General features: G+C 38.4%; 4 protein-coding genes across 11 annotated transcripts; 1 reads left to right on the top strand and 3 right to left on the bottom strand.

The window, feature by feature from the left end:
• Nucleotides 1-27,963: 27,963 nt before the first annotated feature.
• Nucleotides 27,964-46,765, bottom strand: ANAPC4 (anaphase promoting complex subunit 4). 4 transcript variants are annotated; one of them, XM_050337756.1, is made up of 28 exons: nt 46,470-46,765; nt 45,779-45,884; nt 44,597-44,729; nt 43,291-43,365; nt 43,132-43,158; nt 42,991-43,035; nt 41,457-41,541; nt 40,964-41,074; nt 40,304-40,387; nt 39,958-40,044; nt 39,206-39,270; nt 39,070-39,112; nt 38,881-38,957; nt 38,619-38,719; nt 38,489-38,540; nt 38,148-38,203; nt 37,447-37,493; nt 36,472-36,528; nt 36,260-36,316; nt 35,589-35,682; nt 33,848-33,945; nt 33,290-33,351; nt 33,164-33,202; nt 32,976-33,077; nt 31,821-31,898; nt 31,011-31,181; nt 29,700-29,823; nt 27,964-29,337 (listed from the first exon to the last, which is right to left on the bottom strand). In XM_050337756.1, the coding sequence occupies exons 1-28, from the start codon at nt 46,575-46,577 to the stop codon at nt 29,122-29,124; spliced, it is 2,400 nt and encodes a 799-aa protein (XP_050193713.1). In that variant the 5' UTR covers nt 46,578-46,765; the 3' UTR covers nt 27,964-29,121. The 4 variants fall into 4 exon arrangements, with proteins under 4 accessions (XP_050193713.1, XP_050193714.1, XP_050193715.1 ...); XM_050337757.1 differs by lacking the exon at nt 46,470-46,765 and having other exon boundaries at nt 45,677-45,884; XM_050337758.1 differs by lacking the exon at nt 46,470-46,765 and having other exon boundaries at nt 45,760-45,884.
• Nucleotides 46,766-47,093: 328 nt separating this feature from the next.
• Nucleotides 47,094-58,264, bottom strand: ZCCHC4 (zinc finger CCHC-type containing 4). Of its 2 annotated transcripts, none has more exons than XM_050337760.1 (13): nt 58,182-58,264; nt 57,890-58,008; nt 55,968-56,050; nt 54,751-55,026; nt 54,158-54,238; nt 53,776-53,848; nt 52,101-52,251; nt 51,468-51,583; nt 51,006-51,127; nt 50,353-50,428; nt 49,794-49,845; nt 48,934-49,078; nt 47,094-47,326 (listed from the first exon to the last, which is right to left on the bottom strand). In XM_050337760.1, the coding sequence occupies exons 1-13, from the start codon at nt 58,255-58,257 to the stop codon at nt 47,203-47,205; spliced, it is 1,494 nt and encodes a 497-aa protein (XP_050193717.1). In that variant the 5' UTR covers nt 58,258-58,264; the 3' UTR covers nt 47,094-47,202. The 2 variants fall into 2 exon arrangements, with proteins under 2 accessions (XP_050193717.1, XP_050193718.1); XM_050337761.1 differs by having other exon boundaries at nt 51,468-51,568.
• Nucleotides 58,265-58,638: 374 nt separating this feature from the next.
• PI4K2B (phosphatidylinositol 4-kinase type 2 beta) lies at nt 58,639-79,776 on the bottom strand. Of its 2 annotated transcripts, none has more exons than XM_050337762.1 (10): nt 79,473-79,776; nt 74,271-74,428; nt 68,768-68,968; nt 68,172-68,303; nt 66,701-66,854; nt 66,128-66,195; nt 65,525-65,621; nt 63,479-63,612; nt 62,340-62,399; nt 58,639-60,093 (listed from the first exon to the last, which is right to left on the bottom strand). In XM_050337762.1, exons 1-10 carry the CDS (start codon nt 79,753-79,755, stop codon nt 59,920-59,922), a joined length of 1,461 nt encoding a protein of 486 aa, XP_050193719.1. In that variant the 5' UTR covers nt 79,756-79,776; the 3' UTR covers nt 58,639-59,919. The 2 variants fall into 2 exon arrangements, with proteins under 2 accessions (XP_050193719.1, XP_050193720.1); XM_050337763.1 differs by having other exon boundaries at nt 79,533-79,776.
• A 3,095-nt stretch (nt 79,777-82,871) lies between these two features.
• On the top strand, nt 82,872-109,777 carry SEPSECS (Sep (O-phosphoserine) tRNA:Sec (selenocysteine) tRNA synthase). Of its 3 annotated transcripts, none has more exons than XM_050338367.1 (11): nt 82,872-83,053; nt 84,243-84,397; nt 86,587-86,705; nt 86,794-86,952; nt 87,485-87,638; nt 91,816-91,918; nt 94,122-94,251; nt 94,373-94,464; nt 101,704-101,797; nt 102,391-102,481; nt 103,640-109,777. In XM_050338367.1, the coding sequence occupies exons 1-11, from the start codon at nt 82,940-82,942 to the stop codon at nt 103,887-103,889; spliced, it is 1,461 nt and encodes a 486-aa protein (XP_050194324.1). In that variant the 5' UTR covers nt 82,872-82,939; the 3' UTR covers nt 103,890-109,777. The 3 variants fall into 3 exon arrangements, with proteins under 3 accessions (XP_050194324.1, XP_050194325.1, XP_050194326.1); XM_050338368.1 differs by lacking the exon at nt 82,872-83,053 and adding an exon at nt 83,268-83,390 and having other exon boundaries at nt 103,640-109,776; XM_050338369.1 differs by lacking the exon at nt 82,872-83,053 and adding an exon at nt 83,491-83,768 and having other exon boundaries at nt 103,640-109,776.
• Nucleotides 109,778-116,191: the final 6,414 nt, after the last annotated feature.

The following is a 116,191-nucleotide window of genomic DNA, read 5'->3' as shown; positions in this document are numbered from 1 at the left end:
TGCCTGAGAAACAAAATGGGGGACGCTTTTAGTCATTACAGTAAATAATACTTTCGTACCTGACAGCAGAGAAATTGTATTCAGTGTGTCACGCAGAGCAGCTGGCACAGCCTTCACCTGGTGCAGCCTTCATCTTGTGCCAAGTCCCACAGCTCGCACCTCTGAAAGGTGCCTGCTCACTTCAGGACACTGCTGTCAACCAAAGTCACAAGCAAACAGAGCCAGCTCAGGATGGCTGCTAAATTTGCAGGGACAAGTCTCCTATGCCCACCTTCAAATGAAAAAGCCAGGACAGAGGCCTTTCCTCCTCCAAGGAGGAGGAAACCACTTCACAGCCCTTGAATATAGAACCAGAAGGTGAAAAAGCTCACAGGAATGTCCTCCCACCTTTCCTAGGAACTTGGACGGGCTTGCCAACACAATTTGAGCCTTGTCCAATATAGAAATCACTGAGTAGGAAAACCAGCATGAGAGATCTCAGGAACCCTGGAGAAGGAGGAAACCACTCTAAAACCCTTCACCTTTAAGTCCTTTCAATTAACTTGGATTTTCTTACATTTGATTCAAAATATCTTGTATAGTTTATTGCTTGTATTTTGTAGAAGGCCAGCACAGTAAACATGGGCTTGTATTCAGCACTAGTGCACATAAAGGTAATCAGGAACTTGGAAATTAGGTATGTCAAGACGCTCATTGGAGCTTGATGGAACAACATAATACTCCAGTGTCTCACTGGCCATATATTCAGGGTTTGTCATTTGAGTGCTTCAAGAGAATGGGAGCAGATCACTCAAGCTGCCTTTCTGAAGTATTCCCTAAAACCCCAAGGAGTCAGGAAAGCAGGTTAGGGATGGAGGAAGGTCTTTGGGACCTTCCACTTATGGAATGCTGATTTGTTAAAACTCTTTGTGATTCATGCATTTTGTAACAATAACTTTTCTGAAGGAAAGGTTCTTGGACTGAAAATTGGAGTGTTGTTCAAAAAAGAGGAAAGATTTGTTGGATGTGAGCCCAAAAAGTTTAGTTCATGAGTAACTCCCAGTAAGGCGTGACTGTACATCCTCTTCTAACCATGGCTATTCCATGCAAACATCTATGGACAGGGTCATTTGAAGAGCAACTGCTGGAGTCAAGAGCTACTTGAGATCATTTTCACTTGAAAAGATTAGAAGTAGATAACCTGAGCAACTTCACAGCAGAACTGGCTTTGGAACAAAGGCAGCTGTCCAGCAGGGGCCTGAAGATGCACCTCATTTAGCTAACCCAGTTGCCCTTCATACAATAAGAAGTGACCAAAAATTTAAATAGTAATCAGTATATCAAATTTTGTGCGTTTAACACCAAATACCAATTCTCTGGACCGTGAGACTACAAAGGAAACATGACAAATTAAAATGAATATTGTTTTATTCACCCTATGGTCATAAAATCGTTGCCCATATCAAATATGTATCACTCTTGGAGGATACTGAGTGCTTAGGACACATGTGAGAGAAATTCTGCATCCTAATAACAGCAAGTCATAGCACAGGGTTTTGTTTTGTTTTGTTCTGGTTTTAAATAATTTATAGGCAAACAAAGCATAAACATCATAATAAATGAAAGTTTAAAAGTTCAAAATTCAAAGAAGGCAAGGAAGAAAGAAAAAAACTATGGGTATTGACAACAATGACAGTACCACGTGAAGAATGTAGTTAGGCGCAAAGCTTACTATGTGTAAAAAACCCACAAAATAAATAGAGGTACAAAGCCATCTCCAATTTTTAACGTTTCCTTAAGCATGTTTCTTCTCCTGACTCATAGGAGTAATCTGAGGATATTTTTAAGAAATAATCCTATGGAAACACAACCCTCATGCTGCTGCTTGCCACATATTCCACATACAAAAGCAGGCTATAAGACCACTACACCTTTCTTTGACAATTAATTCACATTAAAATTCCCATTTCTCTAGACTACTACTCTTACATTTGCAGGATCCAGATGTTTAAACCCGATTAGATCTAACAGTGACTGTTTGTGAGAGTAACAAGCAATTGCCAAGAAGAGGTAAAAAGTGCTTACAGATGTGGTGAGTATCATCAAACAACTTGGAGATCTGTAGAGTTTAATGGCATTACTAAAAGCTGGTATTTCCAGTGATGTAGACCAACAAGAAAGTACGATACCTTTCTAGTGCTGATCTTAACTTTCCCCCCCATTTAGAAAAATGCTGTTGTTCTGTAAATCCCTTATTTTTAGTTTCCAGTCAATCACAATGAATGGAAAGAGACCAGCTCTTCCAGAAGGGGTTCAGAAAGTAACAACATACCACAGTACTCCTGCAAAACCAGCTTTTTTTCTCTGCTAATTGAAGAGACAGTTTACAAACATGCTTATTTGAATTCTTTCCCTAAACTCATTTTCTGAACTAAACCAGTACACTGTGGCCCCTGCTGACTGATGGGTTACATCAGGACAATAACTTCGGTATCCTGAGCTCCCAAAATGCAGTAATAAATATCCTTCCTGTCCACTGGACTAGGCTGAAGAATTTGACTTCAGGCACAGCCGTGGTCAGTTCTCTGCTTGGCAAAGGCAGTGGGGTAAAGCCAGAGCACAGGAGAATAAAAACACTATGAACATTAAGGGATGATCCCTACAGAAAAGATATAGGGGGAAAAAATACCCACCACGTTTCCAGTTATGATGCAGGCTGGACCACAGTCTGAGCTTAGTGTCTAAAATGACCTTTACAGAGACCTGAGATATATTTTCATGTTCAGTGGAGCCAGTACTTAGGTTTGTTGGTCCACTACCAAACAAGCATAGCCTAAGTAGTGCTACAGAGAAGACATTGTAATTAGTCTGGACACAGCACCATCCTACAGCAGCAAAACCATCCAGGGGCCCTTGCACTAGGGCCACATCAGGGCATTGCACCACACTGATTTCTCTTGGAGAGGTTGGCTGGGATGATGCACAGTGCTTGGCAAACACCAGCAGATATCACCAGGGTGAAGAAAGATTGGATATTGACTTTTGAATTATGCAGTTTAGGAAAGAAATGTCATGGGATAGTTAAACATGCTAAGTAAATACTCAGGAAATCTAATTTATGTCCAACTGTTGATTGTACAGAAACCTCAACTTTGCCTCTGGTGACAAACAGCAAGCAAGGAATGGAGATTACAAGACAAATTTCTATGACTGCAAGCCGGAAAAAAAAAAAAAGGACAAATTATATGGTTCCTTTTTAAGGAATGTTACTTTCCCTTTTAAGTAATCAGGGGATTACAGTTCTATATATTTAAGATCCAAAACCACGTCAAACCTCAACCAAGTAAAAGGAAGACTAGACTTAAAATAGAGACACCCTAAAATACGATTTTCCTGTCTAACTCCACTATTTTCATCTTTCTCTAGTAGTGGAATTTTTTAGGTTTTTTTTAAAAAAAAAAAAAGTGTTACAGACTAAAAGCATAACAGACTCCTGTTCAATGTAAAGAGTAGTCCAGCTTCACCGTTTGCCCTAGCTCAAGGTTCTAGGTCGAATTTTCTGTATTTCATTTCTGATATCTCTAAAGGAACCTGAAAGAGGTTGCATCAGCTTTTAAGGAGCTATACCTGTTGCCTCAGATCTGTGTGTATGTTGGAAACTTCTTTTATGCTTATTTTAACTACTCTCAAAATTCAACACACATTCTAAAGTAGTTTCAGTTATTCCAGAGGTAGCATTAAGACTTTAAATAGATGGTTTTCCCAACTGTTGAGCAGCAGTGTGTCTCAGGCTCCTTTCTTACACTGGCCTCCGTGAGCTGCCAAAACCGAGCACAGATACATCTAAGGGAGAAGAATTCAGAGTGACTGGTGATGCTGTCACATCAGTGCCAAGCGGTGTCTCAGCTACCAGGTCATACGTGACAGGTGCAGCATTTCTCTAGTGCAGCTACCTTGATTTTGGCTCCAATCACGCAACTCTGTGCAAAGGCACTGTTTATGAATAGATGAGCTTGGGTTGGCACTACTTCAAGTGTTTCTTGTGCCACCATTCATGGCTGGTGTGGACCGGTCCTCTGTGAATTAGAAGCCCACATTCCACAGACATCTAATGAGACTGTTTTTGACATTACCAAGGGCTTCATTTTACTGTGACAAATACTCGTCTTCTGGCCAAAATAGACAAGACACAGGCACACATGAGGAATCACAACATTCCACTTTTCAGAGTAGTTCTTCAGCGTCCTTATTCTCCTAGCTGTTCATATGGCTGATCAAGACCAAAAGTCTTCATGTCTGAGTATAATTAAAATATATAATAACGCAGTATTATAACAATAATACGCATATAGAATAATACAGAAGAGTTCCATTAAAAAAATCTTTAAAAATGTAGCCTTGTAAGAGGAGAAGCATGGGTGGGATTGCAGGCTGTGAGATACAGCTCTCCAGACCTGTGTTGCAGGGGCAACAGGGCTCCAGAGTCTTACTTGGCAGCTGTACAGTTTCCAGAACAATATAGAGAATGCTCATAATTAGCTTAACCCCTGAGGCTTTAGTGGTGTTAAATAACAAAATCTAGACTCTGTACATTTGCTTGCACATCAGTACAAAATTCCTGCAGACCCATTTTTCCTTTCCTGTGGCTCTACAGCCCTGGTATTCTCTTGTTAAACTTTTCACCAAATGCAGATAATAATTTTTCTCCATAATTTATAACACTTGTCCTTTTGCTAAGCCTTTGCTGAGAAAATTCATTTTGCTCTTGTGTTTTATCCTTGTGCTAATGGCCTTGTAGCCAAGCAGATGGAGCTGAAATACAGCTCCAATAGAAGAGTGATGTTAATGGATTCTCACTATTTCAAAGAATGGGAGAAAAACATGAAAAAGGAGCGTGAGAATTTTTTTACCTCAGTTCTACTTCTAATTTGCAATATCTGAATGACCAAATGCCTCCACTGGGATAGCAATGAACTACAGATAAAGACAGACAAAGAAGCTGAGAAGCCTGTGGGTTTTTTGGCCTCTCTTAATGTCAGGTTCTGCAGATTAAGTCTCTCTTGAACATCTAACATCATTCCTGAGCAGTACCACAGGAGACAGCTTTATGATCTAACTTTAAAAAGGGTTTTGTTTGAAAAGCTTGTTAGCCTTTGAGGTAAAGTCAGCTTAGCTGCAAACCTATCTATCAAAGTTTTATTTGATTGCAAATAAAAAATCCAAATTAAAAGGCCAAGCAAATGCCAGCCAAATATGAAGACTTACATACTCAGGGTTCCCAGATTCTCTCTTTGTTTTCTTTGGCTCTAAAGTCATGATTACTCATTACTATTTTTAGCACCAACCACATGCTTCTCCGAATATTAAAGAAACAAGCAGCATCACATTCCTACAACGAAAGAAAAGTCAAACAGACAATACAGCACCCCAGCCTAGTTCTAGGAAGACTATGCACTATGGAAAGAGTGAGTCCAAGTAAATGAATAACACCCCCTGTGAAGTTTACAGGTATTGTGCCTAGGCCAGACATGTGTAGGTCCTAGCTGGCACACAATAGGCCCCATTTATCCTGATTCTTGGGCCAGTGATCAAAAGGTGTGTCAGCAACACCAGCTTACCACCCTCTGACTTCTCAGGAAAGAGCTGAGGCTTCCTCCTTTGTGGCCAAAAAGAAAACAATATCCAGGGAGATGGCTCTGGATAAAACAGCCTTTGCAAGAACCAGCTTTGGGAACAACAACAAACCAACGCCAGGTTTTAAAGCTGTGTAATACCCAGAAGTGCAGGTATCTGCAATGCTGACCAATTAAGGACTGCATGCTTGGGATGCCCAAAGAATAGGTCTTATTTTGGAAAATCAAGAAAGCTGAGTGAGTACAAACCAAGGAGCACTGCATAGCACACATTGCAGGTTAACAGGGGCGGGTGAAGGGCTGCAGTTTATGTGTCCTCACTCACAGTAAACAGCCCACTTCTCACTAGAATAGGCATATTTAGATCACCTGGCCTATAGAAAAGCTATCTCAGCATAAATATCAGAACCTAATAGATGTATTTTCCACTTGCAGATCTGGACCTGCTCCAGAAAGACAAGATTAAAGACTCCCCTAATAACTCAGGAAAGGAGAACAAGCAAAATATTTAGGTGATTTGTCCCTGGTGGAGAAATAAGCAATGGCACTGGCACTAGTTTACTAATAGTTTGGAGGCTGCTATCCAATCCACTCTGCTTTCTCCTCCAAACTGAGACTGCAGCTGCCATACCTTGTTGTTCAATTGTGATAATAATTTTAATTATTTCAGTGCCTGAGAACATGCTCTACATCCTTGAAATACATTCAAGAAAGTGTAGAGCTCTATAAAAGTCACAACTGAGGAAAAATGTTATATAGATATGAGAGAATTATTATTTCTTTTCTTTTCTGATTTGTGCAGCTGTAGTTTGACCAAATAAGTTAGCATCAAACACAAAATTTTACATTAAATTGAAGCATCTAACTTACAGAAAACACCTAATCTTGGTTAAAGAGACCAGATGATGAAAAAGCCAATAAGTCCTTTAATTAACTGTTTTTAGGTAAACGATCCTCAGTCAAAAACAAGAACCCCATTCTAAATCTCTCTGTCCATCATTAATATCTTGAATATTTTTCCTCATGCAATGAAATTAATTATCTGGCACTAATCAAATTCTGGCTTAAGCACTCTTAAAATTGTGTCTGCCAACCTGCCAAACCGAAAAAAAAGTTAAAAAAAAAAAAAAAAAAAAAAAAAGAAATTTAAGGCCAGAGCAAGTAATTTTTCCAAGTTAATTTTTTTTTTTTTTTTTCAGAACGTAATGCTATGGTCAAATCTATGCAAAAATCCATTTTTCATTTTCATTTTCTTTATTCATTCTAGTATGCTGAGGAGATAAATTTAAATGGCTTTAAAATTGCAAATAGACATTCACAGGTAAGAAATATAAATTATGCTATAATGTGGAAGAAAAAACATTGCAAAAAATTAAAAATAATTTCTATGTCTATTTGTTCTATTTTATGGTTTCTCTTCCATTGTTTACCTTGCACATTCCTACTGCCAGACCTTTCCCATGTCAAGTAAAATTTTTATTAAGCTTGGTCGTGTATTTACACTGAAGACTACAATAGCAGTGGCTGAAAATCAGTATGTGCACTAACACACTTTTCCCACAGCTGGTAAAGTTTTAATTCATCTCCACCATGTATTTACATTTGAAACTGCATCACCTATGACCATCTGACATCAGCTACATGGCCTGATGGTCAACAGACTTAGTTCCCAATAAGCAAACAGCTGAATCACACAAATCTTGTTCACACTCGGCTCTTTTGCCATCCCTCAGTTATAATGTCACCAGAGGTGCACCAAAAGACTACATATTCCTACCAGAAACAGCAAATCAATGGTTGCCCCAGAGATAATGCAGTCCCTTTGCCTAACGATGGATTGCTGTGAAACCACAGATGACAACCAAGCACCTTTTTTACTGTATTTTCTTTTTTAATCTTTGTCCTTTACAGAAAGTATTTACATAAATAAATCAAAAGGGTGCTCAGTAATGAGTACCAGGACAGCAGTGGGGCTGGAGGCCCATGGCTGGTGCAGTTCTGCACCCACCGGCACTGCCCACTGCGGGTCCCTGGCTCCCCTGCACAGCACCTGCCGAGGACCATCCACCTCCAGAAGCTGTAGTGGAGGAGACCAGAAACTCCCCACCACATGTAGTGGTGCGGCCACCCACTTTAATCCCTGTGATGGGTGAGCAGGCAAAGGATTTGTAAGGGGGAGTCCCACACTGGTGCCAGTGCTGCAGCCCCAGGTTTGGGAAAAGTTGGCTACCCCAGAAGCAGGATTTCTCAAACTTGTTTCTGTTATGTCTACTCTTACTAAACAAAAGGTACTGGGCCCCACCCTACCTCATGCTAGGTGACATTTAGATGTAATGCAACATTTAATTTCATGAAACCTGTCTTGCCAAAGTTTGCAATGACCTCAGCCCAGGTGCATTCCCACCTTCCTCTGACACAGGCATCTGAACTCTTATGCTTAGTTATGTTACCTTCCCTTCCTTTGCTGCCAGCTTTCTGGTTTTTTTTGTAATTCTCCTACAGTTCTCATAAAGGATGTTCATCTTTCCAAATCCTCTGCAACTCTCTTCCACTTAGCATCCTACAGGTTAGACTCATAGAAAAATAATGTCTTGGGTTAGAGCTTCTCCAGTGTTTTGATGACTGGTTTTGTATGTGACTTACCTAAAACTTTATATGCAATACAAGAAATTAACCAAGCCAGAGCTATTATAGAACTGAATTCACTTGTGTTCAGCCTTAAAATATGCACTTCAATTTCATAGAATCATAGAATATCTCAAGTTGGAAGGGATCCATAAGGATCACCAACTTTCACTCCAAAAAGCTTCAGAAAAAAGATATGACCTGCTAGTGTATTATTTAAGAAATGGTATGCTGACAAAGACAAGTAAACAAGAAGCAGCATAAGTTTTACACATGCAAGGTTAACATGGCTGCATTTAAAATTAACATGACTTATGAGTTCCTACTACAGGCTTTTTATGTTTTCAGATAATTCCTTGAGATGCGCATCCACAGGTTACCTACAGAGATAGCTGTCAAGTGCCATGATTTGAGAGTTATGGGCATGAAAATAAGAAGCTATGCCCATTGAGAGGCAAATCTTGGTCCTTCTGAAAGAGGTGTCAGAGTCTCTACTGACAGCTCCATCTAGCTTTACATCATCACATTTGAACCCAACATAGCCTATTTTTGAAGCTCAATAGTATAAGTACAGTCTGCATGAGATGAGAGTATTGCTATGCTTACAGGAACCATAAGCACTACCAAAGGGAGCAAAACTACATAACAGCTCTCAAAAACACCAACAAAAAAAAGTAGTAATGGATTTTACACGTACAGTCGTCTGAGCTGCCTTTATCTCAGCACAGCTCTTGGACTGTGTGCTCCAGCATTGCAAAGCCTGCATCAGCCCAAAGTGGCAGGAGCAGAAGCAGGTGGAAACAGCACTGGAGATTGGAATGGGGAAGCCTGGTCTCCAGTGTCTGTGGTGGCCTCATGACAACTGTCCACCACCAGGAGTGCCATTTAACCTGAACAAAGTTGTGTAGAAACAATCGATTCGGAGAGGAAACAGATTTAGAGTCTGGCATGAATCGATTATCTAATAGTGAGGAATTGCAGTCAGAGTTGGTCATTGGGGTTGGCTAGATAAGGAGATTAGAAATTGATGAATTGTCTAGGATGAGCAAGGAAGGAGGCAAATCTGAGGAGTACTGGTAGGGCTGGTAAAGAGAGTGAGACAGAGACAGGAAACAGAAAGCTTTGAATTGAGGGGGAGACTGTGGTAAGAAATTATGCTTGAGAGGGAGGGAAAGATTTTACAGCTCCTATCCAGACTGCAATAGGAAGCAGCTAAACAAACAGGAAGGTAAAAAGATATTGGGGAGCTGATGGGAGACAGGACAAGGACACCTGTAGAGGCCCAGAAAGGAGAGGAGTGTCTGAGGAGGGGGAGAGGTTTACAGGTAGGAAGCTCAAAGAGCTTGGGTAGTGATTTTCATAGAGCTCAAGGGGCACGTCTGGGATTGCCTGGAGGAGACTGGTATAAGATTCTTAAAGAGAGCAGAGGAGATGACAAATCAACCAGGGTGCACAAGGGACAGGGTCTAGGTTGGGCTCAGATTGGAGAGCTGGAGAGAGAACATGACCAGCTTGGAGGAGAGGGAGAAGATGAAGGAGTGATTGAGTCTGTGCCACCAAGTACACCATGTTTCCTTCATGCCCTGGGATACAATCCAGCACTTACGAACCTTTTCAGCCTTTCTCTGTGTCCGAAATACAGTGCTACTTTCTATTTCAAAGCAGTACACTTGTTTTGAATGGGAGTGCCTGCAGGAATGAGAGTTAATTTCATGTTATTAACCACCTCCTAGCCCAGAAGCAGTTACAGTCTGTTACAAGAAAGTTGTATCTTTTAGTACATTCTTTTCTGATCTATGAGTTCCAGTGGTGAATTTTAACCTAAGTTTAAAGCTGTTTATTATACGAGCACTCATTACAGCAAGAGAGAACACAGAACTTGAGAAACTGTAAACAAGAACTGTCAATATTATCTAATGGTTCATCTAGCCTGCTTAAGGAAGTCATATAACACATTAAGTATATTGCAGGAGTTGTTTTGCCAGGAGAGGTAATGCCAGACACCTGACTTCTGAAGACAAGCCTTTTCACTTTGTTTTAATCTTAGAAAAGGAGCCCCTGGTGGTCTAGTGGTTAAGGGCGCGGCGCTGTCACCACCTGGTTCTATTCCCGGTCAGGGCCACTCCCGGGCAGGTGGGGCTCGTTAGCCCTTAAAGGCAACCCACCTACGTCCTAAGGACCTCGCTGCCACCGTCCAAGCTCGCTTGGCCCCGGCAGATGAACCTTAGGATTAAAGGGTGGGCTCAGTTCCGCGCACACTGTGTCTCACCTAAAAAATCCAATGCGCAGGCTGGAAGGTGGAAAGACCTTCCCCGGATCTTCGCTCGCGAAGACTGGCCATTATATAATCTTAGAAAAATATTCAATTACGGAAAGGTATAAATAATCAAATCTCATAATTAATTTCATTAGTGCAGTAGCAAATACTGTTATCAGGGTAGGAAAGCACTTCTAAACCATTGGTTTTTTACAAAGATGAAGCTGAGCTCAGAGGAGGTAATCTCAAACTGGACAGTTAGATATTAGCTTGATGAATTTGGTGGTTGTCTTTCTGGTCTGGCCTTCAGCAGCTACAAGCATCTAGCTACAGGGTAAGAACATATACCCAGTTCGGGGGAAGGAGGACAGGGCTACAGTGCAGTGACAACTGCTCTCAGATCAGTTTACATCAGAAATGAAGATTGACCCCTTGGAATACAACAATCAACTGTAGACCTGTATTCCAGTAACTCTTATTTGTGCTTGAGAGAGTGAGTATTACAAAAAACTGTTTCATTTGTAGATAAAAAAACCAAAAACGTTTCAATTGCATTTAGGAAAGAAAACCAGTAATTTTTAAGATCACACAATAATAATTTAAGGAGCCAGTTTTCCTGTTATTCTTGGAATATTCAACTTATATCTGTAAAGTAAATAGAAACAGTATTCACAACAAAACAATTTATTCTTGGGGATGTGAATCAAATTCTTTTTACTACCTGTATGCCTACATTCACAAGTATTTTTTGCAAAATACAGCTTGATAGCTGCATGTCCAGATTGTTCTCTTTCAGGAAGGACAAAACCAAACTGAACCTACAGCAACCATAAAAAGTATTTACTCACTAACCTACACTGATATGTTTTTGCCAAAACCAGATGAGGATCATGCAGTGCCCTCAAAGAAGGCTTTCATTATCACAGAATACCCTGTAAAATCCCAAGTTGTATTTCCCACCTCATCTTCATGGACTTTCCTGTCCCTCCCCTACTTACCCCAGTATTTGAAACTCCTTTCCTTGTCCACAGCCCCTCAGGTGGTAGCTTAGGGTTTTCCCCAGAGCAACGGGGAGTCAGTCTCCTGTTCACCCCTTGCAGGAGAGGCATTTGTTATTGGTCTACCCCAGCGTTGTCCTTTGTGCCGTGATCCAAAACTGCCTCAGAGGTCTTGCATTTCCCACGCTCACCTGACCATGGCCCTCTCACAGGGGTGTCTGAATACACCCTTTTTTTTTCTTTCTTCCAGATCTGCAGCCTCTGAAGATGGTTGATATCACCCCAAGAATCCAAATGATCCTCCAGACAAAACAAAATTTATATAGGAAGATTTCAGGTGAGGCTAGGAGACTGAAAACAAAAGTATTACAAGCATAGAACACAACACAGCTGATATTTAGCTGGATACCTTCTGAGATGCTTTTGCCTTCCTTAGATAAAAGAGTTCCCAGACATATCCCATTACCTGGAGCTGGGAACACAAGTTTTCCATCAGTAACATCTCAGCCAGGTGTGGAACAAGTTCTGAAATCTTCTAAGGCAAGTTAGAGGATGAAGGAAGGTTGGGTCCCATCTTCCCCTTCTTCCCCCATCTTCCATTTTTCAACATTAGAATTTCCTTCCATTTTTCAACATTAGAATTACAATTTTCATTTAGTAGCACCTTCTCAGTACAAATGGACTTAATACTGACAAAGCTTCTTGACAGTTATTTCTATGCCAGCTTTCAGAGTTCCCTTACTGTGTTTGAGGTTAACATTTAAAAAATAAGATAAAGAAGTTGATACTTTTGCTTTGGGAGCAGGAAGAAACTCACTAGAAGTCGCCCTGTCTCTGCTTTATGTCTGAGAAGTAGTGCCTATGCCTTATCATCACACTGAATTATCTGAAGACTGAACCCTGAACTCATGTAGAGGATATCATTGGACTTAGCTTCACTTCTGGGTCTGACCTGCTCATTTAATGGCAACAGTTCTGATACCCTAGACACATGGCTTCATCCTACACCATTTGCTCATTTTACAGCTGTTACAGATTCAAAACATCAGTAAAAGTACCTGTGACTTTTTTCCATGTGTAACCATCTTCTTCCAGTGATGAAGTTTTTAAGGTTTTACTTATTTATTTATAAATTATGATGATATTGTGGAAGTTTTCATTAAAAAAAAAAAAATTTCCTTCAAGGGAAACATGTGGGTCAAGGTGTCTATTTCTAGCATCAAAGTCCTTGTAAAAGCAAATAAAACAAATAGAAACTAGTAGTACACATTCCTAATTCAATTTCCTTCCTGTCACATCCCTCATTTCAGTCAAGTTACTTCAGACTGAGAACTCAGAAAAATAATTATTCTCATTTGTTCATTCTCCTCCTATTAGCAGAACACTCTTCTTAAGAAACAAAGCTCCTCTACCATGTAGGTAGGAGCTTGCCATCATCCCTCCTACACACTTGCAGCTCCTACTCTTTCTCTAGTACCAGAGGTGCTGACATCACATCAGGTGTACACCGTGAAGGACTGACCCAACCACAGGACCCCAGACAATGTTTTGTGCTAGGGCTGTCCATTTGACGTGTACCAAAAAGTTGCTAAAACATCCTAGGAAAGGTTAGCCACTTCTGGATGCTATTCACAACCTAGGGAACCATAGACACGACTTTGTATTTTCAGTCTGCTTTATAATTAATAGCAATTTCTTTACAGGACGCGTTTGCACCCACACATAGGTGGATTGCAATCCAAAATCAGAGCTGAAAAACATTGCTAGCTTCAATCATGAATTCAACGCTGGATCGACAGTAGTTAGCTACTCTGGAAAATCCCCCCCACCCCCCAAATAATTCATAAAGCTTGTGGTGTTTGGGGCTCCATATTCAAAAGTGCACACATTACTTTTATCAGGCCCCTCAGGAGGAACCAAGTGTTTACACTTGTTGAAACACGCAGTAAACTGTACAAAACACATGGAAGGGATGCAAGTGCTGCAGTGACCGGCATGCCAAAGATTTTATTTTTATCTTTATAAAATTAACTGATTTTGGACTACTTCCTCAACACAGCTAACATTATTCTCATGCACATGCTGTGTTTCTGCTCAGAATACTAACTTTTATTTTGTGTCTGCACTTCAGGAATGTTGCAGAGCTCAAGAACTTAAATATTAGCAGTTCTGTATTCTGAGGAAGCACCAGGAATTGAGGATACATTATGCATCTTGCTGTCTTCAGCCTCCTCTGGAAAACAGTCATCATCCACCCTTTCCTCTGGGACCACTTAAAGAAGATGAATCAACTCGTAACTTGACACATCTAATTATTACATGCTACTAATGTTCAAGGATGCTGCCAGATAAAAAAGAGGGTGTAGCCTCCATGCAAACATGCTTTCCCGATCTCAAATCAAAGACCTTCCTTTAATTAGTCACCTAATTCATTTAGGTCCAAATGAAGCTTCACAGGAAAAAGCAGATCCAGAAGAGGCATCATAAATGAGCAATTAAAAGTCACTTGCTCATCTTTAATTATTAGATATTTTCAAAGCAGGCCTTACAAGGAGGCTGAGGTCCTCTATTGTTTCTATCAGCTTCTTTAGTTCACTTATTTTGAATTATATTTATATAGATGACTAAATTAATAAATACAGTAACCTAAAAAGTTTAGAAAGCAATTAAGACAGATCTTGAAATTATTTTAAAACAGTTAAAGTTATTAGGCTGATGGGCAACCAAATTTTTCCCATTGAAACAGTTCTGGTAACTAGTCTGTATTTCCTGGTTTCCTGATTATAGAAAAGCTGGCTGCTTATATTTTTAATTTAGGAACTTCTAACAGAGGGAGTCATTAATCCACCCCAAACATCGCATTTCAGTATAGTCAGAGATCTGTACTGGATGAGTTTACATAGTGAGTCCAATATTCAGTTTTATTCTGGTACCAAGTGGTGGGTGCCTAATCAATATTTAGCTGCAAGTTTCCCATTTGCTTTGGTCCTAACTATCTTGGTAGGAAATTCCAGCATTATCTTCCTAATTGTTTTTTGTTTTTTTTTTTGGGGGGGGGGGGTGCAGCAAAGAGATGCAGCTGAAGGGTGCTTTATTCTTCTGGTTACAGCAGCAACATAAGGTGAATGAGATGAGAAGAAAGAAAGAGCCATAGCCCAGTAGGATTTCTGCAACCCAAAAACTGGCTTGTCTCTCTTTCTTTGCACCTGACTAGCACCTAACTCCAAGGTAGCACTGCTCACACAGACTGTGGAAACACAGCAATAACTCCCTAAAAAATAGAGCAGCTCTCATGCCCTGGCTTAGAATGCAGATCCCTGTGCAGGTGAGAGAGAGGAAAGAATAAGAATCTCTGTTCTCACCTCTGGACTCCCATAGCCCACCATCTGTGCTAGCACACTGTACACTACTTTTCTTCAAGTTCTTTCAGGCATCTTCTGAAAAGCATCTTGAAACAGCAGCCAAATAACTGAATCAGACACAAATTTAGGGAACATGATGCTAATGAAGCATTCACAACAACTCTAATCTTTCATTTGAATCCATATAGAGGTAAAAACCTTCTCCCCTCTTAATATGATTAATTCAGACAAGTTCCACCTTTCAGTTAGAGCAACTATTTGAGTGGAGATTATAGTCCTCAGATTATAATGTCCTCAGAAGAAGGTCGCTAACCTTTTTCAAAGCATGACACATGGGTTTTTAGAGAGAAGCAATATTTTGGTTTTTTTCAGCTAGTCTATTGCTGTAACAAATTTTCCGAGGCTGAAGAAGCACTTTTCTTCCTTTAAGCAATTCTGCTTTTTTCCCCAGCTATATCTGGTTGTCTGATAAAATATATTGATCACTTCCTATAAATATTGCCCTTCAGAACATCATCAGTATATCAAAACTACCGTTACCACTCAACATGACAGGTTTGATACTGAGGAATCATTTTAGCTCCAGCTCTGAGAGAGGACTACACCTGTATTTCTGAAGTGCCGCTAATGCAGCCATGGCATTCCAGGCTGCACAGGCGAGGACAGTTACAGCTGGAAATAGGCCACATTAAGTTCCTGGTGAGCAAAGTACATTTCCCCAATATATATATCAAAGGACTTGGAGGATAAACTCCACATGGTCAAAGCATGGGACAAGATTCCTGGCACATGGGACAAGATTACATGACCTGCATGCCCTTGTATCAGAATACTCCCAAGCATGATGATTAGAAAAAGGAGAGAGTGTAACAAGGCCTCGGGCAGGTCATTAAGCAGAAGACACTGGCATTTGAAATGCACGTTAAAGAAGAACACTGCTTGAAGGCTCCCAGAAATAAATGTTTATAGCAGATGAAGACAAACAGGAATTCAGCAGCAGCTTTTACAGTTAGAGAACAATGAATCCCATAAGTATTTCCCACTTGTTTAATTTAAAAACAAATCCACCTAATCTGTGTTCTCATTTTATGCATTTGCTCTCTCTTACTATTATTGCAAATAATTTGGATAGGTGGAATATTCTTAGAAACTGACATTAAAGCAACTACTAGGAAGAGATCATCTTGAATGTAGGGTGGTAAATATACACACTGAAGGCAGGCTCAACAAGTGTAACCCAAACAAACACAGAAAAAAGGAAAAGCAATTCTGTGTAGTCAAAATACATCATAAAAGTAATGGGTAGACCTGGTTTCTTATAGGCCCATATTCAGTCCAGTCACATGCTCCCACAGCTCCTAGTCTCCTCAGAAAATATGAGAATCCCACAGAACATTTCTGAAATAAAACTTCACAATATAATTCTGCTTTTTCCTACCCCTCCTGTTTCATGTAAGATGATGGATTTCTGGCTTCTTCTAAACAACTGCAATTACTTAAAGAGAAAAATGTTTCTGTCTTTCTTCTCCAGCTGGGCTCTAACACTCTTAACCATCCCGTTCCTAGTTGGGTTTAACAACTGGAGGACCAGCCAAGAAGACATGGTAACATTCCTGCAGTATCACATCACAAATAATCAGAAATGGGAAACTAAAGGTTTAATCAGACATCTTAAGTCACAAATTGTCTTCAGCTGAAACAGAAATTACATAAAGGACAGTATCAAAAGCCTTCCATGGTTTCTGTCCCTCGGTACAAAGTTAAAGTTTGGCTTTGAGAAAGCAATGAATAGGCCAAACATCTGAACCTTTAAAACAATTGTACTGCTTTATGTACTAAAGCATGCAAATTATCCAGCAGTCAGAAAGTAGCCACCAAACTTTCGAGTCTTTCTGCCCACACAGATCCTCTTCTTCCCCTGTAGGTACTTTGTTTGCCTTTTCTCTGTGTTTTCTGGATGTTCCATTGCTGCTTCAGTGGGGCTATCATGTATCCAGAAAGCCTTGACCAATGGCCCCTCTGCATATACAGACCAGCCCTACAATGCGTGCACAGTCATTGCAAGCAGGTTGAAGGTCAGCATTTGCTTCTTTTTTTTTATCCAGAGGCAATAAAAATCAAATCTCTCACCAAAATCTACACCAACCTGTTGTGAGGATGCCTCAGATCCATGTATATTTCAGATGTGCTCAGAACAATAGCAGCACGTGCCCAAATGCTTCTGTCCCATTCTCAGGAAATCTTTCCTGACTGAAGCCCAGATTTTCAGAGGTACCTTCCTGGTGTGCAGAACCCAGGAAGCCACATGAACCATCCAGTTAGTCCTGGTGAATCCAGGGATAACTAAAACTAATATAGATTTATATAATCCAACAAAACTGGAACATTTGTTTTCTGCACGTACTCTCTGTGTGTCCATCAGAATTACATTAAAGAGCATTTGAGTTGTTCTTTTACCAAAAAAAATTCTATTTGATAGAAAGATATGATGACATGACTAGAAAATAAGCTGCTGTAAGATGAGGTAGGGTGTGGATTTACAGCACAGACCCAGCATTTCACAAAAGATACCCCCTGAGCATGCCCTCATCAATGGTGCCATTGTGCTGTCACTGCAGGGTGGCTGCTGCACCTGTGCTACAGTGTGTGTGTGTGTGTGTGTGCATAGGCACTCACCAGCCAGTAGCTTATTCTTATAAATCCAAACACTGCCACCACTATGCCATATCTTGTTTGTAGCTCCATACACACTGGTCCAGATTTCTAAAGGAATTTAGGCATTTAACTTGGCCCTTAAGCATTTAATGGAGTGACACAAAACCAGACTGAGTTAAGTCACTGCTTGTACTACAAGGACGACTGTCCAGATTTGCTTTTTTAAGTGTTACAGGACAGGACTTTTCAAAGCACAGCCCCACTTGCCTGTGTGGACTTTTTGAGATACTCAGAGCTAAGCTAATAATAGATGGCCTTATTAACATGCAGATGCAGTACTAGGCAGGTATTGGGAGTCACCAGCAAGGGGTGCTGTATTTTAATTCACATTTTTCCACATAGATAAGAAACTACAGCTAGATTTTTTAAAAGAGGCATTGCATACTTGGCATTGCATTAGTATTATCAGCATTTGCCTACAACGCTTTGAAAATAAACCTTTCATTATGTCCAGACATGATTTACAAGTTCATTCCTGCAAACAGAAACCCTGTGTTAGTTTTAAGACAAATCCTTTCTTATGTCCATATCTGATTTACAGTTAATTTTGTTCAAATAAAAATGTGTGACGCAGATTTCCATTTGTGTTCTGCCAGGAACTTCTATTTTTAGATGTAGGGCACCTTTATACTCCTTTAATGTGCCTATCACTCCTATATAGCAAAAGGTGCACCTTAGCAAGGGCTGACACATTGTTAGATAATGAAATTCTGCAGAATGGCTGACAAAATTGTCACCATCGACAAGAACAGAAATGTGTCTGGACGTCCTACTTGATGGAAGTCTGCTAAAGGAAATTACTTCTTTCTTTTACTTGTCTTTTTTTTTTTTTTTTTAATTGTCATTTTTTATGTGGAAATAAACCAGAAAAAGAAGTAGCTCTCTGGATACACTCCATGGCAAAACCACATTGCTCTGACACAATGTGTCTTCTTGCATCTGTCAAGCTGGGGCTGCTCCAGAGGTCTTCACTGGCTCCCATTGTCAATGCAAAGGTCCCATGTCATCAGCTTTGCCCAATACTGCCTCCACCTACGTCTCTCCCATTTCCTCTCACACTCACCTCCCACTCTCCATGCTCTGCCCAAATTACTGATGACTGACACTTTTGGATTTTTTCATCCACTCCCAAATGGGGACTTCTTTATATTCCACCCATGCTAGTAGAAACAACCTCTCAGCCAGGATCTACCAAATATTTTCCCTCCACCAAGAGCACTCAGAAAACTCCTGCCATGAGAAAAACTGCACTGTTAAAAATTATCGGAATATGTAGAAAACACGAACTGATAGGTACCCTACCTTGTGTCTGATCATTTATCTGGCATATGTTTGGTAACATATACACAGTACAAAAAAATATTTTGTTAGCTAAAGGAAAAGCAAAACAAGACTATTTCAGTACTTTCTTTTTCCCCAAGAGACAAATCTGGGTTTAGTTCTTCAATAAAAGTGAAAATTTGGTACATATTTGATACATACATATGGGATTTTTTCTTTTCCCTTTCCTATCTCAATATTGAGTCAAATGGAATTTTCCTAATTAAAAAAAAAAAAAAAAGGCCACAAAACAGTTTTTCTATTTATCTTGTCTTCACTGTGGCCTGTGGTTTATATTTTATGAAATAATGACATCTTCAAAAACAAGAATACATAATGTGAGAGGAACATGCAGTTACTATTCGTCCTGAAACTCAAAAAAACTTACAATCCAAAATGTGGAAACACAGATAAAAAGGACTTTGTTTACTCATTTTGTTCTCCAGAAGGCCTCTGCAGCACAAGTGATGATCATGCAACTCAAATGCTGTGTTTCAGGGATCTGTAACATTCTTTGCTGCAAGCTTCTGGGAAACAATCAACTTCTTCTGGTAAAAAGTTTTCTTCTATTAGCTAAACGATTTTGAGTTATTCAAAACTATGAATATTTGTCCAAATGTTTATATGACTGAGAAACACTAGGTAAATTCCATCCAACAATGAAGCAACTTCCAGCAATGTGTAACAAAAATAGTGCCTCCCTTACATATTTACTCCAGTAAGTGTCTAAAAGCAATCCCATAATCAAGAACTGCAATCAGAAATGAAAGGCACTGGGAGGATGGCAACATTCAGAAGAAAAACTCTTTCACCATAATTTAGATAATGTCTGTGTAGGAGAAGAGACTTTGTATTTACTTAAATTTCTCAGGGATGTTCTCACTTATCTGTTCCTCTCAATGCCTCCAAATTATTTGCTGCTTTAACAAAACAAAACTATTTTTAGAGAATTTCTCAACTCTGGAAAAATACTTTTAAATAATACTTGGAAAGCCTACCATAATGAAAAAGCCTCTTTGTTTTTCCCCTGCTTAGTCTAACTGGCACTATCAAATATTTCCCATTTTATTTAAAACACTTCTATAAACCTGGAAATAATTATACCTAAAATAACCCACAATTCTGATCTAATAGGAAGCCCTTTGAAAACAAAAATGCAGTCTCACTCAACTTAACATCCAGCTCCCTCAAAATCATCTATTATAGAATTGCAAATGTTTAAACATTAAATTAAGAGTTTTGTCAAGCATGCAGGTATATAAGCATGTTCTTACTATTACATGGGTTAATACTGGAGAACAGGAGTACGGAACATGCAGAAAAAAATCAGAACTGAATTTTACCTGTAACAAAAAGTTTAAGTTAACTAAGGAACCTGTTAGATTACAAAAGCACTCCTTATTTATTTTTGTCATATGACATTTTCTCCATTTTCTACAGAACTAGTGAACAAATTTGAAACAAGAGTCACCTATGCAGCTCTGAGACTCTGAGTATTTTTTTTAAGTCAGTGCCTGAACTTTTTCTGGCTATATATGACTAATACTCATATATAATAATTCCCTCACATCTCAAAACAGACCTCCAGCCATCATGAAGCTACAGCACCTTACATCAGCCCCACATTTTCTGAGGGCTTTTAAATATGTAGGAGTACTAAGAACTTAAATGAATGAAAGGTCTTCCTTCTACAAAACAAACAAACCAAAAATCACAGGCCACGATCTAATGCACTAACAATCATGATGTGTGGTACTTAGGATCATTAAGAAGTTCTTTACTGTGAGGCACTGGAACGGGTTGTCCTGAGATGTTGTCGATGCCCCATCCCTGGAAGTATTCAAAGCCAGGCTGGATACCCTGCTCACAGCAGGGAGGTTGGAACTAATGATGTTCAAGGTCCCTTCCAGCCCAAATCATTCTGTGATTCTATGACTATGGTAAGTAAATATGAATCTTGCCAAAGGAATAATAAGATTAAGATCTACACAGTGGAAGCAGCCTCCAAAGATTTGACAGACAACAGTAATCCAGTGCTCTGATTGCAGAAACCAGCACAGGATTTCCCCCACAGCTGTTTCCCTAGGGGTAAATCCCAACCCCTCAGAGAAGGCCAATCCCCACCTCATATTAAGAGCTGGTTTGAAAAGCAGACTTTCACGGTAGAAAATCTGCCATATCAAAGCAGCACTTGGAAGAATAAAAGACAAGGAAGGTAAAGTGTGGTGTGATGCATGTCCTACCACAGTTTTTCTCATCCTGCAAAACTGATAATCATACTTCCTGACCTCAACGTGTCGCAATGGTGAGGTGTTCCTGCACTGTCAAACTGCTGACACACAAAGCTAGTAACTCCAGTAACACTGCCAAACTGTATTTGGCAAAGAGATGGATAAAACTCTCCTGCGAGAGGGAGCTTCAGGAAAAAACCTCAACAGACACTACTACATCACTTAACAGTGCTGACACCTTAGAGACATAATACTATGATGAAGCTTTATTTTGCTGCCAAGTCTGACATTCTCTTGAGAATCTAAACTGAGCAATTGTTTACTACTACTCTTCAAGCACAGGTAGCAGAAAAATTCTTGTGAGCAAAGATACCTGGATCAGCTTATGCTGGATAGAAACTGGAATAAGCAATACTGACTTTGCAATAGATCAGCTAAGGAACAGTTAGAAAATCCATTCCAGAAGTGATGGTAACAAACAAGGAGTCAATAATGAAGTGCTTGGAAAAATAATGTAGTTGCTGAGGCAAAGTGAGGAGCCTTCAGTGAGGACTCAGGGGAAAAATGCTATCCCTTTAAAACCAGTGGTCTTCTGTGTAGCACCTAGAAGTCTCTTGCTCAACTCCTGCCTCAGTCCAGTCATGTTTAATTTATGAGATAGTCACAGCAGTTTGCTATAAAATGTCCCCCTTCTAAGGATTGTTAAAGCTTTGAACTTCCTCACCTCCCTTATAATAGGTTCAAAACTGAAGTCAGAAAACCACCTGATAAAACATACATGCTATAAATCCATAAACCTAGATCACAAATGATACTATAATGGCCAATAAAAACTGATTTGTGATTAAAAAAAAAAACCAAGCCAGAAAGTAACAAATTATGTACTAAAAAAAATGCCTTCCCCAACCCCTCCCTTCCCACAACTCCATAAAATTAAGTTGCTCTCATTTACCTGGTCTAGTGGAAGATGTCCCTGCCCATGGCAGAGGGGTTAGAACTAGTTGATCTTTGAGGTCCTTTCCAACACGAACCATTCTATGATTCATCCTAAGATGTTCAAAATGTTCACATGGCATCAAAATGTAACAAAAAATAATGCCATAATTGATAATATTCAAATCAGGGCACGACCTTGCAGAACACCCTTCAAGTGCTGATTTTGCAAAAGTCAAGTTGATTCAGTCTAAATGTGTATGTTTTTGTTGGAGTCCTTTGGAAGAGAGGCAAGTATAGTTTCCAGATTTAAACCATTCTCTGATGTAAACTCAACAGTTTGTTTTAAAACCCTGTCACTTGAACACAAACTTTGGTTATTTCCCCAAGGCACAAACTGTGCACAAAGGTAGGTGTCCAGTCTCAAACTGTCAAAAGATCCCAGTCTGAGAGAGAATTGAGAGCACCGAAGACAGGTTTCTCTTAAAAGTATTTGCAGATGCATGCAAGATGCAGGTGCTACTTGACTCACTAGGAGTGACCTACAGCTTTTCACGTGAACAAAATATTCCACTCGGGAACAGCCTGAGGATCCAAGAGCTCCCTTGTGAGTTCAGGCTGTCAGTAGCACAGCTTTGGAGCCGCAGGGCAGAGCACAGCACTTCACCCACAGACACAGCCAAGTCCCACCCATGAACCAGAGTTCAGCCCCACACCGTGCATGGTGAACAACAGATGAACAAGAGAAACATTGACTGAAGGATACAAACTGTTCAATTTAAATAGACTTCACCTTGCACTACTTGAATGTGAGCTAATGAGCAAGAAATGCCACTTCCAGCCAGATCTGACTGCACTGAGAACTATTCTTCCCATTTACAATACTCCTTGTGTATACCTGGTGTAGTAGAAAGGGGATGCCACCACAGCAAAATGAACTAGTGCTGCTGGTTTTCACTGAAAGTGGCTCACTGCAGATTGGAAAATTCCACCTTAGGAAGTCAAATTCAACTCAGATTACATATACAAGGCAGATGATGACTGAGCTGCTGTACTGTTGCCATGAGTACATGCATGTTGCTTGTACTGAGGGATGTTATGGAATAAAAAGTAATGTAATCTCTAATGCAAGCAGAAAAACTAAATGGGAAGTTTGGGTTTGTTACAGAACCTTAAATCTGAGTCTCCTGTTATGACACAGGAAGAAAATAAGTTAGTCAATAAACACTGGGGGAAAATGGAAGGTGTACATTTCACCCACATTTGTTTGGGACACCCTACCCCAACTATAATTAGCAAGAATGCACTTGCTTTGAAGTTCTGTCTTGGTTCACTTTGAGACAACCCAAGTCCAACATGGCTACAGAGACTTCGGCACAGCTTCAGTTTAAAAGACAACTTTTGCAATAGAGTTCCTGATACATTTGTTCTACAAAATACATAACTGATACTTTTGCTAATGCATTTCATTTCAACAAACTGTAAACATTTTTCTTGCATTTGTTTACTACTCCTCTTTGACTTTTACTGAATGTAAAGACACACAGATCTCTCCTGTTAATGTTATGAAGTGACTCAGATGAGGATGCTCACTGACATCTTCTAAGGTTTGCTTTTGTAGCTATTCAGGGAGGAAAGAAGCAGCCTCCCCTTGTAGGGGGAACTCCTTCAATCAGGACTTTAGAATCAATGGCTAACCTTGGATCAGTTTTGCTGGGTTGAGGACAGGGTGGCACAGGACTTTGGCTATAGCTGAGATTGTGCCAGTGAAATGTCAGTACAGCCAACACCATGACAGATAAGGTTGTTCCTTCACTCAATAGGGAGCAATCAAACTTCAGGTCAAGGAAATACCGGTAATCTAGAAAGATAAAATACACTGGGGAGACAGGAAACTGGGGACAGTGTGTCTCTTCACTCTCCTCCAGCTGCAATTTCTATCGCCTCCCTGAAAACCAAGTCAAACACACTCCCAGTGTCATTCCTCCTGAGCAAGCCATCAGATCCTACTTTCTCTAAATGTTCAGTCCCTTCAAATGCCTTGAAAATACAGACTGCAACTTTATCAGTGGATCTGACATCCGTTATTTGACATTTGATCTTTTCAATACTTCTGCCAACTACAGTGATTCTTCATGTCAAAAAATATTCATACTATTATTAAAAGTATTTAATAGAGAGAAAACTAAGACCCATTTAATAGGGAACCAACTGTGACACATCATACTGAGCCATGTATTTATAGATCACCATCAAAAGTCTTGAATGTGAATCTCCCAGACACAAACAATATCATTTTATTTGGGAGCACAGCACATTGTAGATATCCCTGCAGCTGAAATAACACTAAAAATTTGTAAGGATTAAAGTAATCTATAGGAACTGAAAAGTGAAAGCTCAGTCCTACAGTTGCTTCTGATTTCAGATCAGGGTCTGCTTTTATTAGAAGGCAGAGCTCAACCTTGAGACTTACCTACTAAGCAGGGAGCTTCAACTCGGAACACGGAGGTAGAACACTTCAACTCGGAGGTAGAAGTCAAACATGTAGTTGGGAAACTGAAAGCCTTGCTCACTTATCACTTGTAGGGTACCACTTCAGGAACATCAGTGTCTTTTGAAATTCATATGAAGAACTCAGCCTTACTGGTTTCGTATCTTTATTTATTTACTTACTGTAGTCTGGACATTGTTAACATGTATGAGAAACTCTTTTTTATCCACATTTATCTAAGTCATGGTACCACTGGACATACTGTGGTCAAGCAGGGTCATAAGTATGTCATAAGTTCTGGTGAGAAACCAGACCAAGATGTAGATGGGAACTAACTGTTGTCATGAACATAGTAGGAATGTAATGACAAATTCTGCTTTTATGTCCAGGAGCCTCCAATGACATTTCACAGGGATAATCAAATTTCGCCTTGAGCAATTTGCTTTTAGGTTTACTTTCAGGGATCTTAAAGACCATCGAGTTCCAACACCCTTGCCATAGGCAGGGATGCCACTCCCTAGATCAGGTTGCTCAGGGTGCCATCTAACCTGGTCTTGAACACCTCCAGGGACCTGGCAACAGATACATTGCTAAAATTATCTCATCATGTACATTGCTAAACCCCTTTGCATTCAGTTCTTGCTCTCCACCTTCTCTTCATACTCTCTTTAGACAGGTCCCTCCTTTCAACTTTTAAAAAACACTGTCTACATCCATCCATTCTCTTTAACATTATTTCTTATGTAATCAACCCTGCAGCAGTAGCATAGCAAACAATAAAGCCAGGCAGTGTAAGAAGGGAGGGCGATTTCATTTTAAAATAAAACTGATTTCATTCACTCACACCCTCACATCCACATACTCACAAAGCACCTGGATGTGTGTGCCCAAGTAGTCTGTGCAAAATTCAGGTGGTAAGACTCCTGAATACAGGAGGTCTGGCTAGGACTCCTTGTGACAACACAGAGAAAAGGGGACACAGCTATTAGGTTCTCAGCAAGAACAGGCTCACTCTAGGAGGTAGGGCTCCTGGGGAGAGCTGTAAGAACTAAACCTGATTTGATTCTAAACCTGATTGGATTCTTTACTTTATCCTCTAGGTTAAATGTGAAAACTGCACAAAACCAGGAGCAGGCATGATTACATAATTACAGAATTGCCCACAGAGCTGTAACAGTGCCAGCTGGGAGCAGAAGCCATAACGCCCCTTGCAGGAAAAATGCTGAACAGCACACAACATTTATAACCCTTTGTAACTTCCCTCAACTCCGGACTTTGCTGGCACCAATGGTCTACGGGTTGATTTCTTAGCAACAACATTACTTAACCTAAAGGTACAGTTAAATGCATTTAATTCACCTACAAGTGGCATTTCTTCTCTTCAACTTCCAGAGGTGGTATGTTGTTTTGGGGTTTTTTTCTTGGAATTCTTCCCTAAGGCATTCTCCCTAGAGATCTCGAAGTCATTTTGAGACTCACCCTGTGACAATTCCTTTCATCCTCTCTCCTCATTCATATGTTGTCTTCTTACTACTTTAAAATTTTAAAGTGAACCATGGTGAAGTCTTCCTTCCCCTCTCCAATATGGGCTCTTAGACCGCTATCATTGCTCCATGGCACAAGCTAAGCCAACTCTTCCCCTAAACCAGCCTGTGAAGCAAGAAATTAGATCAGAGTCCAAGAGACACAGTTAGTTCAAGGTAGCAGGAAAGATCTTCTCAGATGTTACTGTAGTAGGTAACAGGACACATGAACCAATTCTGACTACAGATACTAAACACACACCACAAACTTACTAAGGAACTTTAGTGCTTACAGAGATGGCTCTTCCATTCTGTCAAGGTTTACATACAGGCTTAAGGCTTTTTTTTTAAGTAAGTTCTTCAAAGTCAAGCAGCGTTAGGACCAACTGTAGGTATTGTTACAAAACTACACATCCCCTCTCCCCTCTGCAAAAAAGAACAGTTATCGTAATAATAAAGGACGCTTTTGTTCCCTGTTTCTCTACATCCATCTCCTGTCTTTTTGAGCAGCTCAAGTGGCTGTTTATGAAGGAAGGTACAAATGTGCCATGAAATCCATGAAAGTGGGAGGCAATGGTACCGGTTCATGTCCAGGTTCTGAAGCAAAACAGCACCAGCTGATGAGAGACTGAAGCACAAACTCAGCAATGTGGCAAGCTTTCAAGTCAGAGATTAGGCAGAAAAGGCATAGACGAAAGGTCTGGAAAGGGCATTACAGAAAGTAAAGAGCAGAAAATAAAAGAAAAATGCCCTGAGATCTTAAAAAAATCCAAAATAGCAACACCAAATACAAAACAGGTAGACATTAAATAAGAGGTAGCAGTAAATGCTTCTTAGAGACCTAAAGACTTGTATTACAGAGTGGACTGGGTGCATGTTTGCTGAGAATACAAGTTTTTTTGACTACAAAACTGTCAAGAAAGTATGACAACTCCCCGCAGAAAAAGAGTGACCCTTCAGTTAGTATAAAAAAAAGGGATGATGAAGAGATCAAAATGTCAAGTGAGGCCATCTCCCACCCAGACACCACCAAAATCCTGCAACACTTCTAGATGAAGAACTTCCTATCATCCTTTTGAAAACAGATGCATTAACACATTACCGACATATTTATTATTACAGAAATCTGGCAACAAAATAAAATTAAAAAAAGCTTGAGAGAAGAAGTCAGCAATGCATTCGAAGTATTGAACAAAAGTGGTGCTTTTGTATCATGTCACTGTGAAATGCAGAATGTGCACATGTATTTATCCAAGTCAGACACAAAATTCCCGTTGACTCAGGTTTATCCAAGGCTGGACTAGAAAGATGCACAGAATAACCTCGGGGAGATTTCTGAAGGACATGTCCCTGTGACACAGGACACACCTGCTACTAACACAAATTCAGAAACTACTACAGGCAAGACAAATTAGATTTCCATATGCTCATGGACTAAAACGACTTAGCACAAACTACAGCAAAACAATTACTTCTAAGCCCTCCAGCGTGACAACTCTTTAAGTTAGACCAGAAGCAGAAGTTTCCTGGAAGAACACAAGGCCAGGTTTAAGCTGAGTGTGTTCTCTTATAGCAGCAGTTTTCCATCAAGAGTTAACTGCTCTACACAGAAAATCACAGCGCTTCTGAATGGGCACTTCTGGCCCTCCTGTCCTGCAGCTTCACTGTGCCTTCAGCCACTGCCACCTGTTAGCTGAGAATGCTGAACAGCAAGCAGCTGTCAAGGAGGCTGGTAGGAAACAGAAAACATGAGTCTTTCAGAACTGAAAGCATGTTTACCAGGGTCTGTCCCAAACAGACCAAAACCTTCAGAAATCCACTTCAAAAAAGTTAGTTAAAAATGGTGTCTTTCAAAACAAGAGGATAAGTCTAGTAATTGAGTTTTGCAGTGCCAAATAGCCATTTCAAAGGATTTATTTATTTTTAAAGTACCGAATGGAGCACATGCATAAGACTTGGTCCTCTCCACAAACACAAGGCACACTCACTGTTCTGAAGGAAGATCATGATTTAGCAACACTGTTCATTCAAAGAGCTGAGTTTTAAGTCAGCTAAGAATGACAGCTAGTAGGGAAGAAGAACATGTTTTAGATTTCTAAACACTGTTTCTAGCTTCTACTGCTTAGCACTACATCATGCCTACAGAAATATATAAACTGCAAGCAACACGATTATGCTGGGGGCTATGCATGACATACACTGCCACATCAGAATAAAAAAATATACTCTATTGTAATTTTACATTACAAAAAATTCCAGATTGAGAGGACAGACTTTCAGGAACAAACTCACAGGCAGGCTGAGACATGCAACCATTTGACAAATCATGCACACGCAGACAAGTGCCATGCTGAGGTCTCAAGAACTGCATAGACTGAAATGCTGTTACTGAGGACTGATGTTATCAAAGAGCTTTCAAAACCATGTATTTAAGTGACGATTGCTAAATTTTGTTGTCTAACTGGTCTTATGCTAATTTGCAATCTTAGATTTCAGTTCTACAGGAAGCTTCCATTCCCATTACTACAACACAAAGTCTGAGAAGCAAAGATTAGGTCCCAAGTTTTTTTCTTTTCATATATAAGTTTATTTTATAACAGTATTTGGGACTGAACAGGTTAACTGCAAAAACATCAGCTGATATTTCTTTTTCTCCTCACCTATAAAAATGGCAAATAGAAAAGCTTTCAAAGAATTTTAGCTGACATCAAAACATGCCAGACAAAAAAGAGTCAATAAAGGTTCCCTAGAGCTGAGAAAGAATACAGAATTCTGACTTGACCCAGCTGCTTCAGGAGGTACAGGATCCATCATCTCAGCAGCCTGAAGTTAGATTATTTTCTAACTAGTTAGATGATCTTTCAAACTTATCACTCCAGTTCACCCCCAAAGACAGGTACTGTATGAATAAGGTCCCTGCCTATCACAGCAGCCAGGATGAGTTTGAACTTGTTATAAATATTTTCTGTTCATTCTTCAATACACAATTTCTTTGTGCCATTAAAAAAATATTTACAGTTCAGTCTTGTCCTTTTATTGTTACCAAAGCCTGTGTCAAGTATCCAGACCGGTTTCATGTTCTTCAGCTTCATCAGGTAGTTCTTCAGCAGAAGCACCACACATATTGTCCTGGTTTTCTGCAGGCTGATTTAGCTCATCAGGTTCCCCAGCTGCAATCTGAGTTGTTTCTTCTTCCTCTTCTTCCTCAACTTCCCCATCATCCTCTACATCCATCTCAAACACCCTCACGTGGCGGAGATTTGAACTTAGCTAAAGAGACAGTAAGAAGTTTCTGTTAATAAATAAATAAGTAAAAGCAGCAATACCATCTTAATTGTCAGTCAATAGCTTTGAAAATAGCCTTTATCTTTGAAACAGAGGTATCCAGGGAATTAGCAACTTTTTATTGCTCTACCGGCTTGAAATGTAAAGCAAGCAGATTTATTAACTTCTCCTAAAGTTTTTCCATGTTGTTCTGTGAGACAGATATGACTGTATCCTAACACAATTACTGCAGATCATGAGAAAATAATCTATTTGTTTAAAAAAAAAAAAAAGTTTTGTCAACTCTCTTCAGTCATAGCACATATTCTTTAACAGCTTACAGGCTTGTTCAAGGATACTGCACTTACCACACAAGAAACTTTCCTAATGCCATTTACAGAAACATACTGAGCTTTCATATTCTCCAGCACTCTCCACTGATTCTCCAAGATGACAGTACATGTGGGTATCTCACCACTCCGCTCATCCAGCCTGTACACAGCAAGGAAAAAGAAACAAAGCCACTATATAAGAAATAACTGCAGTTCTAAGAAAAACCTCCAGTTTCTTATGTCTAAGTTCCATCATATCACATGCAACAAGATGAGCCTTTGAAACCATCATAATGGTTTATTAGATACTCTAGAGGGGGGGACCCAGCTGTGGAGACACAGCACGTTTCAACTGAGACAAACACATTACCAGAAGGGAATTGTAAAGTCTGATCTTCCCACAAGAAACAGCTACAGCAGGAGGATAAGGGTGGCTTTCTTTCAAACCTCTCCTCTCCAAGAAGAGTTGTTTCTGAACACAGTCCTGGATGCAATGCCTCTCCTTACACAGAAGTTGGGCCTCCATGACCTTTCAAACGTGCATCACTACAGTTCACCCCCACTCACAGGGACTCTGTGAAGATAATCCCTGACTATTATAGCAGCCTGGATTAGTTTGAACTTGCTCTTAATATTTTCTGTTCATTCTTCAATACACACTATCTTTGTGGTTTAAAAAAAAATATTAACATGTCAGTATGGCTCTTCATTTTGAGGCAGAAATGCATCTTAAGCAAATCACCAGAGAAGAACATGAAGAGAAAAAAAGTAAAAGCAAGGGACACAAAACAACTAAAAGACTGGATTAACTGCTTGAACTACATTGGCCATTGTGAGTGTGTGTTCACTTCCCCAGGTGCTCTCTTCTCCCTGTGCCAATGCAGAGGTACCAATTCTGATGTTTCAAGGGTAAGCTGACAGTGTTTCCAAGGGTGACTACAAGGGGAAAGATGAAGAAATACCTGTGTGTCCTTATTACAAGACAGAAGTATATGAGCAAATATGCAAAAAACACCCTAAACTGAAGTATCCTGACCAGAAAAGCTGGCATCTTTTAAAGCAATGACAATTTCTGATTCTACAGGGTGTCTTCAGTTGATCCTTGCATTTCATGACAGCCAGGTACATGGGTAGCATCAGTCTCAAAAAAGCAAAAACAATCCCCAAAAGCCACAAAACAGTTTAGGAAGCTTCCATCTCCCCATCCTACTCTCCCTGGCACAAAAAGAGTTTGTCTTTAAAATACTTACACACATACAAAGCGCAAGTAGCCGTACACAATTAGAATATTTCCTTAATTTGCTTTTCAGTTCTGCACTTTCAGATTTGCTCTAAGTTGTTCAGTACCTTTCTGTAGAATCCCAGATGAATTTCCTATCCTGGTCCTCATGTGTGTATACTGAAGATAAGGGCAGCTGAGCCAAGACTCTCTCCTTCCCTTCTTGTTCCACATTCTCTTTCAGAACTACAGTTACAGTTTCATCATCATAGAAGTGAGCATCCAAACAACTGTAACACCTATAGGAAAATAATTTAGAAAGCATCCAGGAATAAAAGGGAATACAGAACTAACATATTTTAAGGTTGAACAGCTATGAGAGTGGAAGCCGTAACTGTGGCAGACTCCTGTATCATGTAGGAAAAATGATTCTGAAGTTAAAAAAAAAAAAGCAACTCCTTCAAAAAACTTACTAGCAATCTTCACATTTCAGATGAAATGTAAGTAACATGAAACATAAAAACCAAAGAAAATTTAGGAACACAACTGAAGGTACTATCTAGCCTTTCTAAACAATAAGGACAAACTTAGTCTGCCATTTGCCTTCTAAGATGGCTACATTCAGGCATATCAACTTTTATCTTACTTCAAGAATATCACAGATATAAGCAATAGATGTTTCCACCTAGTTTTGTCACTTGCACAAGTGCCAAAGTTCTAGTTTTCAACTGGAAAACTAAAATTTACTTGACCTTGAGATGAAGTGCAAAATAAGACTCCCACAACCCTGCAGCTTCACGCACCTGTGGCATTTCTTACAACCTGACTCACCCAGGAGAGTTAACTTAGACGTTAATTTAATGCAAAATAAATAGTAGAAAACATGATCTTTAATTCAGCAACCTGCAATTCTGGACGAAAAATCAAAGTATACTGACCTGGAGTCTGAGCTCTCATTTATACTGTTGTTCAAGATGTTTCCAAATTCTACTGCAAGAATCCCGTTACTGACAGACCTAGAACAACAGTGTTAATTATCCTGGTGACTAATTCTTTTCCATTCATAGAGAATCCAAAATCTCTAACAGCAACTGTGGTACAGGATGGTGTAAGCCTCTCTAAGTTTAGCACAATGCATGGCTACATCTCAAAATGATGTAACTGGTGCTTGAGAACCCTTTGAATTCTTCTGCTCCTCAGGAAAACATGACTAATGGAGTCAAATGGAAAACTGCATCAGGCTTAAGGGATATAGTTCTTCTTGTTTGAACTCCTGGCTCAATTATCCTAGTCTCAGGTTTGTTACCTGTTACCCTACAGAAAAAGAGTTTGGATTGTTTTAGGTGTCAATGAGGGAGGAAATATAAGTCACAGCACAGGGCAGTAATTTTGCCATCAGCAGCTCTCAACTGGAAACACAAAAGATAGTTTCAACATGTGCTTTCCTTAGTAGTAAAACTGCTTTTACAATTCCTACCCCATCACAGTTTATTGTGTCCTCAAGTTAAATGACACACATTATAAAAATGAGTATCTTACAAAGAGTAGCTTTTGTTGGTTTTTAAACCTAGCACATTTCAGCCATCCCACTGACAGAATGCAGCTTAAACAGTTGTATCAGTACAACTAGGCAGTGACAAACTGCATTGTGGACACAGAAACTTCTGAAGGTACACGAATCTACACCCCAAAGAGATAAATTCTGTTCGATGCACTCCTGGGTAGACTTCCCATTTTTCCTAAAAGTATTAAATTACAGGCTGCAAGGGGTTAATCAAAGACAAAGTAACACTGGAAGCAGAATTATCCATAATTTTTCAGGAGTTTGCAGATAAACATAATTCTGTGAGCAGCAAAACTAAGGGAGTCTGATATTTTTCCTTAGCCTAGAAACATCTTGGGTCTTGTGATTAGATTTTTTGAGTCTAACACAACACAAACTCTTGCTGCACTTCCTAAGTACTCTTCATTTTCTCTAGTATAAGGACTGTATTCAATCCACTCACTCCATCTTTTTAAATAAATTCAAACTGTAACTGTCTCTGTACATGTGCCAAAGCTCACAAACCACTTTTTCCCCTCTCTTGTCTTACCTGGAAGTATCAGTATGTCTCCTCAATATGTGTATTTTAGAAACAGAATTTTCTAGTATGGTGAAGAGGACATAATGTATATTGGATGTTTTGTCGTTCCACCTGCAATGAGAGGGAAGAAATGAAAATTTAGATTAAGTTTTAATAACTGGTAAACTACACAGAATAAGGAATAGTAGCATACTTACAGAAATGGTAGTTTAAATAACTGAGGTGTAGAATCTTCACTGAAAAGGAAAAATCAAAACAGTTTATAAAATGCTACTCATGCATGAACTTGCACATATCTTTAGTTGCTTTTAGTAAAGAAATACCTCTGCGAAATTTTGTAGAGAGGCAAGCAGACTGCTTGATGCACTGACCTTCCAATTACATCCTAACAGATAGGAGAAAAACAGGCCATAAAATAGAGGCAGTTATTCACAATTATACAGATTTTTAAGACAAAAAACCCCCAACCAACCAAGTAAAAGCCCCTGAGCGCTCCTGAAAGAAAAATCTACCGATATTATGCTGGAATAATGCAAACACTACTGTTACTTCATACACTGGTTTCATGTTTCTTCATAATACTAGACTAATGTATTGCCAACTAACACCCTTACCTGGTACACAGCACATACACAAAGATAATTAACATTAAAACCAGATCCAAATAATGTGGGAACAGAAGATGTGAAACAAGAAATCCCCTGCTGTGCTCTCCCCAGCCAAAGGCTATGAGACATGACAGCAGTGAAGTCAGACTACACCCAAGTTGTAGGCACTCAAAGGCAAAGATTAAAGCATCAGACCTTGCTAAGCATAACTACTACCTTTAGTTGACCACTACCCTTAAAAAGAAAGTTATCATTTATAAAAACTGAACTTACTGCTGGCTTTTGTAAACACTGATCAATGATCCCTTCCATTTGCCTCTTGACAAAATGCAGTGATTTCTCAGGATAGTAGGGAAACAGAAGTGGGCTTTCTGTAAACAAAGAAAGTTAATTTTAGAAATGCTTGTACCTCTATAAAAACATACTACACTATTAATAAAGTAACAAATTGAAGTAAGTCTAGTGAAGAGTTGGTAAGGTGGTCACAGGGCTAGAGCACAAACTTTACAAGAAGAAGCTGAGGGGGCTGAGTTTGTTCAGCCTAGAGATGCAATTGCTAACACTGAACCACAGATTGGTCTCTTCAGTGTCTCAGTAAGTGGCAGAAGACATCATTTTCAAAGCTGCACACAGGAAAAGGAGAAGATGTGAGGTCATAAAACCCAGCAAGGGAAATTCCAGTTAGATATAAGGAAAAAAGTTTTCACAAGGATGGTTAGTCCAAGCATGGAGCAGGCTGCCCAGAGAAAGGTATTAGGTCTCAATCCTTACAGACATACAGGACTCGACTGCACAAAGCCTTGAATAATACAGTTTATCTTCCAAATTAGCCTTGTTTTGGTTGAATTAGATGATAGTCTAGATTATAAATTCTAACTCAAGTAACTCACTGGATTACAATATGAAACTAGATAAACAACTGGGAAATGAAGGTTGGCCTGCCCCTTCCAGTTTTCTTCACAGCTCTTTCAAAATTGCAAAGATAGAAGAGCATTTACCCAAGAGCTAGAAACCCATAAAATATCTTGATCAAGCAAAACAATTCCCATACTTTTTGCAGTAGCTATGATTTGGTTTCAGTAGGACTGATTCCTTCCTATGAAATGAACTACTCTGTAAGAAGACATTTCGCTTTTGAGATAGAACTCCTTTCTTATTTATAGCCTGTTTCTTTTCCAGTATTCAGCTGGAAAAAATGATAAAAACGATATCAACCAATAAAGCAATATGAAACACCAGGGAAGAGTAGAAAGTGTTAATGACACTTGTCCTAAAATCCTATCAACATGTCAGTACTTGCCAAACTAATACCAACAAAAACACTTACAAACCATCACAAATCTTGTGTAGTAACAGAAATGACCAGTCATCTACATATCTAAAGTATCAAACATATTTTTGAAGTATATCTAAAAACGCATTTTCCAAATGCTATTTTCCAAAACAAAAAACCTATAATTTCCCTTCTTTTTATTGAATTAAATAGGCAGAAAAAGGCAACTGTGGTAGATTCTATTACACAGCCTCTATTGTCAAGATTTTACAGTTTGTGGTTTCTAAATGCAAATAAGAATTGTTTCCACAATCAGTTTGTTATAGTCTCTTATTTCTTTTTCACTACTAATAAACAAAATAGTCTCAGGCCCAGTGAAAACTAAGAAGTTTGGACACTTCACCCAGGTACAATCTAAGCATAACTACTACTTTCCTGAACTGGAATTAAGATATCCCAAAATAGACATCTTCTAAGATTCCTTCCAAGCCAACACTTCTAAGACTGGTACAGAAAAATAGGGAGCTACTAATACCTAGAAATTGGTAATAAACTGGATGAGCAGCTACCTAAAACCTGTGTAAAACAACAAGGTTCATATATTTTATTCTACTCCGATGAAGACCAATGATTAGCACTGCAGAAGTAACTCATAAGCATGAAAAAAAAATTACTCTTCTACATTTGTTACATCCTGTGTATATCTTTGATTCACTTTTATTTTTTATGAAAGCACATTACCTTTAAGATGAGTACTATTTTTAAGGAAGTTAAACCACTGGTTTCCCTCTGTATTAGGTGGTGATACAAGGTCATCATCTTCATCTTTCAAGTACTAGAAAAGAGACAGGCATTTTCAAGACTGTAATTTAAGAATAAAGAACATTAGAATTCACCTCCAACATTGCCCCTAGCAAGTGTATTAGACACTCCCTGTTAAATTAACATGCCATAGTCTTAAAACTAGATATTCCACCCCTTCTAGAAACAGTAAGAAAAATCAACTATTGCCTAAGATCACATGGTGATATTTCCATAGGAAACTAATTTTTAAATCAAGTCTGATTTAAAATGTGATATCCATTTATCCAGTGATAAATGCCATAAAGACAACAAACACATTTCAGATTTCCTGAAGCTGGCTTTTACAGTTTTACTGCTGCTGGCTGCAAAGAAGTCTTGCCATTTTCGTAAAAACACAACATGCATAAGGTGAAACTGTAAGGCATGTTTTTAAACACTACTTTTCCTAAAAATACAGGGAAACAATTAAAATGTTCTCCTTAACCATTACTGGTATGTGCAGCACAGAGCACAAGGGTCAGGGAAGAAAAGGGGACACAGCTTTAAAAGTTTCTCCATCTAAGAATTTTCTCATTTATTCTTTTTCCATTTATTCCTTAGCTCTTTACCTGGCCAACTCTCTCCACATTGAAATATTTTCCTTTACGATTGTAAAGTTCTGGTGCCTGAAAAAATAATGCAAATGCACTATTTAAACACAAAATTAATAAGAAGTAGTGAGCAAAAAGATGACTTAAATACTTTTTATAAGATTTTTCAGACAGTTCTTGGCAGGAAAAATACAGTCAGATGCTGTATTTGGAAAACCAGTATCACTTACCTCATTGAAGTGTTCAGTGAGAAAATCAGCAACAAATGTGATATCTTTTTGAGTCATCTAAAAGGAAAAAAAACCAAGCCCCAAAACAGTGAGAAAAGCAAAGCATAAAAAATACACTTCAGTGAGCACAGAACACATGTTCTACAGGCTGCACAGACACAGCTCCTTCAGCCTGTTCTCACAGGGCAACATGCTTGGGAGCCCACTGCTGAACTCAGCCCAGTTGATTCCTGTCAGTCTTGTACAGGAGGGCCCCAAGCTGAAGGAACTATTCTAGATGCAATCTGACAAGTGCTAAATAAGGACAGTAACTACTTCCCTTGAACTCCTGGCTATGCTCTTGTTAGTACAGCCCTTGTTACCCCCGGCCACCTTTGCTGCCAGGGCACACTGCTGGCTCACACCCAGTTTATACCCTCTGACATCCACAGATCATCTCAGCAGAGCTGACATCCTCCCAGCCAGCTGAGGCCCTGCTGAGCAATAGCAGGGGTTTAACCCTCCCCAGGACAGGACCTTGCATTTATACCCGTGAACTGTGGAAGGTCCCCACCCTTCCAGCCTATCTATTTCCCTCTGGAAGGCACCTCTGCCCTCGAGCAAGGGCAGTGCGATGGTGGCTGCAAATCCAGTGCAGGCATATTCCACCTCCTCTGCCAGGGCACTGGTAAAGATGTTAAAATCCCACTCTGGTCAATTTAGTCATTTAGGGCATATAAAGAGCTGCTATACACACAGGCCTTGCATTCGCATACAGGGCACTAAAAACAGTAGTATTAACAAAGAAAACAGAAAAAGTAATTCACGCAAGAGAGAGTTTTAGTGTGAATCTGCAGGCATCAACTTTCTCAAAAAAGTAACACAGACATTATCTTCTTAAGTTTTGGAACAGAACAAAACTAAACCTTTAATTCTGCTTCCCAGTTGAGCAGAATACAGAGTACATCAGCATTTATCAGAAAGTATTACTCCTACCTTGTTCAGCTCTGGAAGCACATGATCTTCTGACATCCTCAACATGGCTGAGGGAAAAATTACATTCTTATTGCATTAATACTGTCTTCCAAATATGCTAAATTTCTCATGGCTGTGTAACAAGAGATTGCTGTTAAAATAGATTGATTAATTAATCAAAAGTAAAAGAGTCTGAAATGAAGAATTACAAATTGAGACTGAAATTAAGCCTCACTAGTCCCACTAGCTTACAACACAAATCTAGTAGAATTTTTATCTTTAATCTTTCCCAACTGCATTCTACCTTGTACAAGGCTGAGATAAAATTTTTATAAAAAGCATTCATAACAATTTATTCATGTACATACTAAGAGTAGTAAAATGGGTATATATAAATACATGAACACTGTCATGCCTAGAATTATGTGTCTGAAGAGAATTACACAGAAGTAATTTTAAATCAGCAAGGCTTGGATAAATTTCTGTTTAGTTTCAAAACAAGCATATAACACTGAACGTAACACAGAACTCTGATAGTTCTGCTTTCTGCAATTTTTAAAATTTAAAATGTCTCATCAACTGTATCCTTTCAGATGTCCAGAAATTTTCTATGATAGAAATAAACAGATAGTTAAAACTAAGACTGGCCTGATTACTTGCCAACATTTTGATGCTTACAATATAAAACAGACACTGGATGATTACTATGTCATCAAGCTTACCGACATACAGCCACCGAAAAAACGCCTTGAAGTTTTTCATACTACTGTCGATAACTCTGAGTAAGAAACAACAAAAGAAATTACAAGACCTAAATGTCACAAACTGCTCCAGGTTTAAGTCCCATCTTTACTACAGAAAGGCCTGCAAACGCTATAATTTTTTTTTAAAATGCCCAGTGCAACCTTTCAAGCAGGACTATTCTTGCAGTGAGACAGGATCAAAGCCCACCACCAACAGAGGAGCCTTGTTCTTCCAACCTCCTCTATTCCCAGTCACATGCATCCCCTTCAATATGAGACTCACAGAAATGTTTTCTAAACTCTCCAGACTTTATACTTACTGAAGCAGCTCATTCGCCTTCAGGATGAAAGAACCAACAGCAGTAATAGCCTCTGCAAAAAAAAGCTCACCATTATTATTAAGCTTTCAAAAGTGAAATAAGATCAGGTAAGTAGCAGACACTACTGCACCTTCAATTCCAGATGCATCTAATCCCAAAGACTCATATTTTTGTTTCCATAAAGCCATTCCTTTCAATTCACTCAAGTGGTATAACAGAGCCTCAGAGCCACTAGGAAGGAAGAGGAAAGAAGTGTCAGTCACCCTTTAGAGATTCATGGCTTCGCTGTGTGCTAACAATAATAGCATGATAATGCTACGATCATTTACTGTGCACAGTGCACATATAATATGCCATTTAATCTATGAATCGTTCAACATTCTGTCACCTACCTCTGCAAATGACTTATGACCAACTTTTGTATACTGGAATAGGAAGACTCTATGGACTGACCAAGTTTTTTTAAACCCTGTTAACAAAGAAACACAAGCCTATAATAATTTCCTGTTAACTTACCAGAACAAAGATTAAAATATATTGAAACAGATTGGTTTAGTATGTTGAAAAAAGCATTAACATACCTTTACTGTCAGCTGGTTCATTAGTAACGCCTGAAGTTCCAGACTAAAGAAGGTGGGGAGAGAACCAAATATGCATTTATCTTGTGTTTCAACATCAAGTGCAAATGCATACTCTGGATAAAACAACAGTAACTACCTTGCTTTGCCCCATAACAACAGCTGCATAAACTCATCCTGAACAGAAGTGGTTGTATTCTTTTCCTGTCAGTTAAAATGATTGAAAGATTGGTGAAAAGATTAAATCCAGGCTATCAAATTATCTCACAAACACTTCAATTAAAGTATATCAGAGAACCCACCCATATCCTTGAATGTTGAAATAAAACTACTGATCACTGAAAATTTTCTTGTGTTTTAAGTTTTTTTAATTGTATTACCCAATAAAAATTCTAAGCAGTTTACCATCATGAAAAATCAATTTTAAAAAGATAAATCATATTATTCAATTAACTTCTGACCATGGGTAATGAACACAAAATTTAAGTAAATCCAAGACCATCTTAGTCATGGATGTAATACAAACTCTACTGAACTAGGCTGTAAGTGTTGTTACTCAACGTTTACCATAACCAGTTTAACAATGAATAAAGTACAAAGAGCACGACCTTAAATAGAAACCAACTGATCAAGAGCTGGGCAAGCTGAAAGCCTAACTTTGGAATATTTCAGAATAAATAAAGCAAAGAAGTATCAGAATACAATCATGTTTGATTGTACTCAAGCATCCTCAGCATCAGAGCGAACACACAACAGCGTCCAGGTTGTCTCTGAACTTAGAGACTGTTGTCTGGAGGCACCATGCTTAAACATTAAGATATGCATTACGTTAACATGAACAACAGAATTGCTACCAAAGTTTTTCCAAAAGAATGGTTAATCCCACAGTACCTGTACAAACTTTGTGAGTCGTGAGTCCATCTGCATCAGTATTTCTTCCCAAGCTTCACACATGCACGTCAATGACAACTTTATATACTGCAATACAGAAACAGACATTAGTATTATTTCCTTTCTCCCCTTCAACATCACACTCAATAACTGGATGTTACAATACAAAGCGAAGAGATACTGTAGATCTTATATAAAATTTATTATCAAACTCCAAGTTAGAGCTCTACATTTACTTAAGACCAACTCAAGCACCCTACTAGAAAACATTTGATTTTACTTGCATTAAGAATATTGAAGCCTGTAAAAACTGTGATATTAAAAGGACAGAGTAACATGACTGTACCTGTAACAGAGTTGAAATATGAGTAAACTTCCGGGCCATTCGAGTTACCTCAGGTAAGTAACTTGATAATAGACTGGTGTCCAACTATAACAAATGAAACAAGCAATAGTTAACAGATGATTTGTCTTTTAAAAAATTCTAGATTACAGAAATTAAAAGACAGAGTGAAAGGACTCACAGAAAAACTGTCAGCTTTCATTTCTTTTAAGTTGATTTTAAGAGGAAAATAGATTTAATTCAAAGAAGCAATAAATATTTTTAATTCATCTATAAAAACTGATAAGGTTCCTTATTCTGGAGTTCTAACAGAATAGTTTTAAGAATGACTGTTCTCCATAGATGGGATAATGAAAAGCATTGCTGTTGTGCCTTTGTGTGCTGAATGAAGAAAGTTTGAATAACTGTAACTGTAATTGAATAAATGAATGTTATTTTAAGAGTCAGATTTTAAAATAATGCCTCAGATCATCACTGCCAGTCTTATGAGTGAAACCATGCTAACATCATAAATCCAAAAGCTAAATTGGGATAAATTTCAGAAAGGCTGGAAATAACAGTTTGTGTGGTTTTTTGCAAATAAGGGAAAGCAATAGAGCTACCCACACACAATTTAAAAAGCAGTTTTATTTTTAAAAAATGTTTTAAGATTACTTTACTTGCCTGAAAATACGTTATCTCAGCTTCGCTGTCTGAAGAGTTTCGTATCTCTGTGATAACTGACAGTGATTTCAAATCACTAGATAAACACAGTCCACGACAAGAACCTGCCACCTGAAGGATTCCAGTTTAAAAGTTAATAAAATATTGCATTTCCTCTAGGATGTACTTACTGCTCTAACACACTGACATACAAAGATGATTGCGGTCAACAACATATAAAAACAAGGTGCAATTTTCAGCTACTACTCAGGAACAAAACTACTCTTTTTATTGTGGATTTAATGTGGAACTTTGCTTCACATGAAACAAGATGTAATTTTCCAGTTAAAATGTCTTTTCATCAATAACCAATAGCCCAATCAACTATTTTCTTTAAAATTCAGCAACCCGCTCCCACTTGTGCATAAGCACACATATGTATGTATATTTTCACTCAGTTCAGCTGAAGTTTAGTATTTTATGAAAAGAAAATATGGAAAGGAATGGAACGTACCCCATTTACTGTAGCAATCTTGAACATTCCATACGCATAAATCTCAATAAATCCTGAGCTGCCACCAAGGACAAGAGCATTAAGCCTATTAAAATAGAACAGTGTGTTGATAAGCATACTGAAAGAAACTCACATGCTTATAGATATAGTTCTTTATATTCTAGCCCTTTAAATAAATGTTCCTCTAAGAAATCACTGCACAAAAGGAAACATGGCGCTACCATCTATTATTCAAGAACTGCAAACAAAAAATTAGCTTGGATTTTATTGATAAAACCTGCCTCTAACGTTTAAGAGTATCAGTTACTACATTACGTGAGAGAATAGGGAAAAATAGTGCAATTTAGTCACAGAGTCCTTTTTCACTAACTTTATACCTTCCAGAAGAAAATAGTAACAAGTTCCTAGCTACAGTCCACCTACCAATACAGGCTGCAAAGAATTCTTACAAAGCTATTGAGTTTATCCTAACTATATGCAGAGTAAGTTTGTCACAGTCACTCTGTGGCTCCTCAACAAAACCTCAAAGGAAATAAGCATTTGAAATGGACACAGCAGCAATAACAGCCACAGAAGTAACAGCATCAGAAACAGAAACCCAGAAATACCAGAAGATTAACTGCAATTTCTGCCTCTTACACACCTAAATATATTGAAGCAGAATGTTTCAAGAAACATTCTGTCCGAAGTCAGAATTTAGCAATGACAATATCTGAAAAACGTTTGGTTTGATTAATTGAATGTATGAAGGGAGCACAGAATTCACAAAGCTCTTACAGCACAAACAGCCACATCTCTCTCTCAAGCAAGGATATCCTACTGTAAGAAGAGGCACCAACTCTTAAAAAGGAAAAACTAGTGATAGACAGAGATGTAAATTTTGATTTAAGGAGGATGATTCTCAGTGGTAAGACTGAAAGGAACAGTGAAAGCCAACGGAAAACAAGGCACAGACTGTAAGTGCCCTCCTCAAGACAGCACCACAGGCACTGCACAAAGCCAGTCTCAGTCTGCTAAACTACACTTCATCCAGCTGCTCCTGGTGTGTTTCCTAATAACAGATGTTTATTTTAAAGTAACCCTAATACAGCTGCTTTCAGAGTTAATGTGAAGTTTGGCTTTATCACACTCATACAAATCCCCAGGAAATTCCTGTCTATTATAAGCACCCACAAATATCTCCAAGACCAGCTTCAGTAACATCAAATAAGCCTTAAAATGCACCCCAAGGAATATTTTAAGAAAAAGAAGACATGGCACCAACAGCAGTTGCTGATAAAGTGCCTTATAATCTCTCTAAACTGAGGGGAAAAGGTGTAAACTGATGGAGACTTATTTTTTAACATATTCTTTCAACTTTATCTTTGTACACGAAAGAAAAAGACAATCCATATAATTTCTCCAGGATCCTTAAAAACAATTATGAATTACCTAAAGGTAAACTCACTTATGCATTATTTTATAATTTTAAAAAACCAACCAAACAAAAAAGACAAAAAAACTCAAGCAATAACAATGCACAGATGGAAATTACCTGACATCACCCAGAAGCTTCATAATCTCATCTGACTTTTCCTCACTGAAAATACAAACCATGTAATTAGGGCTTATGTCTCAATACCAGTAAACAAAATAAAACAAAAAAATAGAGAGCTATAAGATGACAGTTTCTTACCTGAAAATTTTTGCAGTGGTACTGTAACTGAAAACAGAATAATTACCATCAATAAGAATGCATGGACATCTGTAGAGCACTAAAGATAAAGAACTGAAATAATGACAACAAATGAAATGACAAATAGTATCTTCTCCAGCTTAGTAGTGTAACACTTACTTTTTTGGTAGCGCTGGTAATTTGGGCAAAAGGAGGTTTGATTCATCCTCAGCATTGTAAAAGGAAGTGAGAACACTGAAAAAGAAGCAATAATGTCTTTATTACCCTGTAATAAATGAGAAGAGTCTTTAACTTCACAGTCAGAGCATATACTCAATACATCATGTATATCAGAGCTACAAATATCAGAGGATAATCCCTTATAGGACTCTGAATAATTTATCAAGTGATGAAACTAATAAAAGAACTCAGAAAATTTTTTATTATTTCCACTGAAAAAAGTTTGTATCCACTGGCTTGGAAGTTTGCCACCAAAATCCTTCATCATCTCTAATGCAGCTACTGACAGAGGATTTCTGTTTAAACTCTGCAGTACAACTTACCTACACCTCAAAACAGCTAAAGACACACTGTAGTGATAGGAAGATTAACACACAATACTTTATATCACACCTCAGACATGCCAGAAGGATGAGATTTCCCCATAAAGAGCTAAGCCTATCCCCATCAGGAGAAGGATGTTAGAGTGATTTAAGATGCAGTTATTTTCATGCTATTTTAAGTTCAGTGTTTTCTGGAGGTAGGGGGAAAATCCCCAAGTCAGGCTTACAACAATTCTCTTTTAAGTAAATGTTTTATTTAATTAATTTCTTGCAGTGCAATAAGGGTGCATATCAGAGGTTTCTGTAAGACCACAGAAATAGGGATCATGATGTCCTCCAGCTCACAAAACTGCTGAGAGTTGTTTAATCCCACAGAGCTCATGGTCACTAGAGACAAACTGACTTCCTGAACAACAGAATTGCCAGTGGGGTTGGATGTAACACCAAAGACACACCATGAAAGATGTAAGTGTCAAAACTAAAGATCTTGAAAACACAGGTGAAGAAATATCTCAATATAATTATTCTGACTAACAAAATAAAAGAACATAACATTATTACAATTAGTTTAATAAATTCATTGGTATTGAAGCAAACTGTATCAGAAGACAGGTTGTACAAATGACTACTAGATTAGGCAGCTCTCAAGAGGCAGGTGCTCAAGATTAGATTACACATTAAATTTCAGCACGAAGAAACAACAAGATTAAGGTATCAGCACTAAAAATAAGCATATGAAAAGTGTCTATTCTAAAAAATAATTAAAAAAAAACCTGAAAATTTTAGCCAAGTGGTGAAAAAAAGCCACAGCTATGGAATTTCGTATTATTTTATATGACTGCTTGTAAAGCACCCAGTATAAATTATTAATAAGGTGGCCATTATAGAGCCTGTAATTTACTTCTAGAGTTTTTCAGACTCACCTGCTTTCCTCAGTTACTTCCATCCAATGCATGTATGTAATAGATAAGTCCACAGAGAAGGAGTGCAAGCTTTCAGGTTTTTCTACATCACACAGAATAATCCGCTTGGTATCAGCAAGGCCAAAAGCCAAAACTAGAGAAAGAAAAATAAAATGTATATAATAACCAGTGTGCAAAACTCCACATTGTATACTGACCTAGAAAACAATGTGCCTTCAAAGCCAGCTACTGGATAGTTTTGTCTGTTTACAGTCCTTTCAAACTCTCATTTGAAATCTATTTATTAAAGTTTGAACTCGTGTCATGTTTTAGGTGGCATATTTAAGGCAAAGGCCTGATTTCACAATTATTTACCTACATGTTGAACTGAACATGCTTCTAACACTTCTAACAACAGTTCTGACACAGTAGAGGCCTCCAATTTTGCAAATTTGAGGCCAATATTATATATAAAGATTGTCCACCAGAAAGGTTGGTTTTTATCGCAACAGAAGTTAGGAACTACTGAGCAACTTTTGCATCACTTTCTTCATCCCTAATTGTATGGCAAGCACAGATTTCTGTACTTAGTTCCTTGTAATCACAGGTAACCAGCTTATAAAGAAGTTTCTTGAACTCCTCAGATGCCATCAGAAAACTATGTAGGCAGTTTTTGCCAATGTCATGAAAGGAGATTGTTCCCATTCTCCCACTTCCAGTGAATCAAAAATGAACTAATTTCCAGCACAAGTCTATTAAGATACTAATTTCAATGTTATTTCTGTTGATAAAGGTGTGTTTCTTTCTCTGGTCTATTATGAGAGCATCTGAAGTTTGGCCTCTGCGAAAATAAGGTGAGCTCTTCAGTCAATCCTGATCAGACAGCCAGCCTCCTTCTCTCCCAATAAACTTTGTAGGTCATACAAAAATATTCTGCTTAGTTAGAAGGTTGAAGTTTTGCTATACCCTGAAAAGCTGTATTTTGGACGTAAGTCTCTCTTGCAAATTTTTCTTGCAGTTGCATTCAAAAGTGTTAATCTCTCTATTACTGTGAATGAACCTACGTAAAACTAAGCCATCGTTCTCTTCAAACACAGTTACCTTGAAAATTTCCTTCACAGATAAAAGGTATCATCACCACAACATTCATGATTTCCCATGGGACTTTTATTGTACCATATCACCTTGTATACTTGACATTACTTTTGCCGTCTGGTCTCCAAGCAAGAGCGGTCACTTCTTTTCCTGTATTTTCATTTGGAGGCAAACTCCACACTCGTTGGAAGTTTGCAAGCCGATGAAGTAAAACCTACAAAGCAAATACATTGAAGACAACATTCTCCCATTAACACCAGTCAGTAAATCACTTCAAGATGCACTTTTTTAACCAGTTTTTAATAACTCGTGTTGTAAATACCACCTGCTCCTCTAGCAGATGGTTCACTCTCATGTTCTTTTAGAAGGCAGCACTACAGAGAAATAAGCTGAGCCTTGAACAAGGACAGGAGCCAGTAACCAACAGGGCTTGCCCAGGGCCTCTCCAGCAGACAGCCCGAGAGCACAACAGTCTTGTCTTCATGCATGACCACATGCAAAAGCTCCAAGAAAAAATATGTTGACTATAGATTTAAATCGGAAATTCTATGTGCTTTAAAATCCCACAAATGCAGGCAAGGAGCGCATCACGAGGGAATCTGTTTGAAATTAGACTGTAAAAAGGGAAGGGGCACTAAGAATTAAGAAGCTTGATTTAAAAAAACAAACCCTGCTGTTCCTAAATGCTTGGCCGGGCTTACAAGAAGGGTGCCGCAAGCAGCAGCAAAGGCAGCCCGGCCTGCAGGGAGAGGCCGGGCCCTGCTGCGGCGGCCGCCGCTGCTCCCCGGCCCGCACTCACCTCCCCCGCCCGGTTGGCCAGGGCGATGAGGTCCCTCTTGGGGGACCAGCACATGAACACGACCTCCTGCGGCAGCTGCTTCTCTCCCACCTGCCTGAAGGCGGGCATGGCTGCGGGGCTCGCAGAGGCTCCCCCCGGCCCTTCCCTCCGCTCCCGCTTCCGGGGGCGGCGCTTCCCGGCGGATCCGGCCCGGGGGCGCGGGGAGGCGGGCCGGGCTCCTCCTGCTCCGCCCCCTCACTAACATTACTAAATACCTTTTTTTTTTTAACCCCTAGCCTCTTTTCCATTTGGAGAAAATTTTTTTTAAAACCCCAAACCATTTCTCTGAGACTGTAACTAACAGAGCGTGGTTTCCCAAGAATTTTACTTTTCCATCACCTACCCTCACTTTCTACCTTGCCCGAGGTCCCCCAGTACCTACCACAAAACCTCAGCATCCACCAGTACCTTACCTCTCAGCAGTACTCTCCTGAATGTCAGATTCCCACCGAATCACACAAATAGCCAATCCTAAACACACAAAATTGTGACATTATACAAACACATGGTAAGGGCTGTGGTAGTTCAACAAGGCTGGGGAGTTTTTTGGGTGCCAGTAATGATGTATAATAAAAGAATGGTCACTTTTAATTCACTCAGGTTTTATTTTGGATGTTAATATTTACATTTTTAGAAAATGGAAACAAAGGCTGGACATAAAAAAAAATAAATAACTAAGCAGCAGCAAGAAAAGTCATGTTTCTTTTTTCTTATTCTTTACTTTCTTCCTGGAGAATATGGCATGCTTCATTGCTGATCTTCTACAGATCCCCATCTTCACCTTCTTTAGAGTCTTCTGCCCTTTCTTTTTGTCATCTCTGCAAAACAGAAAAGGAACACAGAGATTAGAATAAAATGGAAAGTGTACTTTTACATTTGCTGATATTTTAAATAATCTGTCCATGTAACTACATTAACTGTAGTGACAGTATGTGAAGCACTGGCACAAAAAGTACAAGGAATATTACATCTTACAATGTTATGATATTTCAACTTCCTAAAACTGTTTCTCCACTTTACTGCCATTAATTATCTTTCATTTATATACTTATTCAGCATTTAACTTTAAGAGGATATAGAAAACTTAAGAAAAAACTTAAGAAATTCCCTCACAGAAAGAACACACAGAGTTTCATGCTGAACATATAAAGCATAAATATATAATAGAAAGGCTTAGAAGAAAGTAAATCAAAGTTAGGAAGACTGATGCAAATACAGGACCTAAATACAACTAGCAAGTGGAGTGTTTTGTCTCTGACCTTTTATTAGAAAAAGAAAGCTAAGCTACATTCTGCAATAAGTCAACAAAAGAAGTAACTGATGACCTGAAAGGACTAAACCATTCTGGTACAACTGACCAAGTAGTATCTTACTTGACAGAAGAAACAGATGAGACTTCATGAATTTCTTTTAGCATCCTTTTTACTTTTTTAAGCAAAGAAAAAAAAACCTCAAACATGAAGAGATGAAATTTTTAAAAGAGATACATAAACTGAAACATTACTACCTTTTATCTCTACTAGTCCCTAACCAAAACTTGTTTTAATGTCACAGTAAGACACGAAGCAATACACCTGTACACCTCTACCATCCAGCAGGCATCTGTTGGGTCTCCTGATACAGATCCAAGAGGGTAATTATCTGAATCTCACTATGCAATAACAGGTACAGCTTTTGTGAAACAAGATTTGCATTTCCATTGCTACAGCCGTTCAAGTCAAGAATCACAAACAAACCCATGACTCTGGAAAAGTTACAAAAGTGCAGATCAACTATCCTGAACTGGAAAGGCTGAGACAACTGCTGCATCATCTCTGAGCAAATTCCCTTTCCTCTTTTCAGTTAGTTCTGTTTGAAGACTACTATATGTGATTCTTTTGGATTTCTGATACATAGAAGTATGTCATTCTGTATATTACAGAAGGACAATCATGGAAGACTAAAAGTACTCAATTGTGACCCTGATTAATGGTGAAGATTTAGATCATATTACAGAAAGCACCTGAAATACCACATGGAAAAAAGCAAAATATGCCACAACAAAGCAAAAGAAACAGGAAGCAATAAAACAGTACAGCGACTCTTTTCTATGACCTCTCAAGAGGAATTTGAAGGGTATAAAAGTGTTTTATTACTTCAACTTTCAGTCTTCTTGACAGAACTCTCCTGTGCACCAGACACCAAGTCTGCAATCCACATAAATCAGTTTTGAAAGAAAAGCCACAGATAGGAAACTGGGAGCCATAAGAGCTGCCATTTATCATATCCTCCCTTCAGTATATATTCTCCAGCAACAGAGCAATAGTGAAAGATGACATCAGCACCTAAAGCCAAAAATCACCTCTTTCTAAATTAATTCCATGACGTATGATCTGATCTCACATGAATGGTATCTTTTATTATATTAATGCAATACCACACTTACTGGAGAGCTGTTCTGGTGCGGGAGAGACTGGGACAGGCACTGCGCTTGTGACCTGCCTTGCCACACACAAAACAGCTCGAATCAGCCTTCTCACAACTGTGGTTTGGAAGAGCACAGCAGTTGCAATTGTTACAGTGACACCAAGCTGTGAAATAAGTGACATGATTTATAATCTTGAAAGTGTTTATAACAATAATTCTGAAAATGAGGTTTAAATATAGGTCACAATACCCAGTTTTTAATTCTGGATTAGTTTTACAGAGATGGATGTGGTCAGTTTTTGGTCCCTTACCCCATTTCATAAGGCAGCCAGATACCTCACTAGATATATTGTGCAATTATATGTGAATTATTTTGCCATGAGAACTACTATCACATATGTGATCTTCACAGGGAAAAAAGTCTAGATGTTACAAAATATTTACAGATTGTGATTTCTGTAACAGTAACAAAAGTTATTGCTTCAGCTATTTGAACAGAGCTATAAATACAACTAAATTTGTACATGAAATATAATTTTACCCCACCCTCTCAAACATTTTAGTAATTCCCTATTTGTTTATGAAATTCTAATGAAAAAGTTTACAGAATCAGGAAACACTTATATGACACATGAAAATATTCCAATTTTCCCATAACAAATATAAATGGGATTTTGTGTGCCTTGCCAAGAATTTATCACATTTCCACACACAGCAAATACACTTAAATTAATAAATTGCAGCTTGTGTGAAATGGAGATTTTTCCTTTAGTCTATGTCTTCTACTACATTTTACATCTACATTTTTTCTCCTGGTTTGTAATCTGTTTCTTTGGACTAAGTGCACTTTTATTTAGAAAAGTATTTTTGTGTACTTACAGGGTTTTACACATTTTTTGCAAAGAACACAATGTTTCCATCGTCTGCCATCCTATAAAAGACAAATAAATGTTTTCTTTATTAATCCCACACACACTGATTCTAGCTTAAAACTAAACTACTGATGTATGGACCCCACTGTTTACAGAAACAAGTCCTCTGTAGGAAAGACTGTAACTCAGAAACAACAAACCTGAGAATCTGTGGCAACCTCAGCAAAAGGACTGCATTTTAAAATTAGCAAGTTCTAAAACTTCAAAAGATAAGAAAATATGTATGTGCCAACAGACCACTGGTGAATAAGTTTTGGCATGAGTGGTAAGTAGCAAACTTTTCTTTTCCTCTTTACAACACAAAGGAGTCAGGGAAACAGAAATTAATTCCCAGTGGGCTATGAGAGATGTCCTGTGAAAGTAATAATAAGTCTACAAAATTGGAACTGTTAGGGGTTTTTCATGGAACTTGGTATCAGAATAGGTTTTTGCCAGAGCAAATATTACAGAGGTTGCCATCTGACTACTGCTAAAACTGCCATTCAGAAAGAAGGGAAAATACTTACTTTTGACGTACACGAGTTGCATATCTCACAGTGCTGGTTACCAGAACTAACATACCGCTGACATATAGTGCAAAACCTGGGAAAAAAATGTACTGGTCCACCTTTGCTCACAAAACAATTAATTTTACACAAGCTTAACAATATATATAAGGACACTAAAATAATTTTGTTGAATTAAAGATTACATCTTTGATGCATAAATGATACTTAGGACATTTAGCCACATCCACATAGTAGAATTCAGGTGCTTGAATTTAAATTATTGACACTATCATAGAGAAATAGAGAATCAAACTAAATCCATTCCTCTGTCCTTGATGCTTCTCTTAGGGTTCATTTTTTAACTACTGTCTCAATAAAGCTGATTATCAGACATAGCTGTGAATTTCTCTTGCAGGTATATATAACATTTCTCATGGAGAAGCAGTGAAAATATAAACTTCTTTTTAGGTGCTCAGCTCTCCTACACATTGTCTATGTGACATATGTCACATGCAACTTAGGAAGGAGACAGAAAAATGTGCTCTCGAGCCTGGCATCCAAGTTAGGCAAGACAATACTGAACAGCACCATCCCAAACTCCTTTAAAGACTTCATGCCCTAATTAAGAACAAAGACACTCTTTCAGTTATTTGAGCATTAACACATCTTACCTGTAACCCTCTTCTACAGGAAGTACAATCATACTTGGGGTAAGGTTTGTGAAGATACGGACAGGAGATTGTCTGCGACCTGTCTTGCCGTGTTTATACAGTGCATGATTATCATAGTCTACCTAAAAAAACAAAACCATAAAAAAGAGTCTTAAACTGAATGCTAAGCACAAGCAGACCTATTTACATGTTTATTATCTTTTTATGCGCCTTATAAAATGTTCACTTAAGATACACAATAAACTGCAGGAACATGATAAAGTTATCAAAGGTATGACTAACAGAAATACAGAATTCAAGCTTCACTTGAGTGCCACGGGCTTTGCAGTGTCTCCAACACAGTCAAAGTTCAAGGCCATAGACAATCTACAGACAAGGGCTACCACTGTATCTGCTTCGTTCATATTCCTGTTCACACTGCACACAACTGATATTTAGCAGAATCACTGGGTTCAGCCATACCTGGTAATCCATCATACTGAAGCTTGGGAAAAAGTCGAGAATACGAGATTCAAAGAAGTATGGAAATATCCAGAACACGGGCATCTCTTTATTGCCTTGACCTAGTAATGAAAAGGCTTTGATGTGCGTAAGAGAAAAACAAGGTACGTGAAGCATGATAAATTTACAGTAAACATTCTGCATACATAAAGATGGATATGTATGTCAGGCTGGGCATATGAACTAGTTCCTGTAGGAAACAAAGTTTTGGCGTATTTTACAGATGCATAGCTGTAAGTGCCACATAATTAACAACTCTTGTAAGAAAGAGTACTGGTTTGATAGCTTATTTCTTGGTAAGAAATGGTACTGGTTTGATAGCTTATTTTTCTCTACCTTTTAAGTTCATTTTAATGACAAAGCAGATCTGGAAAAGAACGGTAAAGGGTTTTAAGAGAGACTTAGAGAATTGGGCATCACTAAACTAAAAATACCAGGAGAGCAAATAGGATATATGGTAGTTCATCTTCAGAAATTATAACATGAGTGTGTTCACATTCAGCTGAGCAGCAAGAATCACAGACTTATTTTGAATAGGTACTTTTCTTATAGTGATGTTACTGCTTAACCCCCCTATCTGGCTGTAATACATACCTTCTTTTCCTGTCTCCTTCCACATTGCCATCAGTTTTTTAAAACTAGAAGCCAGTGCTTCCACTAAACCTCCAAATGGGGGATCAGTTACCATAATGACTCTTTCACCATTATCTTCATACAAGAATTTCCTACAAGTTTCATGTGCAGCCTGTAAGAAAGAGACGTCAATTTCCAGAATTACAGATTAAAGAAATGTAAAAATATTGTCTTCAGCAGTAAAATGATCATTGTAGAAGTCTCAGGTTTTATTCTCGTGGAGGTGAATTTCCTCTTGTGTAGTATTTAAAAAATAAAACAAAAACCCCAAACTTTTGAAGACAGAAGACAGTCTTCTTCCTAAGGATACTAAATTTACCTCAGAAAAAATGATGTTATTCATAGTGAGAAAACAAAGTTCAGGCTCAAAATACATTTTATTCATGCCCTTTAACTTACAGTTCTATTCTGCAAAGCATTACCAAAGCATTACGATAAAACCGAGGCCACTGAAAACCAATTCAATCCACACTGACTATAAAAATACCTAGTATTCAAATTGTAGCAATCCAACCTGAAGTCTATTATTAAAGGAAATGTAAAAATCTGTGTTCACTGCCATCTTGCAGTGTTCTATCATCTGTTTCTTAGATTCTATTGCATACCAAAAGCAGATTTTTAACACCAATATGCAACTGAAAGTTCTGCAATTCAGTCCTTGAATACACTGCAGAACAGTGTCATTACAGGTGTCACCTTTGCACACCTTGAAAAGAGCACTGCAATATTTATAATGTAGATGACCAGAGTCTTTAGTTTTAATTGAAAAATACAAAACTTGAATACAGTGATGGATTACAAATATTTAAAGTTAAGGCTTTCAGACCAGCTTCCCATTTCATTCTAAATGATTCTTTTTATTTTCAAGATTTCATTCAAATGTAGCCTTTAGAATGGAAAAATCTGAAAATTACCTACATGCTGTGAACAGTATTGCAAGAAACATGTTTATACAAATAACCAGAGGCTTACTAATGGCAGAGGAAGAGCAAAGAGTGAGTATATTATTGGGATAAGTGTTTAAAATTAATGTTTGGTCTTGAATTAGACTGTGATTCTCTTACAAAGCTATAACAGACATCCTATTACAGCTGCAGGTTTCCTAACAAACTCAAAACTAAGCATTTCATGTGACATTTAAAAAGAAACAAGAAATTCTGGATTTTTGTTAACCATTACACCAATTCCATCTCATTTTATGACACAAGGTTAACCTTTTCACCTTGCTTTTCTGGAATAAAGCACAAAAACCTCATTTTCCCTCCCACCTCAAGTACTCGTGATCAAGTCTTGTCCTGTCCACTGGGCTGGTAAAGGCTGGGAATAAAATAATGAATTCTGTTGTAGCAACACAAGAAGCGGGGTAATGAATACTTACATGAGGCAACAGCTCACACCACACTGTCATTTTACCAAAAGCAGCAGTTAAGGTGTGTAAGCATCATTAGATAACATCAATGTAGTAAGTTTGAATCAAGTGGGAGAGAATCACTGAAGAGGCACTGTCATTCATTGATTTTCAGTACTATTGACCATTTTTGCTCATGATGTTTTCTACTAGACTAACTTCTTACAAAATTTTGCATCAAGAACACATACTACTTTACAAAAGCACTCAATAAATACTTGGCCTTACCTCTCCACCAAAAAAATGATGATTGAACATGTTGTAGTGGCAGAATTCATCCTCTGTGTAAAATTGTGAATACCTGGAAAATAAGTTTGAATAACAGTAGAAAAATATAAACAACTTCTTGTGTGTCCTAAAGGGCATTTGGAATGAAAACAGGTCTGAAGAAAACAACATCTTTGGGTTCTGATTACTGACAACACACACTTATACTGAGGAATTATTAAATATAATTACTTTTCTCATAAACTGGATGTCATTTGTGTATGGGTGCATGAACTAAGACGCAGAGACCAGAAAGGGAAAACAACCACCAATTTATCTTTTAAAGTAGTAAGAACACAAATTTTTATAGTTATTCTTCATATAGATAAACATTAAAACCTACCTGAAATCAATATCTAGTAGAAGGCTTCTAACCCCGAAATCTTCTTCTTGTGATGATTTTGACTGGATCATTTCATGAAGCCTGAAGTACAATTGGACCAAAAAAATTTAACACATAATCACTGGCTTCAGAAATGATCTTGCAAGACTAGAACGACTGGTACTTTACTAAACCTAAAACCAAACACATAGAGAAAATGGAGTAATCTGAATTTGGGTGATTCCCTTTGGACAATACTCAGAGTTAGAAAAATAGATTAGTCTTAAAAGATGAAAAGTCAGTGAAATCTACTGGATCACCATGCGTAAAACAGCCCCCGAAACAAAGGCAAAGAAATGTCACTGCAGTTAGGAAGAAAGCAGGAGATCTGAAGTCTGTATGTGTGTTTGTTTTATTTGCAGTGCTGCTACAGTCTTCTCCTGTATCTTTTTAGCTCAAAGCAAGACCCCAGTAGATGCTTGGATAATGCCAACCAATTAAAGCATAGTGAACCTCTTATTATGGGAGAATCACTGACTATGTAATCATTAGTAAGCTGTACAGTTTTGAGAGAGAAATATTATTTGGAAGTGTAACAATTCTCACTGACATACCTGGGTGTTCCAACAGAGAGCACTCGTCTGAATCCTAAATCAGTAAGGAGATTAAGTAGAAACTGGCAACTTCTGTCTGCAAATAAATACTGTGCATTTGTTTTTTTATTCTCCAGTGGATACAAAAATTGACTGGGACTTTTCAACTGGGCAATGGAGATATCACAGAGGAACTGGTGATTTGAGTGTTTTTCCCATTCTGATGGCAATAGCAATTGCTGGCATTCCTGGCAAAACCTCCTCTTTGACAATGGCAGCAGAACAAATTTCTTGTACCTTTAAATAGAAAAGACAATAGGGAACAAACTTTGCAAAAAGCCTCTATCAAAGACATGTAGCAGAGCTATAGAGGAGTTTCACATTTTTTAATTATTCAGACATTTAAACAGACAATGCAGTTTACACTGCTCTTGCAAAACTCCTCATGTGAATTAAGAATTATTTACAAAAAATATTCAAAGGACACTTTGAAATGCATGTAATACATGGTAGCCAAATATAATGGGAGTCCCCACAAAATAACTGGATTACAGAGTGAAGACTTCACAGACTACCAGCAAAGTCCTGTATGTTTATACACAAAATTCAGACATTATTTGTTACTCTATTACCTTTGCTTCTTTTTACAATGTTAAGCCTGTTACTTTTGCAAACTAAAGTCAGACATAGAATCGTAGAATTAACTGGGTTGGAAGAGACCTCCGAGATCATCAAGTCCAACCCTTGATCCAACCCCACTGTGACTACCAGATCATGACACTCAGTGCCACATCCAGCCTCGTCTTAAAAACCTCCAGGGACGGTGAATCCACCATCTCTCTGGGCAGGCCATTCCAATGCCTGATCACTCTCTCTGTAAAGAACTTCTTTCTAATATCCAACCTCAACCTCCCCTGGCAGAGCTTAAGCCCGTGCCCCCTTGTCCTACATAAATTAACTGAAACTACTACTGATCTGTTGTTAGCATGTTATGAGCACTAACATAAGAAGAACTATATATACATAAAAAAACCCAAAACAACCCAGTTCCTGGGTTGAAAATACAATGCTCTAATTAGTTGTTTCATCCTATTTTCCCTTTGCAGTCAACCAGTTCTTATTTGTCCAAATCCCTCCGCCACATCTTTGCATTTTAAAGAATCTTGAAATGTCTTCTCTACATTCAGAGTACCTAAACTTGTATAACTTCATTTCTACTAAAATATGCATAACATTACCTTTCCACATTCTGTCTGTGTGTGAAAGTAGGCTGATGATTTCTATTATATTCTTCACGTGCTGCAAGTCTTGCTTCTGACACCTGTAAAATTTGTGTACATAAAAAGTTACAAAACAAACAGCTATTGCTCTGTGTTGTACATCAAATCTCAACATTACACAAAAAGGGTGCATCAAAGGCCTCATGCTTTAGTTACTCTGCAAGGAAAAACCATCACATTCCTTGGTTACTTGTTTCAGAAGAACAAGCATGACTGCAGCACAGGGGCACGCTGCAAAACAACACCAGTCTCTCACTGTGAAGTTAAACTGTGCAAAAAAATAAATAAGGATTTCATTCTTCTACCACATGTAATACTCAGGGAAAAACTCAAAACGTGATTGTGATGAAGACAGAAAAGAGCAATCCTTTCCATTAATGCATGCCAGCAGTTGCATTCCCTCTGAAGAACTATGATTTGATTCTGAAAAACTGATGGCAGCAGGAATGTTGCCCGAGTCTTTTGTGTGTGATCATCTTAAAAGGACGACAGCTCTTTGTTACGACCTGCCCCTGAGTTCGAGTCATTAACCTTTAACATTTCAGTCTCTCACTCTTCTCTGAGTCTTCTACTTTGTTCCCACAAAACATACTCATGGTTTCACGTGCAACAGAGTTTCAAGACATTTGCACAAAACTTATGGAACTGTTTTGTTTAAGGAAGGAGACAGTAATATTCAACAGAACAAAAGACACCATGATACAAGTGACATTTAAAATGACATTTCACTACAAATCCCATTTAAATCTACACAACCCAGAGGCCAACCATCTTGTTTTCTCTTCCTACAACTTTTCAGTAGCAAGCATCACAGCAAAAAACCAATTATGAACCCAATTAAATTGCAGCCTGACAATCTGCTGAGGACAGTGACTACAACATGAGATACTCACTCAGGAAACAAAAAAAGTAACACAAAATCTACTGGACAAAAACGCAGCAAGATCTCTGTGAATACATATCAATCCCAACTTCACTACTCTACAAAATTATGTGACCAAAGGTCTTTAGACGATGAGAAATTGCTGAACCCCATTGTCTCAGCATTTTGTATATCCCACTGTTTGTTTGCATCCAACAGATTTTCTCCGTCTCAATCACAGGAGATGAGAGCATCTTGGGATTAGAAATATCCCATTTTGTTCAATATTGCATAGCATTAGCAAACTTCTTACCTTAGATATCTTTGTGTTTCGGCAATACAGTAACAAATGCCAGTTTTGCTCAAAATGTACACAGCCTTCCTTAGAAGTTATACTTGAAACATGCTCTCTTTACAGAAATAATTGCTTTGCTAAGTTATAAACTATTAGATAAAGTTTAGAAAGTGACAATTGCCACAGATTTCCAGAGCAAAATATACTTTTTAACTGTTAAATGGATAAAAACATCCCCAGTATTTCATAGAATCATCAAATGCTTTGTGTTGGAAGGGACCTCAAAGTTCATCTAGCTCCAATTCAGGAGCTAGGGACCCTGTCCATGGGCAGGGACATTTACCACTAGAGCATGTTGTTCAAAGCCCCATCCAACCTAGCCTTGAACACTTCGAAGGATGGGGCATCCACAGTTCTCCGGGCAACCTGTTCCAGTGCCTCACCACTGTCACCTTAAAGAATTTCAAACCTACCTTCTTTACGTTTGAAGTCATCACCCCTTGTCCTATCACTACATGCCGTTATATAAAAGTCCCTCTCCAGCTTTCTTGTAGCCCCTTTTGGGGCTGGAAGGTGCTATAAAAGGTGTCCCCAGAGCCTTCTCTTCTCCAGGCTGAACAGCCCCAGCTCTCTCTGTCTTTCCCCACAGCAGAGGTGCTCCAGCCCTCGCATCACCTCCATAGTCCTGAGTCTTCAGCAGAGCCTTAAGCAACGCTCTCTTACCTTCTCATCTTCCCACTGAAAAAAGTTACAGTCCTTTCTGTCCCTACAGGCTGAACAAGCATAGAATCTTCTCCCTTCCTCTTTTCCTCGGCTGGTCTTCACGAACAGCAGCGCGGGACCTGGGGACAAACGCGACGATCGGTGACACAGGGGACTGTAGGCAGGTCTGTTCCACCGCCCCGCCGCAGGAGCCGAGCTCCCGGAACAGGGCGTTCCCCGCGGCTGCTGCAGGGCAAGCCCCGCCGGGAGCCCAGGGCTGCCGCGGCGGTGCCGCCCGCCCTGCAGGGCTCACCGTGCGGGCAGCTGGGCGCGCCGGCCGCGGCACCGACGAGGGCGATGCCGCCCGGGCCGGGCCCCCCCGCCGCCATCGCGCCGCCTCCGGCCCGGCGGGCACCGCGAGCGACCCGGCCCACAGCGGGCGGCGCCCCCCAGCGGCGCGGAGGCCCCGGCGGGACCCCCCCCACCCGGGACAAGGGACACGGCCGAGCCCCGACCCCACGGCCGAGCCCCGACCCCACGGCCGAGCCCGTGGCATCCACTGCCCTCAGCGGGCGGACCCCGTGCAGCAACACCGTCTTTCGTTTTTTAATAAACCGTCCGGATAAAAACAATCACGGCAAGTTTTACAAAGGTGGGCCTTTCCGTCTCCTTTCGAGCTCCACCGTGTGGCTGGATTTACATTTAAGGCTTGAACATCTCGGTTTGTGACTTTGCTGACGTGCTACATTAATATTTACATCCACTCAAAATTACATAAAATACAAGCATTTTATTATTTCTGAGTTCCAACAGTATTGCTTAGAATTACAAAATACAGCAATGTCTGAAATACTGAAGGTTTCATAAAAGCAGCAATCTTCCTCCCATTCCCAGTCTTAAATGTCCAGAAAATTACTAAAATAAAGATATTTATCACATTACAGAAGCAGCAGACCTAGAAACATGACCATCAAGTCTTAAACCAGGTAATTTAAGCATAAACACAAATAGCAATTGGCAGGTGAGTATGACATTGCTAAGAGCACAATAATAATGTATGTATTACAGTCTTTTCCAGTCAAAAAAAAAAAGTGTTCTCTTTTTTTCCAGTCAAAAAACCCAAAAACTGTGTTTAGCTAGAATTTTAGAAGGCAAACTAGCTTTGTGATGAAGACATCAGTGATTCTGTCACTAACAGTGCAGAACCACTTTGGTGACAACTGATGAACACATTTATAGCATATGGCAAAAGAAACATAACATGGTGCAATTCCTTCATTGTGATGCATCTATAAAGAAATATCACAAATTTCCATATATGTGCTTAAATACACACGTTTCTAAACACTACAATGAAATTTCAACCTCTGAAGTGTACACTCAGTTTCTTTTGTCACAGTAGAAACTGTGTATTCACTCAGGTTGAATTTTGCTGTAATTCACCTACTTAACTATTTTTGGTCCCTGTGTGCAAAAAAAAAAAAAAAAAAAGAAGTTGGAGCATTTTTTCCCCTTCTCCTACTTGGTTGTTAAGGACAGATTATTTTTTTTAAGTGCATGACTTCTCAAGTAACTAGCCTACAAAAATCTATAACCACTTTAAAATATCAGGAAGAAATTCCAAGGAAAAACATTTTTCACCATCAAAGATAACATTCTGAACTTTTTTTCCAAAGGCCATATAAAAAGAAATTGATAGTGTGTAGATTCTCACATGTATATTAAACCAAAAAAATCCTATCGTATTCAAAATTAGTTTCTCAGCATATGCAAACTATCTTCCCTTATTGAGAATACATTAATTAAGCCTATAAAAATACACTATAGACAAATTCTTCTCATTCCCTGATGTAAGAATTCACAATTTTGACACAAAAATTGTAAACTTTTATTACATTCAAAATACATTTCTTAAGTCTTTAGAATTTAAGTTCTGAGGTGTTGGCAGTCAGAGCTCTTGGTATACAGCAGAAGCACATTATTGCAGAGCCTTTACACAAAAGTACCTTTCTAAAGTGAAGAGAACTTACTCTTCCCACATATTTTTGTTGCTACCAGGAGGAAAAGAAAGGCTTCCTGCTATGAAAGGTCTGTGTGAATGCATTACTCAGGTGAACAATTCGGCCCTGACTTCCAGTGCTACTTCGCTCTACAATCACACGTGGCATCTGAACAAGCTGAATGGGACTTTTTTCATCCTTTAATGCCTGAGTAAGGTTTAGTATCTAAAAAGAGTAAAAGCAAGTAAGGTTAGAGTACACAAATAAAACTTTGGCTAACAGGTTTATAAATTTAGATGCCACTCTTAAATCAATTCTGCAAAGGACTGTGCAGATGAATAAACTAATTTTAAAAGATAATCTATTGCAAGTAGAAACACTTTTATTTATTTGGTAACATGAAGACATCCTGCCACTGACTACCCTTCCATTCTTTTCTTGAATATTTCATGCAATCCTCTCTAGATTTTCAGAAAATATTATGAGACAAAAATCAAAGAGCATTTTAAATTTAGCACATCCCTTGAAAGCACTGCACCTTTAATGAAAAAAAAAACCTACAAGAAAGACATCAACACAATTTAACATAGGATCTATCAGCAGTTTAGCCACAAATTATTTTCATATCAGAAGATATGTGGCCATATTATCAACGCATACCAAACCCAGTGCTAAGATCCACATTCAGCCCTCAACTCACAGAAGTCTCTTATCTTCCTTCCAAAACTTCAGTGCTCATGGACTGCCCTGATAACTTATTTCATACTCACTGTTATCCTGCTGAAAACTGAGGCAAGTATTCATTTTAGCTCTGGTGACACACTTGCATTACCCTTAATATCAAGCCTTTCTTCCCCTACACAATGACCCTTTCTTCCTTGTCAGACTTACTCTGCTCATTCTGTACTTTTCAAAGTTCTGAGGCAATCCTTTGTAGATATGTTACCTATTGCTTAGACTATACATTCCTGAGAGAATTGTTTATTTTGGGTTTGAAACCCTTTCCAAATTTTTTTACCTGCACTTCACAAAAGCAGACTTCTCCTACTATGTTTGGTACCTTAAAGACCTCAGCCCTTACATGCAAGATATGTTTATCTACAGTCTCCTTATCTTTATCAACTAGATTCTTAATTTTCTAATTCTTAAATTCCCATTTTTAAGGATGTATCTAGATGTTTTAGCTATCCTGCAAATTCATCCCAACTGAATGCATCTGTTACCATGTGATCTAGGTAGCCAGCTCTTCCATAATGCCCTTGGTAACATACTTTGGTTTTACACCAAAACCAAGCCTAAAATCAGTGCTAAAAGGCACTGCTTGCTGATGTATTTCTAATCACACCCAAGAATTAATCATTATCTGCACTTCTTCTACGCCTGAAAACCCGACATTTCCCACAGTGAAACACACTCTTATATAGCTAGAGAGAGATTAAAAAAAAAACCCAAACAAACACAACAAATCTCTGCTGAAATCCACCTCACGGCCGGGGTACAAATGAAGGGTCCAGATGTGTTTTTTATAGTGAAAAACTAATTTAGACAACCAAGCAGAGCCACAGTCTTGTGCAAGGTACTTCTTGATATAAGAAATTCTACAGAGAAAAGGGTGAATTAAGCCACTCTAGGAATTGTGCATGTCTGGCTTAAAACTATTCATGTTGAATTTATGAACACAGAGAAGTCAGTTTCAACATATTTAGGGCAAATGGGACTATTAATTTACCTAGTCCAGTTGCCTTACACTTGCACAAATTACATTTTATGCCTACAACGAACTAAATAACTTGTTCTTAGCTAAAGTTTTTTCTCTAGTATTTCACATGAGTCTTAAATTGTAAAATAGCGGGAAGATGGAGAAACCCTCTTCTCTCTTGTTTTGGTGTTTTAAAAACAAACAAAAAAACAAACAAAAAACCAAACCAAAAAAGCCCAACACTTAACGATCATCAAATTTCTAATTTGAAAATGGTTGGACTGTTTTGAAGTATGGTTTTAACATTGGATAGGATGAAGAAATTTTATTACCTAATACTGTTTTCTTGTGAGAGGTATTTGAACAATCAAGTCAACCCTCCAAAATAAAGTCACATTTATTTTAATAGCATAATGAAATTACACATCAAGTTTTCCATCCAAATTTATGACTCTTCTCCAATATTTAATTTTTAAAATGCCTTCTAAGAATACACAGTTAATTTCCCCCCACCCCCCCAAAAACAATAAAATCCAATTATTTAAGAAAAATCTTCTATAAAAATAAAAAAACCAATCAGCATACACTTTTTGCTGTCTCATCTATATGCAAATTGGAACAAACTCTAAGAAGAAACCAAGTCTTCTCAGATAAAAACACCTTCAAGTGTCTTTCCATTCAATAGGAGTCAGGTGTTTTCCTCTAAAAAAAGCAGCTGAGAAGTGATGACAAATTACATACATAAATAAAAATCTAAGAAAAGCAGACTTACCTGCCCCCTCATAACAGACATCTGGTTTTCAAAAGTAGCCTTGTCAAATCCTTTGTCAGTCTTTATTAAGAAAACAAACAGTTATTATAGGAAATGGCCCACTTATTTTCAGCTATATATTTAGCATGTAAAATCATTAGTATCATAATAAGCATACTTTATTTACCAACACTATAATAATTTTTGAAAGCTTCAAATAGAATCGTAGTATGACCCACAAAAAGGTCTATTTATTGCAGCAAGTTTACATATGTGAAAATGAAAAATGTTTCACATCACAGAAATAAAATACATCAGTGGATATCGCTTTTGGGAACTGTAAATACCAATAATATGTGGTAGATACCAGGCTTAATACCATTACATAATGTTACACTGTTCTTTCTTTCACAGGTAGTCTGGCAGAAGAATACTTCCTCCCTCAGATTTATTAAATACTTCAACTAACAAACCCAGAGTTGAAGATACAAATATTTGTGTTTCAGGATCCAGTTTTGATATTACAGTTGCATTTTCATTAAAAGTTTTAAAATATTCTAATTCTTTCAATGTTTAATTGGATTATTTCAATTGAACATCTGACACAATTGTTTACAGAATATTTCAGTTTAGGACACTTCTTTACATGTCAATACTGAGCACAGTTTAAGTGTCTTTAAAATGAGTTTGACTTTAAACACAGTCAAGATTTCAGCATTAATTTAGCACAATATATGTATGTAAAATTAAGTATATATATATATACACAAAAGGCATGCATGTATTTTAAGTTATGTTAAATACATGATTTCCTCAGGTTGCTACAGCAAAGTGCATACACACCACATAGGTATGTTAGATGAAGTTTTTAGACCAATTTGTGCTATAAGAATTAACTGGCTTTAACTGATTATGTGAAACTTAGATATATAATAGGTAATTATGTATTCAGATGAGCTGATTACTATGAATTAACCACATTGGTGACACAGTTTCCTTTTAATTACATAAACCCTTTCTACCATGCCAGTATTCAAGCTAAAATAGCACAGTCTTGTGACATACAAAAGTTAGATTTTTTTCTTTTTATGATTTTAACTGTTCCATTACAGGTATCAGCTATTTCAGTAATGTTCAATTCAAAGAAGCAATTAATTCACCTTAAATAGTTCATAAAGATCTTCGCAAAGGTCCTGTACGAAGTTCATATCAGAAATGCGAGGAAGAACAAGGTCTCTGGTCTCCTGAGAGAAAGGAACTTTTGCTTGAGGAAGCCAAGCCCAGTGAAAGGGATCTAATACAGAGAAACAGGACACTTAATGATTAACAACAGATAAAAATTAAATTCTCCAGCTACCTGCTGCATGTTCTCAGTAACACATCACTTTTTCCCAACATTGTTTCCCCATATACCCCATTTGGCTACAGTTACAAGAGCAGCTTTACAGCTACTAAGCCTTTTTTCCAAACAATGAAAATGTAGCAATAAGTAAAAGTACACAAATGAAACACTGTAAGTATGAGAAGAGGTCTCCTAGTTCACCAACGCAGTTTCCTTTGGAGTAAAATAACAGCTGTAATAAAATAGAAATCTTTCACATGCTTGACTCATTGATGAAATAACAAAAAACTAGCTACTATTTTTAATATAATTTTTAGTTTTTTAAAATGCTTTCTAAGCATGCTGAGAAAAGGTTCTTAACTTTTCACTTAACAGCTATTAGATGACTTTTTCAAAATATATTGCAAGAGTAATGAACTTCTGTATGGCCATTTTCCTTAAGTGCTCCCTTTCTTCTGCTTTGGCAACGATTCATTCCCCAAGGCTCTGCTTATGAGTTTTAGACCCAAGAACCTGAAAGCAAATCTTACAAGTGAAAACTGAGGCAAAGTCAGCACTGAGTAACTTGCCCTTTCTTCACCTTTTGCCTTTAGGTCTTTTGCTGCACTTTTCTTCAGTCCCACTCTCACTTCTAATTTACTTAATCCTTTCTTATTGTTCCTTATGTCTTCTGCTAGCTTTACTCCAGTTGAGCTTTGAAATTCCAAACTCTGTTCTTGCACTTTCAGGCAAAGTCTCTATTTTTTCAGAGGAGTTTCTACATCTTTTTTTCTTTTTTTTTTTTTTTTAAATAATGTATTTAATATTTGCATTCCCAGTTCAGCCAGGAGTTCCCTGTTCATCCATGTTGGACCAACTTCCTGCCTCTTGCATAGGCTGCTCTCTAGCTTTGAGGTTATCCTCGATGACCAACCAGCACCAGTCAAGAAAACTTGCTCTGTGTATCAAGAGGCTGCAATTTGTAAACACTATGCTGCAAGTTTCCTTTACAGAATTATCACATGCCTGTCCAACTGCACAAGAACACAAAAGGATCATGCCAATTTATTATGTTTGATGCTGAAGTAATGGTGTAAAATAAGCCATAATTGCTGTGTCTCTAGAACAGCTACAGAAGTGACTGTAGCCAAGAGATATGTAGGACGGTGACTATTTAGTATCAAGATACAGCGAGACTATACAAAGCCTTGGCTGGTTAATAAACCAGCCTCTTGAGAGTCTAACTACCCCATACTTAAATGCCATAATTACCTGCTTGGTTATTAGCCCTCAGAAATAATTGGAAACCCTGTTGGGCACCTCCCTCTAAACTATGAGTAATCACAGATGCAGTCAAAAGCAATCTCACTTAAACAGTGTTTTCAAGTAGAGTAAAAATTGATAGCTAAATATTAACATCTAGAAAGTAAGCTAAAGATGGGAATAATTAAAAAATAACCTGTCTACTTGTCCATATACAACAGTAGCCTTCATTTTGAAACAGAAATTTGGCCATTAGAGAGACAACTTGCATATCCTTTCACCCAAGTATTTTTCCACCATGTTTTTCAAGAAAACACACGTGAGATACATATTGCTGAATTGTTCCAATTCCACCATCAGTCAGTTTACATACAGTACTACACTTAGTCCATGTATTAACATTGTTTAAAAGTAAAAAATATGAAAATGGACCAAATCCTATAAGCCATTGAAAAAATGGCACTTGTTGTTAACTTCCTAAAGAAAAGTGTATTATTGAAAAATTCAATATATAACTACAGTGATGATTTCTTTGTTTCTTACTAAAACAACCCAAATAAAAAAATAATTCTTTGGAAGTTACTCTCCTGAAAGGAAGATGATAGAAGAATGCAATACTTACATGCCCTCCACTCATCAGGATGCTTAAAAGGAAATGCTAAACCATTGTCAATTGCAGCAATTTTAATAGATTCTTTAGTTATAGTCCATTGGCTATCCTGTTGAGGGAATATTTAAAAAATAAGTGATATTTATGTGCTTACAAAAAAAGGGAAACATATTAAAAATATTAAATGATATATTTTTTAGCTTCACTGGTTAAATTCAACTTGAACAATATAAAGCAGTATCCAAATAAACTCAGGAACATATAACTCTTACTCTACACCCATTGAATAGGAGCCCTTCCCCAAGTACAAGATAAGCTGAGCACACGAAGAGCTGAAAAAATATGCCTGAGCAACAGTGAGGACTTTTACTATTATTATAACCCAAGCTAGTAAAGCCAAAATACAGAACAATATAAATAACTTCTAGCACTGCTCTACATAGACTAGTCCAAAGAAAATAATTTTTCCCCTCATTTTGCCTAGAATAATTTGCAGTTATCATATTTTTTGAGACCATGAAGCAGGATTAATGGCACGCCCTTATCCCTAGCAAGACCAAGCTACAAAACTAAAAAAATTAAAGACTATAAATTTCAAGAGTACAATTTTCTTACCTTATCTGAAAGATCAAGTCCATCATCTTCTTTTTCGTACCTGACTAACCAGTTATCATTACCTCTGTCTTTAAACAGGAAAATACATGTCACAACACAACACATATAAAGAAAGCATCATCCAAAGTGATACCCAATGACTCATTGTAAACTGACACTTCACCCATGTAAGTCAGGCAAAACTGTTCAAAAAATTTCTTCCCATCACAATACGTGTGTTTTATACATGAAATGTATAGGCAACTGATTCAGTGAAAGACCACAAATGTACCAGATATTCTTAGGTATGTATTATTTCTTTAGTTTCCCTACACATAGAATTAAAGCATAATGAAAGTATTTTTTCTTGAATTCTTGCATTGTTAAAAAATATCAAGTAACACTTAAAAAGGGTTGTTTGGATTTTTTCATATTGCAATCCAAAGTAAATTATTTTAAGTTTAAAATGCAACTTTCTGGCCTTCAATTTTGAGAAAAACATCTGAAATGCATTAAAAGTCTTAAGCCCCAGCTTAATGCTTACCATTTCTGTCTCACAAAAGCAGATAGACACCAAGAGACACTAACAAATACCTGTGTTTCTGATGACATAATCCAAGATAACCAATCTTTCAAACTGTGACTGAAATTCCTTCCTTGTGTTCTCAGGTAAAGGATCAGTTTCAAACTTCCTGAGCCAGTAGTCAGCTTCCTTATATCCTTCAACAAACAACTGGAAGGAGCCAACCTGAAATATTAAGAAACTGCTTTTAGAAAATACACTTGGGTAGGTCACATAAGTAATCTCAACTTTGAAAGTACACAATGAGTTTTTCTGTTAAAGTTCAGAACACAGCAAGCATGACATTAAAAAAAAAAGATTACTACATGGGTTTTCTTTCATTCCTAAACTCAAAAAAAAAGGTAAGACTCAAATCCATGATTTTGTGTTTTTCTAGGGTTTTTGGCGGGGGAGGGTTTATTAATATTTGTACTCACTGAGTTTACCGGGAATAAAATGTAACCAGACAGCTCAACACAAATGAACAGTCAGTATTAAACGAAATAACATCTATTCTCTTTTTCACTTTGTCCAATAGTCCAGCAAAAACTCAGTAAATGTGACAGGAGAAAAATCTTCCTCTCTGATAAACTTTTAACGTTCACTGATGAGAACAGCAGCATTAACCACTTTTTGCATGAAAATGACTGAAATGCATTTCCCAAAAGAGACCAAGGAAGAAAACTAGCGATGGCACAGGCTCCCTACGTATGAGAAACAGGAGAGGTGCTCAAGATTAAAATTCAAAAAAGAAATTACATTTGGGAAGCAAAATGCAGATAGAAAAACACATGTAGACACGTGGATAAACACAGAGCACGTGGAATAACCCTGCTGATGCAAAGTTTGCACAACCTGTGTCACATGGATGTAAATTGCTCGGACCTGACACAAGTGGATTACACAAGCTGTACGTTATCTGTGCTTTAAAAGCTTAGGATTAGAACAGTGTAGTGATATTTTGGGGATACAGTAAGGCTCATTAGGCAAGAAAGATGTCAGGTTTTTAGTCAGTATAGTATGCACATAAAGCAAAAAGAAGGCAGGAAGAACACAACAATAGGATTCCCAAAAGAATAAAACAAACAATAGAAGGTAAAAAAAAATTAGGAAAAATTAAAGAGCTAGATAAATTTCAGGGGGAAAAGACTGACAATATAAAAACACAATACTAAAAGGAAATGTACTAAACAATCAACAAACACAAAAAAAGAAGTGAAATGTACAACATTTTAACAAGTTCCAGCAGAAAGGTGGATTGTAAACTGAAACAAAAAGTGTCAAGATTATTGAAGTATTTCAAGTGAAGGAATGATGTAAAAGTAGATAGATTTTGCACAGAAACAGTCATATTTATCAAAATTTCAGACAGAGGTAGTTTTCAATAAGTGACAAATTTTTTCTTCAACTGTTTAAGTTACTTATAAACATTTTCTTTTTTTTTTATTTCAAAGTTTTGTGTAATAGTCAGGAAGTGCACAAATGACCTATTTTTCATCTTACCTTAGGAGGTAGTCCAATTCGATTAAATTTTTTAGCAACTTTTGGCACTTTCTCTAAAGCATACTTTTTTCCTCTTGACTTTGCACGATCTATTGCACTGTAATTAAAGGTCTCACTGACAAGCCAGACGACCTTAAAACATGAAAGTTAAACACAGCTCAGAATTCCTTATTATTTAAATTATAAACTTACAGTAAATTTTAGGCTCAGTTGTCAAAAATGAATCAAAAAGGAAGAATCAGGGATTTCCAACAGAAATTTTATAGAATTGAATATTTTCTATTTTACATATTTCAAAAAAGGGTATTTTATATGCTGATTTTTGCAAATTTCCATCTTACCAAAACATGAGGCACAGAAGGTGTCAGAAAATACTAGAAACTGAAGTGGTTCCAAAGAAAAGATTCAATTCAGATTCAGTTAAACTTGTCCTTTAAAGCAAAAGTCACAGTCACTATTTCTACACCAAGCCACTGTGCCTTTGGACTTGTAATAATCTATAGATGACTCTGGGATAACATGATACACAAGTATATCTACACAGCTGCAGTCCAGAGACTGTTGGGGTTTTTTATTCAGTAATTTATGTGTTTTACCTTAGTTTTAGGTACAACTCCCAGCCCCAGCTTCTCATCCACAAGATAGGCACCAGCTTCAGAGAGGTATCCCTGATTTGGAACGAGGCAGCCTCTGCCAAAGCAGCAAGGACAACAAATTTTGTGAAAATATTTGGTCCATTTTGGATTTAGATGTCCATAAGGCTCTTCAGATTTTGGTTTGAACACTCCAATAATTTTCTAAGATAAACAATAAAACATTAAAATATGAGTACTTTATGTTGCAAAATTAGTTTAAAAACTAGTCATTTGAAAATACTGGTTAGATCCTATACACTGCATTTTACAGTTGCTCTTCTTAGATGATGAGATAATAAAACAAACAAAATTAAATTCTCAATACATTTATCATCAAATGCCTGTCTAGGATTAGTACAAATTCAAAATAAACTCTTCCTAAGAGAAAATCCAAACAAACTAATATTTTCTTTTTCAAAACATATTTTTGAAAATTTAAGAGGACTGCATTTTCAAATATAATATTTTTTTTTTGTATCCTAAGCTTTTTAAAAAGGAGGTTATAAAAGTAGCTTTAAAAGTAATTTTCAGCACAACAAATAACTCACTGACAGGCTATTTCAGATGGAGACATAGTGGCTCCAGGAAAGTGACAAACATAAAGAACATTATCAGTTGACTGTTACATTTTCTCTTTTAAATATATTTTCCTATTGCTCTGAGTCTGAATGGATCAAAAGGTTCTGCTCTTTGCAATTCCCAAGAGTGGTGTCATTTACCACTTCTGTACATTCCTCAACTCAAAGTTTATAGTGGTTCACACCATCAGCCACCTTGGAGCCATGGAGTAAATCTTAAAATTAGTCAGAGCACTGTGTCCAATTTTGGATGTTACTCTTCAAGAAATCTGTTAACACACTAGAAAAAGTGGAAAAAAACATGAGAATGAGCACAAAATATGTGAATAATGAGATGTGGTATGAACAAAGGTTGTTTAGGCTAAGAGAAAATGAGGCCTGATGAACTACTTGATAGGTTGCTATGGGGAAAAAAACCACATTTACTGTTGAGGAGCCAAAAAATTATAGGTTTAAATACCAGTAGATAAATTGCAAAGAGGAAAACCTTTTGAACACTAAGAGCAGCTCAAGACTGGAACAGACTAGACTGCCAGGTTCTAGAGTCTGTAAAACAGGATGCAACTAACAGCAGGTTAGTTAGACATTTAGCAGGACTCATGATAAAACAATCCTGCTCCACAGCACAAGCATTAAAGAGATGATTTCTCAAGGTGCCTTCTACATGTGATTCTATATTTGTTGACTTCAAACCACAAGATTATTACCAGACTAAAATATATAACCTTTCAATTGCCTGTGATTGCTTGTGATGAACTCTGGCCTACTGCATAAAGTCCATGTAATGACTTTTCAATAATTCACATGGAATGCTGTGGAAATGCTTATCTTCATCCGTTCTCACTGGACAATGGCAAGCAAATCAAATTCTTTCTAATAAATATTTAAGAACAACTGTTTAAGAAGTATTTTCACATATCAGTACTTTACTGAATCCTTATCAAAAGAGTGGATCTCTCAATAAGCTAAACACTGCCTGTTGTTGTACCAGTTCTCAGAGCTGATTGACACTCAGGTCAGGAACAAGTTTGCTGGCAGTCAGAAAAATGTTGCAGTAACTGCTGATTTGGCTGGATTAGAGAGACCGGTAAGCTTAGTTTCTAGAGAATTTTCACCTACTTTGTCCTAGACAAAGTATAAATCTTGCTTTGTCCAAGACTGTCCAGCACAAAGTAACTACAGAGGACTTAATTCATTCAGTTTGGAAACAGATGCACAAGATACCCGGCATTAGCAGCATCATCTGTCTCATCCATCTATTTTGCTTCATTCCCATTAACTTCCAGGAGAACTAAGTTGCAAAATACCGTTATTTGCATTCATACTATAAAATCAGTTTCCTACCAACAGAGGTAGAAAACAAATTGACAAGAATTCTCTTGGTTTTGGTATGCTGTTATCTATGATTGTAGATAAAACCATTCAAAACCAAGAACAAGTTCCATGCAACTGCAGACACAGTTCAATTTAGACCTACAAAAATGGTTACACTTACAACAAATATTCTATGCAATGTGAAAGCACATGATGTTTTTTGAATATGTTACTACTTATTATTATTTTTTATTTTTAAGTCACAACACTTGGTATACTACTTTAATCAAAATCACAATGTGAGGTTTAGAATTGTTAAAAGGTTATTTAATTTTTTCCTATTGAATCACATGTATCTACCTGCTTAAAACAAAGCTACCAGCTTTGCATTTCGAAGAAACGTTTTGGTGTATTTAATGGCACATTCCAAACCTTTAATTATCTCTTTTCTGAATCACTCTCTGGATAATACTTCCTACAAAGTGCCCATTTAAAAAAAGAAGCTTAGCTCATTCCATTACTTGCCTGGACTGTATTGTGCTATACTGTCAAATCTAGATATGGTTTCAAGGTTCCACTGAAGTTAGAACCTTGCCAAATTTTGCAGAGCCACCACTGTTGAGGACCAGAGTAGAACCAGAAAGCTCAATATGCAGGACAAGCTATCAAGGCCAGTCTTTATTTTGCCAGTCAAAATTAATTTATAGACTGACTCCATTAGCATTACCAATTAGCCAGTAGTTAAACTGCCAAGTAGCTATTGCAGAACAATTTGTAACAGACACAATGTCTTGTATTTTTTGGTTACACAATGAACAACAAGTGCAGAAATATTCAACACTTCAGCAACAGTGCTGTTTGAGTACAGAACTCCGTCATACCAGTATACAATTATATAATTTTTGTTAATAAATGCAGAAAGCTAACTTTAAATAGGCAAATTGACTTTTATCTTTTTGTTAGACCCAAATCAGCAAATAAGATGACCTAATGGAAACAGCTTATTTTACCTTTAACTTGGCATTAGTGTGGGTAAACACTTCAGAAGCTGACCAGTAAGAAGGCTTAGCACTTCTTTAATGAGCTCCTTCCCAGCACAAGGAAGAGATTACTCAAGAATAGGAGAAAGCAACTCACAGAACTGGTCTGAAGTGGAATGATGCAATACTCAGTCCAACAGGATCTGAAATGCATTCTACAAATTAGAATAGCGCTAGTGACAAAATTAATTTTATCAGACCATTAATATGGATAGCAAACATAGATAAGCTCTTAATTAATTGCAAAGAATAAAAGCAAAATTGAAAGTCTGCTAAGAACTCAGTATCATTATTCTCACAGTCCCATGTTGACAAATACTTCCATATTTTGTGATGAATCCTTCCTGACACATATAAGGGATCTCTTTTTTAAATCATTTCTCCTAAATACTTACATTCAAATCAATGACCTACATAAAGGAGGAGGGCAAGTCACTACTAGGAACTTAACTAGAAACAAATATAACATTTACTGCAAAAGAAAAGTAAAACCAACAAAAAAAATCACCACATAAGAAACTAGGAATAATATGTCCCATCCAAAATACTATGGTTATGTTTACACAAAAATGATGTGTAAGTAGTCTCTCACTAGCCCCAGGCCACAGTGAGTGTCTCAGGCATTTGCTAGTCACCAAAATGCAGCAAAATCAAGTCTGGAGAAGCTTCAGAGAAAACAGATTCATAGATATGAAAATACAGAACAAGTATGATATTTTCCCCTCGTAATTTCTCTATTAACTCTCTAAGAATAAAAAAATCTCAACTGCACAGCATTAAGAAAAACTCCAAAAAAAGCCCACCTAATCAGTTGTAAAGCATTTTAGCATGACACTGTAGAATGTTCTTTAGACACATCATATATTGAATTTTTGAAAAAATATTGATTTAAAACAGTACTTGGTTATTACTCAGATTTTTTCCTATTACATATTAAATAAGATAGAAACCTAATTTAAAATATCTCTTTACAAATACAATAAAGCTTGAATATGCGTATATAAGTAAACAACCTGGAAATCATCAAAGATCTAAGCTACTGAAATCAGAAAGTAATGTGAAGTTTAAAAAGTCAGATGAAAATTTGAAAAGGTTTTCATATTTACAGCATTGGATGTAACAGCAAGAATCCCACAAAGCCATTAGAGAAAGAATCCTTTTGCCTTCCAGTTTCAAAAAGAGAGAAACCCTCCTTCCCAACCTACTTTGGCTCTTCTCCAGCAGAATAAAGGGGATCATTACTAACAAATGTTCCTGGAACACAGGCTGCAATGGAATAATGGAGCTGCAATGTGCAGTTTTCAGAAGATTTTGAAGGGGTAGTTCTACCACCTCCCATAACAATAAATTCATAAATAAAATCATAAACTTATATATTTCTATTAAGTCAGGTAATTATTCTAAAAAATAACTTCTTCAAAAAAGTGTAAAAACTATCACCAGAAAATTGGCATTCAAACAAATGGAGCAACTGTGGAAATTAACTGACAAAACAGGAATATATTCTATAATGATCAATTATATGACTAAAAGCTAAACAAAACCCAAACTACTTCCTAAATGACAGGGAAGGGACTATTATGGGGATGCACAAAATAACAACAATCTTGAATATATTCTGAAAACCTAGGCAAATGTTACAACTTCCATGTCCAACAGAACTGTCAGCTGGGATCTTCAGGATTAATGAACACCTACATCTAAGACTAGAAAACTGCAGATTGAGCTTAAAATAAAATCTGATATGTCAAATTAACAAACGTTGGGGTATTGAAACTCTTGTTTTATGAAATGGGTGGGTAGCAAAGGATGTCTAATTTAAAGAAGACAATGTGAAAGTATGTCTGAAACATTGTTTTCTGCTACTAAATATTATTGACCAAATGTTACTTTTCAAGTGAGATATTCAGGTAACTGTTACTTCTCTGTCTCAAAGTAACCTTAGGACACCCCTTTGATGACCACTATTCAAGGTACCATCTCCCACCAAGGGAGGGGAAACCAAATTTTCCAGTAAGAGTCAGCAGACAAGTTCAAGCAAAAAGGTAGATTTGATATCATTCTTCTCACCCATCTACCTATCATATAAGAGAAAGGAGAGATGACCTAAATAAAAGATTTTCTAAAAAGAGAAGAGATAAAAATGTAGAAGGCCTAAACAGTACTGAAATCAGAAGCTCAGTTGTGTCAAAAATCAACTCAAACGTACAGAGAACAAGACTGTGCACAAAGGAATTCATGAACTGTTTTCAGATGTTAGAGGCACTTTTATTTTCTCCATATTTCTTTGATGCAGATCATTCAAAACACGGTAAAACTGCAGCAGAGAAATAATAGTTATTTTGCCTTACCTTATGCTGCAAGACATAGAAATCTAATTATTACTTGCATTGATTTTTCCAACATCAATTTTGGCATACAATAAACTATTAAGCAAGTTATTTAAATGAATTTCCATTTAAACAGAATTTTTAAATGTCCGTTTTCAACTCACTGCTGATAGTGTCCCTGACTCTGCAGTAACATACTCACCCCTTTTGGATCCTTGGCAAAGTAACTCCCACTGGATCCTTGAGAGATTCTTTCTGGAAAAACTCCACATTCTATAGCTTGTTCTGCTTTCAGAATAATTTCTGCAAATTCTGGATCATCTAAAAATATATTCATATCAGCAATATATCCTGCATGCCCTGAAAAATAAGAAAACAAGCAGTCTTAAATGCAATTTGTACTACTAATTAACAGCAACATAAGTAAACACATCGAAAAGCCAACATCCTTCCCCTGCTGACACCCGTTCAACAGCAGGCTGAAAAATCTGGCCCATTAAATCAGTGCAAGTTTTTCCATTGATTTATCCATGTCTAATCAACCTTCTGTTTAAAGCAAATCAGCAACAGCAAATTTGAGACTACCATTGCTAAGTGTTCATACTTTGCAAGGATTTAAAAAAAAAAAACCAACCACACAAAAACATTTAAAGTCACAACTGTAAAAAGAGTGCTAAAGATTTTACATGTTATCTGTGTGTCCTTTTGCAGAGACAGCTACCTGAAAGCAAAATGCTCATTACCCACTATTAGCATGGTATCACACCCTTGATTCGAGAGCTTAGCTAACATGTTCATTGTCTGCTGAGACACAATAAAGGTAAACCACTGAAGAATCTATTACAAGTAGCACTCAAAAGTGGCACCAACATCCCCGTGGAGTACCACGTGCCATCACTATTCCAACATTAAAACATTATAAATGACTTGTAGCAGTTCTTTACACACCAACCAAAAGACCAGCTCCATGAAGACATTCATGGTGCGAACTTTACAACTCTCACAAGCGTTTAGAAAGACAACTCGAAAGGAACTTGGCAGGATTCTATTGATCTTTCAATTTTTTCAAACTATTTCTTCACAAGTTTTGAAACTGCAGATTATTGTACCTTACTTTTAAGGTTCAGATTATTCCACATGTTCACTGAGTGCGTTGTAATGGGTCTGTTTATTAGGGATCATTTCTGCATTAAGAAACAGTTACATTATTCTAAATTAAACATTTACAGATAAAGTTGCTTTCTTCCCATTTCAGCAATTGGAAAAATGTAACATACATCTTTCTGGGATGCACCTGATACAGAATCCATTCAGAAAAGATACTCCTAAACGGTTTGTAGAGAGTCAAATTAAAAAACTAACTACCTTTTTGTGTTAGCACAGGACAGTCTTTGAAGATTTCTAGAACACTAGCACTTGGTTGCAACGTACCACTCACAAATAACAACGTGGCTTCCAAACAAAAGAACTATAAAGCATTAAAAAAAATAGGAAAACCTTAGTATAAGTTGGCAACAGGAAGAGAAGCCTTAAAGCTAATAGCAGGTCATCCTTAAGGATCAACAGCTACAGCCCATTGGATCAAAATCTGTTACAACTACTTGGCAAATACTGCTGTGATAAACTACACTCTGAGACTTTAGAGTCAGACAAGAGACAGGGAAAGGGTTCAAAGATTTCCCTATCACAAAGTTAATAAAATAAATTAATAAAAAAATAAATGAGTTACAGAAATAAACCCAAAGACCCAAAACGCATTTATTTTTATGGAAACAGTCACTTTGAATCAGTGGTTCTTATAACATACTCAAGCCTCAACTATCTCTACACAACTACATCATATCACACACCTGAGCTGCAACTACTATATATTTTTGTCAGTGAAAGCCAAATCAGGGTTGTGCATTGAACTGTTACCAAACAAAACACAACATCCATGCTAAGTCACCCTGTACATTGATCGTCCAGGTGAAGAAAACCTATAAATGAACTTGTTCACGTGGATTGCAGTTGTCTATGCAGAATACTCAGAGGGTAGTTTTTGATTTCTGTGCATTTATTCCCCAGTCTAATACTGTAATCTCATTGCCTTGGGTAAATTCTTCAACCATGTCTTTTTTAATATAAAAGACAATGTCAGGAAAAAGTTGAAAGCAAAGAAGCTGCATTATGCTGCATGGTCAAGGAAGAAGAGAGAAATAATTTTTGAAACTCATGATTTGTTCAGTATAGATACTGTGCTGTGAGAAAGTCTGTTACAACAGTGATGTGACTGTACAAAAACTTAAAGGCTGACAAAAAGGAAACTGGCAGTTTAAAGTTTATCAACACTCTCCCTACGAAAATAAACCTTTTTAATTGAAGACAGTATTTCCTGCATGTGGCAGGGTTGTTTGGTTTTTTTTTTTGAGTTGGTTTCTTTTTCAAAAATTATTTTAATTAAGTTTTCCACTGAGAAAGTATGTTATGTCACAACTTATTCCCAGTTTTATAACTAATCAAGGTTTCTCTTGCAATTACTCTAGAAAACTACTCTGCTCATTAAGATACCACTAGGGAGACCAGGGCTCACACACACACAGAGTCTAACGACCAAGCTCAAGAACTTTTTTCAAATTAGTGTGGGCAAGCCCAAGACTGGGAAGCTGCTGCACTGAAATGATGAAGACTCGCCAAAGAAGATACAAATACAATCATTCACCTATGCACCTCAGCCTGTTCTTCCATCGAGTTAACATGACATAAGCTAAACTCATACACTTTACAAGAGTAATACGTATGAACTCCTTCAGCACTAAGCTAGATTTATACTTTTCTAACATTAACATGACTAGTTATGGTAGAAGGTAGTTCCTTCAACCAATTCCATCTTTTCCAATACAAAGTCTCATATTCTGACCATAATTCTATTATGAAAACACTCAATGTTGCAATAACATGCACAAATAACATCTGCTGCCTGTTGGCTCCACCTGACTCGTGAAACAATCACGTACCTTCAAGTGTTATACATACAAAGAAGTTAAGGGCAAGGAAGCAAGGGATGAGATGCTGCAATCAATCACAGTTCTGAGATTTTCTTACACACTCTTGGGGCAGATTCCAAGTAGTATCCTCCATTCACTGTCCTAACTTCCCCAGTGGTGCAAGAGCCACACCTCTAGTCTCCACTCTGAAGCATGAACTTCTTTTCTGAAGTTTCTAGAAGTGTTTTGCTAGAAGCACTGTCTCCTTAACACATCTTTGTGGAAGCAAGACAGGAGAACTCCAAACATTTTAATGGCATGTTCACATTATAGGTGTGGACCAGTGGTTAAAAGAAGAGATTATTCTTTCCTTATGGTTAAACTCTATATACTAGTAAAAGCTTTCTGTGGCTACTAAAATGAAATTACTAGCTCAACTTATTTTATTTAACTTGATGGGGGTTTGTTGGCATTTTTTTTTATTTATTCAATTATTGCAAAAGGAACAGTCTTGCCAGCCTCTGGCAGGAAATCCTACACTACGATTACAACAGCAAACACTATGAAATGATAGAACTCCACAGATTTCTCTCAGCAAGCCCATCCTAGATGTACATCTATTTAGAAACTTGCACAGAATTAGAAAGCTTGTAAGTCTAAAGAAAAAAAATAGTAAGCAATAAACACCATGTAATTTATGATTTTTCCAATATATTTAGAATTAGATAATGGCTATGCTTATGCCTCTTTTCAAATTGATCATTAAGTTCTTGCATTTCTGAACTTTCACATCTTATTTCTCTCTTCAAGACCAGATTTCAAAACATGGAAAGAAGATAAATTTATATGAAAACCAAAGATATGACAGTAGAGTCCACATCTAAAACTCTTAAAGCATGTGATGGTACAAAGTGAACATATGATTGTGTGAGAGACTGAATGGTTAATGACTCAAAACAATTGCCCGTTTGTGGAGGCAGCAGGGAGTTTTGCTGAGGCCAGGTTTGCAGGAAGTGAGTTTTTGGGGGTGTGGTGGCAATTCACAAAAGACAGTGGGGGTGAACACCCACCACCAGAGGCTACAAGTCAAGCTTTGAGACAGGTAAGCAGCAGATCCTGCGAGGTGGGATAGTGCTTTTTATCATGTCAGTTGTCCTCCCTTACACACACACATACACACACACACACACACACTCTCCCTCCACCCAGGGAAGGTCACATTCACACAGAAGCCTGAGGGTATTCATCCCTCCGGATGGGGCATAACTGGCTCAACCACGTTGATGTGAGAGGCAGCTGTCATGTCTTAGAAAGTGTCATAAACCATCAAAGACCCCCAAAGCACCTCAGACTCACTTCTGAGGCCTTTCACCAGAGAACTAAAAGCTCCCCACCCCCAGGGGAGGTACTTCGGCGTTGCCACCTGCCCTGAGCATATGGGCTTCCCTAACAGTCCACAGGTCAAGACTGTGACCATCACTTCAACCAATGGACGTTGAAATTCCAACAATCAAGTCCTGTCGTGAAATCTACGGGTGGTGAAATGTTTCTACTCTTATTCTTTCTTTCTTTTCCCTTATACATTGTTTTAAGTGATATTTTTATTCGTTCGTATTGCTATATTAGTACAGATAACAATAGCCAAAACAACTACATACCTGTTTTCCATAGCAACCAAGCTGTTCTAAAGGAAACCCTATATGTATATACACACTTACAAACAGCGATCATTCAGTGCCTTTTCATTCTAATCTGCCCCAAAGGATCTATTAACAGGAGCCTGGGTTACCCTCACCTTCTGGGGTGGGTTGTATCAGATTGGAACAAAGAACAGACACAGACTGAGCTTTTTTTTCCGAGATGAAACTATGGGGGTCACAAAAAAGTAATTAGTGGGATAGGCGAGACAAACAGAAAACTTGACAGTTTGACAAGTGTTCAGGAAGAAGCATCCAGTCCCACCACAGAACACAGTCCGTAAAAACATGCAAAGCCACAAGTTTAAAAAAACATTAGGGAAACAAACAAAGCAAGGCCCAGCAAAACAGCAGACAGACAGGGAAGAGAAATAACAGTGAAGACACTCATCAAGATGTAAATGAGTCCGTGCAGCACTGCACAGAGAGACAAAGCACATGGGTTTCGACCCATTCGCGGCACCTTCCCTTCACTAAGTATTAGTCAGTGAGCCCACATGCCGAGGGACGGGTAACGCGTCTCTGCCCCTCGCCGACGCTGTGCCACCGGGCACGGCACACGGAGCACGGCACCCCGAGCGCGCTGCAGTCCGGGGGGATGTTTGTAGCCCTGCCGGCAGGACAGCGCCAGGCAGGGGCTGCCTCCCCCGCCCCCGGCACAGCCGCCCAGCCCCACCTGCGCCGTCCCCCCAGGCTGATCCCGCGGTGCAGCCGAGCCCGGCGGGGGCGGTCGGGCCGTACCTGCGGCGGCGCGGGGCTCCCTGTCCCAGGAGGCTCCCGCTCTGCGCCCGCGGCCCGTACCCGACGCCCGCAGGAGGGGCTCGTCCTCTCCATCCCCCTCGGGCCCCGAGTCCGAGTCCTCCGAGTCCTCCTCCTCGAGCCCCGGCTCCCCACACTGCCGCACAGCTCCGCCGGGGGCGGCTCTCGCTGTCTGCGGCCCCCGCCAGGGCGGCTCCGACTGGGGCGGCGGGTCGGTGAGGAGCAGCAGCCGCTCGTCGGGCTGCCCGGCGCCCGGCTCGGCCATGGGCGGCGCGGCCGGGGCCGAGCGCGGCGGGCGGGGGCGGCGGCGCGGACGGGCTGGGAGCGCTCCCGCCGCTCCGGCTGCGCGCCCCGCGCCTGCGCGCGGCCCCGCGCCCGCCCCGCCACCTGCCTTAAAGGGGCCGCGCCCGCCGCTCCGGCAGCGCCCCGGACCGGCCACGAGTCACGGGGCGAGCACAGCGACTGGGAGTTTAACAAAAACACCCCTGGAACTCGCCTTATTTCTACATCTGGAACAGGCGTATCTCCTGGCCACCACTTGCCACCCACACTTTACACGACACTGTTCTACATCATCACGGTAACTTCCCAAGCGAAGCCTAAAAATAACGTAAGTGAAAACAGTGTGAATACATTAAACACATTGCCATTATTTTCATGTTCCCGCAACAACAATGCGATCTTCACTGGAAGAAAGAGAATACAACTATAACCCCAACACACTGCATCACATGCCTTGTCCCACACCTCTCTACAGAAGAGGGGTTTTTCTCAGATTTTGGTGAAATATGGGAGAAAGATATACACCTGAAACACTTGCATAGAAATGGGATTCTGGGTTATACCAGGAGCAAATCAGTTCTCAGATAAAAATAGTAACTGTACATATTTATTATTCAGTATTCTCATAACTATACATGGTGTAAGGACTCGATCTGTGAATAACCTGGATCACAGAAAGAAAATCACTTTGCTTGTTTATGACAAAATAAAATCTTACTGAAATGCTGGACTTGTGTTTGTTTTGTCTCAGATTACCTGTCAGCCAGTGGACTTTGGAACTAAGCTGTGTCATTTGCTTATGTAGCTACTACTATCTGTAACATTTGATAAAGTCTGTTCGCATTTGCATTTCTGTTTCCATTTCTTTCTATTAAAAGTGAACTTATCCAGTCACTCCTGACCCCAGATCAATAGCCATTTTGTGCCTAGTAAATACATTTATGAACGTTACAGCAACGAGATGTAATTTTCTGTATAGAAAATTATATGAATGTTAATTTCTGTGTGAAGCAAACAAACAGACCAGACTAAAATGGGAGAAATCTAACATTTTTCTCAGCAGACTGCGAAGTAATACTGCATCTCCCCTTAAGCTACAAGTGAGTTGTGACTGTTTCAATAACATTCCATTAAACAGTCCATTCAGGGGCTTCTAAAAAGTTTGAGAGTTCTTTCTTCTGATAAAACTAAACAAGAAATAACTCATTAGTTATTTTTCATAGAATAATAGAATGGCCTATGTTGGAAGGGACCTTCCAACCCCCTCGCTATGGACAGGGACACCTCCCACGAGACCAGGCTGTTCAAAACTCCATCCAACCTGGCCTTCAGCACTTCCAGGGATGGAGCACCCACAACTTCTCTGGGCAACCTGTTCTAGTGCCTCACCAGGCTCACAGTAAAGAATAAAAAAAAAAAGTATTTCTCCTGGTTTATGGGCTCATCTACACGTTACTGTACTTCTAAATGCAGTTAACTGGCAGTTTTATTCTCCTGCTGCACTGAGAATTCTGCAACTTGCTCATAGGTCTTGATCTAACAAAGCCTTTACATTGCCTCACTCTTCACTAGTGCAGAGTTCAAACACTGTGATAGCTCATAATTAAACAAAATACACATCACCATCATTGTTATTAACAAACCAATAATTTTAATTCCGAGTAGCTAATGCTCTTCAATTAGCCACCTGGATTAAAATTACTAACAATTACATCACGCAAATAAGTTGGATCATTTTCCTCATGCTAACGCTTCTCTCTCTATCCTTCTAACCCACAGAGCATACTCTGTCATCTGTTTATAATACGTATCTGAGCACTGTGTCGAAACATTGGAGTGGGAGAGACAGAAGGGAAAAAAGGGGAATTTACGCACAATTGTGCGCTTTTCGCTTTGGCTGAGCGCCCTCTTGTGATACAGACCAAGATGAGCAGCTGCTCCGTGTTCAAAAAGCAGCAGCAACACCACATACCCAACAGCCTAGGCACAGCTAGACTGCGAGGACTGAGAAGCGAGACAGTTTAACTTGCAAAACTCTCCTCTGTTCCAAAGTACTAAGAAAGTGTGTTAATTTTAGTCTGAGCCAACAATTAAAGCAGGTGTGTAAGATTACCCTGTCAGAACGCCCAAAGGATCCTAATCAGGCTAATTAAACTTACAGAAGAGGGACGGTCAATATGCACTCTTCACGTACCAATTAGCCGTCTGATCTTAAAACTGAAAAACAGAAGAAATCAGGTGAGATTTCATAAACAAATTCAGCTGACCAGGTACAGGCTGGTTAAAACCAAATATTGGAACACACATACCGTATATCTAATGAGCCTCTTCAATTTCTGTACACTCGCTACTGGTTGTTTTATAAAAGCAAATGAGAACCTGCTAGTCCCTGCGATCGCCTCGTGTTGCAGAGGACAGCTCCAGGGAAGCTTCCACCTGCTGAGGATTCACTGGCAGTTCCTAGTGAAGGCGCAAAGCTGTCCCAGATCTCCTGCTGGTGGTAACTGTCTTCTCTCAAATAAAGAAAAAAAAAAAAAAAAAAAAAAAGAAAAAAAAAAAAGGCAAATTAGGTCTCTCCTGATAGCATGTCTTTGTCCCTGCGATGCAGTTTTGGGCTGCAGCCCCGGCAGGCAGGTTGCTGCTATTCCCTGAGGACAATCCCACAACCACCTGTGTTCACAAACATATCCCGCAGAGCACAGAACGCCCCCGCCCTGCCGGTGACTTCGGGGAGGCACGCTGTTATCAACAGCCTAATGCTAAACTCTGCGGGCCTGGGGAAACAATCCGCCGCAGAGGCTCTGCCCAGCCAAGCAGTCTGGGTTCTGGCGGGCTCTCCCCTCACGCCCCTCACGGGGGGGCGCCCCGACCTCGGACCGCCGGGCCGCCCAGCTGGGGCTCGGGGCCAGGGGCCGCCGCAGCCCCGCACCTGCTCCAGGGGACTGAGCTCCGCCCCGCGGCCGGGCAGGGCTGGGCAGGGGAAGGCAGGGCCGGGCAGGGCAGGGCGGGCTCTGCCCGCGGCGCGGAGCCGGGGGTGGGGCGAGGCCCCGGCGGTCCCTGCGCCTGCACCGCCCCGGCCCGCCCCTTCCCGCGGGGAAGCGCCTGGCTCCGCGGGCCTGCTCGGCGTCGAGGGGAGCGGCGGCGGCGGCGGCGGGAGCGCCGCGGCCATGAACGCGGAGAACCAGGGCTGCAGCGAGCGGCTGGTGACGGCCGCCTATGTGCGCCAGGGGGCGCAGGGCCGCCGCGCACACGAGCTGCGCCTGCGGGCGCTGCTGGAGCAGGTAACGGGGCCGTGCCCGCCCACCGCGCTCCGGGCGGGCACGGCCGCCCCGGGCCGCCCGGGCTCCGAGCACCGGGCTCCGAGCACCGGGCTCCGAGCACCGGGCTCCGAGCGGACAGAGCGGCCCTGCGATTCGCGGGGTCCGCGGCGCAGCCGGCCCAGGTTCGCGAGCCCCGCCGGTCCCTGGCGCGGCGCCACCGCCCTGTCCGACCCGCGGCCGTGGTGGCAGAGACCTTACGGACACCCAGGGTGAAAGGCCGCCACTGAGAGGGAAAAAAAGCGACCGCCTTACGTTAGTAAAAGGCCCAGCGAACAATTAATGTGTAAAGGCAGTTGAGGTACTAGCACGTTACTACGTGAGGTACAACGTGATGCGCTTGTAAGGTGACATTTCTTTGTGTCCAGGGTGTAACAATAATTATCAATCAATTAGTAAATGTTTCGGTTCTTGGCCATCCTTAGTCATGTCATCTGCTGTTTCCAATTTAACTTCAGTACCGCATTTCAGAAATGAATTAGATTTTCTGAATTTGCTGTGTTCTTACTGGGACATGTGAAAAAGCCTCTGAACCTATAGCAGTGCTTCATGGGTTTATGTACTCCTTTCCTCAGGTTCTTTTTTGCAATTGGCAAAGATGAGGAGTAAAGACCACAAGAAAGCATTTTTCTGGTTGAAGGTTTTGACATTTTCTGGAAGTTGTTTCCTTACCTATTAGGTAATAATTAGAAAGAAAAATGCAGAGATAGGAAGATGTGTTACAAGTGAAATTGTGTTTCCCTTCTTGTTTTTTTGGTTCACTAATGTCCAAGTATCTTCCCTTTCATCGAGTTTTCTCTGTTGAGTGCCTGTAGTTGTAGGTCCTGTCTAGAGAATACATCAAATAATCTATAGTCTTTTAAGGAGTAATTTACATGTATGCCCTGGAGTGGTTTTGTGTGAACAAGAAAGAGCAAGGTGAAAAATATCCTGATTATTTTAATGTCAGGATATGGTAATGTACTTGTACTTAATACATGGAAAAATCATTTAACTTTTCTCTGAATACAGTTTTATAACATTAGATAACATAAAACAACATAATGAAAATACAAACAGTGTGGGAAAGAAGGGTAGCAGTCAAACAAGTTGCATAAAGTTTTGTTAATTTTTAATTTCTGAGTTTTGTAATTACCTTTATATTATTATTAAGGGAAAATGTCCTGAGGATGGATGGGATGAAAGCACCATTGAATTGTTTCTTCATGAACTTGCTATAATGGATAGCAATAACTTCCTGGGCAACTGTGGTGTGGGTGAGAGGGAAGGAAGAGTGGTGTCAGGACTTGTTGCCCGAAGGCATTACAGGTACGAATTACTGACAGTTTCAATTATTTAGATTTATTACTAGTGCTTTCAAATGGCATATTTTATTGTGTTTTGTTATCTAAGACCTTGGTAACATTTGAGAAAAATACTATAATGCAATAATTGAATTGATGCAACTTTCTGTATTAAATTTTCATTAACGACTCACTGGAAAGTCTTGAAGTAAAAAAAAATGTTTTGTCAGGGTTATGTCTCATATGCTGAACTTGTAGAAACTGAAGATACTGAGTTGTCTTCTGCAAGGGAAGCAGAGATCTTCCTGTTTTAAAATACGCTATGCATTACTTTTTTAACAAGGTACAACTTTTCACCTATATTTTGTTAAAAACTACTGCACACTGTAGTTGTGCGGTATTGAACGTTCCTAGTGAACAGCTATTTGTATGTTATTAGTTAATAGTCAGATAAAAGCAAAGTCCATCTATGAACTAAGGAGATCTGTAAAGACAAGAAGAGCTTTTAAATAGCTTTTAGCCTTTCTGACACTTGCTGGGTGTGTTGGATGCTATAATTTTAGAGCTTCTGCTTTAATTTCCTTATGAATATACATTTTTGTGTGTTTGTGTGGAGTTCTGTGCTGAGTACCTTGCTGTGATGTTTTATCCAACAGGCACGGAACAAAGTGAAATTTCCTGGAAGTTTCTCCTTGAAAGATTAACACAAAAGCATATTAGAGACCAGAAATTCAGCAAGCTTTACTTTATGGAGGTTGAGTTACTTTGCTTTTATGGCTTTCATAAGTGCTACAGTACCATGAAAAATGAATGGGGAAAGCCAGTAATACATCAGTTTGGCTTTTTTAGTTTTGCGTACGGCTCTTTAGACTAGGATACACGTGGTATGGGAGGGGAGAGTGTCCAGGAAGTTCTTCTTTCTGACAGTGCTGGAGAAAGCATGTCCAGCTTCTGGCCAGAGGGAGCCTAAACTGGCATTTAGCTATGGTTGTTCCCATGCGGCTCTGTCACCTGGCATTCTGCTTCACATGGGAGTGTCAGCATTAGCAAGGTGTCCTCCAGTGCAGTAAGTTTTAGAGGTGACTTTGGGAGTGGTGGAGGCAGCAGAAGATGGTTTTCAAGCTGTCTTTCCTTCTAAGGGCCAGTCTTATGGAGGACTACTCCCTTGGGAGGAGTGCTTATGTGCAGAAAATTAGAAGTGCTGGTATAAGAAAGTTGTTAAGAATGTAGCTGGAACGGTAAAGAAGATATTTTAGGTGCAGAGAGGTTATGTGTAAGTTTCAACTAATTATCAAACATTTGTTGATTTCAACCTATAACTTGAAACTGGGAAATAAATTTAAACTGTAAAACTATTCTCCAAGAAGTTCTGAATTCTGTATACTCATAAGAGTGCACTTTACTCCATTCCCAAGATAAAAACAGAATTTAAGCCATAAATAAGTGTGTATTGTTACTAGCTTACTTGAGCAGCTGCTGCATTTCAGCCACGGCCAAAGTTAGTTCTATAAGCTTGTATTTTATAAATTATTCCAGGATCCTTTGCTCCTGGAAGGTACTAAATAATATTCAATATTTATAAATGCAGCTTATAGACGTAATTTATAAAAACAGAATGCAAACAGACATGGTATTCCATGATAGATAATATTGAATAGCACAGTGAGGCAGATGAAGATGTAGAAGATGGGCAAAGCCTTATTTATATATGTTTGTCACAGTATACATTATTTCCTTGGCTTAAGGAGATGAAGCATTTGTCAAGGGAGTATCTGTGTAATACCACTATGCCTATGCTACTCTACACTATAGGCAAATCATTTTTGTTTTCCTTGGAGTTGTGTGTCTGAACGTGTCAGCATTTATAATGCTAATTCAACAAACATCAAGAAGTGCTGAGGTGTGCTTAAAAGGAAACCTGCCAGATGCTAAAGGTGTTGCTACTATGGGTCTTCTCAAAGTTTTTACTTGCATGCTGGAAGATTTTTAATCTACCGTTAAAAAAAAACCAAATTTCATACAAATATATGCATTTTGTTATAGTGGAATTCATTGTAATGAATTCCAGATGTAGGTATTGATGCAGGTATTGATGTTGCATTGGATACAAAATTTTCCACAATTGTTTATCAAATTAAATTCTCTTTAGTCAGCAAGAATTATTGCTTTGCAATGTGGAAAAACTTGATGTATGTTTTCAACTTCTTTGCTCAGATTGATCCATGGAATTGGAAGGTCAGGTGATATTTCTGCAGTCCAGCCTAAAGCTGCAGGGTCGAGCCTTTTGAACAAACTTACTAATTCGGTAGTTCTGGATATTATAAAGCTGGCTGGTAGGTGTAAATTTGAAAAACCTTTCTTGTTTGTGGGAGTATGTCATGGGGTCTTGATGTTAATTTCTGACTTGCTTTTTGTGTGCAGGTGTCCGGACAGTGGCCAATTGCTTTGTGGTTCCCATGGCAACTGGCATGAGTTTAACTCTGTGTTTTTTAACATTGCGGCACAAGAGACCGAAGGCAAAGTACATTATCTGGCCCCGTATAGACCAGAAATCTTGCTTTAAATCAATGATAACTGCAGGTAAGAAGGAGCTGATTGGTCACACAGAGTGTGGTCTTCTACAACTGTCGGAGTTTCATATCCTTGCAGTAAGATCCCAAAAAGGCCTAATGCATGGTTAGTTTTGCTTTGTTTCTACACTCCTGATTTCTAACATACAATCACACATATGAGTTGTCATCCTAATGCACTGTAAAATACAAGCATATGCTGAGGCACAGAGGTGTATAAATTAGTCAACAAAGAAGACAGTACTAAGGAAGTTACAGTTCACCCTCAAAGTAAGACGCCTAATTTGCTCTCCTGAGAATTATGTAAAACTGAAGCCCATGATTCAAATCTCTCTCTCTTAAATTTATGCGTAAAGCGTAAGTGTCCTAGGAATTGTGATCAGAAGATGACAGTCTCTCTGATTTGCACAATCTCTTCTGTTAGAAAGAATCTGTTAAAACGACAAAAGCAAAAAGGTTTTTCAGATGTATACTGGAGCTAAAACCTCAAAATTAGTCAGAGATTTGTTGAGTTACATTCAGATCTTGCTTTTTTTGGTCAGGTTTTGAGCCTGTGGTGATAGAAAATACATTAGAAGGTGATGAGCTACGGACAGACCTTGAAGCAGTGGAGGCCAAAATCAAAGCTCTTGGTGCTGAAAATATTCTTTGTGTGCATTCCACAACATCTTGTTTTGCTCCAAGGGTACCTGATCGGTAAGCAGTCTTTGTAAGAAGTGCGTTATTTGCTACAGTAAAACCAAACAAAACCCAAAAAACCTTCATGTTTTGAATGTCCATCTTCATAAAATTGCTTCTGCCAACAATTAGTAACGCTCCTTTAATCACCCTGGTTGAACAGTGTTCCACCTTCAGAAAAGTATATTAAAAAGGTGAGAATAACACAGAAGGGTTTTCTTCTGCCATATAACTGAGGTTAATGATGATCTCTTGTGGTGAAGTTAATGCCAATTTGGTACTGGTTTTTTTACAATTTCATGGAAGTAGTGAAAGTAGACTTTCATAGAGACATAGTCCAATAAATATAGCTCCATAGCTAATGGCACATTTCAATGTTACTGTTGCCTTTTCTACTCTTCTCCTACACCCAGTGATGAATTTTCCTAAGCTGTTAATAAAAAAAAAAAAACAAGCACCAAAACCACAAAACAAAAATCAAAATAAAAACAAAAAACACCAAGACAAAAAGCAACATCAAAAACAAAAAAAACACAAAACAAAACCACAAAACAAAAGCCAAGACAAAACCAAAAAAAAAAACCAAATGCAAAAACCCCAAAGAAAAGCCAAAACAGAGGCCAAAACAAAAACACAAAACAAAAGCCAAACAAAACCCCAAACAATACCACAAAAAACAAAACCAAAAACCCAAACCAAAAGCTGAAACAAAAACAAAATAAAAACACAAAACAAAAACCAAACAAAAAAATAGCTACATTTAAATCATTTCTTGAGTTACTCTTTCATGTATTGTACTGTTGTGTATAGGGATAATTAGGATATCCTGATAAAGGGAAACTCTTGGATGCCTCTGGGGTAGATGTGCTGTATAGCAACAATTTGTCCGTCTGTGACTTCCCTTGGTTTGACCTTTTGCTGACTGATTCCATGATGATGCTACCTAAAATTTCCAGCTCTTAAATCACCATTAAAACAAACTTAAAATACTTTGCATTTGTTCCCATTTTGATGTGTCCATATACAGAACTTCTGTAGTTGCTACAAAGATGTCACTCAAGCCGTAGGTGAAGCTTAAATGAACATTGTGGTTATGAATGAAAAATAGAGCATCTGAGACATTATTTCAACCTGTGCCTTGGTTATGAAACTTCTCAGTCTGAAAGGTGGCTTGTTGGAGAGTTGCCTGAAGTACTTGCTATATTGAGTCATTTGCCCAAAATGAGCATTGTTGTTATTTGCAAAACCTGCTTTCTCTATTTGCTTCCAAAATAAGTGTAAAAAGCAATTTCCTTATGTTTTGTGATTCAACAGGTATGTTTTTATGAGCTTTTACGTAGTATGTAAAGTAGGAAATACTAATGTCTTTTTTTACATGGTTTTAATTGTAGTATCTTAGTGATTTCATTTCAGCTGTTTTTAATTCATCACAAAATTGAAAAGACTTACGTTTAGAGTTCCTATGCAGTGTGTGCTTCTTTGTTAACTACTTTGTTATTTGGAAAATTTAGTTAACTATTTGCAGGTGTGTGAAAGAAACATTATTTCCTTTGAAATGTGGCAAGTAAAAATATGTTTCACTCTCTTTTCCTACCTTTAAAAAAACCCCCAGTATTTATTATACGTTAACCTAGTTGCTAGAGGGAAGTTAAAACCATATAATTCTGTCAGAATACTATGAACATGGCTCGAAGTTGACTTGCAGATTTATTGGCTAACTTAAATCACAGCTATCAAAATTGAATGGTCTGTTTTATAGCTCAGGTAAATGAATCTTTTCCTTATCTGCTTCCTCTTTTTGACACGCGATTGTTTTGTCCTCTACTACTAAGAGATGAATTATTAGGTAGTGGCACTGTGTTATGATATGCCACAGATATAGGAGGACTTGAATGCACTTTCTATTTAAAGGATACTGTCAACTGTTGAAGGCCATAACATTCATCTTCCTACAGGAAGGAAAACCCTGTACAGCATTTCTGGAGAGTGACATTTTAAATGTCTATTTTTAAATATCTTGCATTTGTAAGGCTTTATTTAGTTGTGGTGGTGGTGGTTTAAAATTTTAAGTAGTTTCATGGCTGTGTGCATATAGCTTTCCTTTGAGGTATTGTTTAACTCTGTGGGAATAATTCACTAGTGTATAAACACTCTTCCTCAGAGAGACATCAGTTCTCAGACAATATTTTACCTGCTCTTGCTGTGAGGTGTTTCTCAAACTACTGATTTAAGACAATCAAAGGAAAAAAAGTGTTATTTTTCAGTTGGTTTGTGTACTTAGCAGAATTCTTTATCTTTTTACTTTCAGTAATAGAAAAAAAGAACAAAGCTTTTATTTTTCATGAACTTTCACAAACAGGAGAGAAAGAATAAATTGTGAAATATTTCTGTATTTGTGACTATTAGAAACTTGAGTAGTAGCCAACTTACATTAATGCTTTATGATATGACTAGCAGCACTTCTAATGGTTCATGTTAAGCCTTGGAAGCAGACAAGTGCTGTGCATCGTTTGCTTCTCTTACATATTAACACACTCTGTTCAAACTGGAGCGTTCTCATTCTGTATTGTGATATGGATCTAATTGTTAAGTAGAATATTTTTAGGAAGAAAAAGAAGAGACTTTTCTGTTTTCAGTACTTGTAAAAGCTAGCTTATTGCTCCTTTAAGTCTCAAGAGGTGAGAGAGACAAACATACATAGCTGTACACCCTCTGTGTTTCCAGTTTGATGAAATCCGCTGCCTGCACCTGAAAAAAGCTTGTAAGAGGGGAACTATGTGCCTTTTGATTCTCTCTGGAAGGTGAGGAATGAGTCTGATTAAGATCAGCAGATCAGAAGACAAAAACTTTGCCCTGCATATTGTTATGTTTCCTCAAGTATATTGTTACTGTTACAGAGTTCAGGATGTTAATAAATAGGAAAAATTATTGGACATGCAGGTTCTGACAAATATCATGACTGTAGAAGATCAACATGTACTGATTACCAGTACTGGTATTTCCTAATTGTAAGATACTTTTGATTTCTCTAAGGATAATAGTGATGATTTCTTTAAGGTAATAGTGATGATTTCCTAAGGATTGAGGTTCAGAAAATTTACTATGACATTTGCAGCTGAATTTTGCATTGCAGAACAACACTAGGCAATATAATAGAAATAAAATGCAAAGGAATGTCACCTCTTGGAATATGTTTTCATACTCTGTCACATTTTATATGAATGTCAGTAAATTACAGTGAGAGGCAGTACAGAAAGAGAGTAAAAATACATTGGAAGTAGAGTTTCCTGGGTTTTTTTTAGAGGTAATATTACTTTTATCATCACTTAAATGACTATATATTACGTTATTTTTTCTAAGATAGGTTCACAGATTTGGGGAAAATCATGAGTCTTTTTTTAAAAAACAGAGTATAATTGGAGTACTTCAGAAAAGAGTACTAAGTTACATGTATGTTTAAAATGCTGAAGGCCCTTACCTAAAATGATCTGTGCACTCACATAAATCTTAATTTGATTCATTAATCAATCCAGGCTGAGCTCACTGTGATTTCAGGGAGTTCCAAATGAAAGTGAAGTTGTAAACAGTTGAACAAAGTTTCAATTTGTCAGTGTCCATATTCAGACATTTAGGGGGTCTCCCTTCCTTTAAAGAATTTTTCTTTTAATTAGTTTGTCTGAAACATGCAAGTGAGATTCCAGCCAAAGGGTTGAAATACTAGTTCTTTGAATTAAACAAAAGCGTGTAAAAACTTCCTGTTATACAGTGTTTTTTACTCCCAAGACACTCTTGGAACTTCCATAGACCAATTTAATGTTGAATACTAGAGGAAAAGGAAAGAAAAGTGTGATTAGCTGAAGCTCTCTTACTTAACATTGAAGTAGCAAAAAAAAAAAAAAAAAAAGCTTATACCCGAAGCAAAATGGTTTGGGACCTATTTACTGGTGTCCAGACAAAAAGAGAAGCACGAAAAGTTTCAGACCAGATTAACAATTTGCATTATGTGTAAAAGGCAGTACAATTTTTACCTTAACCTTTATAGCTTAAGGTGACAAGTACTGCCTTGAGGTACTAATCAAAACATTACCTTTCTCATTCTGACCTCCTTGTAGATCCTTCAGTCTTTTAATGGTCTGACTTGTAAGATGACTTACAGTTATCAATGCTTCTCTAAATGACAATTTTATACTCACAGGCTGGAAGAGCTGGCAGTGATTTGTGCCAATTATGACATTCCCCATATTGTCAACAATGCGTATGGAGTTCAGTCGTCAAAATGTATGCATCTTATCCAACAGGTAGGAGCTGTGTATTTCCAATAATATTTTTCAACAATTATAAGTAAATCTCTGATTGTAGACAACCTAGTAGATTTTATCAGATGCCTCATGGTGTTGAGAGTAATCCCATGCATGTCTGATATTTGAACAATTTTTGGAGGGGAAAAAAACCAGAGGGAAATAGAACTTTAAAATAATATTTATTTCTATGTGCTTTTTGTGTAATAACCCTACATTTAGTTAGGTTTTGTGTATGTTCATGTGTCTTTCATAATGGAAAGAATGTCCTTAATAAGCTCTCTTAAAATATTTCGTAAGCTTGTTGACTAAAAGTAAATAATGGATCATGCTTGAATAGGGATTAAGCCTTCAACAGAATGTGAGTTACAGATTTTCAATTGAAGGTACAGGATTTTACAGCAACACTTTATAGATGTTGTCACTGTTAAAATATTGTTGGCATGGAGAGCGGCTGAGGAAACTGGGTTAAGTTCAATGTTATGTTCAAAAAAGTTTAATTTCTGATACCGTTTAGTTTGAAGAGAATGTTGCTTGATATCTTAGATCAGTCATGAAACAGAATTCTTGCATTTTTGCTAATTGTATTGTATGTGCAGTGTTCTTCAATATTTCTCCTTTCTCTCTCTGCCTATGCAAAAAAATAGGGGATTATATTTTTACAGGATCCAGGAAATCTTGAACTAGTAGTAACTTAAAATACGCTGGTCATCTTCTTCCTGATTGCTAAGATGTTATTAACAGGGCACAGACATAATTGTAACAGGAACGTCGTGTTGGCATTTCTAAGTCTTGAAAAACAGAGGGAATTTAACAAAACTTAAAGCATTTTGTGAAATAGAAAAGGGTATGTGCTTTATTTGTAATGTACTGGGTACATGTTTATTTAATTTGCACAAGTTTAGTGAGAAACTAACATGAAGGGGGCTGTGGAAATGCTGGGGTTTGCTGCATGAAGTGTATCTAATGATAAACGTTTCAGACTATAAAGCTACAAATAGAAGTTTTACTGCGTTGGTTTTTGCATTTTTTCTAGACTTGATAAGTTGTTTGTTTATTCCTTGCTTATGCAAATGTATACATTTGAGCTCTGATTTGTTTTACATTTATTTACAAAAATTTATTTAGTGTGCTAGAAAATGTGCTGTTTATGAGGAAGTAGTTACTAATGAATACTTAGGAATATGTACATGCTGAGCACAGTTGTGAATAGAACTTGCAAGAGTATCACAGGGGAAAAGCTTTTGAGACCATTTCATTTGCCATGCTTTTCCTGTGGTGGTCTCCTGTCAATTAAATCAAATGGTAGCTTCTGGCATTCATCTTCCCATCAAAAAGCTGACAAACTTGGAGTGCCTCTTCCTATCTCACATGCATTAAGCTATCAAAACATAGAAATAATAAATGTGATTTAGTTGAATCTGCCTTTTTCAGTCTGTTTGCCATAGGTATTAACTCTGTTCTTTCTTGCATTCAGTTAGTAGCACTTTAAATTGTATGTATTTGCATATGCTGTAGTATTTATGGGGTTTAATATACTTTTCAAGTTCTCTTATGCGACATAGGTTTTAATTGTCCAGTTCCCAGTTGCATATTGCTCGAATTGAAGGTGTGCTGCAGAATATAGACCTTTTTCCATTAAGAATATCTGAGTGGTTAGGTATAAGGATGTTTGTTTTCTCTGAAGTGGGGGGGATATCTGCTGTAAGTTATCGGGATCTGGATTTTGCAAGCAACCATAGAAAAGGTGCTGTGACTGCTCACTTGTTTTAATGCAAATTTATACATGTATAGAGAGAAATCTTTGCTAATGAAGCATTAACTTGTAGTCCTTTACTGTGAGAATCCGTGAAAAGTTTGGGTTGAACAGTTTTACCTGTAAAATTCCCATTAAATTTCGAGGGGTTACTTTTTGGTTGTTTGAAATGAGCTCCACTTAGACTTGCGAGAACTAAAATAAGTATTTTAAATCACAGAAAAATGGGAATTTGTAAGGTACTGTGTTAAGCAGACAACGGTACTAATAGTGAGCAGTGCTAAGAAAAGGTAATGCTATGGTTTTTATTTTTTATCATAAATGCAGGATCTGAGAGTTTCAGGAATTATATGTGGGTTTGTTACACTGTTGTGCAATTATGATACTATCCCATTTCCTTTTTTTCTAATATATGCTGTGGATTTTTCTTTGTTTGTTTTGACAAAGGGTGCTCGAGTGGGCAGAATAGATGCTTTTGTTCAGAGCTTGGACAAAAATTTTATGGTTCCAGTAGGTGGTGCTATCATTGCTGGCTTCAACGAGTCCTTCATTCAGGAGATCAGCAAAATGTATCCAGGTAACTAGTTCATGGTCTGATTTCAGCCATATGAAATAACTGTAGAAAACTTGATTATCAGCTTTCTTTCACATAAAATTTATTTTTGCCACTTTAATCTGTATATTGGGGTTTTTTTCAGGAAGAGCATCTGCGTCTCCTTCCTTAGATGTCCTCATTACACTTCTGTCTCTGGGTACCAGTGGCTACAAAAAGTTACTGAAAGAGAGAAAGGTAAGTTTTTTGGCAAGCAGCATTTTCTTGAGGTCAGCTCTTAACGTCTTGTTGCAAAACTGCTTTGTGTAGTAAATCTAGTTTCTGTCTAGAAAGCCCTTGAACTTACTCTGAGCTCACAGCTCTGAATCTGGAAAGGCAGTATGATATAATTACTTCTTGGCTAAATGGTGCTTATGAGTAAGCGTGATTTCCATGTTGTTGTTTGTTCAAACCAGAAAGCTAAACTGAGGTCCTGTACTATCTTGTACAGTATTCATGTTTGTTGTTCCTGTATGTAACTAATACAGTAGAATTTTATCCACAAAAGCTTAATCTGAGAAGTATTGTACTGTGTTATCACGGCCCCAGTGCTTCCAGGATGTGAGATTGCACACTCAGAGTGACCCAGGGTCTGTTGTCTTCCTCTTTTGTCTCTCCTGTGCCTTTGTGCTATGATAGTGTTTAATGAAGTGATTGTGTACCACATGCTCTGGAGAATCACAACTTCTGGTTAGGTTATAAATACTGTGCATTGCCACAGAAGGAGAAGAATACTGTCATTTAAGGTATTCATCTAGATACAGAGCTAGGTTTCTTCTCTGCTTTTCACAGACTCTAAGTTGGATATAACTGCATTGCACAAAAATTCAATGAGTGTCGGGTTGGAATCTGTACATCTTGAGTTATCCTTAATTCTGGAAATAATAGAGGCCTGATTTTGCTCTCTAAATAGTAATACAGAGGATTCTTCTTGTAGAGATTTTAGATAAGAAAATGCTGTGAATTAAGTACTATTAAGTTAATAATTTTAAATAATGCATATCTGTTTCATTATTTTATTTAAAAACTACACTCCAGTTGTTTCTTGCTGACAGCTTGCTGCTGTCTCTGATTACATGGCAGAGCAATAGTGCTGGATGCTGTGACTTATTTCTATCTGCTTGTAGAGCTTTCCAGAAATTCTGTACTGGAACTGAGATTCCATAGGATCAGTTAGACTATGGAAAACTAAAACAACTTAGTTGACTAAGAAGGAATCTGTGCAACTAAAGCAAAAACGTGACTTGTGAAACACTGAAAGCAATTGCCGCTTTTGCAAGTATTGCAATAATAAATAAAATAAATAAATAAAAAGAATAAAATGTTTCTAACATTTTATTCTGGATTGTTGCATGTATTACCATGTATGGTTTGTGTCTTCACTGAAAGCAAATTGTATTTTTCCCCCTTTACTCTCATGTCCAAAAGACTCTCAAATGAATTTATTGTATGTTCCACAAAGCTGATTTTGATGTTAGATGTACAGCAGTAGCAGATGTATAATGGGCAGTATAAATATTGTCCAAGTCATAAATAAGTCTTTCATAAATAACATGTCTTAATGAATAGCTGTATATTTTGAGTCATGTCACTTTCATGGAAGTAGAATTCTAAAGTGAGTGAAGTATTATATTTTTACAACTTCATGTCTTTCTATTTCAAATGTGAGTATACTCTATAAAGGGGGCCTTATATATGGCATAAATATGTTTCTTTTATTGGATTTGCTGTAGAAATAGAAACATTTTTGCTTAAATCTGTTTGTTCCTGAATTGTAAAAATGTAATAGTGATAGTTTATTGCCTGTGCTCTGAGGAAGCAAAGGCAGAGCTATTAGGCTTCCAGCAGGAGCTATTTATAGCTTGACATTGAGTACTCCTTTTTATATTGGTGCAGCTGCACCTACTCGCACAAAAAATCAGCTATAAAAAACTTGAGGTATTTTTTTCTTTCTCTTTTTACCTGATCCTTATTCACGTGGGTATTACTTCAGGTTATTTGAGCTTAGGCCAGAAAGACCAGAATATTACTGAAAAGAGAGAAATCTTGCACAGCCAAGGAAAGAGTCTGCCCAGTTTTTCTTTTACACAGGTGGACTTAAATATAGGAAGGGAAAAGATTACAAGAGGGAGAGGAGCAAGTACAGGGAGTGGAGTTTTTCTGACAAGCTGGCAGTTGGGGAGTGTGCAGTTTTGTCCAAGAGTATGGGATTATTATGGTATGAAGGAATAAAATGGAACAATGGATCTGAGGACAGGAGAGAAAGAGAGTAACACATACATGCTGTCCAAGTAGCTGAGTGAAGGTGGCCATATGTGAAAGTTTAATAAGGAATGATTTCAACAGTTGTATCTCTCTGATATTCCAGAGAAAGGATGGAAGACCACCAACAGTAATGTCTTCTCACTTGTGAATTTTCAGTATTCCTTGTTATGTGTCTGTGGTGTTTAGAACAATGGTTTTCTGATCTCAGTAGGCGATTCTAGGTCCTTTTGCAATGCAGATGACAGCTGCTCCATAGTCAAATTTGTTAATATCTTTGCTTTAATGTTATGTAAAGGTATGTTTTTGTAGCCACTGACTTGATGCCTCAGTACAGGTCTCACAAATGTCCCATATTTTGCGTTTCCAGGTCATAAAAGTTGTTATTTTCATGTATGTAACTGTGTCTGAACCAAGCCACCTCTAGTAAATATGTTTGTTACACTCTCTAATGGCATAAACAGCAGACTTAGTTGTCACCTCAGATTTTATGGAGAGCAAGGACCCTACATTCAGGGTTTACATTCAGGACCCTACAGACCAAGTTTAATACCTGGTCCATTTAATCCATTTAACATTATATTGGTATTATTGGAGAGATGATTGCTTTATTTTGTTTTCAGCAGTTATGGATTTCCTCATTAAACTTTCCTTAATCTAACAATGAAGATAATTCTCATTTTCTTAAATGTATTTCTGTGTTAGTTGGAGTGTGATGGAGCTTTTTATGTTGCTATCCATCTGTCTGTGTACTTTCTGAGAGTGCAACTGGAGTTATTTTTATGTTCTTATTGAGCATGTATCTAAAATATTTAAAATCACACGGAGTGGGAGGAAATTGTTTGGTTTTACAATTCAGTAAAATACTGGGCTTATGTTTCAGGAGTTGTCATTGATGTAATTGTTCTGATTGGAATAAATTATTTGTACAGCTCAGTGTGAGTTTATATTGCTGTTCTACTTACGATGGAAGAAGAAGAAAGCTGTTTAATGATGGATATTAAAAATGTAAAAAAACAGATATTCTTAAAGGAAAATAGATGTTTGCTACTCCTTTTTTGTTTGTTTGTTTTTGTCTAGTTTGTTTGCTATGCTATATTTTGTCAAACATGAGAATGTTGCAGGATTTTCCCCATGTGAAATATGTGGAACCATATTCAAACTTTAGGCTGAATAGAGGCTGGAGGCAAAATAGTTTTAAGAGAATTGTGTTAAATGGTGGTGTGTAGTTACACAGGTGCCAAGCATGACTGGAAGTTTCAAAGAGGCCTACATACTTATAGCATGTATTGGAGAGGTGTGAGTCATAAGGAGCCTGAACTCAAGGTCTCACAAGTGCTGAAAAGAAAGTGTGTCAATTGATGTTATTAAGAAACACCTTTAAAAAAATGTGAATGTCAGCATTAGTGTTACCATATCAGATCGGCAAGATTTACTGGGTACTTTCTGTTTAATGAAATATCTGTTAGACACATGTAATATGAAGGTTTAAAGGTTCTGTAATTAATTTCTTATTTTTTTAAACTTTCTAATATAAATTCAGAACACAATCCTTGCAAGGCAGGAGGATCTATCTAGGAGGGCATGTGGTATATACAGGTGTCACACATGGAGCTTCTATCGTGTGTTTGGCTTCATTTCAAGAGGGCAAGCCTTCTTTGGGGGCTCTCATACACTAACAGCTCTCGATGCTCAGCACTGCAGCTTCTCTCTGGCTGCAGGAAGGGGTGTGATCAGATCACAGGTCGGATGCAGCCGGTCAGTCTGACACACGGAGCAGAAGAGGGACTGTGATGGTTGCATGATAAACAGCAGGGGCTGCTGCAAAGGAAGATGGGACCAGATGGCTCTCAGGTACAGCGTAGGAGAGTTGGCATCTGTGTCTGCTATGAAGAGGTTGTAAAATTCCTCTTGTGCAGTGTCGTCTTTAGTGCCATAAGCAGCTGTATGGCTGCTCTCTGAGGGTGGCTCATCTTTTCAGATGAGAGTGAAACAGGGAGGAAGGCAGAGTGTTACAACCTCACCCTGTAAGCAAGCTGGGTGGTTAGAGCCAGCTAGGAATAGTTTCAACCATGCACAAAAACTTTCCTGGCCCTTATCAGCTGCCTCTTTGTCACCTGATATAGGACTGACAGTATATTTAGCAGCCCCATCTTCTTTTCCTCTGGAGTAACTGGCTTTTTCCTGACTTGTTTGCCTTGAGTTATTTTCATTTGGAAGAAGAATAGTGCCTATTACAATGGAGCAACAAATGAAGAATCACCCATACTAGTGTAGCTTCTATTAAAAATAGTTTTATAATGTAAATATGGTATGAGTCAAATGGTTGTTGTAATGATTGTTACAACACTTCTTGAAAATATGTTTGTATATGTGTATGGAATTAGGCAGTTTTGTCCAAATAATTGAATTAATTGGCATATTTAGTGCATACAGCATTGCTGATTTGTTCTTTGTAATTTTTAAGGTGTTTTGTTGGTTTGGGTCCTGGCGGGACCAAAAGTGCAAGACATTTCCACACCATTTAGCATTCATTTCTCTAGCCTGATGAGGTTTTGTGAGAAGTTTCTAAGGGGAAACAGTGAATTAAATAATGAAACTTAACTGACATTTAGTGCCTGGCTTGTTTGGTGCAACTTTAGCATAACAGTTAGCTTTGTTGGAAAAAACTTGAGTGCCTGCTACAGAAAAATCTATTATGTAAGAGCTCATTTATACATAATTGCTTAGGGTGCTTATAAATTTTCCATGTAAGAGAAGTATTTTATAATAGAGGTTGGTTATAGATTTGACCTCACAAAAATATTGCTTTTATCCTTTTTTTTGGAAAGGCAGTTAATCTATTTTGTGACAAACTTCTGAAATTATAAAATACCTAGAGGACTTCCAGTGGAAAGATGCAAGAGAGTATTGTTCATAAAAATAAGAAGTTATGAATTTGTGTCCATGTAGCTTCAGTCCAACTGATGAAGATATACTTTAGGTTTTTTTGCCATCTTTTTCTTTGCCATCTATTCTCTCTTGTTTTAACAAATTCCTCTGTATGTAAAAGCTCATCTGGTAACCTAATTTCATTTAATAAATGTAATTTAATTTAATACATTTATACAGTGGGTAACTTTTTATACTGACTTGCAGCCCTTTCAGTAATAGCATGAGAGATTTATCAGAGAATTCCCTAGGTACAACACACAAAAAATAATTACTTAGGAATTGGTTCTTGTTCCAGTATACTTTTTGTCAGTACTAATTTTACCAATAATATCTCCATAGTAAACACAATTTATCTATTTCGGTAATAGTTTGCTTCAGTTGTAGAAGTAAATAGCCAGCAGAGGGAGCACAAATTAATTCATTATTTGTATGAAAAAAAAACCCTAATAAAATGGCTAGCACTTATTGTGGAAAGCAAATAACAAATAAGTAGTGTGCTTCTATTCAGTGAGGGACCAGAATGAAGGCAAAACTGACTGAACATTTGAAACATAAATGTTTTTCAGCTTCTGGGGTGAACTGTAAATTAGCTCTGATGAATTGAAACTATAAAATCACTTGATTTACAAGAAATAAGAAATATTTTCACAAATTTCTAGTTCTGATAATTAACCATAGATACCTCCGCAAAGTTTTGTTTTTCCAAGTATTACAGAAGCTTTATGTTCTTGTTGATAGTTGAATCAACAGCCTAATTCATTTAGACAGTAAGAGGGTACTTTTTCCTCTCCATCTGAATTTGTTCTATGGTATCAGGAAGAACAGGTCAGGAGCTGTGTTCTTTTGTTCACGCATGAAGTGAGACTGGGCTTCTCACAGTGGTTCAGGAAAAGCAGCTGTAACATCATTCCAGCTTAGGTACCACAAAGCTCGTTTGGTTTTATAAGACCTTGGGGAGGTTCTGTTCAAAAACATAATTTTGCTCACAAGCTATAATTTGTATCTGTCAGAGTCCACGGGTCAGAGCAGGATACTGGTCTACAAACAGAAGAGGTAACTCTATTTAAAGAATGAAAAATCACTTGTCAGGTCCAGAAATTGCTTAAACAGGCAGTCACACTGAAGCAGATCAGCAGCACAATTTTTATGGCCAGAAAGAGGAAAAAATTATGTTTAATATCTTTTGAAAAGACTATTTAATATCTATACATTTTTGCTATTTTTTATGAGAGACTAAGCATTAAAAAGGATGGAAAAAAAACCCAAAGCATACAATAAGAAGAATGATGTTTATTTTCACTCTGTCAATAAGTGTTTTGAGCTGATATCTGAAGAGGAAAATATTAGAGTGAGAAAGAACATGAGCAATTATCATAGATTACTGTTGGGGAAGAGGGAGGAAATAAAATACAGATGAAGTAAGAGGAGCAGCCTTTTATGTGCAGTGTGACTTGTATCTGAACCATAACGTTTATGAATGTCTTATGACACTTTCATAATAAAGGTGCAATCCAATTAAGTGATAGCAGAAATTCAGATATCTGCCTTCTTTTAGTCAGGTTGAACAGGAGGGGGATCACAGGAAAAGGACAGGCTGCACAACAGAGCTGAGTATTCAGGAGAGTATATATTGTGTGAAACAAAATTCAGTCAAATGTGCACTCACAGCCTCCTTCAGAGACTGGATTTGTATTCTCACACAGAAAAAGAAGTCTCTGCACTAGTGGGAATTGTGATTGTATCGTACTAGAAACAAAATGTACTGGTTTTAATCTGGAATGTATTAATAGAGAGAAAACAAAGTAAGGAGCAATTTGCCATAAGGTGGCTGTCTGTGATGGCAACAGTTGGTGCTCAGTGATTTAAGGGGCCAGGGCAGGGGAAAGCTCTTGCAGCAGTGGGTTGGGGTAAGACCCGCTGTGCAGTGGGAATCTCTTCAAGTTTTTACCTCCCTAGATTTCAGGGCCACAGAGAGAATGACCGACATCCCAAACACATATATTAAACCAGATAGAGACTTTTGTATCAGCTTGAGAGATAAGAACAGTGTTCCGGAAATGGAGCTGTTACTTTATAGAATTATTTCAGAGAATTGTCTGGTCCACTTTCTTGGTACACTTGAAAAGAGAATCAGCTGGGCACCTGTAGGATGTAATGGAGACTTAACAGTTTTGTGAAATAGGTGCTATTTTCTCTGTTTGATAGCTAATAAAAAAAAATTGCCCTTTTTTTTTTTTTTAGGAGATGTTTTCCTATCTTTCAAGTGAGCTGAAGAAGCTGGCAGATAACCACAATGAGAGACTGTTAGACACACCACATAATCCCATTTCCCTAGGTAATTGCTGGGGTTTTATCTTTTAAAAAATTCTAATATATTGTACATTCATAATGCACTTTCACATACCATTCCTATATATTAAACATTATTCACTACACTGTATTAAATTGTTCTTAGGCTGATATGAAACCATTGAACCCAATAAGGTAACCTACTATAAAAGTAGAGTAGTAACTTAGGCCTATTATTTTGCTTCTGTCCAACATATTCATTTATTGTAATCAAGGCAGGTAGAATATATTAGCATGTAGTAATACTTTCTATAAAGTACATTTAAAAATAAATTCTAGTCTAATTATTTTACCACTGATCTTAAAAGACATTATGGAATTCCTGCTCAAGGTATGTGTTCTAACCAAAAATTCTGCTGAACACCAAAGGACTACCCACCTGTGCAGAATCTGCACAGAGAAGTAATCTATGACAGCTTTTGGAAAAGTTAAAAATTATGGCATTTCTTTTTTTCTTTGTATCTGAACACAAATATTTGGCTAGATCCTTGCTGTTGGAAAGCACCTTGTCCTTTGTGATGATTCATTGGAGAAAGAGCAGCTTTGTAGCAGTTTTAACCTGACCTTATGTTGTTTTAGCCATGTCACTGAAGAATCTAGATGAAAGTAATGATGCTGCTGTTACCCAGCTTGGATCTATGCTCTTCACCAGACAAGTTTCTGGAGCAAGGTAAGGATGCTATGAATTAGAAAAATTTGGGGTGTTATATTAGAATATATTTTAGCATATTAGTTATATTAGTATGTATTTTATTAAACCCTGTAGAATTTGTTTTATACCAGTTGTCTCATGATTACAGAATGCAGACAATAACGAATCAGAGAGTAATCACCCTTCTTTACCAGCGTTATCAACTAATAATGTCTCCCTGCCTGAGTTAGCAGTGAGGCTCCCTTTGTTAACTTTGGTAGGCTAAATAGATAATCTATGCCCATTTAATTTAGTGTCATTATTCCCTAGTACCCCTTGGTTTCATTTAGTTTCCAGATGTTGTCTGATCTTCAGGTGTAAGCTACTTAGGGAAGATCTTTGTTTTGTTTATTGCAGCACAAATATGGTTATGCTGGTTGTCAGGGGAATAAGCTTTTAATGCCCTACGTAGCTTTTTGTCATAGGGAAGAAAATTCTGCTTTCTGGAACTAATTGTGTTTAAAAAAAAAATTAAAATAATTAAAAATCTACAGCTTGAGCCAGTCTGAGCTGAATTTATTCTTAGAGACGCTGTTACGTGGAAATTCAAGCCAAATAATTTTTAAAGATTTTGGTTTAAACCTTTTAGAAGAAGAGAATGATTTAAAATTTATTTTGGCAGCATTCCTTAATCTGAATATTACTGCTGCCATGCTCACTTCTGCCATAGACTTAATGTCATTTTTTTGAAGCAGAGCTGAATGTTTCCACGTCAGAAGGCATGCTTCATTAGCTTGGATTATTCCCCTTCCCGAACAGATGAATGACAGTAAATCTATATGTACTGTAGTTAGATGCTCTTTTTAATTTGCCTGTACTAACCTTGGCTTGTCCTGTAATTGTAGCTGTCTTTGGTAAAATTATTCAACAGGTTCAATTCTTGAAGTTAAAATTCTCCAATTCTTTGCCTGATATAAAGGTTTCAGGTTTTCCCTTTTTTTTATGTAAGTAATTCCTTTGTAGTATACACTATTTGACCCAGCATTTCAAAAGATTTTAATGTTATGCTGGTGCTGAGTGTCAGTGGTAGGAATAGCAACTCACTACTTCAGAAATTTGTGTAATTGTGTTCAACCTAGAGAATCACATAAAGTGTCCAAGACAGCTTTAACTGAACCATAATTTTGTTTGTTTCAGGGTTGTTCCATGTGGGTCTGTACAAACTGTGAATAACTACACTTTTAAAGGCTTTATGTCACATGCAAATAACTACCCCTGTGCTTACCTCAATGCTGCCTCAGCAATTGGAATTAAAAAGCAAGATGTAGATGTATTCCTAAAAAGACTCGACAAGTGTTTGAAGACTTTTAGAAAAGAAGCAAAGCAAGAAAAAAGTATAAATGAAATAAGTGAATCTAATGCAGCCACAGAACAACTTGAAGACTAGAAGATACGGATTTAGTAACACAGGAAGATATGTTTTTCTGTCTGAATTATATGAGGTTTCTATTGGGTTAGAATTGTGCATCTGCAGTGCAGAAATCTATTCTTGATCTGAAAACAACAATAAAAAGTTGGGTGAAATTCAGCCTTAAGAAAGTAGGTGATAATCTCCCTGAGACAGAGGGCCAGTCACAATTTTTTGCAGCATACAAAATGCACTTAATACCTGCCAAAGTAAAGCTTTATGTTCGTGAAGACTTTGATTTTGCCTTTCAGTCTGTGTGTGGCTATTTCGACCAGTGTTTACCAAATCACCAAATGTTTATTCACATGTTTTTGTTTAACAGGATTGTCTGTGGCAGTGATTGAATTCCTTCCTAGGTATAGATTATCCAAACAACACATTTCACTGCTCTAAAAGTATCTTGTTTTTCATCAGCATATGTTTCACTTTTAATTTCTTTTTGAAGATTTATGTAAATGTTGGGATAGCCCTTACTAAATACTATAATATAATAATAGTGTTCAGACTGCATGGGGAAATGACAGAGTTGGAACAATAATGTTTTTCAGGTGTTCTCACCTGTCATGAACTGCCTGAAACAAATCAGTTTCCAGTGGCAAAGAACCTTAAAGTACCTCCTGTGCTGTCAGTACTCAGGTCTTGAAAACCTTGCATTGCTCAGCAGCCTAAAGAAGCTTTAATACTGAAAGTCAGGAGTTATAGAGTGGAGAGGTACAGTCCTTGGGGATTTTTGGCTTTGTTTTTTTATTTCCATTCTTCCTATTTCATCTTTGATAGGGTGATCAGATCAGAGACCCACTGAAAAGGAGGAATGCCATGTGGGATTAATGCAGCAGTTTCAAGAGCCTAGTGAGCCCTAGGAGTATTTTGGCATTTTTAGTCTACTGTTGTTGAAATTTATAGACTTCCATTTCTGTAGTGTCTCTTGCCATTGGCACTGTTGCTTCTGTGGCTCTGTGCAGTTGCTGATTTGAATTCATTAAGGAAACAATAGATTCAGAGTCTGTTCCTGAAACAAAGGTTCCATACTCACTGGAGTGACAGTGCTGTAGGTTGCAAAACTTGTAGTTATTCTTAAATGCAACCACTACATGGTATATTGCTTCTATGTCATTTACTGTTCAAGGTGAGCATAATGTTCGAAGACATTTTCTTTGTCTGTAATGTAATAAGGCTCAGGATACCACAATTAATGAGTTCTAAACGTCAGGAAATGTTTTAGTTACTTTGTTTGGTAGGAACTGAGACATACATCGTTCAGAGCCCTTTGTAAATCAGTTAAACAAAATAGTTATGCTTTTGAATAGGTTGTCTGTCCAGTGTCCAATTTAAATGAATTGATACAAGAGGTGGTGCTAATATGTGGGAGGTAATAATATGCTAATCATCATGAAGCTGCTCTGACTTAATGAGGTCCATCGTATCTTAAGCTTAAATTGAATTGGTCCTTCTACATTGTTATTGCTGGAGTTACACATTAGATTGATTAAAGCTTGTGCAGCTCCCCAGGCTGCAGCCACAGTTATTATTTGCTGTACAAACACATCCTTAGGAGACGTGTCAGATAACTTGGCCACCGAGCCCTTGTGGTTGTAAGGAGATGTAAATGTCTTGTCTCTCTCTGTCTCTCTTTTTATTTCCCCCCCTGCCTTTTTTTTTTTTGTTTCCTGTTGAGGGCATGCTGTAACTCAGTTTTTCCAGTCAGTAAACTTCCACAAACTTTGGAGTCAAATCTCTGCAGCTCACTGCCTCAGTATTCCATATATTGGAGCAGCCAGTGAAAACCACCACGCCTTAGTGATGCCTTTCTTCCTGGTTTTCGAGATTGCTGTTCTGTGGCTGATGAATGAGTGTAAATTATTGATTTAGATTGACCAGTCACAGAATGAGGATGTTAGAACTATCATTACAAAGGTCTAGGGAGGTGTGTGATAGAAGCTAAAATAAGCATTTGATGGACGATATCCTGACTCTGAGTAAAGAAAACAGCAATTGCCTTCTCTGAGAGGAAGAAATCTCTGCCTTTTGTGGTCTCATAATAAATTGTCTGTTACAAGTAATTCACCCACTTCTACCATAAATTCAACTACTTCCTTTGGGTAGTGGTTTTTTCTGTCTTTGAAATGTTTCCCATTTGCAATCAAAACTGAATATTTCAACAAAGCTCTAAACTAGAATCCAGAGAAAGAGGTAAGCAGTTTATTTTGATTTTGTCCTCATAAACCTTTTTTATTAAAATTAAGATGATGGCTTTAATTGAAAACAAAAATAAATTTTAAATTCTTGTGTTATTAAAGCACTTAACGGATCTTAGTGATACCACCTGAAGTCAGAAAATTTAAAATATTTTGATAAATATGTCCCACCATGATGTATAAAATCTTGAACTAAATATTTATGTTATATTACTTTGGTAAGCTGTTGTAATAGTTTGCAGTTTTGTTTGCTTGCTTTGTCCCCTTAAGTGTCTTCAGTTTTAATTAATATTAATTTTTTACAGACAGATGCAATCTATAATGTTATGTTATAAATGTAATGAAGTTTTAAGTAATTCAAATGGCAATATACTTCCAAGTAAATGGAGAAGACTTGATTATTCACAATGTATTTGAAATAGGAGATTCAGTAGAGGATAAAAAGTATTTTTCAAGGAAGAGTGTAAATTACTTATTCTCTATTCACTAATGTCTGTAATAAAGTAGTGAAATAACACTGGGCATACACTCATGAATTTTCATTTCCTTTGTATAGCAGCTACAGGGAGATTTCATGGCTATGGCAGGTCTCACCCACTAAAACCAGTACTGTGAAAGATGTCAATAGCATGGACATGAGTTTGTCAAAGTATGCAGAGTAAAACAAATATATTAACAGTATTTGTCGTCTACAAAGATCTTTCCCAGATTGATCACTGAAGTAAAATGCTTCTTAATTGACTGCAGCCCTTTTTCTAATCTCTACACAGACACATGTCATTAAAGACTTCAACATGGCTCAAAAATCTACGAGAGCCGACTTGCTGTCTCCAGCTTCTGCTTTACTAGGGAGACATCTGGGAAGGCTGCCTGGGCTTCAGCACATACTCAGGGTTGATAGAGCAGGAATCCTTAGTAGAAACACCAACAGATGCCCATTTAGTAAGGCTGTCTCACAGCTAACATTTACGTAGCTGCCTTTCTCCATCATTTTCTAGGTCACAACATGTGGTTACCAGCCATGAAATAGGAATGGGCAAGTGTTTGAAATATTCCAGGAGAGCTGAGGATTCAGAAAGACAAGTTTAAGAGGTTACCATTCTTGCTACCTAGTGTGCTGCTCTAAGTTACTGCCCTGTAGCCTGCTCTGCAGCTGCCACAGTTCATAGTGTGTTACAGCTGTGGAAGCAGTGGCTGTAGAGGCAGCACAGTGCCCATCGTGCTGCTGCAGCATGGATGTGCTACAAGTACAGGGTAGGGTGCAAGGGTAGGCAGGAATCACTCCACTTGCTGCAGTCTGAATCACCCAAATGGCTCTCCTCCCTTACAGTGCCCATAACTGCTTTGCTTTCCCTCTGGTGTTGCATCTTAGACTCTCTGGATCTATACATGTGGAAGAAATGAAGGAGCAGATGGACATGCCTTATAAAAATAGCACTGGGATAATATAGCACAAGCCAACTGACACTGAATGACCTATCTCGCAGGCCCACTCTTGGTTTACTTTTTTTTTGTAGCATCTGAGATAATCAACAAAACAAAGGACTTTAAGCAATAATATTGCCTATTTGTGCTTTGCTCATAACAATTGCCTAAGATACAAAGCAAATAAAATCTACCAGATGCAGCAAATTCTCTTGAGCCTAAGAAAGCAAAACTGTAATGTTGCAAATGTAAATGCTGGCATTGCAGCTTAATACACATATAAACCGAGCAATCTATATTGTGCGATCATCATTTTTAAGAAAGGCTGGAGCCCAGAGACCGGCAAATGTTCTCATCTGCAGTGTATCAGCAGTTCTCAGTCTTCAGCTGCTGTACAGATAATATTTCTAATTGAAGAATCATTACATGAATCCATATGTGAATGATAGATGGGCTATAGCCTTTTGTTCATGATGCTTTAAAAATTGAGTTGCTGGTTTTACTTTTATAAGGCGTGATTAGATTGCCTTTTCCTTCCCCCCTCCTTTTTTTTAATGCAACATTTTAATCACCCTGGTCTGACAGGATTTTGAATCTGAAGGGAAAACAATTTCTGTAGCTGACAATTTTTTTAAACAATAGCTATTTAAAGCCTTGAATTGGTTACAAAGTGACTCTCCACAGAGAGAACCTTTGTTCAAATGTTTTTAATTTTGAAACTAGTGCTTGAAAAATTGTGCTCGATGTGCTCTATAATTGTTTTTCATGTATTATACTTTTTTCCTTTAAAGATAACAGCATACACTTTAGTGCAGTTTAATAATCCTTTTAAAAAATCATAGTTAAAAAGGCATTTGCTCTGTTACTCATCAAGCATCTGTTGTATCAAAGAACTGGTAATATATTTATCTTGATGGATAAGCTTCAGTGTTCTGGACCAAGTTCAGTGTAACTGGACCAAGCTTTTAATACTCTTTTGGGGATCCTAAAGTCAAGTTCATGATCTAATTAAGATCAGTGTGATAATTATATCTGCTGCTGAACAGGAGTCTTTCATCAAACCACATTTCAACTAAATTCTTTAACATGGCATCAAAGCTGATCCAGTTCAGAAGCTGAATTGCTTTCTTAACATGGATGGTGAAATTTAATTTGCCTTTAGATCCTGGACTCAAATCCAGGCTGAGTCAGCTATAGCAAAATTATAACTGCTTGGGTTTTAACCTAATGTGAATAGAAGGAATACAGTGGTTTCGGCTGGGTGCTGCCTTTCCTGTTACTTGTTCTCAAAGGGCTGCAAACATTGGGCTCCCATCTTACACCTACTGCGGGCTGGAATGGGGAGTTGGTCCTGCACACATAACATGACAGCAACAGAGGTGTGTGTGTTCTTCTAGACATCCCAAGCAGGAGTGCACTAATTGGGAATTCAAGACAAACATGTGATGTTGCTGCTGATCTGTTTTCTCCAAAAACTCTTTCTCAGGCACATTTCTTTTGATTGAAGTATACCAGAGGAGGATATGCACAAAACACAGGGAAAAGGAGCAAGGTCGCCAATGTTTTGGAAGGTTTCTAGATTGGTTATATGTGTCAGAGTTTTGCAATTAATAAAGCTCATATGATATGTATAAAGCTATGGAAACTCATGAAAAAAATGTTTGCAACCATTTTGGCTCAGAAACAGTTTAGGTAAGGGACAAAATTCTGTGCTGTGACACCTTTGTAGCCCCTGGGGCATGGTGTGCTGCTCCAGCACTGCAGCTGGCAGATCACTGACGCAGCTCTGAGGTCTGGCTGCAGGAGAATTCAGTGCCCAAGCAGGTGAAAGCGTTCCTGCTTTGCTTTGTTAGTGGGCTGCCAAGCAGATGTGAAGTAGAACTAGTTTGCAGACATGGACACTGTTGAGCAGTTAATCCTGCAACTAGTCTTTCTGGAGCCTGAGGAACTGCAGAGGGGAAGAGAGCTTCTTTTGGTCTGTAATATGTCAAATTAAGAAATGTAGCTATTGAGGGAAAATAATATGTCAAATGTAACTAGAGAAGCAACTTTAAAAAAAAAATCCAACATACTATATAAACTCTTGATTAAATACAAATCTGCTTACTACTCTCATTGTCTTCTTCTAGAGCTCTCTGTAGTGAAGCTACAATGCAGAGCCTGGCCTCTGATTCTATACAGCATCTATTTCAGGAGTGGTAGAGGAACTGCAAATGCTTTAGGGGGTGGAGGGGCTTGGGATACAATAAAGATACATTTTTAAATGGAAGATGAGGAAAGTGTCTTGGAAGTTCATAAAAATAGAAATAGCGTGAAATGCTTGCTGTGCAGCTTGAGGAGGTGGTGAGACTCCAGGAGGATTGGAGTATGCATAGTAAAGTGTTGACCTTCTGCACAGTGCAAGCACCAGAGAATACTGTCAAAATGTAGCTCTCATTTCATTGCAGTAGAAGCCTGCTCTCTGATATTGTGCATTTCCAGTACTCTGTCCTCCCCTCACCTCACTGAGTAATTCTGGCTGGGATTTTTTTTAGCAGAATCTAGTGTAATAATGCATCACAAAAGGGATGGGGAGGGGGGAAGGATGCCTACCAGTGTATTGCCATCCCCACTGATGCAGAACTTCCTATGCACGAAGTCAACGGGTGCACACAAAGGCAGCAGGTGCAAGCACACATTCCACTAGCTTTTTTTATTAAAGGGTTTATAACCAGTAAATGCATTTGAATTCTTATTTTTTATAATAATGATATAACTGATGCCATTAAAGCTCACGCTCATATCCTATGCAGATGGCACAAGCTGTCACGCTCTGGTTTTCTCTTTGGTTTTGTTTCTAAAAATTCCAGCTGAATGTTAAATCTGTGTCAGGGCAGCACTCCAAGTTTCAGAAAAGACACGCCATGTCAACCTAGCAGTGGGTGGTTTCATTGGGCCCCACACAGTCCTTTTCCCACCTCTGAAGGCATGTTTAGGAATTTCACTGTTTAGGACCTCACTGGTCCAGGGCCTTTGGAAGTGAGGTATTTCTCAGTGACTTTTATCACTGAGAAAGTGGAGATATTTGTGGGCTACATACACTCTTCACAGTGCCTTGTGGTGACTTCACGCAGTGACTTCTGGATCCATGTCCTCGTTTACAGGCAGATAGCTTTCATCTCTTTTTGCACTGAGATGAGCAGGATAAATGCTTCTTTATCACTCTTTCACCGCTGTCAGTATTAAAAGTTATGGTGAATGAAACCCTGCTGCCACCTTCAGCAAGGCTGTAAGGCGTGTGTGGATTTGCTGATGGGTTGGAGCAGGGCTAGGGGCCTTTCAGCTCCAGCGATGGTGTGCCTTGTGCTCTACACGAGGAAATGCCATCGCTCTGCCAAGGGAGGCAGGGACTGCGGGGGCCCTTCTGCAGGTGTCAGCTGGGCAAGAGCGGAGTGTGCGGCTGGCCTTGGGCTGTCCAGTCTACTGATCTAGAAGAGAGGGGTGTTTCCTCTTTCCTAGATGCAATGGCTCTGCAGCAGCCTTAGGAAGAAGAGGCAATAACAATGCATTTTTGTCATGGAAGGCAGTAGCTGTGACTCACAAGACTCCTGGGGCACCACTTAGCAGCTGAGTTAAAAGATGGCCTTTTCATTTAGTCACTATATAACTGCATTTCTGAGTCTCCTGGTTTGCTTTGTTCTTGCATTTTCTGAGTCTCCGTTTGCTTTGTTCTTGTATAAGCCCCTCTTCCTGCATTTGCAGGCCCTAATTTTCTCCTACCTTGCATTTTCTGTAGATTTTTACATCTGTGCAAGTGGTAGTAAAACTCAGCTCTTTTGTTGTGAAAGCATTTAGAGTATGTGCTGCATTTATTTCGCACAAGCGTAGAAGGCCATAGCAGGGGCAAGGCTTTGGGGAATCAAGCCAGTTGTTTACATCTTCCTCCAAAGGGCTGGTAGGTCAAACATCCTTCTCCTGTCCACAATACTCTGCCATTAACAGCTGTTAGTGAGTGTTAGCGCATCATATTTTTTTCCCTCGAGGCTGAGCACATTATCTCTACAACACTCCAGCACCTTGCTGGGAACATGCCACAGCTCTGTTTTCAAAGTGTTTTGTTAATGCTAGTGACCTTGGTGGTGTGACCACAACACCTGCTTTACCTGATAAGATCATTAATTTTTTTTCTTCTAAGCCTTTGTGTTGAGTGTAAGCAAATCTTCATTTGTACCTGGAAAACGCTGCCCGAACATCAGCTTACTGGAGCACTGACCTGTATCTCCCGGTATTTTTTAATGTGTTAACAGACAATTAGAAGAAATCACTTCAATAAAAGCAGAGTGAACGCGAGCCTCTCATTAGCTGCAATGGAGCACGACGCGGTTTGAATCAATCACACGGCTTTTCAGCTGCCACTCTGCCTCAGGAACAGCTGTCTGTCAGTTGAGGTGACAGCGAGAGCTGATCTATTCTCTTCTCTGAGCTACAGAGATAAGCTGCACATGCACAATGAATGTGTTCCCAAAATAAACACATCGGGAAGAGCAGGCTTTTTTCTTCAATGATAAATCTTCGCATTCTTCTAACAATTCCTCCTTCCCGGTGGATTAAGAACTGGCTGAACGGCAGATCTCAGAGGGTCATAATCAGCGGCACAGGATCTAGTTGGAGGTCTCTAACTACTGCTGTCCCCCAAGGCTCAATGCTGGGCTCAGTATTGTTTAACTTATTCATCAGTGACTTGGATGAAGGGGTTGATGCCTCCTCAGCAAAATCACTGATGACACAAAGCTGGGAGGAGTGGCCAATATCCCACAGTGCTGTGCAGCCCTTCAGAAGGACCTCAAGAGGTTGCAGTGGTGGTCAGAAAAGAACCATCTGAAATTCAACAAAGGTAAATGCAGGGTCCTGCACCTGGGGAAAAGTAACACCATGCATCAGGACAGGCTGGGGGCTGACCTGCTGGAAAGCAGCTCTGCAGAGAAGGACTTGGAGTTCCTGGTGGACAACAAGCTGTCCATGAGCCAGCAGTGTGCCCTTGTGACCAAGAGGGCCAATGGTATCCTGGGGTGCATTAGGAAGAGCATTGCCAGCAGGTTGAGGGAGGTGATCCTGCCTCTCTACTCAGCCCTACTGAGGTGCACCTGCATTGCTGTGTCCAGTTCTGGGTTCCTCAGTACAAGAGAGACATGGAGCTCCCAGAGCGGATTCAGTGAAGGGCAACAAAGACAATTAAGGGACTGAAGCATCTCTTACAAGGAAAGGCTGAGGGAGCTGGACCTGTTCAGCCTCAAAAGAGACAACCATGAGGGGACCTCATCAATGTTGATGAGTATCTGAAGGGAAGGTGTCAAGAGGTTGGATCCAGGCTCTTCTCAGTGGTGCCAAGCAATAGGATGAGAGGCAACAGACAGAAACAGATGCACAGAAAGTTCCACCTGAACATAAGGAAGAACTTCTTTGCTGTGCATTTGACTGCACATGGGAACAGACTGCCCAGAGAGGTTGGGCAGTCTCCCTCACTGGAGATATTCAAGTACCATCTGGATGCAATCCTGTCCAATGTGCTCTAGGATGGCCCTGCTTGAGCACGGAGGTTGAACCAGATGATTGCTGTGGTCCCTTCCAACCTGAACCATTCTGTGATTCCTCCTCCTTTTTTAGTTTACTGGGTTGTTGTCACCCCCTGCCTTTTTTCTTACAGTGATTGTGTGTTCTCCTGCTTTTTACAGATTCGGTTTTCTGTATGCTGCTGCTTTATATTTCTGCGGCTGCATCCCACCTTCTGCTTCATTCCAACTTCTGCTTCCTCCCACCTTCTGCTGTGTCCCACCTTTGGTCGAGGTAGGGTCTGTTTGAGGAGGAGATGCAGGTGGTGCTGCCTCCTGGGCCACCATGACCACGGCTGGCAGTGCCATGGCTGCAGCTGGTGTCCATAAAATGCTGGTTGGAATTGCTTGGGTAAGGTTTAAGTGGGTCTTAAACTCAGAGTGGAGCAGAGGAGCTGTAAGAGTTTGTGAAGGGACTAGTCCTACTTCAGGCCTTATCTCGGTCCTTTGTAAAGGCAGGCCTACAAGGTTTTTGTGTTTGCTTTTTTTCTTTATTGGTCAAGCACGAGTTTAATAAATGATAAGTGCCCCCAACTTGCCCCAGTTTTGTTGTTCCTCCACAGCAGTGCTGATATTATTTTCATGTACAGGGCAGTGCTGCAGCCCACTTCTCTCTTCCTCATCCCTATGCTGGATGGAGAGAAACAGATTTCCTTGGCAGAAATTCTGTGCTTTGGGTCTTGCTACATGGCCCCATGCACAAGTGCATTGTGGCTGTGTGTCCTGTGTGGCAGGCTGTGCAGGCTGCTTTGCTCTCCACTCATACCGGGATTGAGGTTGCTCCTGTTTTTCTGCCTTACACGACAGTAATAGGCCTCTGTATTTAGGAGTCTTGGGTGACCTCACTTCCTCACTAAAATATGGCAGTGTAAGCACCGTGTCGTGAAAGTGCAGAGGATGACAGTGGCTCAGAAGATTGATCATGTCACTGGTCCAGCCTAAGAGCACATACATCATGAGGGACTTGCTTCACGGCCTTCCAAAAAGACCAGCAGAAACCAGCAGCTGGCATAAAAGGAGGAGTGGATCTCAGAGAAACCTTTGCATGTACCAGAAAAAAACCCTAAATATTTTAATAATAAAAAAAAATTTAATTCTTTGTTTTATGATCTTGGTTGTACAACACTTGTGTATATTTTTATTTTTACCTGAGGTCTACAAAGCCTGAAAGCATGGATTTTTCCATCAGTCTGTGAGAAGGAGCTGAGTAAGTATCCTTCTTATTTTATAGGTAAGAAAGTAAAGACATCGGGATCACCTCTGAGGATGGACAGCCTTTCATGTAGTTGTGCTGGTTCATGCTGGTTATGCCCTTTGGCTCTGCCTCAGAAGCCAGAAGTAGCAGGTCAAAGTGGGATCCCAGACAGGTAGCTCAGGACACATACTGTCCCTGTCCTTGCATCTCTCACATGCAGATTGCTTCAAATCTTCCAGTTTAAACTGTTTTCTACTTAAACAGAGATAAGTAAATTTTTGCCTTAATAAGGTTTGGTATAGGATTCACGAGACCAAATACCTCATTATGGCATATATGGGGGAAAAATCAGCAGCTCCCACTTTTTTGCTGTGTTTGACGAGGTGGCTCCTTTGATAATTTCAAAGGGCTTAAGATAAAAGGAGCTTAGAAAATAAAAAGACCTCTGATTTCCTTCCAGAAGTACAGTGGAATAGCACAGAAGTGACACTGAGCCATCACTGTTTCTGTAGCTCTCACTTCACTGAATATGCACTGCAGAAAATGCCAGTTTTCAGGACTATCAATAGATATTTTTCTCAAGTATTTAAAGTATCTCAGAAATGACAGTTACATGGCCTCTTGCATGCTGCCAATCCTACATTTGAAGTCTATGGTTATAGGAAAGTTTAATACAGCTTGCTGAAAGTTAAGCAAATAACTTATCTGCATGCAATGGAAGTCTGGTCATATTATAAAACATTATTTTTTTTTTAAGCTGCTACTTTTAGCTTTCCAGAAAACAAGGTGTTTAAAATGAGTTTTTGTCAGCAAAAATTTCAGTGCTATCAGTTTGAAACATTAATTCTCTTTCCAGTTCTATCTCAGACTAGATCTTTTAATTTTAACAGACAGTGCAGAACAGCAGCATCATATGCTGCATCTATACACAGAGACTTGGTTTGTTTTCCAATGACTTTATAATTTTTGTCCAAACTTAGGCTGTTGCTAAACTCTGCTTTCAGTTTACTGCAAAGTCTCAACAATAAAATAAATAGAAGGCATACAAAAATACCATAAATTAAAGGCAAAAATTACCAAACCCAGAAATTTATAAGACTTGTTTTTTTAAAAAAAACGTCCTACTAAGAGAGCAGTTGAATTATTGAAGTATAGGTGCCATAAATCGTGGTCATCTAAGCCAAATTCATCCATACCTACACAAAATTTCCCTTGTGATTTCACATTTTACATGAATGCTTTCAGTACACAAATACCTTTCCAAGATTTTTGCAAAATCCAGATAATAATACAGTTATAATGATTTATATCATAGCTATATTAGTTATAGCTATATATATATAGTTATATAATTTAATAGTTAATACAACTAACAACTGCATTCAGAAATGTCAAACCTGAAAAGAATTAAGTCACATTTCCTTCTAAGTAATATGCACATGGGGTAGACAGAGACATAAACAGTGCCCTCTGTGTTTCAGGCCAGTTTGTGTCTGTGCCAGGGCAGGAGCACCAGCAGGTTATTGATCACACTGGGCCAAGCAGAGGCAGGTCCCAGCAGAACTGCTCTCTCCTGCCTCTGCCTGTCATTTCATCAACTGTTAAATGCATGAAAGACAATTAAGGCAAGACATAATGCAATGCTGTTTGGGAGTGCCGCTGAACAAATCCAGTTACATGTTAACAGAGCTTGCAGGAGATGGGCCTGATCCCACCAGCTGCTGACAACCAGCAAATTAACTTCAGGGGAAAGATGATGGTCTAGCTGGTACTTGGCATCAGCCTGGGCAACAGCCACAGCTCCAGAGGGACCTTATCAAGTCACACAGGCTTTTCCCACTACTGTTTAACCTGTCTGAACTTACAAGGCTGGTCCCT

The sequence above is a fragment of the Myiozetetes cayanensis genome, unplaced genomic scaffold (genome assembly GCF_022539395.1).
Source record: "Myiozetetes cayanensis isolate MyiCay16 unplaced genomic scaffold, myiCay2020 scf7, whole genome shotgun sequence".
Lineage (NCBI taxonomy): Eukaryota > Metazoa > Chordata > Aves > Passeriformes > Tyrannidae > Myiozetetes > Myiozetetes cayanensis.
Note: the sequence above shows the minus strand (reverse complement) of the source record. Positions and strands in the feature narration are given on the sequence as shown.

What these genes read in the sequence shown, in the direction of transcription:
- ANAPC4 (XM_050337756.1), bottom strand. Translation starts at nt 46,577, where the DNA reads ATGCCCGCCTTCAGGCAGGTGGGAGAGAAGCAGCTGCCGCAGGAGGTC. An exon ending in TTGTTATGGGGCAAAGCAAG is followed by an intron (nt 39,113 to 39,205) that starts GTAGTTACTGTT and finishes CACCTTCTTTAG; the next exon opens with TCTGGAACTTCAGGCGTTAC. An exon ending in CTCTACAAAATTTCGCAGAG is followed by an intron (nt 33,203 to 33,289) that starts GTATTTCTTTAC and finishes TTTCCTTTTCAG; the next exon opens with TGAAGATTCTACACCTCAGT.
- ZCCHC4 (XM_050337760.1), bottom strand. Translation starts at nt 58,257, where the DNA reads ATGGCGGCGGGGGGGCCCGGCCCGGGCGGCATCGCCCTCGTCGGTGCC. An exon ending in CTCTCTGTTGGAACACCCAG is followed by an intron (nt 54,239 to 54,750) that starts GTATGTCAGTGA and finishes ATTGTACTTCAG; the next exon opens with GCTTCATGAAATGATCCAGT. An exon ending in GAAGGAGACAGGAAAAGAAG is followed by an intron (nt 51,584 to 52,100) that starts GTATGTATTACA and finishes CGCACATCAAAG; the next exon opens with CCTTTTCATTACTAGGTCAA.
- PI4K2B (XM_050337762.1), bottom strand. Translation starts at nt 79,755, where the DNA reads ATGGCCGAGCCGGGCGCCGGGCAGCCCGACGAGCGGCTGCTGCTCCTC. An exon ending in TTATGTCATCAGAAACACAG is followed by an intron (nt 66,196 to 66,700) that starts GTATTTGTTAGT and finishes TCCTGTTTAAAG; the next exon opens with ACAGAGGTAATGATAACTGG. An exon ending in ATCTTTATGAACTATTTAAG is followed by an intron (nt 62,400 to 63,478) that starts GTGAATTAATTG and finishes TTCTTAATAAAG; the next exon opens with ACTGACAAAGGATTTGACAA.
- SEPSECS (XM_050338367.1), top strand. Translation starts at nt 82,940, where the DNA reads ATGAACGCGGAGAACCAGGGCTGCAGCGAGCGGCTGGTGACGGCCGCC. An exon ending in TGCGGGCGCTGCTGGAGCAG is followed by an intron (nt 83,054 to 84,242) that starts GTAACGGGGCCG and finishes ATTATTATTAAG; the next exon opens with GGAAAATGTCCTGAGGATGG. An exon ending in GGATATTATAAAGCTGGCTG is followed by an intron (nt 86,706 to 86,793) that starts GTAGGTGTAAAT and finishes TTTTGTGTGCAG; the next exon opens with GTGTCCGGACAGTGGCCAAT.